This window comes from Schistocerca cancellata, chromosome 4 (genome assembly GCF_023864275.1).
Source record: "Schistocerca cancellata isolate TAMUIC-IGC-003103 chromosome 4, iqSchCanc2.1, whole genome shotgun sequence".
Lineage (NCBI taxonomy): Eukaryota > Metazoa > Arthropoda > Insecta > Orthoptera > Acrididae > Schistocerca > Schistocerca cancellata.
This window is the reverse complement of record NC_064629.1, coordinates 273,953,176-274,075,071: the sequence shown is the minus strand read 5'-3', so window position 1 is coordinate 274,075,071 and position 121,896 is coordinate 273,953,176. Positions and strand designations below refer to the sequence as shown.

At 44.5% G+C, this 121,896-nt stretch overlaps 1 protein-coding gene across 1 annotated transcript; it reads left to right on the top strand.

Moving 5' to 3' along the window:
* Positions 1-6,532: 6,532 nt before the first annotated feature.
* On the top strand, positions 6,533-63,850 carry LOC126184102 (uncharacterized). The gene is made up of 4 exons (XM_049926464.1): positions 6,533-6,656; positions 41,405-41,553; positions 49,445-49,649; positions 63,554-63,850. Exons 1-4 carry the CDS (start codon positions 6,555-6,557, stop codon positions 63,848-63,850), a joined length of 753 nt encoding a protein of 250 aa, XP_049782421.1. The 5' UTR covers positions 6,533-6,554.
* The last annotated feature ends 58,046 nt before the right edge of the window (positions 63,851-121,896 follow it).

Sequence of the window (121,896 nt, the reverse complement as noted above, 5' to 3'; positions counted from 1 at the left end):
ATATCTAGACGATTTGTCGTTGGAAGCTTTCCAGTGAGATGCCGTGCTCCATGAAAACAGCACAGCTCCTTCTGCTGAGGACACAGTCACACATACCGCTTCCTTGGGCTATCAAGTTCTGCCTCACCCCCTCACTCTCCTGACGTGGCACAAACTGATTTCTTCCTCTTTCATCAGATGAAGAAACCATTGCGTGACAGGCATTTCCAGAATAACGACGAGGTGATTTTCGTGGTAGAGCGATTCCTGCACAACCGAAATGCAGACTTCTACAACTTAGGCCTCCTTCAGGTCATCAATCGCTGGGAAAATGTGTCGCACTGAAGGGTGAATGTCTAGAGATGATCTAACTTCATCATCTAGTTTCTTGGTAGCAGCTAGATATTTTCGAAGTAATAATTAAAGCTTTAGCACTACCCCTTGTACAGGGGCCGGCAAAATGAATAGGAGGATTTGAATCATCTAGAACAGTGTCGCTGTTGGACCTGCTAGAAATATTTATACACGTCCTGCATGAAGCCTTTTGGAGTTCAGAGCATCGAGCATTCGTCGGCGAGGCGGATTTAAAAAAATAACAAGTTTCTCATCACAGCACATTGACTCTTTTTTTGTCGCCATTTAGAACTGAAACGACATAATAACGTCTCGAATCATAGAACGATTGTACGATGGGTGCAACAGTTCACGAATACTGAATCTTGTGCGAATAAGAAAGTCCAGGGCGAAAATGGACGCAGCGGTCCACGGAACGAGTGAAGGCGGCGTGTCAAGCACTCAACCGACGTCCTTACCAAATGTCAAATGTTGCTTCCATACTTGTCTTGGCACAAACAATGATAGATCGTTCCCTGGGTCCATCATCCGTGATAACCTGTGCTTCCACCCGCACAAAACGCAGGTCATACAGAAACTGAACGAACAGGATAAGGTTGCCCGACGAAACGTAGCCTTTTGCCTCCTGAATACTCCGTGATTTCTTCTTGTGGGCTTGTTGAAAGATCAAGTGTACGCCATGCATCTTCATATCGTGGCTGAACTGAAGGAAAGAATGTCCTTGTTATATCCTACTATTCATTCTCTCAGATGCTGTACAACCGTCGTGACGGTTCTCCCCACTTCTATAGTAACGGATTTGGTGTATGGGTCTATTTTACTCTGCCTTAAATTCACTAAAATGTAATGAATGAAATTAATAGCGATGAAATCAGTTAAACATAATGGCATGGAATGACATAAGTAAAAACTGCACAGAAATGCCGTACCTATAATGTAATTCATGTACAATGATAAAGGAAAATTCTTGCCAGACCACTATACAAACCTAACTCTCCCGCTTATTCTGGGCAGTCATCTTATCTATTGCGGTTGTTTGAGCCTGTCTCTAAGACTGACTAAATTTTTTATTTGTTACTGATGTTTCTCTCTTATTCCGTCTGAAGCATACAATCACAAGTTCTCCCATGTAAAGGACGACCCCTTCAACAGGTTCGTTTTCTCCGTGATTCGATTCCCAAATATTCCAGTCATTGAACTGTTTGAACACAATAGCAGGGAAACATCAGTGACAATAACAACTGAGGTTGGCTTTGGATGAGTCCAAGATGGATCAACAAGCACATGCATAAAGAAGAATGCTTTGTTTCTTAAAAAAGAAGAACTTGTTACCGGACTGTTTTAACCAAACTGTCCTGTAACTTGTGTAAAACCTGCAAGAGGTAGTCAAATTAAAATGGAATAAATTAATCCCCACCGGATAATGAAATATGAATTGTTGTTGTGGTCTTCAGTCCTGAGACTGGTTTGATGCAGCTCTCCATGCTACTCTATCCTGTGCAAGCTTCTTCATCTCCCAGTATCTACTGCAACCTACATCCTTCTGAATCTGCTTAGTGTATTCATCTCTTGGTCTCCCTCTACGATTTTTACCCTCCACACTGCCCTCCAATGCTAAATTTGTGATCCCTTGATGCCTCAAAACATGTCCTACCAACCGATCCCTTCTTCTAGTCAAGTTGTGCCACAAACTTCTCTTCTCCCCAATCCTATTCAATACCTCCTCATTAGTTACGTGATCTACCCACCTTATCTTCAGCATTCTTCTGTAGCACCACATTTCGAAAGCTTCTATTCTCTTCTTGTCCAAACTAGTTATCGTCCATGTTTCACTTCCATACATGGCTACACTCCATACAAATACTTTCAGAAACGACTTCCTGACACTTCAATCTATACTCGATGTTAACAAATTCCTCTTCTTGAGAAACGCTTTCCTTGCCATTGCCAGTCTACATTTTATATCCTCTCTACTTCGACCATCATCGGTTATTTTACTCCCTAAATAGCAAAACTCCTTTACTACTTTAAGTGTATCATTTCCTAATCTAATTCCCTCAGCATCACCCGACTTAATTTGACTACATTCCATTATCCTCGTTTTGCTTTTGTTGATGTTCATCTTATATCCTCCTTTCAAGACATTGTCCATTCCGTTCAACTGCTCTTCCAAGTCCTTTGCTGTCTCTGACAGAATTACAATGTCATCGGCGAACCTCAAAGTTTTTACTTCTTCTCCATGAATTTTAATACCTGCTCCGAATTTTTCTTTTGTTTCCTTTACTGCTTGCTCAATATACAGATTGAATAACATCGGGGAGAGGCTACAACCCTGTCTTACTCCTTTCCCAACCACTGCTTCCCTTTCATGCCCCTCGACTCTTATAACTGCCATCTGGTTTCTGTACAAACTGTAAATAGCCTTTCGCTCCCTGTATTTTACCCCTGCCACCTTCAGAATTTGAAAGAGAGTATTCCAGTTAACATTGTCAAAAGCTTTCTCTAAGTCTACAAATGCTAGAAACGTAGGTTTGCCTTTTCTTAATCTTTCTTCTAAGATAAGTCGTAAGGTCAGTATTGCCTCACGTGTTCCAACATTTCTACGGAATCCAAACTGATCTTCCCCGAGGTCGGCTTCTACCAGTTTTTCCATTCGTCTGTAAAGAATTCGCGTTAGTATTTTGCAGCTGTGACTTATTAAACTGATATGAATTAGTACTAATGAATGCTTTGTTTCTTAAAAGAGAAGAACTTGTTACCGGACTGTTTTAACCAAACTGTCCCGTAACTTGTGTAAAACCTGCAAGAGGTAGTCAAATTAAAATGGAATAAATTAATCCCCACCGGATAATGAAATATGAATTAGTACTAATGACTGCCTACACACAACTACGTAGATATTTCGAATTCCTGTTTTAAATTACGTGCATAACTAAATTAGAGGCCACTGTGAAAACAAATTGAGCGCTGATGAGGGCGAGGGACATGGTGCAGACCATAAAAATCCAGGGAGTCCACGCAAAACAATAGTCGTAGAACTGCCGCTCGCCTCCTTGTGTGAAGGGAAACAAGAGGCAGATGAAATCGAGCAGAGCAGTGTTTCTGTTGAGCGGGAGAAAAAGAAATGCCACACCGGCACAGGTGGCGCAGTGTTTGCTGTCAGGCAATGCAGAGTACATCTCAAGAATGTGCAGGACGAGTTTGTTTTTGACAAGTCGTGTCCATGGGATGAGCATCACCTAACGGCCAAAGTCGTGGAAGAACTGCCTTTGTAAGAGGAAGAATTGGGAAGTCAAACTTCTCCGAAATACACAGGCTGTTAAGATAACATCGTAGAAAGTGGAATGGGATCAATTGTTTGGGGCTTCTTTGTAGTGAATGAGTCGCTGGCACTCGATCAGGTGACGCTAAACTGCATGAATGTTCAAAGAAACTTAAACACAGCTTCTATTGGTTCATATAAATGATCTAGGAGAGAGGGAGGAGACTACAGCTGTGTGTACAGCGATCAAGCGGTACTGGCCATTGCACGAAGGAAGGCAGAGAGAGGTAGTAAATCGTACACCTTTGGAGCCCAAAGACTAACAACTCTTTTAATTGGTTAATCCCACCTGAAAAAAAAAAAACAGTAAGGAACGGAGGCTAACCTCTTGTAAGACAACACCTTGCTCGTAGGCACTCACAAGAATCAGTATTCCGCCAATCAAAATTATGCAATGCCAAAAAACAGTGCCTGTCCCTTTGGACATGCATGCATGTCCAAAGGAACTTTACATCGTAATCAGAATAACACAGGCACTGCAATATCGTAAAAAACACAGCTTTTCTTCCAGACCTGCACTTCCAGACTTCACGTCCATCTCTAGGGTTCTTTGAAACTTCTCCACATCCAGGAAGAGAGGCACTCAATCGTCTGAGTTGATCTTCGAGGCAGGCATAGAAGAGATGTCGCTATAGAGCCAATGACTGGTTTAGCAGCCACTGCAGTAGCCACTTTTAGATTCTAATTATGGTGAGACACAGTAGCAACAGCGAATCAAACTGTAGGGAAAGGTGAAGTTTGTGTAATAAAACTCCGTCTGAACAGGCCTTGAAGGCCCAAGCGTACCGACCGACCGCCGTGTCATCCTCAAGACGTAGGCATCACTGAATGAAGATAATCAGACTTATTTGTAGTTAGAATATCAACATTCTTTCAACTCCTGCAATTGATGTACACACGTCCATATCCTTCTGCAGTGTTTTCGAATAATATTTACTAACCTGTGGAAATCGTGGTACGACCTCTGCGGACATAATTTTTTTTCTCAGATACGCGTTAACCTTGTATTACCATCACAGTTCCTTTATACAAGCTTGCCAAGTCATTAGTTTATTGATTTTAATTTCTTGTGACATTTGATTACTTAAGAATAATAAACTGATTCATTGTGATCATTATTTGACTTAATAGTTAGATGCATTCTTTAATGATTGATTTGATGAGTGTAAATTTACTTGTATCAATTACTGCAGGGCCAAATTCATTTATTTAGTTAAAGCATCCACTTAAAGACCTCATCCACTCAATAGGCGAGAGAGAACGAACAGCGAACACTCAAAAACTCAGGATCTATATCAGAGTTTTTATCTTGACAAGAAGAATTTTCCGATGAACGAAGATTTTAGTTTTTTAAGAAAGTTGTAGAATAACTAAATAATTTATGTTAAGCAGAAAGTTTTTTGATTTAATGTGAAATTTTATGTAGGACAGCGTAACATCAAAGGAACAATCAGCGTTTGTTGTACATTACCTCCGCGCCCTCTGCCTGACAAGGCGCTCGACGTAACGAACAATAGGTCATACCGAAGACAGTGTTCTTTGGCGAGTTCAAGGGGGAAAAAGTCCACAATTGTTAGGATTACAGGTCATCCACATACGAATATCAGTCTGGCACAAATTTTCATTTAGCACAACGTAATCACTAGGTTGCAGATTCAGCATTTCTAATCAGTTCCCAATCATATCATGTCATGTCGTTATGATTCAGTGATAAAATCCCCACCAACTCCATTTCAGTGGATTTAGTTGATATAATGATAAAGCCAATATCTCGTTTTGAGTCGAAGCATTCTGCCTTTTTAACAGTACTTCCCCAAGCTATGATTGTTTTGGTAACACCTGCGTTTCTACTCAAACCTTTTTTGTCATCGTGATATTGAAGTCTCAAAGGATTTACAAACGGTTTGTGCACTCCTACTACGAGCATCGTATCTGACACCTGGACCACAAAAAAAAGTTCAAATGTGTGTGAAATCTTATGTGACTTAACTGCTAAGGTCATCAGTCGCTAAGCTTACACACTACTTAAATTATCCTAAGGACAAACACACACACTCATGCCCGAGGGAGGACTCGAACCTCCGCCGGGATCAGCAGCACAGTCCATGACTGCAGCGCCTTGGACCGCTCGGCTAATCCCACGCGGCGGATCACAAATACCTCAAGTACACTGCTTTGACAGTTTAAGAGGTAAAGAAAGGATGTCCACACATCTTGTAAGAGTAGTGAGGTAAATATGACAAACAATTCGAGTTTTTTCAATTGTATGGCGATGCAAGTGCCGTGCTCGTTGGTTTTATAACTCACTGGAAGTTAAATATGTACTTGAAGCTAACGCCACAGTACTGGATCGTCTATCACATACAGAATTTTTAAAAAAAATGCTGTTAATGATATGAAATTTGCCGTTTCGAATGGATTTACATTAGGCAGTCTTATTATTACGAGTTGAAGCAACTTGACCTTTTGCAGTCAATGTCCTTTGACAAATCTTTTATAAAAGCTAGGACCATATTCTAACTTTTATAAAAAAAAATTGTGGTAAAAGTACCTCAGTACACCGTTCTTAAAGTGACTTTCTTAAAAGAGATTTGTCGAAGACTTTCTACACAGTAATACGAGCCTCAGTACTTTGACAGTGAGATAGAGCAAAACAAACTACAGATGCCGTTTCACTGTGCCATATTTCAAAGCGAAACTTTCAAATTACCAAATTTTTACTTCGTCGTGAAGAAAGGCTTTTAACCGTGGACGACACATCTCGATCCAAAGACTTCACGTAATATTAAATTATTTTTCAGAAACCAGATTATATACAACACAAAGTTTATGACCACTAGAAGCCTACTCTCTGGCCACACCTGTTTGTAGCGAGGCTGGAGAAAGACACTCGTCGAACATGAGGAGTGGAAGTATTATTCACCACGTATTTACTTTCCTGGAGAGGCCCAACGGCCCGAGTAAGAAGGGTTGTTTATTTGTAGCCCTGTTGCTGGTGTTGGTGAGTGAGCGTATACAACAGTTACTACCAGTCTCGATACGTTAGTGCAGATGCGTTTGAATATCTGGCTATTATCTCTTACCCTTAAGGTCCAGGCTTCTTGTATGTTTCGATACCGAAATAACATTCTGAGGTAATATGCTTCCTGCATTGATATGTTAAGTTATCCTACAATTTTTACTGAATAGCTCTAAATGTTAAAAAGTGAGTGGTTTATTGTATCATCGAGTAGGGTTTATGCGTTCTCACTTTCACAGATGAAGCGTGGAAAGAGGGTTTGATTATAAGTATCTGTGTGAGGCTTTAAGTCTAATTTTATTTGCATAACACTGAACTGAGTGTTCATAAAGCCCCTGGATAGGTCATCCACCAACGCTAAGCTCTAACAGTGTTGTAATTTACTGATATGCGGTATACGTATGCATGCGGTGGGAATAGCAAACAGAAAATTTCGTGATTTCAATGCAAGAGTAAGAAACGCATTACGTTAGTAGCCCTTGTATGCCAACCAGAAAACTCTTCCTTAGTTTGTGTCAGTAGTTGTATGGAAAATTGAGTGCTGGTTCTTAATAATGTTCGTCTTGGCAGCCGGCAGGTAATTTCCTACTTTATGGGAGTCAGTATTAAAGTTTTGAATACTTCACTAAGTCCTGCTTAACTGCTATACGTGTTTGTCATAGGAAGATGTCCATCAAATGCCAAATTTCATTAAATGTCGGTTCCATGTTCTGTGTTTAACCTTCGTATGTATTATTTGTGCTTGTAACCATATGCTGATCCCTTAGCGATAGTTAAAGAACGCAGAGGCCTTAATGTTAAGCGATGAAAGAGTTTTACGCGACTCAAGCTCCCGGAGTAATAAATTTAACGACAAAAGTAAAAATATTTTCATTACTACTATTGCTATTAGTTTTTTTTACAGAATAACTGTTCCGTATAGATTTAAAATTTGGTCTACCGGTCAGCAGATATTTTATGCTGGAAGTAGGATCAGATTACTCTACCTCGATTTAGTGATGATAGTTTTTTCTTCTAGTGTTGTAACAGCTGACATTTGAGATCCTTTTAAACTCTAGTGACCATGGATAGATTTCCATTTCAGCGCTGTGGATAATGGTTCTAGCTCTACAAGGAGCGTTCCATAAACGGCGAAAAGTTTAACCCTCGCATTTTGATCTGAAATTGTTTGAACTGTTAAGAGGGCGGATGAGAGCGGGGTGTAGAGGTAGGGTCTGTACTATAGTGAAGGAAGGTGGTCTTGATTTTGGTATTTCAGTGACGCTGCATTGACATGTTTTTGTTTGGCGCTGGACCCAGCGTCCAGAGTAAAAAAAAAAAAAAAGTAGACATGAAAGAGGATACTTAAGTAATGTACCATCCAAATACGAAGTACCACGTTTCCGATACATAACCATCGGATGTGCCCCCTCATCAGTCTTAAAACAACTACGTCCACCACATATGAAACCTTCTGAGGGGAGAAAATGGAAACAAGATTTACTTTAGTAGTGAAAAAAGAGATAGGATTGAATTAGCTTTAAAATCGTGCCGTTAAACTTACCCGAAGAGCGTGGAGGTAGTGAAGTAAACAAAAATGTGTATTGCTAGAGGTTTTAGTGTTAAAGCAGTGGAAGGAAGAGTAGTGCAGAGCAGTCTCGCGGGTTGGCCTTTTTTCCGCAGTTTTCGTCCTATTAGAAATACTCATCTAACTTATCTGCTTCTAAAACCGATTCTTTGGTTACCGCTGTGGTTGTTCAAATTAATAGTTCTTCACCTGAACATTATCCTTATAGTTCCGAATAAAATTGATACAAAATCAGTGAATTCGTTAGAGACGGTACAGTTCTTCAGAAAAAATCGAAAATGCAAGTCTTTGGAGATAATACATAGAAGCTGGGTGCTGAAAAGATTGTGACCTGTAACACTCACGTTAGACAAAGACCTGTATTTGGTTTGCCCTTGCTGGAAGAACAATGAAATCTTTGCCCTGTGGGTCTCGTTTCGTAGAGCGAATAATCTTAGCACGCGTTCTACTAAAATTTAAGGTTGGACAGCAAAAGTTTTGTTTTATTACTATATTTGTGTAACAAAACGCAGGTAGTTTGCTTTTAATCTTCAATATACCTGTAAAATTGCTCTACCGAGAAATGACGGAAGAATTAATGTGGCTAAAATCGTTAAATCTTGGTCTGTGTATAGTGTGGATGGAATAATTAGCGACTTTAGACGTCCAACTCGCAAGAGGAGACAAGATGTCGTTGCTCTGGTAACATCAGTGTCATGGGTGCTTGCTGTATCACTCTACTAACAAATGAGCAGATTCAACGCACCACGCTGCGTGCGTGAATACACGGTAGCACGTATTATCGAGCAACTGCAGTCCTAGTTGTGAAAGTGTTCTCAAATTAGAGCGTTCTACGTTAGCTTTTGTGAACTTGTGCTCTGTTTTATTGTTGCATTTGTAACTTAAGACTCGTCTGGAACCAGTTTGGCCGCAAGGGAGGCTGTCGGAGAACGCTATCGCCTATCTAGCAATCCACGAATGTCCTGTCCACTTACATAAAACATTTAAAATGCTTAGGACCAAAACGCGATTAAATAAGTATCTTGCAACCTACGTACTAATCACGTAAAATACCTACAATATACTAAAGCTAATAGTCGAAATTCCACGGCCATCACCCCACGCCATACTCGCACACTCAAATGTATCACGGACTTTCGCTCCTCCCGAGTTCTGCCACTCACTCTAAATCCTTGAACGTCACCCACTCTTATTATTGCTGATGCATTAACATTTAGATTTTTTTATGATCTTCAACGGCGCTTACTGCTGTTCTGCACATTTGATAGCCACATAATGTGGCTGTAACCAGTAAAACAAAAATATATACGGAACTTGGGTCTAGTGCAGCAGGGGATACAACCCGTCGGCTTTGAACAATGACGTCATTCCTTAGTCATAGATCATAATGTCTTCACTTCGAGGCATAGATAATAAAGCAGTTCTGTGTTCTAATAAGCACTATCATTAAAATAATTGAATGTAAATCTAAAAGCGATTGCTTGATATTGGGTGCATCATTTTACTGATTGCTTAATGAAGTAGGATCGGTTTATTCTATCTCGTGAGATTTTTTAAAAAAGCCAAAAAACTCTTATTACGTACTGAAGGGAGCTAGAACACTAAGAAGAATCGCTTCTCGGCTTTTGACAAGATATTGCTTAATAAAGTAGGATCAGTTTATTCTATCTCGTGAGATTTTTTTTTTAAAGTCAAAAAACACTTATGCTTTTGACAAGATCAATGTTTATCTCTCTCGCATTCCTTTGTTTCTCAACATTCTCCTCAGCTCTTTCATCTCTGTAATACATGCTCTCTGGCGACTTGTGACGTCATTGTTCAAAGCCGACGGGTTGTATCCCCTGCTGCACTAGTCCCCGGAACTTATATAAAATAATTGTTTTTGCAAATATAGCGGTGACGGGTGTCTCAACAGCTTTAACATGTTAATGGTAAGCAAGCTCCCTCGCTTTCCATATCCGATTACCTTGTCCGATCTGCACTCTGCATGGGCTCGCAAACTTCACACACCTCTTTAGATACCTAGAATTCTGTATCCACCATCCTTCAGAATTGGTTTCTACCGCCACTATACAAGAACATCCCACAGTCTGTTCTACTCACAACTTTCCACATACTTATATAGGAAAATTTTAACTGTACTCATGTGAGACTATGAAATTACCTGCGATATACCTATCTTATCAAATGGAACATACTAAACTTAAACCATCCCAAATAACCTATCACACCGTTTTCCTAATTGCTCACCTAATCTTCTCCTTTTCGTACATCGCATCTATCCATTAGTTCCACCATACCTGTCCCACAGCCTTATTCATACAAATATCTGTATGTCCAGCTTTTCAGTGATGGTTGTGGGACTCGGCCGTTAAGCACAGAATGTCAAACACCTTTCAGCCGTTTAATTTCCAGACTGTTGTATTAGTTATGTTTGATCACTTCAAACATCTGCCGGCAGATATCTACGGATACCAGTCTTTGAGCGCTGGCCCCTGTTTCGACCGGAGTCGAAGTTGGAATCTTCCTACACGTCGGTAAAGAGGCTGAAGATGGCATAATAATCGCCGCCCTGGTAGCCCAATGAAATTTTTGGAAATTAGACGGCAGAAAGGTGTTTGGTTGGACATTCTCTTGTCCATATAAGATCTTATCCAAAAACTTTTCTTTCCTGCAACTGAAACGTTGCTTCGTCTCGTCATGTGGCAGAGTAGCACCAAATAAACCTCTGCCCCGGCTGTAATCCACGACCACTTTCGCGCGCCAGAGACGAATTACTTGACTGAACGCTTAGTTGAATATAATTTTTATTAGTTAATGCAGGGATCATTTCTCAATGATACAGGTTTTGTTGTAATAAAATGGCGCACGCACACACGAGCGCGCTCGCCGCCGCCACACAAACCGATGTTTTTGCGAGGATGGGAGAGGTGGGCGCCTGCGGCCTTGGTGAATTTGTCTCGCAGCATTTACCTAAAATGATTTAGAAAGACCATGGAAAATGTAAATCACGATGACCGACCGGAGTAAACGCCATTCCTTCGAATATGATGTAAGTTCTAATTGCACTGCCTCATTCGGTTAGTCCCAGCTGTGCAACCATCTTCTGATTATACGAAATTTGCGCAAGATAATTAACAATTAGAGCCGCCATTTGGGGAGTAAATCCACAATTGCAAGATTTGTTCGATATGATAGCATGAATTTAAACATTTATAAAGCATATAATATTTTTCATGTTTCTGTGTATATACTACAATGACTTGTATGATAGCCCGTTTCACTGATGTTTTTTAATATGAATTACGCCGAAAGTGCGGAATACGAGAAATTCCGCCAATTTTGATAGTGAACTCGAGCACATTAGTTCTGCTCGGTAGACGTTGGTGGAAGTCAGTACACTTCGTGTTTCTTTCGCTGCTGCCAATCCTTGATAACTGCGGTGAATGGTACGAATTATTGTGAGCTATGGTGTTATTTATTGTACTTGATCTATGGGACACGAAAGGTACGTCGCCAGCACTGTAAAAAAAATTCGCATCGCTTCTCTCACCCATCCTTACCCATTCCCCGCAGTCTCCTCTGAAGTTAGCGCAATATGAAATTTACTGATGGTATACCAGTTACCATTTTAGAAGTGAACCGTTTAAGGACTTGTGAGCAGGACGTTGTTCGGTAGAGCTGGCGTAAAATACGGCAAAATGCATCACTTAACTAATTCTTTCCAGAGTTTGTATTAAAAGTCGGTCGACAAGGCAACACTTTCCACTGTCACTAACAAAGCAGAGAGACCGAATTCTATACCGCCTGGAAAACAATGAACACTAATAATTCTGGCTCCTGAAATTTTCCGAAATTTAACTATGCCCTTGTCAGTTCTTGTAAAGTAGAAAGGTAGTTTTCTGTGTGCAGAAATGTTCTGTTAGATACGCGCATGAGCGTAAGTGAAAAATATTGGAGGAATTGATAGTTGTGTACTGTTTGCCCCGTCCCCACTCATTCAGCGGACTTAAAATGGTGACTCTAGTACGACGAATGTGTTGCTATGCCCTTCAGTTTGTTTGGAAAACATTCCAGGCTCATAATCATGCCACTGTGTCCGATGCAAGTCTCAATGTCCTCCTTTCAGGCCGCCTGGGAAACTAAGTCAGCATCCCCATGATGAGCGATACGTTGAGCTCAGGGAAATGACAAAACATTAGTACCATGCACTATATTTACAGGCACAGGATTTTTTTGTAACAATGTGTTACGATAATATTAAAAGGTGGTGATGTCCACTTTCGTTAACCCACAATCTGAGTTTAACATCGTTAACTGTGTAGTATTCACTAACAAGGAGAGGACGCCTACTCGCCATCGCCAAATTCGTCCAAATTTATGGCACATTTAGGGCGTGTTGGGACAAGAAACGGCCCTAAATGGAAACTCCAGATCACCAAGCGTTTAGGAAATAAAAGGAATTTTGATACGGACCTATCACCATGTGCACATTATCAGTTGCCGCTGTGACAGTGCGTTTAGGAAGCGCTGTTTGGCTCAGCGGTAACGCCGGCAAGGTAGCTCAGCGTGTTCGGTCAGAGGGTTAGCTACTCTCAGTAATAGAAAAAACTGAGTTAATGTACCAACGATGAACTTCAACAAGTGTCATAGGACGTCCGTCCCGAACAAATACAACTATCAATTTCGTACAAAATGAGATTTAAAAAAAGCGGTAAGAAATGGGATTCACATTCAAAAGGTGGCAAGTTCCGCCTGTTGGCAAATATTTTTGTGCTCCTTGGCAATGCGTACACTAGACATCACAATTAACCGCATCATCACAATTAACCGCATCATCATATAGATTATTTTATTAATTTATATAAGCACAAAAAGTATAGGCATAGGATGAAATGCGGGTCTGCAAACATTTAAAAGGGGGTTGTAGTTAACGCGTACACGGGAACGTCGATTTACCATTCCCGTGCACGCGTTAACTACAATCCCGTTTTAAATGTTTGCAGTCCCGCATTTCATCCTATGCCTATACTTTTGTGTTTATATAAATTAACCTATATGATGTTGCGGTTAATTGTGATGTCAGTAGTGAACGCATTGCCAAGGAGCACAAAATATTTGCCCCCCGGGCGGAGTCGAACCTGTGACCTGTTCATTGAGAATCCGATCTCTCACGGCTAAGCCAAACACCGCTTGCTAAACACAGTAATAGGGACAATTGATAAGGTGCACATGGTGATAGATGCTTATCAAAAAACTTTTATTTCTTTAACGCTTGGCCGTCTGGAGTTTCCACTTCGGGCACTTTCTTGTCTCACCATGTACCATTAATTTAGCCGAACTCTGCGATGACGAGTAGGCGTCCTCTTCTTGTAAGAAGCGTTTGTCAGCAGACCCGATTCTCATCACTGCTGAACCTCAGGAAAGTGTCTTAATAAAGATCGCTATCCTTTCTTTGAACAGCGAGGCAAGATTAAACTTGTCACTGCTCTCAAAACTAATTGTTCATTTCCTGTGGCGGATTGCACGCAGAAAAGATTCCACGTCCGGCCACTGGACAGGAAGGAGTACTCCGCTAACAGGTAATTCTCCACCCCAATTGGCTTCTAACAACTTTTAACATAAATCATAAAAACAATATTTCAAAGCCAACACGAGACTTAGTTTTCGCGAAAAAAGTCTAATTTACTAGCTTAAATTTGACCTCGTCACGCCTATAGCTTCGTTAATGATCTACAGCTAGTTAATGGCTGCACGCTCTGATGTGGCCTCTTCCTAGCGAACACGTGAAAACTGAATGCCAATACTCGCCCATAAAACTAGACTATGTAGAGCAGAATCACACGCATGGTAAAGCCTTTTCAAATTCTAGTAGTCCTACATTATTTGTAGTTAGTTTATTGATCGCTACTATCTACAGAGGAAGTTTCTCTATAGCAACATGTGCAGCACGACCCTTCGCTGTCAGGCGGACTGGAGGATGAACCATTAAAATACTTATGTACTGATGATTCGATTTAGGATTGTGCGGGATTTTAAAAGCACTAGATACATCTTATTGACACGAAATATTGTATTTCGTAAAGTTTGAATAAATTAGCTGTAATTAGACTTCTTTAAAGCAAATTTTATTTATTACAAACAGCGCAAGAGTCGTATTTACATGTTCTATCCACAATGGTCTTCTGTGCGTTATTACGTGTTTGTCTACTTAACGTTTGTTTCAAATTGTTAACAAAGTTTTCCTAAAATTCGTTTGTTGTTACGGTAAACGACGCAGCCCGCTAAGAGAAACAGTTCAACTAGAATAATCCCAGCGACTAACGCATTCATCTGAGATGTGGTTAGAAATATTAACTCAGTACTGTTTCTGCTCTCGTATTTTACGTTACTTCCACTAACTTTTCACCCCTAGTGTGCCTTTACATTGTTCACCATGTTTCTACGCATTTACGTTCAGTTTCATGCATACATGAAATTCAGATAGTTTCTAACTTCCACCGCTAAGCCTAATGTAGATCACTTTCCCAATCGATATGTCACGATGTTTTACTATGCGATAATTCTTTGGTGTTAAGTGAAATTTCGCTGTGTCTGAAGGTTGAAACATTGTTTATAATATTTCAGTGTACTTTTTAACATGACCTGTAGTACTTTATTACCAATTTCAAGACAGTGTGTAAAATTTTTGGGGTTTTTAAACTCTGCCTACGTCAAGGCACAATGAACTATTTTTCTAACACCCGTGTGTCTCATTTAGTGCTTTCATTTCATGTCCTTAGTCATAGAACTGCAGTATGGTTCCTGTAAAACTTGTGGATAAACGTTCCTGCTCACAGGATACTAATGTTTAAATCCACAGGTGGATGCATGAGCGCAAAATGCCTTCTTCTGTGTGCTGTAACGGAGACGTGTTGATTTCCTATTCTTTTTGTTTATGTAAACTAGCTTCTGCTCCTGATTACCCTTTCCCTCTCCATGTACTACTTGCGTGACCGCATTTGATTATTGTTGGCAGTGTTTGGATCACTGCTTATTACATCGGTTCAACGTGACTTATAAAAAAATTGCAAGTTAGAGAAATACATGGTTAGAAAACAATTCGTATGAAAAATTGAAATTTCCACATGTCCATGCTACTGATTTAAGAACCAACGGTATAATACCAACACTCTAAGTGGGCAACGTCGTCATTATTATAAAACTGAAGTGAACACTTACTTGTTTTATTTTCGTATTGCTCAACTAGGATTATGTAACCACCTCAGTTACTCTTAATTTCTTATTTTACCAATACTCCCTCAACTTTCTCTCCATATTGTTTTACCTTTTTCTGTCTGTTGCTCCCGATTTTATTTCTTCTGCTTTGAAAGCCTTCTAAATTTAGTATTTTATTCTTCAAAAGGTTCTTTCTGTTATTTCCGATTATTTGATATTGTTGCTTTCTAATTCTTTCCTTAGTTTTGTAATGCTATGATAGATTTCTTTGTACAGAAATACAGGAATATTTGCTTCGTTAGCAAATTCTTTCATTTGGCGGACTGTCTAAAAAAATTAATCTTGTCTTAGCCATTACTTCTGATATTTTCCCTATTTTTGTAGATCTCCTCATAACTTGGCGAAGAGTTCTCGGGCTTCCAGCCGGGTGGCGGTGTCTTCAAACTGCGACGTTTCGACGAGTGACATACTCATCATCTTCTGGCGAAGTGCCGAGAATTTGCGGATGCCGGTCCCTTTATACCTGCGGTGTGCCCCCCACCACCTGGCCGCGGGAGGCTGGGTCCAGAGGAGCCGGCGGGCGAGGTGGAGGGGGAAGCGGGTGCGCCGTTCGTGTCTCCGTCAGAGCATTGTGATCGCGTCTCGTGAGCTGGACGGTTCTTGTTGCGTTCCTGGCGTATTGCGGCTAATGCTGGATTCCAGGCCGCGCTCAGTTGGTAGCCTTCGTCCCTGTTCACAAGATTCTCGTGGACCCGTATTTCTATTGATTCTTTAATGACGCTATCCCAATAGCTCCCGGCTCGGCACAGCACCCTGGTGTTTTCGAAGTCAAAGGTGTGGTTTTCTTTGATGCTATGTTCCGCTATAGCAGATTTCTCTATCTGTCCAAGTCGAACATGCCTGATGTGTTCTTCGCACCTTTTAGAGATGCAGCGCTGCGTTTGACCAATGTACTGCACACCACATTCGCAGGCAATGTTGTATATACCAGGTGTGTTTAGTTTGAGTGGGTCTTTAGCTGAGCCCAGCAGCTCTTTCGTCTTCGGCGGTGGTCGGAAGACGGTATTTATGTTAGATTTTCTTAATAGCCTCCCGATTTTGGCCGATGTGGGCCCCAAATATGGGAGAAAGGCGAGTCTCTTGTTCACTTCCTCTTCCTCAATTTTGTCAACCTGTCTCCTCTTGAAGGCCCTGTCAATCTGTGTTTTACTGTACCCGTTTTTCCGAAATACCTCTCTTAGGTGGTGTAATTCGTCTGAGAGGCTTTCTTTGTCACAAATGACGTGCGCCCTATGTACCAAGGTGGTCAGTACTGACTGGCGTTGCGCCGGATGGTGGCAGCTGGTTGCATGGAGGTACAGGTCTGTGTGCGTCTTTTTTCTATATACTGAATGGCCCAGCCTGCCATCCGCTTTCCTCCTGATCAGTATGTCCAGGAATGGAATACAGCCATTCTCTTCTACTTCCATCGTGAAGGTGATATTTTCATGTATGCCGTTTAGGTGGTCCATAAACTCCTCCAGTGCCTGCCTGCCATGCTGCCAGATCACGAAAGTGTCGTCCACATAGCGGAAGAAGTGCCTGGGTTTACGGTGAGCAGTTCGTAGTGCCACCTCCTCAAAGTGTTCCATATAAAGATTCGCGATCCCTGGAGCAAGGGGAGATCCCATGGCCACTCCATCCACTTGTTCATAATGCTCTCCATTGCACTTGAAGTAGGTGGTCGTAAGTGCATATTCAAAGAGCTTCACTGTTTCAGGCTCGAAGTGTTGATTAAGGAGCGCCAAGGCGTCTTGTAGCGGTACTCTTGTGAACAAGGACGTGACGTCGAAGCTCACGAGTAGGTCATCACTCTGTATTCGGATGTCCTTCAGTATTCTAACGAAATCCGCGGAGTTTTTCACGTGATGACTGCAGTGTCCCACCAGTGGTTTCAATAGTGTCTGGCCAAATACCTGGCGATATATAAGTAAAATATGAACTTTCAGTAAAATTTTGTGGTGACTGGGGGTCTTGGTCTCCCTTTGATCTGCACCTTTAGTGAATAGATGAGTGCCTCAATACTAAACTACAATTAGGGTGACCAGTTTAACCTTCTCAGCACGATCTTGGCCTCAGAATATAATACAGTCCACTATCTGATAACTCACGATAAGTTACTACATAACCACCTTAGCGTGTTAATAATTTTCTCGATAGGAAGCAGCACATGACAGACTGGCATTAAGATTTTTATAGTATAAACCGAAGTTTTTTACTACGTAAATTGAGCTAAAATTAATCTGTGAAGAGTTTGTGTCCTGGCTAACGTTTATTATGTTAAGATGGCAAGGTGCCAACCGAATCATTCTTGAACCTGAGTTTGGAAAGTGTCCAGCCTGGCTGGACCTGTGTGTGACGGACGGCTCGCGTGAACAGTTACCTATCAAACTTCGACGCATCGGATTGCTGTTAAACTCTGAATGAATCTGATATTAAAATGACACCAAAGAGGGACCCAAGTAACTGGTTACGGTGTTGGGATAAGCACATGAAACCTCCCCGTAAGCTATGGAAAGGGTTCTCCAAATACAAAATTATTCAAGGCCCAGTAGACATTACCAATTTATTGATAGGACATTCACTGACAGTGATTAAAAGGTCATCACTAAAGTGATGAACGCAATATCAACACGGATATCAAAAGTTACACATGAACTTATATGCAATTAACAAGTACAGTATGTGGTTGGCAAGACCATTCCTCATATGGCTACAACTGACAGATACTAACATAATACATCTGCTTTGGCTCAATGGAACTCTGTCAGCATCTATTTAAAAAAAAAAAGCGTGGCTGTGCAATCAGACGGCGAATTTAACTTATCCCATGTACCATATCTAACCCTTAGTCGGAGATGAGCTTCGTGAACAACTGAAAGAGGAAGGAAGTGACAGGTGGAAATAAAAACGCCATGAGCTAACCGTGCCTCACTTTTCGCGTCGCCGAAAATGTTAGTCCCTATTTATCCCGACTTGGCATCCAGGAGAGCAATATCCTGAAGCATCAGAGACCCGACGCGCAAAAGCAAAATCTACCATTCGATCGGACATGCTATTAAAAACAACCACTCCCGCTTACAGAGGTATCCATTGACCAACTGCTGGAGTTTCTGGGTACAGGCTTGGAATCCAGATCGGCGCCTTCCTCCTGTCCACAGCAGGAAAACACCCCCAGGGAGGCACGTGCGACACGCTACGTTCAGAAAAATATCAATCCCCCCCCGCCCCCCCCCCCCCCACCCCCTGCTGCCAGCTCTTCAGGAACGGCGGCATTTTGGCATAAACGCCGCCATGTTTCGGTTGCCCAGATTAAGGCCCCCCCCCCCTCCACGAAAGACAAAACGATCGGCGAGGACACAACGCACTGTCTGGCTGTACGAGCTGTTGACACACATGTGGCGCACACCACAAAGTCGCCTTTTGGAACACGGACTGGCTATTCAGCTAGCAGACCTCATGTTGTTCACGGATTCTCTCCTTGGGATGGGTAAACTCTTTCCCAGCAAGAATAAAAAGGTAGGAAACGGTAGCAGTGTGATCGTCCTTTAAGCTAGCTCTGCTCATGGCATGAGAGCACGTACTTTGTTCCAGAAAGAGAGGTGACTATAATTAAAGAACAAATACTACAGTGTCCACAAAGGCTATTTTTATTTTCTGCTGGAATGTATTCCTTGAAATCGAATTGTAGGACTAAACAACTAGTCGTATCACTCTTACATCCCCCCCTCCTCCCCCCCCCCCCCTTGCAGGTCCTGGGGTTGGAATAGGCCTGAGGTGTTGCTGCTTGTCGTAAGAGACGACTAAAATGAGTCACACTAATAGGCCCTAGGAGTTCAGTTCTCATTCTGAGGTTTGACCTGCCACTTCCAAAATTCTACAGAAGTGCAGGCCATATGGGGAAGGACGCCTTATGTGGTGCAAGGGTTATCCATAGTGCCCTTAGATTCGATCTCCTGAATCTCTTGTCATGGCTTAGCATCTCCACCTGCGATTCAACTATTTGGGCGAGGACACTTTCCAGGGTATGTCGTATTCTGTTGTCTCCTGTCCTCCCCCCCCTCCCCCCAACGGGGGTCCACAACTCTTTTGTGGATACGTGCGTGGCGAGCACGGGGCCCCGAGCTATTGCAGCCTTCCTTCTTTCCAGGGCTGCATTTCCTTCCCCTTCCCCTCCTTTTCCCCTCCCCCTCCTTTCCCCCTCCTTACTCCATTCCCCTCGCCGTCTCCTCTCCCTGTCTTGGTGTCCTTGTTTATGTTGGCTCCCACTATCCTCCTGGTTCTGTTGGTTTCACAATTTGGCTTTGTTGCGTAATCACCTCCTCCTCTTGGCACTCCCTGGTCTCCCTCTGGGGTTTGACCTCCATTACTAAATTTATCTCCTGTAGTGTGAGCCATTTGGGGAAGAGCACCTTACCTAGTGTCTCCGACGTGTGCCCTCCTAGTACATTCCACCTTTTCTTTCATGTCGTTGTCTGATGCTAGGGTGCATAGCCAGCACGGTAGCCAGCCCGTGTGGTGGGGTCGCTATGTACCCTTTTGGTTGAGCCCCCTGAACACACAGGGAACACACTTCTGATACCTGAGCTGTGACCACCTCATGCAAGCCTTGGAGTGGTTGCTCGTCATCCTGGAACACGGAACTCCCGGCAATGGCCGCCGTGCCAGACGGCCCTTGCTGTGGCTGGGTGGCGCCATTGAGGAGAGCCCCTGATCGAGTGGGTGGTATCAGGGCGGACGCTATGCAAATGAAAAGCATAAAAATCCAGAACTGTGACCGTTCTTCTGCGGCCGTCTCTCTGCATGGAACTGATTCTTCGAGTGCTGCTTCTCTTGCCCTTTCGGCCTTCCCTTCCATGACTACCCCTGGGAAGAGGGTCAGGCCTGTCGGCCTGAGGCGAAACCTCTCCCCCGCTATCTGGTTTGCACCAGGACTGATGGGGATACTTAAACCAATACCAAAACTTTAATCTTTATGGAACACATTGAAGACAAGTTTCGTGAAGTGGACTCCCTGAGCAAAATGCGGTCGATTTCGTTGCTGATCAAAACTGCTTCAGCTGCCTAATCTGCGGCCCTTTGTGCCTGTACCCATCTTGGCACAATTCCTGTGTCCATTACCCCCCACCAGTCTCTAGATATGGCTCAAGGTGTGATTTTTCACAGGGACCTCATCTTTCAAACTGATGAGGACCTTTGGGACAATCTCGGACGGCGGGGTGTTCACTTTGTTCGGCGTGTTCAGAAGGGTCCGAAGGTCAATCGCCTTGATACTGGTGCCTTTATCCTGGCCTTTGAAGGGGATACCCTTCCTGAGAAAGTAAAGATTATGGTTCCCCCTGCGGGTCCGGGGGTTAGAATAGGCCCGAGGTATTCCTGCCTGTTGTAAGAGGCGACTAAAAGGAGTCCCTCCCCTTCAAGGGGGTAGTTAGCGCCTGCGTCCGGAGACGGACGGTTCCACGACCTATATTTGTGGTCATTTTGGTTTTTCACTTCTTCTCGTTTCTTCCTTCCTTTGGTTGGTTCCTTTCTTTGTTCTTCTCCATCTCACTGTCTTCCTTGCCTTCTTCTCCTTGCCTTCTTCTCCTTGCCTCTGCGTTTGAGACAGTCTGTCCTCTCTCTCTTCTTTTTCCTCTTCTTCCTTCCTCCCTGTGCGCGCCTGAAGGCCGACCCACACGTTCGCATGCGTAGCTGGTGACGGGGTAAGGCGTAATTCCCCGCCCTGGGTACACAAGTAGCAGGCCGGTGTGGCCGTGCGGTTTAGACACTTCAGTCTGGAACTGCGTGACCGCTACGGTCGCAGGTTCGAATCCTACCTCGGGCATGGATGTGTGTGATGTCCTTAGGTTTACTTAGTTTATAAGTTCTAGGCAACTGATGACCTCAGAAGTTAAGTCGCATAGTGCTCAGAACCATTTTTTTTGGGTAGACAAGTAAGGCACGCACGTACCCCATAGTAAAGGCCAGGCCCAGGGAGGGGTGATTACCTGAGCTGATACCTTCTGACCATGCCGATTGGTCCCTCCGTCTGTTTCTCGGGAGGTGTGACCTGAGGTGTAAACATTCACCTAAGGCGGGAGAGCCCTCTGAGAGGGTCCCCACAAGGAAGGAGCGCGCCATCGGAGACGCTGGCAATCATGGGGGATCCCTCCTCAATGGATTTCTCTTCTTCTTCTCTCTAGACTTCTGCCCACAAACGGAAACTTGACCAGCCACCAGTGACAAAAGTACTACCGCCTGCGCCACAGTTCCTCGTCGTTTCTCGGTCTGAGGACGGAAAGGATTTTTCCTCTGTCAACCCTTTAGTTATCCAGAAGGGCGTAGATGCCATAGTCGGAACTGTTAAGTCTTGTACCAGGTTGCGTAATGGTACCTTGTTACTAGAAACTGAGAGCGCCTTTCAGGCACAGAAACTGCTTCGCGCCACACTCCTGTACACGTTCCCTGTCCGGGTGGAGGCTCACCAAACTTTGAATTCGTCTCGTGGTGTGGTCTATACTACATCACTCGACGGATTGACTGACGAGGAGATCCAGTCTTTCCTCGCTGAGCAGGGCGTGACGGCTGTCCATAGGGTCATGAAAAAGGTCAACAATGACCTTGTACCGACCCGGACACTTTTCTTGACCTTTGATAGTGTTCAGCTGGCATCGCGCATCAAAGCGGGCTACGAGGTTATTTCTGTTCGCCCCTATGTCCCGACACCTACGCGCTGCTACCAGTGTCAGCGTTTTAATCACACTCGCCAGTCTTGTTCCAATCCGGCTAAATGTCGCTTGTGGCAGGGATGCCCACGAGGGTGACTGTCCACCTCCGTCTCCTCGTTGTGTGAACTGTCAGGGTGACCATGCAGCGTCCTCCCGCGACTGTCCCATCTACAAGGTTGAACGCTGTATCCAAGAAATTCGGGTCAAAGAGAAAGTGTCCACCTCGGCTGCTCGCAAGCTATTTGCTAGTAGGAAGCCCACGCTGCTCCCAGCGGGGAAATACAGTACTGTCCTCGCCTCTCCTCGGATTACCAGGGAGGTGGCAACCCAGACATGCGATCTGACCTTCAGCACCACGGTCGTCCGTTCGGCCAGTGCTAAGATCACACGGTCGACGTCTCCTCTTCCTCCCGTCACCCCACAGACACAAGCCCCTTCATCAGTTTCTGCCAAGACGAAGATCCAGAAGTCCGATGCACGGGCCTTCAAGAAGGAACCATCCCGTGCAGAATTCCTATGTACCTCGACCTCCCAGCCATCGACCAGTACTTCCACCAAACGACCTTCCAAGAAGGCTCATAGGAAGCACAGTTCTCCTTCTCCGCCACGGCGCATTTCTTCTCCTGCGCCACCCAGCGGTTGCCGCCCCAGGCTGTCATCCGTTTCGCCTGGCCGCACCGCTGGTAGCCGAACATCTGGCCGTTCACCGGCGGAGGAAGCTTCCCCTCCCGGCCGTCTTACCAAGATGGCCGATGAACCTATAGAACCAATGGACGATGACTGTCCGCCTACTGATAGCGGCGGCAGTGCTCGCTCGAAGCCAGGCCCTAAGCGGCCTTCGAGGTGACCCCTTCTATCATCTTCCTTTTCTTACGATGGCACTTATTCACTGGAATATTCGCAGCATTCGCTCCAACCGAGAGGACATGAAGTTGCTGCTCCGCTTGCACCGTCCGCTCGTCGTAGCCCTCCAGGAAACGAAGCTACGCCCATGCGATCAAATTGCCTTGGCACACTACACCTCTGTGCGTTTTGACCTACCCCCTGTGGTAGGTATTCCGGCTCATGGAGGGGTTATGTTGCTGGTCCGGGATGATATTTACTACGATCCCATCACATTGCACACCGGCCTACAGGCAGTTGCCATCCGAATTACTCTCCCCACTTTTACATTTTCCATTTGTACCGTTTACACTCCATCGTCGTCTGCCGTTACCAGGGCAGACATGATGCAACTTATTGCTCAGCTACCTGCACCATTTTTGTTAACTGGAGACTTCAAAGCCCACCATCCCCTTTGGGGCTCTCCAGCATCCTGCCCGAGGGGCTCCCTGTTAGCAGACCTTTCCAACCAGCTCAATCTTTCCTGCCTCAATACTGGCGCCCCTACTTTTCTTTCGGACACATCTCACACCTATTCCCATTTAGACCTCTCTATAAGTACTACCCAACTTGCACGCCGGTTTGAGTGGTATGCAATTTCTGATACATATTCGAGCGACCACTTCCCGTGTGTTATCCATCTCCTGCAGCTTACCCCTCTCCGTGCTCATCTAGTTGGAACATCTCCAAAGCAGACTGGGGGCTCTTCTCTTCCAGGATCAAACCTTCACAAGCTGCGATCGTCAGGTCGCACACCTCACGGAAGTAATTCTCAGTGCTGCTGAATATTCCATCCCTCACCCTACTTCTTCTCCACGGCGCGTACCGGTCCCCTGGTGGACCACAGCATGTAGAGACGCTTTACGTGCTCGTCGACGTGCTTTACGCACCTTTAAACGCCACCCTACAGTGGCGAGTTTTATCAGTTATAAAAGATCACGTGCACAGTGTCGTCGTATTATTAAAGAAAGCAAGAAAGCCAGCTGGGCTGCTTTCACAAGCACCTTCAACAGTTTTACTCCTCCTTCTGTTGTCTGGGGTAGCCTGCGCTGGCTATCTGGCACTAAGGTCCACTCACCAGTTTCTGGCTTGACGGTCGCGAATGACGTCCTTGTGGCCCCTGAGGATGTCTCCAATGCCTTCGGCCGCTTTTTCGCAGAGGTTTCGAGAGCCGCTCATTACCACCCTGCCTTCCTCCCCCCGAAAACAGGCAGTGGAGACTAGGCCACCTAACTTCCGCTCCTCGAATCGTGAAAGTTATAATGCCCCATTCACCATGCGGGAACTCGAAAACGCACTTGCCCGGTCATGGTCCTCCGCTCCAGGGCCTGATTCTATTCATATTCAGATGCTGAAGAACCTTTCTCCTGCAGGTAAAGGTGTCCTTCTTCGTACTTATAATCGCATCTGGATTGAGGGACATGTTCCCACATGCTGGCGCGAGTCTATTGTCCCGATTCCTAAGCTGGGGAAGGACAAGCACTTTCCTTCCAGTTATCGACCCATCTCGCTTACCAGCTGTGTCTGTAAGGTGATGGAGCGAATGGTTAACTCTCGTTTGGTTTGGCTGCTCGAGTCTCGACGCCTACTTACCAATGTACAATGTGCATTTCGTAGGCGCCGCTCTGCTGTTGACCATCTGGCTACCTTGTCGACCTTCATTATGAATAACTTCTTGCAGAAGCGCCCGACCGCAGCTGTGTTCTTTGATTTGGAGAAGGCTTACGACACCTGTTGGAGGGCGGGCATTCTCCGCACCATGCATACATGGGGCCTTCGCGGTCGCCTCCCTCTTTTTATTCGTTCCTTTTTAATGGATCGACAGTTGGGTTCGTGTGGGTTCTGTCCTGTCAGACACCTTTCGCTAGGAGAATGGGGTGCCACAGGGCTCAGTTTTGAGCGTCGCTCTCTTCGCCATAGCGATCAATCCAATAATGGATTGCCTCCCAGCTGATGTATCAGGCTCCCTTTTCGTGGACGATTTTACCAACTATTGCAGTGCGCAGCGTACATGTTTCCTGGAGCGCTGTCTTCAGCGTTCTCTTGACCGTCTTTACTCCTGGAGTGTCGCCAATGGCTTCCGTTTTTCTGCCGAGAAGACGGTCTGTATTAACTTCTGGCGCTACAAAGAGTTTCTCCCACCGCCCTTACGACTCGGTCCCGTTGCTCTCCCAATCGTGGAGACAACCAAATTTTTAGGTCTTACATTTGACAGGAAACTTAGCTGGTCTCCACATGTCATATTTGGCTGCCCGTTGTACCCGTTCTCTAAATGTCCTCCGTGTTCTCAGTGGTATGTCGTGGGGAGCGGATCGAACCGTCCTACTTCGTCTATATCGGTCGATCGTCCGCTCCAAGCTGGATTATGGGAGCTTCGTATACTCCTCTGCACGGCCATCCATCTTACGCCGCCTCAACTCCATACAACATCGGAGCGTTTTATACTAGTCCCGTCGAGAGTCTTCATGATGAAGCTGGTGAATTGCCACTCACCTACCGGCGCGATATACTGCTTTGTCGGTATGCCTGTCGGCTACTGTCAATGCCTGACCACCCGTCTTATCGTTCCTTTTTTTTTTTTTTTTTGACGACTCTCTCGACCGTCAATACGGGTTGTATGTCTCTGCCCTGCTACCCCCTGGAGTTCGCTTTCGTCGCCTCCTTCAACACCTTGATTTTTCACTCCCTGCAACCTTTCGAGTGGGCGAGAGCCACACGCCACCTTGGCTCCAGGCTCAGGTTCGCGTCCACCTTGACCTCAGCTCGCTCCCATAGGAGGTTACCCCCGGTTCGGTCTACCACTCCCGTTTTGTCGAACTTCGTTCGAAGTTCATTAATATGACCTTCATTTATACAGATGGCTCTAAGACCAATGACGGGGTCGGGTGTTCTTTTATTGTCGGGGCACAAAGTTCCAAATACCGGCTCCATGACCATTGTTCGGTCTTCACAGCTGAACTCTTTGCCCTCTACCAGGTTATTCTTTACATCTGCCGCCACCGACATTCTGCTTATGTCATCTGCTCCGATTCCCTGAGCGCCATCCAGAGCCTCAGTGATCCGTATCCGGTTCACCCTTTCGTGCACCGGATCCAACGCTCTCTTCAGCAGCTGGTGGACGACGGTTATCCCGTTAGCTTTATGTGGGTTCCTGTCCATGTCTGTATTCCTGGGAACGAAGCTGCAGATGCCGCGGCCAAGGCTGCGGTCCTCCAGCCTCGGACAGCTTCTTGTTGTGTCCCTTCGTCAGATTGTAGCAGGGTCATTTGTCGGCGCATTTTATCGCTGTGGCATGCCGATTGGGCTGCACTTACGGACAACAAGCTTCGGGCCTTGAAACCTCTTCCCGCAGCTTGGACGTCCTCCACACGCCCTTCTCGGCGGGAGGAGGTCGTTTTGGCCCGGTTACGAATTGGACACTTCCGGTTTAGCCATCGCCATCTGCTGACGGCTGCGCCGGCGCCGTTCTGCCCATGTGGGCAATTGCCGACGGTCCGCCACATTTTAACGTCCTGTCCGGATTTTAACACACTGCGTCTTGATCTTGGCCTGCCATGTACTCTAGATGCCATTTTAGCGGATGACCCACGAGCAGCTGCTCGCGTTCTTCGTTTTATCAACTTGACAAACCTATCTAAGGACATTTAATTATGCTGTTTTTTTTAATCCTATGCCTGTCAGTCTGTCTTTTATCGTGTTCTCCCTTTTAGAGCCTGTTTTAAACTTGTGCCTCGCGGTGAATTCCTAACGTAGTCTGGGCGCTAATGACCATTGAAGTCGTGCGCCCTAAAACCACAAAAAAAGATTATGGTTTATCATACATCCCACCTCCTATGAGGTGTTTTAAGTGCTTGCATTTTGGACACGTCTTCCCACTGTTCACAGGTCCCTCTCTGTGGTGACTGTGGACGTCCACTCCATAAGGGGAGTCCCTGTGTTCCCCCTCCCATGTGTGTTAATTGTCATGGCAATTATTCTCCACGTTCGCCAGATTGCCCAGTATATAAGAAGGAAAAGAAGATACAGGAGTATAAGTCCCTCGACCTACACAGAGGCTCCTCACCCTGTGTCCATGATATCTAGTTACGCTTTAGTTACATCTACACCCCTTCCTTACCCCAATCCCGGACCCCTCTCCTTCTCCCCCCTCCCCTGCAGCTCCCACACCTCCTCTGGGCACAGCTCCCCCTCCCGGGATGCCCCTTCCCGGCACCTTCCAGGCCAAAGGTCTGCTGACACGCGACAACCGCGAGAGCCGCGGTCTGTCGGCCCCCAGGTCGCCCGGTCTCTTTCTGTTCCTGATCTTGCTGCAGCTGGCTCCTTTATGCCACACAGCCCGCCTCGATCTCAGCCTGAAAAGAAGAAGAAACATAAGTCCCGGGACAAAGAGCCTCTGGTGTCGCCAAAGGTCCCATCCCCAGCTTCACAACCAGATTCTGACCTGTCGTTCATGGATGTCGCCCCCTCCTTGTCGGTGAAGGGTGGTGACCCGGTGGTATGACTGGCTTTTGCCTGTTCAGACCCCGTTTAAATCATCGTTCTGTGGTTATCCAATGGAATTCTAATAGATACTATCGTCACCTTTTGGAACTGAAATCCCTTATTTCGTCTTACTCTGCAGCTTGTGTGGTTCTACAGTTATCTCATTTTACTGATGCTCACTCACCGACCCTCCGTGGGTTCCATGTTTTCTGTCGAAATCAGGTCAGACCGCTGCGGGCTTCTGGTGGCGTTTGTATGTTGCTCTGTACAGACATTGCTAGCATGTGTATCCCCTTCAAACTACATTGGAAGTGGTTGCTGTTAGGGTCCACCTGGACTCTGAGGTCATGGTTTGCAATCTTTATCTCCCTCCTGACAGGACTCTTACACCTGCTGCCTTAACTGCCCTTCTTCAGCAACTTCCTCCTCCCTCCCTTCCTCCTCCTTGGGGATTTTAATGCTCATCATTCCTTGTGGGGCAGTGCATTTCCATCTAGACGAGGTCTTTTCATCGACCAGTTTATTGCAGACCACGACTTGTGTCTTCTTAATGATAACTCCCCTACTCATTTCAGTGCCGGTCATGGTACCTTTTCTGCCATTGATCTTTCTCTTTCTTCTCCCTCTCTCCTCCCTTCATTACACTGGTCGCCACACGGCCACGTTTGTGATAGTGACAATTTCCCGTTGATTCTCTCTCTCTCCCTTCCCGCTCCGTGATGGACAGGTTACCTTGTTGGTCTTTCTAACGCGCCGATTGGCCTCTATACCCTGCACAGGTCGTGTTTTCTCCCTCTATGTCTGGATGTATTGATGACGTCCTACGTGACGTGTCTGACACGATTGTTCGCGCTGCTAGCCTTGCTGTCTCGCTCTCATATGGACCATTTCGTCACCGGCAAGTCCCGTGTTGAAGTACGGCCATTGCCATTTCCATCCGTGATTGCCGTCGAGCTTTGCAACACTTTGAGGCGCCCATCTGTAGCCAGCCTTACTACCTTTAAATACCTTCGCGCTAAAGCCCGTTATTTAATGAAACAGAGGAAGCGGATATGTTGGAAACGATTTGTTTGTTCCCTCGGTTCTACTGTCCCCATATCACAGGTATGGGCTACATTTCGCTCTCTCAGAGGTTGCCATCAGCAGTCCACCCTCCCAGGCCTTCACCTCCCAGATGGCCTTTGTACGGACCCATTAGTTCTTGCGGAACATCTTGTGACCCATTTCGCAATGCCATCAGCATCAGCCTCCTATCCGGCTGCTTTCCTTCACTGGAAACAGCAGGCCGAAGCTTCCACCTTATGTCTTACCCCTTATGAGTCAGAATCTTACAACGAACCTTTTACTGAATGGGAATTTCTTTCTGCACTTTCTCCTCCTCCTCCTCCTCCTCCTCCTCCTCCTCCTCCTCCTCCTCCTCCTCCTCCTCCTGATACGGCCCTTGGTCCAGACTCCATTCATAACCAACTGCTTCAACATGTCAGTGCTCCACAACGGCAAAATCTTCTTCAGGTGTTTAACCGTATCTGGCTCCAGGGTGACTTCCCTTCTCAGTGGAGGGATAGCATCGTGGTTCCTGTCCTTAAGCCTGGTAAGAACCCCTAATTTGTTGACAGCTATTGGCCAATTAGTCTGACCAATGTTGTTTGTAAGTTACTTGAATGGATGGTAGCCTGTCGGCTCAATTGGGTCCTCAAATCTCGGGATCTATTGTCCCCTTACCAGTGTGGCTTCCCAGAGGGACAGCCTCCAATCGATCATTTACTTTGCAGTTCGGCTGGCTTTTTCCCAGCGCCGCCATTTGGTTGCAGTATTTTTTGACCTTCGCAAGGCCTACGACATGGCCTGGTGCCATCACATCTTACTTACCCTTCATCAGTGGGGTCTTCAGGGCCCACTCCAGATTTTTATCTGCCAGTTCCTGTTCCATTGGTCATTCAGGGATCGGGTTGGTACTGCTTTTCGTTCTCCATGGACCCAGGAGACGGGCATCCCACAGGGTTCTTGCTATCGATGGACTTGTGGCCTCTGTTGGTCCTTTGGTCGCCCCTGCTCTCTATGTGGATGATTTCTGCATTTGGGTTAGTTCCTCCTCGATGGCCTCTGCAGAGCGGCGGTTCTAGGGAGCTATACGGCGTGCCTCTGCATGGACCCTCTCACACGGGTTTCAATTCTCTCCTCCAAAATCTCGGGTGGTCCACTTCTGTCGCCGTACTACTATCCACCCTGATCCAGAGCTCTATCTCGATGCACAACGATTGCCTGCGGTCCCACAGTTTCGTTTCCTGGGTCTTCTTTTCGACAACAATCTCACTTGGCTGCCCCATATCAGACTTCTGAAGGTAAGATGTTTCCGTCATATGTCCTTTGCTTCCTTGCCCACTCCTCTTGGGGTGCAGACCGTTCCCTCCTTCTATGTCTTTATCGTGCTCTAGTTCTGTCTCGCTTGGACTATGGTTGTCAAGATTGATTCAGCTGCTCCTTCCACACTGCACGTGCTGGATCCAGTCCACCATCGTGGTATCCGTTTGGCCACCGGTGCCTTCTCTACTAGCCCTGTTGATAGTCTCCTGGTTGAAGGTGGGACCCCCCCCCCCCCGTTTCTGTTCGGCGGTCCCAGCTTCTGGTGTATTATGCACCTGCTATCCGTTCCTCTCCCACTCATCCTCCCTATTCTCCTATTCTATCCTGTTCCCAGGCCATGGATGTCGCCCACCCGATTCCCGCCCTTGGGCGGGTTTATCGGTTGGGCTCCGCCTTGCGTCTCTTTGCACATGATTTTCAGCTTCCTTCTTTGTCCTGTCTTCCTCGCTCCCTCCCCTCTACCCCCCCTTGGTTAGTTCCTTGTCCTCGAATTCGGATGGATCTCTGCCGAGGTCCGAAAGATTCCATCCCCTCGATGGTGTTCTGTTCCTTTTTCCGCCAAATGTTATGGGAGTTTCGGGATGCTGTTGTTTTTTACGCTGATGGCTCTAAATCTGCTGATCATGTGGGGTATGCCTTTCCTCTGTCAACCCTTTCGTTATTCAGAAGGGCGTAGATGCCATAGCCGGATCTGTCAAATCTTGTACTAGGTTGCGTAACGGCACCTTATTACTAGAAACTGAGAGTGCCTTTCAGGCACAAAAACTGCTTCGGGCCACCCTCCTGTACACGTTCCCTGTCCGGGTGGAGGCCCACTGAACTTTGAATTCGTCTCGTGGTGTAGTCTATACTAGCTCCCTCGACGGATTGACTGACGAGGAACTTCAATCTTTCCTCGCTGACCAGGGCGTGACGGCTGTCCATAGGGCCATGAAAAAGGTCAACAATGACCTTGTACCGACCCGGACACTTTTCTTGACCTTCGATAGTGTTAAGCTGCCATCGCGCATCAAGACGGGCTACGAGGCTATTTCTGTTCGCCCCTATGTCCCGACACCTACGCGCTGCTACCAGTGTCAGCGTTTCAATCACACTCGTCAGTCTTGTTCCAATGCGGCTAAATGTGTCACTTGTGGCAGGGATGCCCATGAGGGTGACTGTCCACCTCCGTCTCCTCGTTGTGTGAACTGTCAGGGTGACCATGCCGCATCCTCCCGCGACTGTCCTGTCTATAAGGAAGAACGCTGTATCCAAGAAATTCGGGTCAAAGAGAAAGTGTCCACCTCGGCTGCTCGCAAGGTATTTGCTAGTAGGAAGCCCACGCTGCTCCCAGCGGGGAAATACAGCACTGTCCTCGCCTCTCCTCGGACTACCCGGGAGGTAGCAACCCAGACATGCGATCTGACCTTCAGCACCACGGTCGTCCGTTCGGCCAGTGCTAAGATCGCGCGGTCGACGTCTCCTCTTCCTCTCATCACCCCACAGACACCAGCCCCTTCCTCAGCTTCTACTAAGACGAAGACCCCGAAGTCAGATGCACGGGCCTTCAAGAAGGACCCATCCCGTGCAGGCTTCCTCCGTACCTCGACCTCCCAGCCTTCGACCGGTACTTCCACCAAACGTCCTTCCAAAAAGGCGCATAGGAAGCACAGTTCTCCTTCTCCGCCACGGCGCATTTCTTCTCCTGCGCCACCCAGCGGTTGCCGCCCCAGGCCGTCATCCGTTTCGCCTGGCCGCACCGCTGGTAGCCGTACATCTGGCCGTTCACCGGCGGAGGAAGCTCCCCATCCCGGCCATCCTCCCGAGATGGCCGATGACCCTATAGACCCCATGGACGATGACTGTCCGCCTACTGATAGCGGCGGCAGTGCTCGCTCGAAGCCAGGCCCTAAGCGGCCTTCGAGGTGACCCCTTCTCTCATCTTCCTTTTCTTACGATGGCACTTATTCACTGGAATATTCGCAGCATTCGCTCCAACCGAGAGGACTTGAAGTTGCTGCTCCGCTTGCACCGTCCGCTCGTCGTAGCCCTCCAGGAAACGAAGCTACGCCCATGCGATCAAATTGCCTTGGCACACTACACCTCTGTGCGTTTTGACCTACCCCCTGTGGTAGGTATCCCAGCTCATGGAGGGGTTATGTTGCTGGTCCGGGATGATATTTACTACGATCCCATCACGTTGCACACGGGCCTGCAGGCAGTTGTCATCCGCATTACTCTCCCCACTTTTACGTTTTCCTTTTGTACCGTTTACACTCCATCGTCATCTGCCGTTACCAGGGCAGACATGATGCAACTTATTGCTCAGCTACCTGCACCATTTTTGTTAACTGGAGACTTCAATGCCCACCATCCCCTTTGGGGCTCTCCAGCATCCTGCCCGAGGGGCTCCTTGTTAGCAGACCTTTTCAACCAGCTCAATCTTGTCTGCCTCAATACTGGCGCCCCTACTTTTCTTTCGGACACATCTCACACCTATTCCCATTTAGACCTCTCTATATGTACTCCCCAACTTGCACGCCGGTTTGAGTGGTATGCACTTGCTGATACATATTCGAGCGACCACTTCCCGTGTGTTATCCATCTCCTGCAGCATACTCCCTCTCCGTGCTCCTCTAGTTGGACCATCTCCAAGGCAGACTGGGGGCTCTTCTCTTCCAGGGCGACCTTTCAGGATCAAACCTTCCCAAGCTGCGATCGTCAGGTCGCACACCTCACGGAAGTCATTCTCGCTGCTGCTGAATATTCCATCCCTCACCCTACTTCTTCTCCACGTCGCGTACCGGTCCCCTTGGTGACCACAGCATGTAGAGACGCTTTACGTGCTCGTCGACGTGCTTTACGCACCTTTAAACGCCACCCTACAGTGGCGAATTGTATTAATTATAAACGATTACGTGCTCAGTGTCGTCGTATTATTAAAGAAAACAAGAAAGCCAGCTGGGCTGCTTTCACAAGCACCTTCAACAGTTTTACTCCTTCTTCTGTTGTCTGGGGTAGCCTGCGCCGGCTATCTGGCACTAAGGTCCACTCCCCAGTTTCTGGCTTGAAGGTCGCGAATGAAGTCCTTGTGGCCCCTGAGGATGTCTCCAATGCCTTCGGCCGCTTTTTCGCAGAGGTTTCGAGCTCCGCTCATTACCACCCTGCCTTCCTCCCCCGCAAACAGGCAGAGGAGGCTAGGCCACCTGACTTCCGCTCCTCGAATTGTAAAAGTTATAATGCCCCATTCACCATGCGGGAACTCGAAACCGCACTTGGCCGATCACGGTCCTCCGCTCCAGGGCCAGATTCTATTCATATTCAGATGCTGAAGAACCTTTCTCCCGCGGGTAAAGGTTTTCTTCTTCGTACATACAATCGCATCTGGATTGAGGGACATGTTCCCGCATGCTGGCGCGAGTCTATTGTTGTCCCGATTCCTAAGCCGGGGAAGGACAAGCACTTGCCTTCCAGTTATCGACCTATCTCGCTTACCAGCTGTGTCTGTAAAGTGATGGAGCGAATGGTTAACTCTCGATTGGTTTGGCTGCGCGAGTCTCGACGCCTACTTACCAATGTACAATGTGGATTTCGTAGGCGCCGCTCTGCTGTTGACTATCTGGTTACCTTGTCGACCTTCATTATGAATAACTTCTTGCGGAAGCGCCCGACCGCGGCTGTGTTCTTTGATTTGGAGAAGGCTTACGACACCTGTTGGAGGGCGGGCATTCTCCGCACCATGCATACATGGGGCCTTCGCGGTCGCCTCCCTCTTTTTATTCGTTCCTTTTTAATGGATCGACAGTTCAGGGTACGTGTGGGTTCTGTCCTGTCCGACACCTTTCGCCAGGAGAATGGGGTGCCACAGGGCTCAGTTTTGAGCGTCGCTCTCTTCGCCATAGCGATCAATCCAATAATGGATTGCCTCCCAGCTGATGTATCAGGCTCCCTTTTCGTGGACGATTTTACCATCTATTGCAGTGCGCAGTGTACACGTGTCCTGGACCGCTGTCTTCAGCGTTCTCTTGACCGTCTTTACTCCTGGAGTGTCGCCAATGGCTTCCGTTTTTCTGCCGAGAAGACGGTCTGTATTAACTTCTGGCGCTACAAAGAGTTTCTCCCACCGTCCTTATGACTCGGTCCCGTTGCTCTCCCATTCGTGGAGACAACCAAATTTTTAGGCCTTACCTTTGACAGGAAACGTAGCTGGTCTCCACATGTGTCATATTTGGCCGCCCGTTGTACCAGTTCTTTAAATGTCCTCCGTGTTCTCAGTGGTATGTCGTGGGGAGCGGATTGAACCGTCCTACTTCGTCTATATCGGTCGATCGTCCGCTCCAAGCTGGATTATGGGAGCTTCGTATACTCCTCTGCACGGCCATCCATCTTACGCCGCCTCAACTCCATACAACATCGGGGTTTACGACTTGCGATCGGAGCATTTTCTACCAGTCCCGTAGAGAGTCTTCATGCTGACGCTGGCGAATTGCCACTCACCTACCGGCGCGATATACTGCTTTGTCGGTATGCCTGTCGGCTACTGTCAATGCCCAACCATCCGTCTTATCGTTCCTTTTTTGACGACTCTCTTGACCGTCAATACGGGTTGTATGTCTCTGCCCTGCTACCCCCTGGAGTTCGCTTTCGTCGCCTCCTTCAACACCTTCATTTTTCACTCCCTGCAACCTTTCGAGTGGGCGAGAGCCACACGCCACCTTGGCTCCAGGCTCAGGTCCGCGTTCACCTTGACCTCAGCTCGCTCCCAAAAGAGGTCACCCCCGGTTCGGTCTACCACTCCCGTTTTTTGGAACTTCGTTCGAAGTTCATCAACATGACTTTCATTTATACAGATGGCTCTAAGACCAATGACGGGGTCGGGTGTTGCTTTATTTTCGGGGCACACAGTTTCAAATACCGGCTCCATGGCCATTGTTCGGTCTTCACAGCTGAGCTCTTTGCCCTCTACCAGGCTGTTCTTTACATCTGCCGCCACCGACATTCTGCTTATGTCATCTGCTCAGATTCCCTGAGCGCCATCCAGAGCCTCAGTGATCCGTACCCGGTTCACCCTTTCGTACACCGGATCCAACGCTCTCTTCAGCAGCTGGTGGACGTCGGTTCTCCGGTTAGCTTTATGTGGGTTCCTGTCCATGTCGGTATCCCTGGGAACGAAGCTGCAGATGCCGCGGCCAAGGCTGCGGTCCTCCAGCCTCAGACAGCTTCTTGTTGTGTCCCTTCGTCCGCTTTTAGCAGGGTCATTTGTCGGCGCATTGTGTCGCTGTGGCATGCCGATTGGGCTGCTCTTACCGACAACAAGCTTCGGGCCTTAAAACCTCTTCCCGTGGCTTGGACGTCCTCCTCGGCGGGAGGAGGTCGTTTTGGCCCGGTTAAGAATTGGACACTGCCGGTTCAGCCATCGCCATCTGCTGACGGCTGCGCCGGCGCCGTTCTGCCCATGTGGGCACTTGCTGACGGTTAGACACATTTTAATGTCCTGTCCAGATCTTAACACACTGCGCCTCGATCTTAACCTGCCAAATACTTTCGATGCCATTTTAGCGGGTGACCCACGAGCAGCTGCTCGTGTTCTTCGTTTTATCAATTTGACAAACCTCGCTAAGGTCATTTGATGATGCTGTTTTTTAATCCTATGCCTGTCAGTCTGTCTTTTATCGTGTTTTCCCTTTTAGTTGTTGTTGTCAACTTGTGCCTCGCGGTGCATTCTTAGAGTAGTCAGGGCGCTAATGACCATTGAAGTTGTGCGCCCTAAAACCACAAAAAAAAAATCCATCGACTTCCTTTAGGTCCCTGGCCATGTGGGTATCCCGGGTAATGAGCTCGCTGATCGTTTGGCTGGGGGAGCAGTCACTTACCCCCCCCCCCCCCCCCCCATTTTCTGTAACCCTCCTGCAGCGAATTTACGGCTTCACATCAAATACCACTTCACATAGTCATGGGCCAACTCTTGGGAGGCTACTCCCCTGTCTAATAAACTTCGTGCGATTAAGGTGACACCAGGCCCATGGCGTTCTTCCTTTCACCTCTCCTGAAAGGACTTGACGACACCGTGCCGTCTCCGCATTGGTCATACCAGGCTGACCCATGGTTTTCTTTTGCGTGATGAGCCACCCCCACTTTGTGGTTGTGGAGCCTTCCAGTCAGTAGCCCACATTTTGGTTGAATGCCCCCTTCTTTTGGCTCTGCGTGCTAAGTACAGACTCTCCTGCACTTTACCTTTGATGTTGGCTGACGATTCCCCAGTGGTTTCTCTGGTTCTCGGTTTCCTCCAGGAAAGTTGTTTTTATTCTCAGTTTTAAGGTTTTTAATCTATCTGGTGTTGGGGCAGGGCGGTGAGTGTTGGGGTATCTCCCACTGTAGGCAGTGTTTGGAGATTCCCGACTCACCTCCCTGACCAAGATCTTCTTTTCTTCCCCTTTTACTCTGTTTGTACCCTTTTTTGAGGATTGGTTAGTCTCCTTTTCCCATACGTACTTCTACATTCTAGCTGTTGCACCTTTTAAGTCGCAGGTGGTCTTGCCTTTGCTGCTTCAGCATAGTGTTGGGTTCGTTCTCTTGCTGACTTCCCTCATTTTGTATTTACCATTGACAACATGACTGCCCTTTAAAATTTTTCGCCTTTTCCCATTTATTCTTCTGACTTTCCTGAGATGGCTCACTAGCGGAATGGACCACATTTGAAACAAGGGACTGATGACCTTGCTGTTTGGTCCCTTAAACCCCAAACAACCAATCTCCTGTTCTCTTTCGCCCTCTGACAATATTGGATTTCTGTGTCCAGTATCCAACACAGTAGCCAGTCTGTTGTGGTGTGGCTGTCATGTACCCATCTGGTGGTAGCCCCCTTACAACACAGGAATCACACTGCTGATGCTTGAGCTGCAAATTCCCTACGTATGCCAAGGAGTAGATATGTCTTCCTGGGGCATCAGGACTCCCAGCAACGGGCATCATGCCAGTTGGCTTTTGGTGTGGCTGGGTGGCGCCCATGAGGAGAGCCCTGGTGGGAGTGGGTGGCATCAGGGCAGATGACCCACAATGAAGCGGACTAAGTTATCTCTTGCTGGTGACAGTATGTCGCCAGCAGTCTCTAAGAAGGGCAAGATCGAATACAATGGCGACAGATATGATTGTAAATGGTTTCTCTCCCTCGCTACACCATGGGAGGAATGAAGGGCTACAGAACGGAGAGAGCCATATCCGCCTCGGTTCTTAGTCTGTAGCAGAATTGATGAAGACTCCTTTCTACCTACGAAGTCTCCATCTTTCGTTGAACACCTTGAGGCTGCGTTTGGAGAAGTGACAGCGATGTCTAAGATGCGAAACGGCACAGTCTTGATTCAGACATCATCCCCAGCCCAATCTCGAGTGTTGCTCATCTGTGACAAGTTGGGTGATATTCCTGTTTGTCACTCCCCATAAAAGCCTCAGCGTGATCCAGGGGATCATTTTCCATCGCGAAATCCTCTTGCATTTTGATGACGAGCTCGATGCCAATTTAGAACGGCGGGGTGTTAATTTCATCCGTCGCATTTAGAGGGGACTCAAAGGCAACTGGGATGCTACTGGTGCCTTCATCTTGGCCTTTGAGTGATTTATTGCCTGAAAAGGTCAAGGTTATGGTTTACTGCTGTGGCGTTCTACCATACATCCCTCCCCCTATGCGGTGCTTTAAGTGCTGGAAGTTCGGGCACATGTCTTCCTGCTGCACTTCCAGGGCCACATGTCGCGACTGAGGACGTCCACTGCACCCAGATACTCCATCTGTGCCACCTCCCACTTGCATCAACTGTGGGGAGCACCACTCCCCTGCTCGCCAGACTGCCCAGTACTCTAAAAGGAGCAGAAAATCACGCAGTACATGACCCTGGACCAGTTCACTTACACGGAGGCTAAACATAAATTTGAAAGAATACACCCCACTCGGTTGACGTCGACATGTGCTGCAGCTACGTCGCCATTGCCGTCCCAAGAGCCAATGGTTTCTCACTCTGTGTCACCAATAGTGGGACATCGGGATATCAGAATACATCTGCTCCCTTATTGGTAGGGGGGCAAATCTTCCTCCGTTGCTCCGAAAGCACATACTTTGGAAGCAAGGCCGCCCTCCCCCAAATGCACGGGACATCGGTCCCCTCCCCGTGCCGGAGAAGTAATAGCCTCCTCCGGCTCCTCTCGTGAGGAAAGGGTCCCTTTGTAAGCTGTTGGAACGTATGGTGTGTTGGCGTTTGGCTCTGTGCCAGTGTGGTTTCAGACTGGGTCGATCTACCACTGATAATCTTGTCCCTTGAGTCTACCATCCGAACACCATTTTCGAGACGCAAACACCTTGTTGCCGTTGTAACTAATTGCTAAATATGGAGCTATTTTATCAGCATACTCTGAGAGGAACCTGACTGGTATACAATCTGGATCGGAGGCCTTGCCTTTATTAAGTGATTTAAGCTGGTTCGTTACACCGAGGATATCCACTTCTATGTTTCTCATCTTGGCAGTTGTTCTTGATTGCAATTCAGGAATATTTACTTCGTCTTCTTTGATGAAGGAGTTTCGGAAAACCTTGTTTAATAACTCTGCTTTAGTGGCACTGTCATCAGTGGCTTCACCGTTGTTATCGCGCAGTGGAGGTATTGATTGTGTCTTGTCACAGGTGTGCTTTATGTATGACCAGAATCTCTTTGGGTTTTCTGCCAGATTTCAAGACAGAATTTCGTTGTGTAAATTATTAAAAGCATCTCGCATTGAAGTACGCGCCACATTTCAAACTTCTGTAAAACTTTGCCGATCTTAGGGATTTTGCGTTCTTTTAAATTTGGCATGCTTTTTTCGTTGCTTCTGCAACAACGATCTGACCCGTTCTGTGTACCCTGTGGATCAGTACCATCACTTATTAATTTATGTGGTATATATCTCTTCGAAAACATTCCACAACGTTTCTACATTTACATGATCAGATCGGAAGGAGTGAAGACTCTCTCTTAAAAAGGCGTTAAGAGCATTTTTATCAGCTTTTTTAAATAGATATACTTTGCGTTTCTTTTTGATGGTTGTAAGTTTTACGGTATTCAGCCTAGCAGCAACTGCGTTGTGGTCGCTAATCCCTGTATTCGTCACGATACTCGCTATTTGACCAGGATTATTTGTTGCTAAGAGGTCAAGTATACTTTCGCAACCATTTACGCTTGGAGTGGGCTCATGAACTAATTGTTCAAAATAATTTTCTGAGAAAGAATTCAGTACAATTTCGGATGACATTTCATGCCTTCCGCTGGCTTTAAACGTATAATTTTTCCTGCCTATCGAGGGTAGATTGAAGTCACCACCAACTATAATTGTATGAGCGGGGTACTTATTTGAAATGAGACTCAAGTTTTCTTTGAACTGTTCAGCAACTATGCCTTCTGAGTTGGGGGGTCGGTAAAACGATCCAATTAATAGTTTAGTCACATTGTCAGGTATAACCTCTACCCATACTATTTCACATGAACTACCTACTTCAGTTTCGCTACAAGGCAAACTACCTCTGACAGCAATAAATACTCCACCACCAACTGTATTTAATCTATTCTTTCTGAACACTGTTAGATCGTTTGAAAAACTTTCGGCTGAACTTATTTTCGGCTTTAGCCAGCTCTATGTACCTACAACTATTGGAGCTTCAGTGCTTTCTATTAGGTCTTGGAGCTCTGGTTCTTTTCCAAAACAGCAACGACAATTTAAAACTACAGTACCAATCGTTTCTACAACTACCTTACTGTGTTTTACCTGCCCACTTTCTGACGGAAGCCCCTTCTGTGGTTCCCTGAGACCCTCTAGCCTAAAAAACCGCCCAGTCCCTTCCACACAGCCCCCGCTACCCGTGTATCCACCTCCTGTGTGTAGTGGACTCCTGACCTATTAAGCTAAGCGGAACCCGGAAATCCACCACCCGATGGCGCAAGTCAAGGAATCTGCAGCCTACACGGTCACAGAACCGCCTGAGCCTCTGATTCAGACACCCCCCCCCCCCCCCCCCCCGCCACTCGGCTCTGCACAAAGGACCACAATCGGTTCTATCGACGATGCTGCAGATGGTGAGCCCTGCCTTAATCTCGGAAGCAAGACTGGTAGTCTTTACCATTTCCGCTAGCCACCCGAAACCAGACAGAATCTGCTCTGATCCAAAGCGACATACGCCATTGGTACCGACATTAGCCACCACCTGCAGTTGGCTGCACCCTGTACTCTTCATGGCATCCGAAGTACCCTTTCCACATCCAGAATGACTTACCCGGAATGCATACAGAGTGAACACTGGCTTCCTTCCCGTCCTTGGCAGCCATGTTCCTAAGGGGCCCCAATATGCACCTACTGTTGGAGCTCCCAGCTACCAACAAACCCACCCTCTGTGAATGCCCAGACCTTGCAGGCCGAGAAGCTTCCTCTGGAACGGGGTGGACGACTGCATCAGGCTCAGACATCGTCAACCACAGATAACGCCCGAAACCTGTTCGTCAAACGAACCGGGGAGGCCCTACGATCTGCCCCACGGAAAGTTTTTCGCTGCCTGCCAGACTTCGGAATGATCTCCCAATCGACGACGGGTGAGGGGTCAACCTCAGTGCAGGCAGTACCCGGGGAGGTCACAGCAGTGGACCGATCGGAGGACACGTGGGATGTGCTCGACGTCCCTCACATCCCCGTGTCCGATCCCCCACAGTGACGCCCCTTGGCAGCAGCCTCAAGCTGTGTGACGGAAGTCAACGCAGGCTGAAGTTGTGAGCGAAGGGTCGCCAGGTCAGCTCGCATCCGTACACAACAATCACAGTTCCTATCCAGTACTGCACTCCTGTTTGAAGCTCGTAAAAATATGTAACAAGCGAACGGTGTACTCGCCTTAGTAGTAGCAGGAACTAGCGATGCGCTCTCGCTGACGTCTGACTGACACATTGAAGCCAAAATACGCGCTCATTGGAAATACGTTTTGTATTGTGCTGCCTCTGCAAAGAGCCTGCTGTAGAAATTTCAGAGTCAAACAGTTCATTGGTTTACAGCTTGCTCTGTCTCCAACATTATTAATATACGTGATTTTCATTTCGTCTTAGTTTTTTCCATCTTTTTCCCCTGTTTTTTCCTCCTCATTTTGCTACCTTTCTTCACTCCTCCACCTCCTGTCTCGTTTGCTTCTTTCACCACTCCTTGTTCGCCTGTTTCATTCCTTTTCACATTTGCTCCACGCCCCTTCCCCTCTACTCCTTATTTGCTCGCCTCCCTCTCTGAATCCTCGACTTTTCCCATCTGTGCTTCTTTTCCCCACTCTGTCCTTCCCTTCCCCACTCTGTACTTCCCTGTGGTACTAAAATAAAAGATAAATTGCGTGCTGTCAGAGATTGTTGCATTAACACAGTCGCACAAAATACTTTTAGGACAAATAAACTTGTTTTCACAGTTGTCTCTCTGGTACTCAAACACCATACGGGCCCCTGGTGTTGCAGATAACGTTGGCAAGGCACTGGTTGGATGCGAATGGAGAGACAGAGGCGGCTAGTGACGGACACCTCGCAACGACGCGCGGAGTTGTCGGCCGGCTGCCTGAAAAAGTTCTGCACAACAGGACGTTGCTGCCGACTGCCAGCTTGCTCAGGTAGAGTTTTCACACAGCCAAGACGTCTCGCACACATTGTCTAAAGCAACGGCCCTTACTGGACGTGCATTCTATATTAATCTGTCGAAGAAACACGCATCAAATGACATTGAAACGGGCGACTTATAACCGGGAAATGTTTGCCAAAATAAATTGGCAAAGGTGTATTACTTCTGACATCTTTGACTCAGCAACATGGTAGGGACGTAAAACAAAAGAAAGATGTTAACTATAGATTATTCGCGAGAGAATGTCGCGCTGGAAAACTTTTACGTGAGTACTTGGTAGAGTGGAAGATGTCGCTTTTACACGCAGATATGAATAGCCAGCGAAAGCCAGGTAAGGTGACGTACGAGGGCGATAATGAAAGTCGTGAGCAACCCATTGAGTCATAATAATGTAACAAAAAGACTCCTGGTTAGTAAGCTACAGACTTCACACCACATGTTGCCTCATTGTGATCTCACAAGCGTCTAACACTTTAACATAGTAAGTACTTCCAAAATAATCAGTATCAATATTTCTTTTCGACAACGTGCTGTCACTGAATTACTTACCCGGCCAGATAGCTGTGCGTGTTAAAGTGCCACTTCCAGACAGGGAGATGCGCCGGCCCCAGACCAAACCTGCCCAGAGGATTAAAGATCAGGCGTTGTGCCGGAGCCAGGATGTAGTTTTTGGGTGGGTCTCAGTTACACGATTCGCAAACGTTTAGAGAACTTTGGCACACTTTCTCATGAATAACATTAAACGCAGTCAGTTTGGATACATTCTGTCCCAGAGGGGGGGTGGGGGTGGAGGGGGTGCTAACTGGGTGGCGACAGGAAGCACATCAAAACGAAAGTCACAAGAAAAACAAGCTGTCACTGAATTAGTTGTTACAGGGGAAAAGTGCTACTGAAATTCACCTCAAAGTAACTATGGAGATCGCCCTGCGGGTCTGGGGGTTAGAATAGGCCTGAGGTATTTCTGCCTGTCGTACAAGGCGACTAATAAGAGTTTCACACGTTTCGGCCTTTGTGATGGTCACCTGTAGGGTTTGACCTCCATTCCTCAATACTTTCACGAAGAGCGAGCCAATTGCGGAAGGGTACCTTACAACGTGCATTGTGTCCATCATGCATTGAGATCTTTAGCCCACTTTCTTATCACATTGCAGTCCTGCCCATTCTCCCCATCTCTTAGGCGAGGACACCTTTCTACCATGCACTATACAGTGTCGATTTCTGTGTTGACGATGACCATGGTCTTCTTTGCACCTGATATCCAGCTCAGTAACCAGTCCGATGTGGTGAGGCCACCATGTACCCTGTTGGTTGTAACCCCCTGACTACACAGGGATCGCTCTGCTGATGCCTGCACCGTTAACGCCCCGCGTTTGCCAAGGAGTAGATGCCCATCCCCCTGGGGCATCGGGACTCCCGGCAATGGCCATCCTGCCAGGTGGCCTTTGCTGCGGCTGGGTGGCACCTGCGGGGAGGGCCCCTGGTCAGAGTGGGTGGCATCAGGGTGGATGACATGGGATGAAGTATAGTCCATCTCTTGCTGGTGGTGAAACACCAGCAGTCTCTAAGCAATCACGAGCTCAATTCAACGCACAGAAGTACGACCCCAAATCGTTCCCCTCCATGGCCGCACCATGGGAGGAACGTCAGGGTAAGGATGGCAGCGGATCTTACTCACCCCGGTACCTTGTATGTTCGAGAGCTGATGGAGAATCTTTCATGACGATGAAACCTCAGTTTCAAGGAAAATCATGGAGTAAAAGACTGCTGACAGACTGACCTACACTGAGGCCAAGAGAAAATTTGAATCTCTTCATCCTGTGTGTATGACATCGTTTTACGCCGCTGCTACAACAGTTCTGGCACCATCAGCTTCACCAAACAAGGTCACCTCTCAGAGCCGGAAGAGGACACCCGCCCCTTTGATGGTGGGGTATTTCCCTCCTGCACCACCTACTTCATGAGGAACATCCTTCCCCCCCCCCCCCCCACACCAAACCATCGGCGGCGACGTCTGTCCACACTTCTAAGCCAGAGAAGTGTAAGTCTTCTTTGGCTTCTCTCGCTAGGAAGGGTTCGCTTGGGTCACTCCCTTCCCAGGTTTCTTCTAGTGGGAAAGATGACACCTGCCAGTGGCTGTAGAGCCCAAAAGCAGCTGGTCGTAGGGCGTCATGCTCATCCTCAGTCCCGGAGACTGATTCAGTGAAGTCCTCCCAGCCAGGGAAACCGAAGGAGCAGCGAGAGAAATCTAAAAAGAAAACCCCTAAGACCAAGGAAATTGTGGTGGCACCCACACCACCACTACCTACAAGCTCTGCGGCTGAGGATGGGGTGGAGATTTTGGCGTCTGATGATGACCTAGATCTCGCCAGACCCTCAGACGCAATGGACATAGACGGCTCAGGCAATAAATCTGTGGCAGCAGGTGACTGAGGTGTAAACTGCCTAATTGAATGAATGTCCCATGCCTTCCCAGTCTCACGATGTCATCTTATAGTGGAATTGCGGGGGTTTTTTCCACCGCCTGGTTGAGCTATGGCAACTGTTAAGCTTCACACCTGCTATCTGCATTGCCCTCCAGGAAACCTGGTTCCCTGCAATGCGGACCACTGCACTCCGCAGATATAAGGATATTACAGGAACCGCAGCGACTGTAATAGTGTGTCAGGTGGACTTTGTGTTTACGTCCTAAACTATGTCTGTAGTGAACATATGCCCCTTCAAACCCCTCTTGAAGCTGTGGCTGTCAGAATAAGGACGATGCAGGAAATAATTGTTTGCAATGCATATCTTCCTCCAGATGGTGCAGTACCCCTGAATGTATTAGCTGCACTGATTGATAAATTCCCTAAACCTTTCCTAGTTCTGGGAGATTTTAATTCCCATAACGCCTTGTGGGGGTGGCACCATGCTTACTGACTGAGGCAGAGATGTCGAAACTTTACTGTCGCATGATAGTCGGGCATTGATTTATCTATTTGCAGCCCAGGACTTCTCCCATCTATCCACTGGAGAGCACGTGACGACCTGTGTGGTAGTGACCACTTCCCCATCTTCCTGTCACTACCCCAGCGTCAGGCACGTGGACGCCTGCCCAGATGGACTTTGAACACGGCGGACTGGGGAACTTTCACCTTTGTTGTCACCACTGAATCACCCTCACACAGTAACATCCATGTGATGGTTGAGCAGATGATTAGCACAATTGTTTTTGTGGTAGAAAACGCGATCCTTCGCTCTTTAGGGTGCCTGAGGCGTAAGGCCGTCCCTTGGTGGTCGCCAGAAGTCACTGAAGCAATTAAGGAGTGTCGGCGCACTCTACAACGGCATAAGCAGCACCCTTCCCTGGAGCACCTCATAGCCTTTAAACTGCTCCATGCCCATGTTTGCTACCATATCAAACAATGGAAGGAGTAGTCTACACCACTGGGTACAGCTCTTTGCCGGGCTCTTTGCCGGGCTCTTTGCCGGGCTCTTTGCCGGGCTCTTTGCCGGGCTCTTTGCCGGGCTCTTTGCCGGGCTCTTTGCCGGGCTCTTTGCCGGGCTCTTTGCCGGGCTCTTTGCCGGGCTCTTTGCCGGGCTCTTTGCCGGGCTCTTTGCCGGGCTCTTTGCCGGGCTCTTTGCCGGGCTCTTTGCCGGGCTCTTTGCCGGGCTCTTTGCCGGGCTCTTTGCCGGGCTCTTTGCCGGGCTCTTTGCCGGGCTCTTTGCCGGGCTCTTTGCCGGGCTCTTTGCCGGGCTCTTTGCCGGGCTCTTTGCCGGGCTCTTTGCCGGGCTCTTTGCCGGGCTCTTTGCCGGGCTCTTTGCCGGGCTCTTTGCCGGGCTCTTTGCCGGGCTCTTTGCCGGGCTCTTTGCCGGGCTCTTTGCCGGGCTCTTTGCCGGGCTCTTTGCCGGGCTCTTTGCCGGGCTCTTTGCCGGGCTCTTTGCCGGGCTCTTTGCCGGGCTCTTTGCCGGGCTCTTTGCCGGGCAATTAACTCCCAGAGAACATCCTCTCATTCACTACATGCTGCAGTGAAGCCTGTAACGCCCCATTTAGAGAGTGGGAATTCCTCAGTGCCCTTGCACATTGCCCTGAGACAGCTACTGGACCTGACTTCATCCACAACCAGATGATTAAAATCTCTCATCTGACTACAAACGACATCTTCAACCAGATCTGGTGTGATAGTGTCTTTCCATCACAATGGCGGGAGAGCACCATCATTCCGGTAATCAGACCCGTTAAAAACCCGTTTGATGTGGATAGCTACCGGCCCATCAGCGTCACCAACGTTCTTTGTAAGCTGCTGGAACGTATGGTATGTCGGCGGTTAGGCTGGGTCCTGGAGTCACGTGGCTTGCTGGTTCCATGTCAGGGTGGCTTCAGCCAGGGTCACTCTACCACTGATAATCTTGTGTCCATCGAGTCTGCTATCCAAACAGTATTTTCCAGGGGACAACACCTGATCTTTTCTGACTTGCGTAAAGCATACTATACGACTTGGCGACATCATATCCTTGTCACATTGTAAGAGTGGGGTCTCTGGGCATCACTCCCGATTTTTATCCAAAACTTCTTGTCGCTCCGTACTTTCTGTATCCATAGTTCAATCCATATCCAGGAGAATGGAGTCCCACAGGGCTCTGTATTGAGTGTGTTTCTATTTTTAGTGGCCATTAACGGTCTAGCAGCAGCTGTCGGGCCCTCTGTCCCACCTTCTCTGTATGCAGACGACTTCTGCATTTCGTACTGCTGCTCCAGTACTGTTGTTGCTGAGCGGCGCCTCCAGGGAGCCATCCACAACGTGCAGTCATGGGCTCTAGCACACGGCTTCCAGTTTTCAGCCGCAAAGTCGTGTGTCATGCACTTCTGTCGGCCTCGTACCGTTCATCCGGAACCTGCACTTTACCTTAATGACGCTCCACTCACTGTAGTGGAGACATCAATTCCTAGGACTGGTTTTCGAAGCTCGATTGACTTGGCTCCCTCATCTCCCTCATCTTCGTCAGCTTAAGCAGAAGTGCTGGCAGCACCTCAATGCCCTCCATTGACTGAGCAACACCAGTTAGGGTGCTGATCGCTCTGCGCTGCTGCAGCTCTACAGAGCTCTTGTCCAATCCCGAATTGACTATGGGAGTGTGGTTGACTGTTCAGCAGCGCCTTCAGCATTGCATTTACTCGACGCTATCCACCACTGTGGGGTTCGATTAGCGACTGGAGGTTTTAGGACGAGCCCAGTGACCAGCATACTGGTGGAGGCTGGTGTCCCTGCACTACAGATCAGACGTGCGCAACTGCTCGCCAGTTACGTAGCACACATTCATATTTCCCCTGAGCATCCGATTAACCGTCTCCTTTTCCCTCCCGCGGCAGTCCATCTCCCGCATCGGCGGCCCAGATCGGGGTAATGATTGCGGTTCGCGTGCGGTCCCTTCTCTCCGAACTGGAGTCCTTCCTCTTCCCACCTCTACTTGCGGTCCGTTCACGTACTCCTCCATGGTGTACTCCTCAGCCGCAGCTTCGTCTGGGCCTTTTACATGACGCTAAGGACTCCGTTAACCCCGCCGCTCTCCGCTGTCATTTCCTCACGACTCTTGACGTGTTCCACGGCCCTGAAGCGGTTTACACCGACGGTTCAATGGCCAATGATCACGTAGGCTTCGCATATGTTCATGGATGACATATTGAGCAGCACTCCTTGCCAGTTAGCAGCAGTGTTTTCACTGCAGAGCTGGCGGCCATATCTCGTGATCTTGAACATCCGCGCATCTCCAAAGCTGAGCTGCGTTCTTACGCCGCTGGGTTTTCCGGCTTTGTGAGACGGAATGGCATAACAGCACGCACAACAAACTGTGTGTCATGAAGGAGACTATGAATGTGTGGAAGTCTTCCATGCAGGCCACTCGCAGGGAATCAGTTGTCCTCTGCTGGCTCCACAATTGCCATGTGTGGCTAACGCATGGTTACCTACTCCTTCGCGAGGACCCACCTCTTGCTGGACTGCCCACTTTTAGTCGCTCTATGGCAGACTTTTAACTTTCCCAGCACCCTGCATTCGGTGTCGGTCGAGAATGCCTCCACAGCAGCTTTAGTTTTACGTTTTATCCGTGACAGTAGGTTTTATACTTCTATGTAGGTTTTAGCGCTTGTCCTTTGTCCCTTTGTGTCCTCCACACTAGTGATTTTAGGGTGGAGGTTTTAATGTATTGCAGAGTGGCTGGCTTTCCATTTTTATTCTCGTGGTTGGCCAGCCTCTGTAATCTGCTTTCATGTGTTACTCTCGTGTTTCTAGCGTCTCTGTTCTTTTCTTGTTCTCTTTTGTTCATTGTAGTGTTCATTGCCTTCCTTTCGTTCTTGCGGCTTTTCCTTTCTTTCCGTTTTGTGTTACATGTTTCATCCGTTTTCTTCTCACACTTGTGGCGTTGTTTTATTAGGAACAAGGGACCGATGACCTCGTAGTTTGGTCCCTTCCGTCCTCTTTTTAAACCAGCCAACCTAATCCAAGAAAGCGACAGGTAAATCTTCGGATCGACGAGCTCTCTCACTTTATGATGGCGACTAAACTCTTGAGGATATGTACTTCTAATCGGAGGACCCAGAGAGCACGGAACCGGCTAACGTTCTCCCTGACCTCCCCAGTAAATCACAGCTTCTGAGGGAGAAAGAAAAGAACCGCCACCGCTAACCAATGGCTTCCACAGGGACTTGGGGGTTTGCAGTGAAATTTGAATGTATATCGCTCACATTTGGAAGAATTACAGCTGCTGGTCCAGAATAAACCTTTCTGCATCTGCTTACAAGAGAAGCATATCTATCTATCTCTCTCTCTCTCTCTCTCTCTCTCTCTCTCTCTCTCTCTCTCTCTCTCTCTCTCTCTACACCTGCATTACGGGGCTACCACATATACCAGAAGGGCAATACTATTGGAGACAGGGCTAAAGGTGGAGTGGCTATTTTCCTTCATCACAGATGCCACTCCCCTCCTGTCCCTCATACTACGACCATGCAAGCCATTGCTGTGCAAGTTCTCACACCTTCTACTATCACAGTCTGTTCTTTGTACCTGCCCCCCAACGACGCTTCAGATGCGGATGCACCGGCAGACCTCTTTGACACTCCCATGCCCATTCCCCATAGTGGGGGGACTTCAATGCCCACAATGTGCTATGGGGCTCGGCTACCTCTTGCTCCAGGGATCGGATGATCGAGCGACTCGTCCATTTTTGAGGATATCCACCTTCTAAACGCGGGTCAGATGACTCACTTTTCCACAGCTACAGGGTCTTTTTCAGCCGTTGATCTTTGTTTTTGTTCCCCAGCTATTGCAGTCTCAGTTCAGTGGGAAGTGGCTCCAGATTTACATTCTAGTGACCACTTCTCAGTGTGGATTCGTCTACCGCATAAGACAGTGACCAGCAGGAGACCACGCAGGTGGTCTGTAAATGTAATTATGTCTCAAGCACATTCCAGTTCACTGCTTCTTAAAGGCAATGGAGCTTAATCGTCCTTAAAGCGACCCCAGAGAGAATCGCGTGTCACGTTTTGTGTAATTGATCGAATTACATATTGATCGAGGCATGATGAGAATAAGCTCAAATAATCTCGCCGATAAACTGAATTAAATCAGTCTCTGGCATTTAATTGTTCAGTTTCTGTTCGTGTTTGAGTTTTTCTGGAGAAGATTAACTTACTGGCGTTACACCACGGCATCTGGTGTTCAGTTTTAGAGTTAAATTACTGCAATTAAGATTCAATTTAAAATAACTCATTCATTCAGTGAGCTGATAAATTACCAGCGGTCAAGTACACTCACTTCAGTATATTACATTTGTGTGATACTGTGAAGAAAGCTACTGTTCACGACTGGACCCATTAAAACGTGTCGTTCTACGTAATATGACGGTTGCAGCCTTGCTGGCGACAGCTCTGACACGGACAAAGACAGCGCTGTGGGCGAGGGAGAGGATTGCGAGCCTGCGGAAGGTTCAGACCCCGAGCCGCCGACAGAGGTGTCGTGTTTGGCCAGCGAGCTGAGCCGCAGCCTGCGCCTCGACGACGAGGGCGACGGCGGCTTCGTGGAGCCCAGCCTCTGTCCAGGGCAGCTCGGCCTCATGGTACGTACAGCGCAGCTGCAAAGCAGAGTACCTGATACTAGTTACACATCGACCAAAGTAACAAGAATTTTGCAGGAAGGGAGTGTAATGTCACTGCTATACAGAGCGATGTAGGTAAACTGTTCACTTAAGATATTCACTGAAATGCCTAAGAAAATGTAAATATGTTTTCACTCAGTTGTGACAAAGTCCTTACTTAATGACCTATAGCATCTTTAAATGTGTGTGTTAACTGCAAAGATATTGGTAGAATATTAAAAAACTAGAAACCCGCCTCGATGGCGTAAAAAGCACCTAGTGTTAACCTAGGTTTCGGCGTAGATAACTACACCTTCTTCAGAACAATAAAACCCACAAGTGCCTAAGAAGACCTTTGTCAATTATTAAAAGAACACCACAGCTATACATTTATAAACGAATAAAAGGAAAAAACACAAACAGTACATGTGTACAAAGTCTAAACCACTACTTAATTAATGGTGTAACCTCCACCTCACACTGGCCTGTGTTCGATGAGCCATGACCCGCCATTATGGTTAGATAAAATGTCACAACAAGAATGAAAAGAAGCAGAAATTACAAGCATTGCCCAAACGACTTAGAAGATACAAAAAAAGTGAAAATAGAAGGAAACAAAACCAAACATTCAACACAAACCAAAATAAATTTTACCAGACAATAGATAACACACACATTAAAATAGGCAATCCACCAAACATAAGACATGGAACACTTCTGGAGCAACATATGGTCAAACCTGGTACAACGTAAGACATGCACGGTGGATACAAGCAGAAACAGACACATACAAGATGATACCACAAATGCCTGAAGTGGTAATTTTGCAACATGAAGTCACCCGAGCAATTAATTCTACACACAATTGGAAAGCCCCTGGAAATGATAAAATAGCAAATTACTGGCTAAAGAAGTTCACCTCACCATATTCACATCTAACTAAATTATTTAACAGTTACATTGCAGACCCATACACATTCCCTGATACACTTGCACATGGAATAACCTATCTGAAACCTAAAGATCAAGCAGACACAGCAAACCCAGCTAAATATCGCCCCATAAGATGCCTACCAACAATCTACAAAATATTAACTTCAGTCATTACACAGAAATTAATGACACATACAACACAGAACAAAATTATAAATGAAGAACAAAAAGGCTGCTGCAAAGGAGCACGAGGATGTAAAGAGCAACTGATGCTGATACAGAGGTGACATATCAAGCTAAAACTAAACAAAGGTCGCTACACTACGCGTACATTGATTACCAAAAAGCTTTTGATAGTGTACCCCACTCATGGTTACTACAGATATTGGAAATATACAAAGTAGATCCTAAATTGATACAGTTTCTAAACATAGTAATGAAAAACTGGAAAACCACACTTAATATCCAAACAAATTCAGATAACATCACATCACAGCCAATACAGATTAAGCGTGGAATATACTAAGGAGACTCATTAAGTCCTTTCTGGTTCTGTCTTGCTCTGAACCCACTATCCAACATGCTAAATAATACAAATTATGGATACCATATTACTGGAACATACCCACACAAAATCACACATTTGCTATACATGGATGATCTAACACTACTGGCAGCAACAAATCAGCAACTCAACCAATTACTGAAGATAACAGAAGTATTTAGCAATAATATAAATATGGCTTTTGGAACAGACAAATGTAAGAAAAATCGCATAGTCAAGGGGAAACGCACTAAACATGAAGATTACATATTGGATAACCACTGCGACTGCATAGAAGCGATGGAAAAAACAGATGCCTATAAATATCTAGGATACAGACAAAAAATATGAATAGATAATACAAATATTAAAGAAGAACTAAAAGAAAAATATAGACAAAGACTAACAAAAATACTGAAAACAGAATTGACAGCAAGAAACAAGACAAAAGCTATAAATACTTATGCTATACCAGTATTAACTTACTCATTTGGAGTAGTGAAATGGAGTAACACAGACCTAGAAGCACTCAATACACTTACACGATCAGAATTCCACAAATATAGAGTACATCACATACATTCAGCAACAGAAAGATTCACATTAAGCAGAAAGGAAGGTGGAAGGGGATTTATAGATATAAAAAACCTACATTATGGACAGGTAGACAATTTAAGAAAATTCTTTCTAGAACGTGCAGAAACTAGCAAAATACACAAAGCAATCACTCATATAAATACATCGGCTACACCATTACAATTTCATAACCACTTCAACCCTTTAGATCACATAACATCAACAAAGAAAGTAAATTGGAAAAAGAAAACACTACATGGCAAGCACCCGTATCATCTAACACAGCCACACACAGATCAAGACGCATCCAACACATGGCTAACAAAAGGCAATATATACAGTGAGACGGAAGGATTCATGATTGCAATACAGGATCAAACAATAAACACCAGATATTACAGCAAGCATATTATTAAAGATCCCAATACCACAACAGATAAATGCAGACTTTGCAAACAACAAATAGAAACAGTAGATCACATCACAAGTGGATGTACAATACTAGCAAATACAGAATACCCCAGAAGACATGACAATGTAGCAAAAATAATACATCAACAACTTGCCATACAACATAAACTAATAAAACAACACGTTCCCACATACAAGTACACACCACAAAATGTACTGGAGAATGATGAATACAAATTATACTGGAACAGAACGATTATAACAGATAAAACACCACCACATAACAAACCTGACATCATACTCACCAATAAAAAGAAGAAATTAACACAACTAATTGAAATATCCATACCCAACACAACAAATATACAGAAGAAAACAGGAGAAAAAATTGAAAAATACATCCAACTGGCCGAGGAAGTCAAGGACATGTGGCATCAGGATAAAGTTGACATAATACCAATTATACTATCAACTACAGGAGTCATACCACACAATATCCACCAGTTCATCAATACAATACAGCTACATCCAAACATATATATACAACTACAAAAATCTGTAATTATTGATACATGTTCAGTGACCCGAAAGTTCCTAAATGCAATATAACATATACCGTACAGTTAAAAGGAAGTCACGCTTGATCAAGGTCCGCGTCACTGTCCATTTTTGACCAGACATAACGTCTGAGAATAGAAAGAAATAATAATAATAAGTGTATGGTTGGACTTCCCACTTTAATTCGAATAGATTATTTTCTTCAGTTGCTTCATTCACAGCTTGTCCTCGGTAGTAGGTACTATCTGCATTTAGAGTAGACATTAATAACTTTGTACCTCTGGCAAGATGCGCCACGGAGGTGTAGGGATCTACTGTGTTAATACTGGACGTATAGTGAAGCTATAACCCAGATTTCTCCGTAACTTCTTACTTCAGTCATTGCTAAATCTCTATTGAAACGTTCAGTTACCCTGGCGATTCTAAAGTTCCTGTTAACAATTGTCGCCATGACTACGGTCACCAGTAATCGACTTGGTGTGTGGTGGAACACAAGATAATTGTCCATTCAAGACTTAAGATTCTTGTAGACATACAATGTGCGGTTTATATTCACGAATGAGTAGGGGGAATTAGGTAGCCACCAAACTACTTGTCATCCTATTTAGCTATATGATCCTCCTGTAATTTCGTGTAGATAAAGCATTTTGTCCCCGGTGTTGTGGATCAAAGAACATAATTCCAGGGGCTCATATATATATATATTTGTGTGTGTGTGTGTGTGTGTGTGTGTGTGTGTGTGTGTGTGTGTGTGTGTGTGTGTGTGTGTGTGTGTGTGTGTGTGTGTGGTCCTATCTCCTATCACATGCCTGATGAAGCAGCTCGGGGAGTTAGTCTGTTGGCAAGTTCTCTGTACGCATGATCATTCTATCCGTCTGCTCCGTCGTTGAGAAACAGATCGATCTCTCTCTGGGTAGGACAGACGGCTGCGCTATTTGAAATGTGTCTCCATCATACTTAATTTGAAGTTAGTTTCCGAAGTTCCACATTGCAGTTGGAATTCAACCTTTTTTGTTAGTTCTTCGTGGTGTGCGTTTACATCATTATTGTCGAAATCTAGCGTCTTGTAGGTACAAAGAGTGTTTATCATCTTCTTAATCGTGTTATCGGTACAGTACTTGGTGGTTTAGTATGTATGGGAACTACTTTCTTTGTTCTAGTTGAGTATATGTGCCAAATGGTTGTTCGTCTTTGTCACGCGCTTGTTCGTCACACGCTTGTTCGTCACATGCATTAACCACTTGTCGTTTATTACGCCTATGAATGGGCTGTCTGCCGTGGATGTACTTGACTTCTGGAACCCTGTAGAAGTAAAGGTGACTGATTTTATATACACTAAGAAGCCTAAACATTGACCACTACCCACTATGACACTGGATGCCGCCTGGTGGCGTTGCGGGCACGTTACACGTTAGCGAAAGTATGTAAGCGGAGAGGACACGGACGGGAATCACCACAGCGAAGATAGGGACTGCACACGGTGAAGTCCATTGAGATAAGCGACTTCGACAAAGAGCAGATTATTATTAGCTAGAGTCTGTGAACGAGTATCTCGGAAACGGCGCAGCTGGTCAAATGTTCATGTGCTACTGTCGTGACCATCTACAGAAAGAGGTAGGCCAGTGAAACTACCACTAGGCGCTAAATGGTTGGACGTCACGACTCTTCACAGAACGTCGGATACATAGTTGAACGTGGAGCGTCGCAGCAGACCAACCCTACGTGTTAACATGTTGACCCAACGAAATTGTCAATTAAGATTGCAGTGACACGGGACACATACATCTGACATGGAGACTCTGCAAACCACACTAAAGTTGGTAGTGTAGTATGTTTTCTGCTTACTGTTCCAGGCTTTCACAGGCTTCTCATATTCAAGTTGTTGTTGCTAAAGTTCGTTTATTAAGAGCATAATTATATTCTGTAATGTGCCCCATTGCTATAGTTTGTTTTAACTGCTGTGCTACTCTGGAAGGCACATATCTTCAACATAGTCTCTAATGCTGTGGCAGTTCAAGTGACCTACCTCACTGTGGACTGATGTGGGTATTACGTATCTGTCATCATTTAGTGATTCTAGAATCAGACCATTTGCAGAGTGCCAGAAGATTTCTTGGCGCCAGCTCCTCATTCTTGTGGAAGTAGATTTCTTTTCCCTGCTGTTTCACCTCCCCGTCCCTGCCGTTTCCCCTCCCCCACCCCTTTTTTATTCTTTACTGTGTGTGCTTTTTCTCCCTGCTATGCTTGGGTAGTCACTGTTTTTTCATGACTGACTCTTGTTCGGAAGGAACACAGGTGAAATCTTTGTCTATTTAGAGTGTTGTTTCTCACGTGTCCTTAATAACTAGAGGCAAATGCCTTCATATTCCCTTCAAATGTACACAGCTGATATCTTTCTATAGCCTTTTTTTTCCATGTAGTGTTCCCTTCCTGCCGAAGGGACGTTGAACCTTAGTTTTCCATCCGTTTGCCCTGGAAATCTAATTTTGGGGTCTCAACTCGGTTTCCCGAAAGTATAGGTATTGGTTACATAGTGTGTTCTACTTACCTTCTTTATTGAACAGTAATGCATCTCACCGAAGTACTAGTCACGGGAATAGATTAAGAGGTATTGGTTAAAAAGTCTACGTTGCAATTTTTTTTTTATTTTTCAACGACGCGTTTGGCTTTATTTAGGCATCTTCAGCTTATCTTTTCTAGATGGACGCGAGAGGCACCAAGATCTGTATAACGCGTTCCAGTTCACGCGTTATGCAGATCTTGGTGCCTCTCGCGTCCATCTAGAAAAGATAACCTGAAGATCCCTAAATAAGGCGAAAGGCGTCGTTGAAAAATAAACTAAAATGTCAACCAAGACTCTTTTTACCAGTACTGTTAAGCACTGGTTTGCTGTATGCCACATATGGATATGGCTTGGAAGAATTTCTAGATTACGAGGTAGTTGGTGAGTTAAGGAATTGTAGTCACGATTGAGGGTGGGGGTGGGGGTAGCCATAACTCTAACTTTGCTGTGGCTGTCTGCTCCTGCGTAGGCTGCATTCAGCCCTGGTGAGGTAAAGAAGCACAAAAGTTCAGGTAATTATTCTACATATGTAAGGTTTCAAAATTTCATGAGTTTATAATATTGAAATAATAGCGACGTTAGCGATTCCTGCTCTCTTCGATCTGAAGAAAATAAAATCTACACAACTTGTAATATTATCCCGAATAAAGATCAGGGACCGATCTCGCTGAAATAAGCTACGAAAATATGGTTTCCACAAACCTGCACAGAAGAGAGATGGAACGACCACCCTGTTGATGCAGGCCATGTTTAGCTAGGCAAGGGAGAGCGTCTAGATGGGATTCAGAGGGCCCACGAAAAGGGTTCAGTCGCGTAAATCAGACATACATATCGCAACAGAAGAGTTAGTCAGTCGAAGAGAGATTTCATCTGACGAAGACTGCTGTCATCTACCAGTTTATTGTTGCCTAGTCTAGATCCTGAAAGGTTTGATTAGGCGGATCGTTGCTTCAGTAGGCTTGTCTCTATTTAGCAGGGTTCAAGTCGCAGTCCGGCTAGCCATTTTCTTTTTCCATGGCATATCTAAAGAATTTGTCGGGATGGCTCATTAGTATAAGACATGACCGATTTCCTGTTCTACTCTTTTTCCATTTCGAGCTTCTGGCCTGTTCTTCAGTGACACAGTTGGCAAGACAAACTTTTATGCTCCTTTCTAGCTCTCCAAAAACTAATGCAAGTCTCATTGTTTTACTGACAACGGATGATAGTTACAGCCAATCAACAGCTTTTCCATCAGGAGAAACCAACCCTACATCATCGGATTCCATGCTGCTGATGCTGTTTAAGTGTTTAGAGACCAAACAGGTAAAGTCATCAGTCTCGTATTCAGAATGGTACATGCTGTTATAAAAAAAATTTACAAATGCAGTTTTGTCATAGTAACTAAACACATCAAAAAAGTTTTGCACCACCTAGGTCCCGAGAGTCCCGGAATCTGTACAGAAAACTGGAATAGAGATCAACATAAACATCATTTCCGCCCTTTCCATTGCTCATGAAAACCACACACTGCATGTTGTACCACCCTACAGCGAGACCATCAGAGGTGGTGGTCCATCTTACTGTACACACCGGTACCTCTAATACCCAGTATCACGTCCTCTTGCGATGATGCTTGCCTATATTCGTCGTGGCATACTATCCAGGAGTTCATGAAGGCACTCCTGGTCCAGATTGTCCCACTCCTCAACGGCGATTCGGCGTAGATCCCTCAGAGTGGTTGGTGGGCCATGTCGTCCATAAACAGCCCTTTTTGATGTATCCCAGATATGAACAGTTCTGGGGCATCCGACCGGGTAGCGTCGTAATTTTTCCACGATATTTCAGCAGATACACACGCTGGTTCCTGACGAATGCTGTGCTGTTCCTCTCGGTGCCCTATATATACTAGCCGTTACCCCCTCCACCGTTCCTCTCCTGGTGTCTTTGGTGCGGCCGGCGCGGCGGCAACTGGAGGTGGTGGGGAAGCGGCGCCTGGGTCTGAACTGGGGTCTGCAGTCTCTCTGCTGCCGCCGTCGGGGACGGTCCTCGATCTCTGGGACTGCATCTTTATCTCCATGCTGAGTGCAGGGTTCCAAGCCTGACTAAGCTGAAGGCCGCTGTCTTTAATAATTAGGGCACCGAGAGGAACAGCACAGCATTCGTCAGGAACCACCTGAAGATGGCAGCGTGTACGTCTGCCGAAATATTGTGGAGAAATTACGACGCTACCCGGTCGGGTACCCGAGAACTGTTCAAATTGGAAATACGGCAGGAAATACATCAGATCGCATATCCCAGATATGTTAAACAGGGTTCATGTGTGGAGAACATGATGACCACTCTAGTCGAGCGATGTCGTTATCCTGAAGGAAGTCATTCACAAGATATGCACGATGGGGGCGCGAATTTTCGTCCATGAAGACGAATGCCTCGCCAATATGCTGCCGATATGGTTGAACTATCGGTTGGAGGGTGGCATTCACGTATCGTACAGCCGTTAGGGCGCCTTCCATTACCACCAGCGACGTACGTCAGCCCCACATAATGCCACCCCAAAACAGCAGGGACCTCCACCTTGCTGCACTCGCTGGACAGTGTGTCTAAGGCGTTCAGCCTGACTAGGTTGCCTCCAAACACGTCTCCGATGATTGTCTGGTTAAAGGCATATGAGACACTCTGGTGAGGAGAACGTGAAGCCAAACCTGAGCGGTCCATTCGGCATGTTGGGCTAATGTGTACCGCGCTGCATGGTGTCGTGGTTGCAAAGATGGACGTCGGGAATGAAGATGCGCATCATGCCGCCTGTTGTGCACATTTTGAATCGTACCACGTCTTGTGGCTGCACGAAAAGCATTATTCACCATGGTGGCGTTGCTATCAGGGTTCCTCAGAGCCATAATCCGTAGGCAGCAGTCATCCACTGCAGTAGTAGCCCTTGGGCGGCCTGAGCGAGGCATGTCATCGACAGTTCTTGTCTCTCTGTATCTCCTCCATGTCCGAACAACATCGCTTTGGTTCACTCCAAGAAGCCTGGACACTTGCCTTGTTGAGAGCCCTTCCTAACACAAAGTAACAATGCGGACGCGATCAAACCGCGGTATTGACCTAGGCATGGTTCAACCACAGACAACACGGGCCGTGTACCTTCTTCCTGGTGCAATGAACAGAAATGGGCTGTCGGACCCCCTTCGTCTAATAGGCGGTGCTCATGCATGGTGGTTTACATCTTTGGGCGGGTTTAGTGACATCTCTGAACAGTCAAAGGACTGTATCTCTGATACAATATCCACAGTCAACGTCTATCTTCAGGAGTTCATTGAACAGGGGTGATGCAAAACTTTTTTTTTATGTGTGTATAACAGACTTCGAGGTTCGAGGACGTAAATAATCCAAATGGTGTTAACAGAATAATATTGGTCAATTTCTTTGTGTAGATAGTACCATTACCTCCCAATAAGTATTTAATAATACTCTGTGTGTGTAAACGACTGGAGCGCTGGGCGGTGCTGCACTGCCGACAGTTAAGAGAGTGACTCGAAAAACAAATAATATAACTCAGTACGGTGTCCTGTACGGCGATGTGCATCACCGCGATTTCGTCAGGAATGGACCAGAGAAATGTAATGAAACTGTTCGTACCTGTACGCACTGACAATCAGACGGATATCGTGAGCAACAGTCCGCGACCCTTTGTTCATAACGCTGTAGTCTACGGGAAAGTGTCTTCGTGTGACTGAATGATAGTTTGAATTGGCCCTTTTTTCTTTGGCGTGTTGAATGGCACCTTTATCTAAATATGAAAAAATGAAGTTAATGGAGATGAATGGAAAAACCAGTGCTGTAACGTTCGAATACAGTATTAGTGGTGTGCTGCATGACGCAGTCACGTCGATTATCTAGGCGTAGCGTTGCAAAACGCTGTGGAAAGAGTTCGCAAGGTCGTCTGAGGGAAGCAAAGTGGTTGACTTCGTTTTGTTGGAAGAATTCTAGAAAAGTGTAGCCGAGGGGTGAAGAAATGCTACAGAACAGTTGTGCCACCAATTCTTGAGTGCTGCTAATGTGTTTGGAATCCCCACCAGAACGGGTTAAGTGAAGACATTCAAGCAAATCAGAGGCGTCCTGATAGATTTTCCCGGTAGGATCGATCAATACGCGAGTATTACGGAAATATTCCGTTAACTCTATTGAGAATTCCTGAATGGAAGTACACTGGTGTCCAAAATAAAACAACAAACGGAGTTTTAGTAAGGCTGCGTTCATTTCGCTACAAAGGAGTACAAACATTGAATGAGGTGGAAAAATGTAAATAATACAACAACTCAACGGATTTGCGCGTGTACACACACACACACACACACACACACACACACACACACACACACACACACACACACACACACACACATTCCGACAACTGGTTAATGTGACCACTATGGCGTGTGGCCACCTCTTGCAGTAATGCAGGCCAAACAGTTACGGAACACGCTGTGAGTGAGGCAATAACGCCCATTCTTCCTGCAGAGCTGCTTGCAAGTCTGAGAGTGATTGGTGAGTGCTAACGGGATGCAGTCTGTCTAGTGCATCCCAGACATGCTCTATGGGATTCAAATCGGGAGAGGAAGCAGGCCACGCCATGCGTATAATATCTAGCGTTTCCAAGAAAACATCAACTACTAGTGCTATATGAAGTCGAGCGTTATTGTTCATCAATCGAAGTCTGGGCCCACAGCACCTCACAATAACCGCACACGAAGTTCCAGGATCTAGTCACGATACGTTAAACTACGCCGATTCATCCATATCATGTCACAAAGAGACGTCCGACTGGTCAACATAATCACTGCCCACACTATTAGGGATACTCCTCGATATGTCTCTTTCCACTGTGTGTGTGCCCCGAAAACGTGTTCAACGTTACCTCCAGATAGGAATCCGTCGACACTCACTCTAGAGACCAAATCGGGACTCATCTGTGGAAAGAACAATGCCCTAATGTTCGACTGTCCAGGTGGCATGTTGACGTCTCCACCAAGATGTTCCCATCTTTGAAGATGCGTCAGAGGCGCACATACAGCAGGTCTCAGACAATAAAGGCCACTACGCTGAAGCTTTCTGTACACGCCTGCCTCGATATAACACATTCAGTGGATGCTACGAGGTCAGGTGCAGTGTAGTACTAATGCGGTACCGTCGTGCCCATATAATCATATAAAGGTCCTCTCTCTTTCTGATGCCCCACGTGGTCGGCCCTGCCCTGGTGTTTGGGATGCGGTTTCGGTCTCTCTAACCTGTCTCCACATCCAAGAAACAGAACGGTTCACATTAAGCCATCGAGCCACATGAGTTCTCGACTGTCTTGCTTCCATTCTTTCTATAGCACTCCACTGCAGAGTGTCCGATCTTCTGTGTGCCATCTGCACCGTCTGTGACCGCGTACACAGCGATTGTGGATGTGGAAATACCCAGAAAATGCTATCCCGTTTGTTACGTTCCCTGACGAGATTGTTGGTGTGGTTGTCCATTGATTGGAATGCCATTTTCCATGCAAAACACGATCGTACGAACATCTGTCGACATTTTGTATGATTATATCTAGAGTTAGACATAGGACAGGGAAATAGTTTTGTTGCTTCAATTTTGGACACCAGTGTAGTAGTTTTCGTAAAACACTACTGAGACCGTAAAGAGAACTGGCGTTTGAGACAGTCTGCAGCACAAACCTACATCTCGAGTAAGGACCGCGAAGACGAGTCAGGGCTCATAAGGAGGCATATACAGGGTGTTACAAAAAGGTACGGCCAAACTTTCAGGAAACATTCCTCACACAGATAGAAAGGAAATGTTATGTGGACATGTGTCCGGAAACGCTTACTTTCCATGTTAGAGCTCATTTTATTACTCCTCTTCAAATCACATTAATCATGGAATGGAAACATACAGCAACAGAACGTACCAGCGTGACTTCAAACACTTTGTTACAGGAAATGTTCAAAATGTCCTCCGTCAGCGAGGATACATGCATCCACCCTCCGCCGCATGGAATCCCTGATGCGCTGATGCAGCCCTGGAGAATGGCGTATTGTATCACAGCCGTCCACAATAAGAGCACGAAGAGTCTCTACATTTGGTACCGGGGTTGCGTAGACAAGATCGTTCAAATGCCCCCATAAATGAAAGTCAAGAGGGTTGAGGTCAGGAGAGCGTGGAGGCCATTGAATTGGTCCGCCTCTACCAATCCATCGGTCACCGAATCTGTTGTTGAGAAGCGTACGAAAACTTCGACTAAAATGTGCAGGAGCGCCATCGTGCATGAACCACATGTTGTGTCGTACTTGTAAAAGCACATGTTCTAGCAGCACAGGTAGAGAATCCCGTATGAAATCATGGCGGTGAATCGATGAAGTACAGTACATACTGACGAAACTAAAATGAGCTCTAACATGAAAATTAAGCGTTTCCGGACACATGTCCACACATAATCTTTCCTTTATTTGTGTGTGAGGAATGTTTCCTGAAAGTTTGGCCGTACCTTTTTGTAACACCCTGTATAAGATAATTTTTCCCTCGCTCTGTTTGCAAGACGAAAGGGTATGGCTAACATTGACCCGATGTACCCTCAATGAAATGAAATGTATGGTGGTTTGTGGTGTATATGGGTGTAGATATAAAACTGCTGACAGGTTTTCTGTTTTTAAATCAAATTACACGTCTGGCTTTATTCCGATCCGTTTTCTCTTTTATATCTTGTGTACAGTAGGTATGAGAGGTCTGCATGCTCTTTGTACTAATGTTACTCTTTGCCACTGGCGCTCAATATAAAAGAACAAGTGACCGTAAAACGCGGAAAACGAAACACAAAGGGCAGACAATGGAATTTACCGGTAAAGCAATATTTCTGTGGTTTCCAGTAACAGGCCATGGACAGTTGTGGGATGTTTCCCCCCCCCCCCCCCCCCCCTCCTCGCCTCACGACTGAAAGGCAACTGCCTACTATACTTGAATGCATAATGTGCACTTTCAGCGGCATTTGTTAACATCGACGTTTTCCCATAAGGTTGCTACTTCTTGAATGTACTCTAAATTTTGTTTCAATCAAAACGCCTTAATTTTGCTGCAAATGAATGTATTTAATAATCCAGATGCTTCTCACCTTTATTAACAAGGCATAATCTGTAGGCATCCTGGGATGTTGTATTATGTTGATTTACATATATTGGTTTTAGATTTGAAAGATCCACATACGAATTTGAACATAAAACGGTAATCTGTGATTGAGTGAAGACTGTACTGCTATCACTAATACAGAAACAGGTTAACAGTAGTAATTCTTTTCATTTGCGGACTATTATCATGTTAAATTCGATATTCCCGTGTTTCAATAAATTCATTACATACGCAGTGGCTGATTTTATATGTTTGTTTAATTAGCGCCACACAAACAGTAAATAGAACTTAATGCGTTATTGATATTATTGTCAGATACGAGATTTAGAAAGCGGTGTTTGAAACGGAATGTAACTGTCATATGAACCACTGAAATATTGTCTAGATGACCGTAATATCCGCAGCAGTCTCGACAATAATATTATGATTTAATATGACTGGAAAGTTTACGTTGTCGCTTCATGGACTATTTTTGGTATCTAGTTGTTTGTTTGTTCGTGCAAGTGGTACCAACGTTCTTGATTTTGTGTTCAAGGCTGCAATTACGGTTAGAGAGAGTTGATGGCAGGTGGGAGGTAATAGATGGGTCACCGACTGAATTTGGGCTGGAGGTCAGCAGAAGAATGGGATTTATGATCACCTATTGGCACTGTGTCTATGACCAAAGAGTAATACGGTGATCTGTTTATATGTTCACATGGTAATTTCGGAGTAATTATTTGCTGCCTTCGTTCTGTTCATATAATACTTCAAAGGAAACGTCAGCAGGTAACTTCCATAATTTTTCTAGTAATTTTGTCTTCCTTTCTTGTAGTTGGCCAACGATTTTCACTTAAGTACTACGCAAGTATTGAATGGCTTGACCCGTATTTCCAGGCTGTGATGTTCCAGAGAGTTGTTCCAAATACCTCACACCACGTCTATTGCATTGTAATTGGCATATTTGTGATTTTTGGTAGAGGTCCATGTCTTTTTATTAGTTTTGGGATGTTCTTTTGTACTGAATTGTCTGTTCGGAAAGCTATGTTAATGCATTGCACATGTTGATTATTTCACTTCAGAGTATGTTAATTTGTACGTCATTGTGCACCACTTTGGATGCTTTCGAGCAGGCTCTGCATGTGATGAATATGGGAGACTTGGGCCTGTTGGCAGACACTGGGCGGCGAGTACAAGCCGATGGCGGTCGCGTACGCGGAGTGCTCGTCGGGACTGTCGTGGTGCCGTCAAGCCGAGCAGTGTCTGCCCATGCTGAGGGACTCCGTGGTTCTGCGCCGCGAGTCGTGGCCCTTTCTGCCAGCGGAAGGGGCCAGCCCGCTCGGCGCGGTGCGCTCGCCCACGCAGACCTGGAACTCTGTCAGGGTGAAGATACCTCACTCCTGCTTCTGCGGCAGACGTCACCACCAGCCGGAAGATGCACAGCTCCAAGCTGCTGTTGCTCGAGATGTCTGAACTGGGATATCTGCAGCTATGTGCCGGCATCTTGTAATCGGCCGTCTGAAAGTTACTAGGGACTGTGTGTTTCGAAAACATGCTTAATAGCTCGTTAAATTTTGACATCAGTTTTTAATCTGACGTACAGTCTTCAATATTTTAGAGTGAATACATTGAACTATTCTCCTATTTAGTTAGTTGAAAGATCGTTTAAAACTTTTAGATATTCTAAATCACGAATTTTAGTCTATAACTTAATACTGTGAAAGGAGAAATAGTTGGACTGCATAAAAGGTATGTAGGCCAGACGGTACGGAACAAATTAGGAACGTGGTACCAAGTCAAAAGTATTGCAAGGGCAATGTTAGCTTTAGCCAGGTGATGAGGGCACAGGGAATTTGTGTAAGGAGTTTGACAAAGTGGACTGTGTAATCATAGTATGGAAAGCAGAAATAGGGTAGCTAAGAACGGAAGTAAAATTACATAAATGGTGACTTGCATGGAATAAGAATAGCAACTGCACACACAAATTAGTTTAGTGGAGATCTTTCAGCGCCATCACCAGACCTGTGCCTACACTGTTGTCAGCCGCGTGAATGCAGATTGTGCAGAATGCTGTTGACTGAAATGAAATCTCATGAGTGTAGTGCCAGTTGCTACAGTTGGGAGATTGGGTTGGGGGGGAATATAAGACACTGTCGATACCTCACCAAGAGGATAGTACAGTTGGCTGAGCTTTTTGAAGAGGGGGGGTGGGAGAGTGGTGGCCACCGCCATACAAAGCACGGTTCTTCTGGCGCTGGTGTCAAAGGGGTACCTTTTTTAGATTGGAAGCAGGATTTAGGCAACCTGTTGTGAAAGGTGACGATAATAGAAGAGTCCAATAAAATGTTTAAGAATGAACAGATAGTAAAGTTAGCTTATTCAATTAGAATATTCGAGGCTCGAGTAATAAAGTAGAACAGCTGCTTGTCTATTTGGAAAATGCAGATAACGCTCAAGAGCCAACCAATGTCTATGTGAACACAACATAAGTTTAGAAGAGTTAAATACAAAACATTCTTCACACTCACACAAAACTAACATGGAAAGAAGAGTTACTACACATGTTAAGTCATAACATAATTTTACAAACATTGGAGCAATTAGGTTTTGTGAAGATCAGTACTTCAAAGTGCGTGCTTGGGAACTAACAGCTTTCGCTGTAACTGTAAATTGATCCCCTGCTAGTGAGTTTTGAAGTGTTGGAAGAGTATGGATTCCTCAACACGCCCTCTGTTCGACAGAAGCAAGTAATTAAATCTGTGACGATTTCAGTTGAGATTTTTGAAGGATTCTCATAGGAAAATGAGACGGTAACCTTACTTTGATCCTGTAATATGACATCAGTAACTAATTTTCCAGTACAGGTGGATAAAGACAGGAAGACTCTAATATTTTCTTAGATGCTCGAGGCAAGAAGAAAACTGTACTCCTAGTAACAAATGTTGTCTCCAGTAATTTATGCACAGTTATGGTAAATACGATAGGGCCTAAATGTATAGCTTCGCCACTGTGAAATCAGAATAACTGACTCTAGGGCAATTTTTTATTTTGGGAATAATTATGAGAGACAACGTGGGATCAAATTTATTGTGAACCAAACGCCGACAGAAAATTTAATGTGTTCTACAGTAAATTCATGTCATTATTTGAAAATAGCTTTAATCTACAACTAATTAGAAAGAACATAAAACGTTGTGTAAAGAACTATGGATCATTTGAGAGATTAAAGTATTTCATGAAAGGAAAAAGGAAACTTACCTGTTTGCAAGAACAAGTAAATATCCTGCAGTAGTTGCACAGTACGAAAACTACTCGGTATTACTAAGAAAAGTTACTGAAAAAAATCAAGGAACATGGACGGTTTCAGAAACTCATGACTCCAACACACTTACGTCTGTATGGGATGTAGTGAAACAATATGCTACAGGCTACAGAACAGGGTAAAATCACCGTGTGTTCAATTATGTCTTACATTTAGAGAAAATACAGGGAAAACCTGTTAAAGAAAAAAACTTAAAGCAGTATGTTGAAACAGCAGCCTACATAAAATTATCGTATGGATGTGACACCCACTTTACCTTCTGAAATTGAGAAAAACTAAAAGCTCATTTGGATTTATTGGCGTTTCTAACAGAGTACGAAAGACTCGTTTCTGTATAATAAGCACTGTGTTTATTGAAATACGTAATGCATCACTAACTCAGTGTACTTCTTCCAGGGAGATTGAAATATGCCAACGTTAAACACCTTTATAAGAAAGACGGTAAGACATAGCAATAAATACTGAACTGTTTCACTACTGACATTATTGCCATAATTATTAAACGATGCACTCTAGAATAGTATTCCATCTGAGCAATAAAAGACATAGTAAATTACAGTTCGGGCTTCAGTAAAGTTGCTCATCCGAGAATACCTGTGTGGATTTTAGTACTTCACAGATAGTGAGAATTTATGGAAATGATATAGCTAAACAACTGGTAATGAAATATTTAACGAAAAAACTCATATACCTGAACTTGTAATTCAACCAGTGTAAGCAAGGGCGGTTATTCACACAGATGGAAAAAAGAAACGCACTTAAGTGATACATCAGGCTCAGGCTCAGTCTCAGTCTGTCTCAAGTCCACTATTCCTTGTGTATCTAAAGGACATTCTGTCCAATGTACAAAAAGCAGAAAGAGTCGTTTTGGCAGCTGACTCCAGTATTTTAATGAGGACATACATACATAAACGGAAGAAATAATTAATAATACTTTCAAAAGTAATACGGAGTGGTTTTCTGCAAATGATTTTATTCTCTCTCTCTCTCTCTCTCTCTCTCTCTCTCTCTCTCTCTCTCTCTCTCTCTCTCTCTCTCTCTCTCTCTCTCGAGAGAGAGAGAGAGAGAGAGAGAGAGAGATGTAATACCAAGTTTTGCACGTCGGAGCTACTACACCAGTGAAGTGTTAAACATGGTGAGTAAATCATAACTAGGGTGGCAAAGAAAAATATTAGGTGTTCATATCGATGAGCATTTAAAATAAAAAACACATTTTTGAGCTGCTAAAAAACTGAGTTAAGTCGCATCTGCACTTCGAATCATAAAAATCTCGGAGAGAGAAATAACTAAGCTGATATAGTTTTTCTTTCAAAAATCTCGTATAGAAAAAGATAACTTAATCTCAAATAGAAACGTTTTCATAGCTCAAAAACCTGCTGTGCTGTGAGAATACGTAGTGTTCATCCACAATCATCTTGTAGACATGAGATATTGGCATTCTGACCACTGCTTCATAGTGTATTTATTCCCTCATTAAGTTATTTACAACAAACACACTACAGATCAACGGAAACAATGTGCACAATTACAATACCAGAGAAAACTAACAACTCATTAGTCAGCATTCAGTTGTCTTAAACATAAAAAGAACATAACACTGCTGCTAAATTTTTTCATCAGTTAAGCAGTGATATAAAATGTCTGGCAGAGGGCAAAACTAAATTTAAAAACAATCTGAAAATTTTTCTCCTTAATGGCACCTGTTCTGTAGAATATCTATTTATGTAACATGCAAGATGTGGTGGCTTAGAGTAAGTAATATAAATCTGTATTAAGGGAATACAAACTAACTTGTAAATGTTAAACATGTGACCATATTTGCGTACGGATACGCTTAATTGTACAAATGATAAAGAGAGCAGGAATAATTAACCAGATGACAACATTAAGCTTCATACATGCCACCACTGGCATGGTTTCCCAACTTGGTTGCAATCATACTTCGCTTTTTCGTTTGCTATGTGGAAGTGTCGTATGTTTGCAAAGAAAGCTGAGAGTTTCATAACATACTACGGCTGTTCTTGTTGGCATGTTGACTCACTGAAGACACATCAAGGGAGTCAAATACAAGTCGTACTAATTATCACACTTTCAGAATTAAATATGTGCTGAACTTACTTCAGGAAGTCATTTTAGTATTTCTGTGGAAGACGGGGTTAAGCGCGTACACCATCCCGAAAATTTGGAAGAAAATGACTTCCAAAAGAGTTACCGAGAAAGTGTTTAGAGCACTGTTATTGTTTCTCACAACGCTACATATCCTTAGTTTTCGGTTTGATGTATGTAGTGGCAAGGCCATATGTCAGGACAACAAACCTACTTCTGGAGGAGGTTGAGTGAGAGCTACAAAACACAAAGTTACTTCAGTTTGGCAAAACTCTTCAATATCGAATACTTCAGGTGAATGCAATTGCAATACATGTCGACACGAATTACAACACAACGAGAACTGCGCGACAGTCAAATTTCACAGTACATCAACTATTAACTTCGATGCACAGTTCTGACTGACATGTTCGCTACCGGATCTGAGCTATGAAGATGCTGCTATCATAGTCTGCTGTCACAGAGTGGGGCGAACGGCGCTGTGATCTAAGGTAAGTAGACTAATTAGCTAGAGATACAGCTGAAAAATGTGTACAAATACCTGCGTATGCGGACAAAGCCAGAGGTAAGAACGTCATCCTAAGCCGCCGCCCGCCCCCCCCCCCCCCCCAACCCCAAGAACGATTCCAGCAGTATTTGGGTAGACATATTGTAAGGGCGATCAAAAACTTTCCGTCTGAGGGCATTGGCGCGGCGTATTCACAAAGTAGCGTGACTCAGATGCAGGTATGTAAGCATTGACAAGTAAGCAAGTGGTCTTTTCGATATGTATGCAGTAAACGCGGCAACGTGAACTATGGGGACGTTATTACCAAATGCGTCCAAACAGGACCAACGTGCTGTTCTTTTCTTGGCTGCTGAAGGGCAGACACTGGTAGACATCCGTTGGAGAAAAAGGAGTGTTTGGGGCAGCATGTCAGTCGAAAATCACCGTTATAGAATGGTGTGCTAAGTTCCGTGCTGCTTCATGATAGCGCATGTCCGCATATCGAAAATATCCTAACGCAGAAATTATGCAAACTGAAGTGGGAGATACTGGAACACCTGCCCTATAGTCCTGATCGCTTCCCATGAGATTATCACGCCTTCTTTTCCTAAGAAAAGGCGTTGAAGGGTCGAAGATTCCTGTCTGAGAATGTGCACCAGTCAGTTACGGACTTCTTCACACAGCAGGATACGGTGTTTCATCAACCAGGTATCAACCTGGCGGGTCGGTAGGAAGATACCATCAATGCTCACAGCAGTTTTGCCTTCTTGTATGTAAAGCCTTCGATCAGAAACTGTTTGATCGCCTCTGATAGTTACGATCTGGAAAGAAATACTGCAGCGGTGGTGACTACCAGCCTTCTATTGTGGTGGTGGTGGTGGTGGTGGTGGTGGTGGTGGTGGTGGTGATAACGTGGAGAACGAAGAGGGGAGAAAGAGACGGACAGGGAAAGGGGAACAGGAAGTGTAGGACGGATAGGGAGAAGGATAGTGATGTTCATGGAAAGTAAGTTCAGGCATTATTATTTCATACATTTGTTTAACCGCGTGATAAATCGCGAGGCGTAGCTTGTTAAACGATAGTCATTAACTTAATTTTGATTTTTGTTCTTCAAAGTCGTAATCACTATTTGGTACTTCCGTTTCCTTCTATGTCGTATTCCCCGCCTTCACCCCACTCCCCCACCACATTTTTCAAAAAAATTATTAAGATGCAAAACAGCTGCCGAGCGTATAGTAACTGTGCTAGCGTGTTTCTCAATGTTAGTCATGGGGAGCAGAAGACGAGAATTTTCTGCTTTGTACGTAGGTGAATGGACCACTTAGAGCTAACGAATACTTCAAAGTTCACATAATCAAAAATGAAATACCACTGTGGTTTAATACATCAGCAGCAAATGTAATTCTGCATCATTATACCTTATAATTCATACGCGAATACGTCATGATGAAAAGGCTAAAAACTGGAGCTATGGCAGTTACTTCACTATGGCCTTTCCAAAGCCCGCCCGGCTAGCCGTGCGGTCTAGCGCACTGTTTCGCGAGAGGGGAGGCGTGCCGGTCCCTGGCATGGATGCACCCGGAGGATGTGTCGAGGTCCGGTGCGCCGGCCAGCCTGTGGATAGTTTTTAAGGATACAGGGTAATTTTCGGCTCAATATTATGTAAAATGAACAACTATTTCTTTCAGGCACTGTTCATAATGTATGTGTTTTACAGATTTTTTGTTGATAACAGGTAATGCAGCACACTTTCTAAAAAAAAAATTAGAAGTATTTTGAATATTTTTGAACCTGCTTATGGTTATTAAAAATTTACAAAGAAATTAATGCAATTTTCCCAAAATTCTTCCTCAAATTGATGTACCATTTAATCCAGTGTTAGACCTAGTTAATTCCACCTATTATGTATATTACAAGGATAAAAAGAAATCACATCTTAAAATTTCCTTTTTTCCCCCCAATGTTTTTTTCTAAAAATTTAGTTGATTCTGCAATAAAGCTTAGGTCTAATACATAAGTATGTATTATTGCAAGTTACAGAAAAATTAGAGCAGTGCTTTATAAACCTTAGGAAACAGTTGTACATGAATTCTGAAAATACAACTTGCGGGAAATTGCGAATGAAGATAAGTCAATTAAACAGTGCTTCAGAACATTACTGAAGCGTAGTATTCATCCTGCAGCATTTCTTCATCTTCAAGCTACCTCTGGGCATTCCTTTTAACACTCCTTGCTTTATGGTAACATGAAGAGCGTATCTTTCAACTTTATGCACCGGTTGTCTGTCACATGCAAGCAACTGATCTTCCATATTAGAGCCACATTTATGCCTAAATTTCTCAGGACTTCCAACCTTCCTATCACTTCATCACTGAATCATATCACTGCACCTAGTACACCAGCTTTGAATGTATTTAGTCCTACAAAGATTCTTGGGGCAATCTGTCCCACGTGCAATGGTTGAAACTTCTATTTGTATTCTGAGTGCCCCCATGAAGATATTTACTAAGCAAAATAGGGTCACTCAGGTCTCTAAAAATTGGTTTCATTTCATTCATAATACTCAGTAAGAGAATGCTTATGATGGTATATTTGACGACTTTCTTTTTCGTTTTAATGACCAAACCAAAAATCTCGTCCTTTAGGGCAAAGTTGGTGAACAGTGTGGTCATGTGTGGACAACTTATGAAAGTAGGTGGCCCATATAGCTTTTTTCATTGCTGTAACCACATTCAGAGGTGCATTTCGTCTAATGGCCAGTCCATAATAACTCTGAAGGAGGTCTTTCAGTTTCCGTCAATCTGCCTCGGTCAGACAGATTTTCCATCACATAGCAACTTTCCTTTATCTTCGTAGCCTCCTCAATCTAGCACCCATCCTCTTTTGCACATGTCCACAACTCTAGCTTTGTTACCAAGGTATCACCGTAAAGATTGAACTCATTAATTTTATAAAAAGCTTTAGACTCCCCATCGCTTAGGTACTTCGTATATCTAACGTTATAAACGGGCACCGACCTTTGAAATATTTTGAGGGCCATCTCACTCCATACCTCCAATGTAACCATCATAATTCTTACAACACGGATGTTCAATGTGTCCTTCAGTGTTACCATGGCAGGTCTGGCAGTACTTAGATAAGCACTCAAAATCGACAACTTTTCCATTCTACAGAGAAGTAGCACTTACAACACCATTCAAGGAATGGTGTCCTCGACGTTGCCATGTCGCATCAAGTGCAACAGCTATATCCCTGGTTCCACTAATATTTAAAGTTTCTTCTACTGCTCGTATCATACATACTTCAGCCACAACCGTCAAGGCACCTAAAAGTATTTTTATGTATTTGCTGAACCTACTGGAAGGAGGAAGGTCCAGCAAACCACAAAACATTTGAGCAGCCTTTTTTCCTTCTCCTATTGCATGCGTTGCATACACAAACTTATGATTCAACTGAGGGCCCAACCGCACAATAACCCTGGGTTCGGTGTGGGACGGCGGTGGGGTGAGTGAACTTCTGTACCCTGTTGTGGGGTTGTGTACCACTTAGGGCTACGGCGGGAATGCAGCCTCTCCGTCGTTTCTAGGTCCCCAGTTCAATAAATACATACATGACCTTTCCAAACATATCGACGTACGGATTCGCAGCAGTAATAAATGGCTTAAAATAAGCCCTCATCCGCCTCTGGTTGTGAAGCTTTTATTGCAGTACGCTATCTACCGATGGCTGGTAGTTGTGCCATTTTCAAGTGAGCGGCTTGTAACGCGTTGTACGTACATACCAGGCAACATTTTTTGATGGCATGGATTGCCGAATGCGACTCACGGGCGGGCCTTAAATCTGAAAACTTAAGTCTTTACGGCTGCGAAGAACGGCAAGAAAACCAGTCGGGCAATCGTGGAATGGATTCTACTTCCCTTGAACCACAAAGCTGCCAGTTTCGCTGCCAGTTTCGCTGCCAGTTTCGCTGCCAGTTTCGCTGCCAGTTTCGCTGCCAGTTTCGCTGCCAGTTTCGCTGCCAGTTTCGCTGCCAGTTTCGCTGCCAGTTTCGCTGCCAGTTTCGCTGCCAGTTTCGCTGCCAGTTTCGCTGCCAGTTTCGCTGCCAGTTTCGCTGCCAGTTTCGCTGCCAGTTTCGCTGCCAGTTTCGCTGCCAGTTTCGCTGCCAGTTTCGCTGCTCTGTAGTATATTAGATTTTCGTAGAATCATTTAGAATTCTGATATTTAACTTCGTGTGTCGCCCACCAGGAACAATATACTGAGGTGACGTAAGTCATGGGCAGTGATATCCACGTACTCAGATGGCAGTAGTATCGCGTGCACAATGTATAAGGACAATGCATTAGCGGAATTGTCATTAGCAATCAGGTGATTCTTGTGAAAACGTTTCCGACGTGACTATGGTTGCACGTCGGGAGTTAAGACTTCGAATGCGCAATGTTAGTTGGAGCTAAACACATGAGACATTCCATTTAGAAAATCGTTGGGAAATCAAAATTCCGAGATCCACCTCGTGAAGAGTGTGCCCAGAATGCCAAATTTCAGGTATTACCTCTCACTATGTACAATGCAGTGTCTGACGGCCTTCACTTAATGACCGAGAAAAGCGGCACTTACGTAGAGTTGCCACTACTAATAGACAAGCAGTAATGCGTGAAATAACCGCAGAAATGGATGTGGGACGAACTAAGAACCTATCCGTTAGGACAGTGCTGTGAAACTTGGCTTTAATGGTTGTAGCAACAGACGACCGACACGAGTAAATTTGCTAACTGCACGACATCGTCTGCACTGAATCTCGTGGGCTCGTAGGCATATTGGTTGGACCCTAGACTACTCGAGAACCTTGGCCTAGTCAGATGAGTCCAGATTTCAGTTTCTAAGAGCTGATGTTAGGGTTAGTGTGTAGTGCCGAGCCCGCGAAGATATGGACTCAAGTTGCCTCAAGGCAGTTTGTAAGCTTGTGTTGGCTCCATAATAGTGCGGACTGTGTTCAGATGGAATAGATTGGGTCCTCTGGTCAAAGTGAACAGATCATTTATTGGAAATGGTTATGATCGGCTACTAAGAGACCATTTGCACCCATTAATGGACTTCCTGTACCCAAACAAAGATGTCATTGGGCTACAATTGTTTGCGACTGGTTTAAAGAACATTCTTAACAATTCGAACGAATGATGCAGCCACCCATATCGCCCGATATCAAATCGAACATTAGGGGACATATTGGAGAGGTCAGTTCATGCACAATATCCTGCACTAGCAAAATTTCCACAGTTATGGACAGCTGTATAGGCAACAGGGTTCAGTATATCTGCAGGGCAGCTCAGATGACATAAGTCCACACGACATCATGACTTCCCTAATTCGCTCTAGGCAAATGCCAGGATGGTTCCTTTGAAAGAACATGGCCGACTTTCTCACCCATCGTTGACACAATCGGAGCCTTTGCTCCATCTCTGATGACCTCGATGTCTATAGGACGTTAAACCAACCCACCCACCCACCTATCCACGCCACGCCGCGTTGGTACACTACACCGAGCCAAACATCCCCAGGGTGCTCGCCACTCTTTGACGGGTTCGTGCTTGGCCTTGCAGGGCCCCAGCCTATGCAGCATCTTTTCCCTTACATGCTGCATCTCCATCCTCTTGTTATTCTTTTTCTCCTCCTTTGGGAACATGTCTGAGGTGTTATTCGGAATGTTCTTCATGGTCAATCGCTGACAAAAGAGCAGTCTCACCACTGTTTTTCGTTCGACTTCCTCCAGCTTACTGGGCAGCTGTCTCACCCATTTCTGCTGCTTGGTGACTTCAATGCGCATGATCCTCTATGGGGTTCTCCCAGAATCTGTCAGAGGTAACCTCTTGGCAGATCGTCTTAATCAACTCAACCTCCTATGCCTTAACACAGGAGCACTCACATTACTTCCTGATGCCTCACACACACATTACCATTTGGATCTATCCTTCTGTACTGCCCAACTTGCCCATCGTCTCGAGTGGTCCGTTCTTTCCAACATGTACTCGATCGATCATTTCCCGTGTGCTATCCATTTGCTGACTCCTACCGCACCTGCGTGCGCATCCAAATAGCAGCTTACTAAGGTCGACTAGTGGATCTACTCCTCCCTGGCGACCTTTGAAGAAAAAGATTTCCCCAGCTGTGATGACCAGGTGGAATATCTTACAAAATTTCTCCTTACAGCTGCATAACGTTCCATTCCTCGCACTTCCTCCTTGCCACGCTATGTCCCAGACCTGTAGTGGACTGAAGCATGCCGCGACGCAATTCTGGCACGGAGGTGTGCTCTCCGCGTTTTTAACCATCATCCTACGATGGCAAACTGCATTTATTATAAGCAGAAGTGTGCAGTGTCGTCGCGTTCTTCAGATTAGCAAAAAAGCTAGCTGCATTACATTCACTAGTTCTTTTAACAGTTCCACCCCTTCCTCTGTCCAGTGAGCCAATCTCTGACGGCTCTCTAGAAACACGATACATTCTGGAACGTATTGCTATCCTGAACACATTGGACCGCCATTCTGTGGAAATTTAGAGCTCTTACCACGATCACCCTGCCTTTCTCCATTGGAAACGAGTGGAGGCGGCTCGAGCGATACCCTTCTCTTCTCAAAATCGTGAGTGCTACAATGCTGCCTTTACTATGAGGGAGTTAGATAATGCTCTAAGTTCATCCCCATCCTCTGCCCCGGAGCCAGACGCTGTCAACTTTCAGATGTTACAGAACCTTTCCCTTGCAGGCAAGCACTTTACGCTTCATATGTACAACCACATCTGGGCAGAAGGCACGTTCCCCAGATGCTAATGTGAAACCACTGTGATACCCATACCTAAGCCTGATACGGACCAATACCTTCCAACTACCACCCCATCTCCCTAACCAGTTGTGTTTGCAAGGTGATGGAACGTATGATTCATGCCTGGCTGTTATGGAGTCTTCAGTCTCGCAGTTTACTAACAACTGCACGATCCCCCCAGAGGGCTCTCAGTTCTTTCAAGAGTTCGTGTGTGGCGCACACAGGGCCCCGAACTACTGCAGGCCATTCTTTCTTCTCTGGCTGTATTTCCTTCACCCTGCTCTCCCTCGCTATCCTCGCTCCTTCCCCATTGCGCCATTCTTCCCCTCTCTCGATGTTCTGATTTATGTCGACCTGGCTATCCATCTGTTTTTCTGTATTGGTTGCAGTTTTGTTGCTTTCGCCTGTTCTTTCCTCCTTTTTGGCGTTTAGGTCCCCACTTGAGATTTGATCTTAACTTCTAAATTTCGTGTTTTTTAGTGTGAGCCATATGGGGAAGAGCTTCCTCCATAGCATTTAAGATTTGGATTCCTCTCCCCCTTTCCTTCTCTCCCTTCCATGCTGTAGCTCCCTTCCACCCTGCTAGGTCACCAACGCATGTAGCCAGTCTGTGTGGTGGGGCTGTTATATACCCATATGGCTGAGTCCCCTGACAACACAGGGATCACACTGCTGATACCTGAACTGTTACCACCACAGGTATGCCTAGGAGTGGTTGCTTATCTTCTTGGAGCATCAGAACTCCCGGCAATGGCCAGACGGTCTTCGTTGTGGTTGGGTGGCGCCCATGGGGAGAGACCCTTGTCAGAGTGCATGGTATCAGGACGGATGCTTGGTGTATGAAGTGCATCAAGCTGCAAAAATCTGGCCATTCTGCAACGACTCTCTCTTTGAATGGCGAAGGATCATTGAATGCTGCTTCGTATGACCCAGCAACCTTCCCTTCCCTTCCCTTCCCTTCCCTTCCCTTCCCACACCATAGGAGGGGGGCCAGGCTCACTGTCTTGGGATGAAACTCTTTCCCCATTACCTCATCTGTATTAGGATGGATGGTGACATTCATAACCACAAAGCCATTGTTTTTCGTGGAAAATACTGAGGACAAGTTTGATGAAGTGGAGTCTCTTAGTAAGATGCGGTCGGGCTCCCTGTTGATCAAAGCTTCTTCTGGCACAAAATCCACAGATCTTCATGTCTGTGATGGTCTTGGCAATGTCCCAGTGTCTATTAATCACCAATCTCTGAATATGGTTCAGGGAGTTATTTTTCCTATGAATCTCATCCTGCAAACTGATGATCTCCCGGCTAATCTGGAAGAGTGTGGCATTCATTTTGTTTGACGTGTGCAGAAGGGTCGCAAAGACAACCGCATCGATATTGGCGCCTTCGTTCTGGCTTTCGAGGGGGACACCCTCTCAGACAAGGTCAAAGCTATGTGCTACAGATGTGACATGAAGCTGTTAATTCCTCCACCTATGCAGTTCTTTCGTTTTGGGCTTATGTCTTCCTGCTGTACGGCGGACATCTGTGTGGTGACTGTGGACACTCACTCTGAGGGAAGCCCCTGTGTTCTGCCACCTGTCTCTGTGCTGACCACCAATCCCCTCGATAGCTGGACTGCGTGTCTTACAAGAGAGAAAAAGAAGATCGAAGAACACAACCAACTAGATCGCCTGTCTTATACTGAGGCTAGCCAAAAATGAGACTCCATCCAGTCTCTGTTATTTCATTTCCTCCTCCTACCTCTTCCTTACCCCAACCCTATCCCACTCTCCCCTCCCCTCCTACTCCCCTGTAGTTCCTATGACCTCCCATCTGGGAGCCGTTCCCCCTCTCCAGCCTGCCAGTGATTGGGTACCTCCCTGGAGATATCTCCCTGCATGTCTCAAGCTGGAAGACTTTTACCGCCACTAGGCAATGAGGCGCACCATCTGTGCACTCCAAAGTCCCCCACTCTCTTTTGGTTCCTGATCTTGCTAAGCCTGCACTCCCCCTGTGCCCTGACCTCTTCCCTCTCTGAAAGATAAGAAGAAACATAAATATCAAGACAAGGCAACCTCAGTGCCCCTGGACGTGCCATATCCCCCCTCGCAACCTGGGTGTGACATCTTTTTTGTGGATGCCACCCCATCCTTGTTGGTGACAACTATTGACCGAGTGACCGGACTGCCTCGGCTTCTTAATGTCTACCTTGGACTCTCACCACACGATCATCCAGTGGAACTGCAAGGGATACTATCCTCACCTACCGGAAATCGGTGTGGCTTCAAGGCAGGACGATCTCCAGCTGACCATTTACTCAGATTGGAATCAGCCATCCAACAGGCTTTCTCACTGCTGACACCTTGTTAGCCTTCTTTGACCTACATACGGCATATGATATTGCTTGGCGCCATCACATTTTAGTTGCCCACCATGACTGGAGCTTCTGTGGTCCCCTTTCGATTTTTATCTGTGAGTTTTTATTTCACCAGTTCTTCTGGGTTGGAGCTGGCACTTCACCCAGCGCCCCTCAGATTCAAGAGAATGGTGTTCCACAGGGTTCTGTGGTAAGTGTCACTCTGTTCCTCATGATAATCAATGGACTTGTGACCTCTGTTGAGCCTCTTGTTACCCCGACTTTGTTTGTCTACCAGTTTTGCATTTTGTGCAGCTTCCACTAGGTAGCATCTGTTGAGTGCTGGCTCCAAGGCGCCATCCGACTGCCCTCTGCGTGGGCACTTTCCGTGGCTTCCAGTTTTCTCTCTCCAAGAGTTATGCATTTTTGTCGTCGACCTACAGTACACCTCAATCCAGAACTTTATTTAGGAGACCAACTCCTCGATGTTGTAGCACAATCCCGTTTCTTGGGCCTTATTTTTGATGATAAGCTGATGTGGCTGTCCCACATTTGCCACCTAAGGACTACATGTGTGTGAGAGAAGCTTAATGCTCTCCGTCTCCTGGCTCACACATCTTGGGGTGCGGACTGTTCTACTGCTTCCACTTTGAAACTGCTTGACCCTGCCATCATTCTGGGGTGCATCTGGCTGTTGGTGCCTTTCGCACTAGTCCCATTGATAGTCTTTCACAGAAGTGGGGATTCCCCCTCTACACATACGACGGAGCCAACTTCTTGTTTCTTACACAATCGCCATTTTCCGATTCCCTGACACTCCTGTGTACCCTGTGCTCTTCGCCAACAAGGGATGTCTCCCTCTTAATACCCACCCATGGGTTGGATTTCCGGTTGGCATGCGTTTCACTTCCACCTGTCGGGATTTCAATCTCCACTCACTGGACTGTGCCCTGTGCCTTTACTCCCATACCCCCCCCCCTCCTCCCCCTCTTGGATGGTACCTAGATCACAGATTAATACTGATCTATTCTAGGGTCCTAAGATCTGTCGCTCCTATTGTTTTCTGGCATCTTGTATGTGCCATCCTTGCAGAGTTCCAGGTTGCCATGTTTTATGCTGATGGTTCTAAGACATTCGGGTTCTAAGACATACGATAAGGTGGGATACGCCTTCACGTTTCCTACGGGCTTCGAACACCGTTTATTGCTTGAATCATGTGGTGTGCTAATGGCGGAGCTTCTAGCCATTCACACGACCCTTCTTTTTGTTTCTCAGGCCTACCTCCACAGTGTGCTAATTTATTCAGAATCAATGAACAGTCTGCAGGCTATCGACTGACGCTAATCTCGACACCCTTTGGTCTCTGCTATCAATGACCTCCGCTCTGCCCCTGGACATGCCGCCTGTTCAGTTATCTTTCTTTGGATCCCAGGGAATGAACTGGCTTACCGCGTGCCGAGAGAAGCAGAGACTTAAACCCCCCCCCCCCCCCATTTCCTTTCATGATTCCAGCTGCGGATATGTGAATCTACGTCAAATCTCTCTCTGCCCAAAAATGGAATGCCATTTGGAGCGCTTCTCTCAGGAGTAGTCCACTGTTTTATGCTGTTTACTCTTTGATCATACCCAGCTCACCCGTTGTTTCGTCCTATGTAACGACCCACCCCCACAATGTGGTTTTGGAGCCAGACAGACGATATCCCACATATTGGTGGAATGTCCCTCTTTTCTGGCCCTTTGTGTTAAGTATACTATTCCCGAATCCTTAAATTTAATATTAGCAGAAGATCTCTGGATGGTTGAACATGTCCTCAGTTTCCTCTGTGAAAATGGCTTTTATTTACAGATATGAGGTTCTACTTCAGTCTTGGAGCAGGGACAGGTTGGTTGTATTTTGGACTTCTTTTCCAGTCTTCTGGGTCTGTGCCCCCATGACTGCCCTATTTTTTCCAGTTTTTTAGATTTGGTCTCACCTCCTTTGTTTTTCACTGTGTGTGTTTAATGTTCATTATTTTATAATTTGACTCCCCTCAATGGATCTTTACGCGTTTAACAGACCCTCTTTCTTCTGTGACTTACTTCGGAACTGCGGGACTGATGCCCTCACTGATTGGTCCCATAACCCCTCTCGACAAACCAACCAACCACTGCACAGTGTGGATTTCAAGAGCGCCGTTCTACAGTTGACCATCTCGTCAGTTTGTCAACCCATATCACAGATGGCTTTCTGCAGACATTGCAGACACTGGCCATGTTTTCCGATTTAGGGAAGGCCTATGACCCCTGATGGAGAGCTGGTATCCTTTGTACACTCTACAAGTGGGGCTTCTGTGGCTGCCTGCCTCGTTTCCTTCAGGAATTTCTAAAAGACAGTTTTCAAGGTGCGTGGGATTCTGCCTTGTCAAACACGTCCATCCAGGAAAGCAGTGTGCCTCAGGGTTCCGTCCTGAGTGTCCTCCTCTTTGCCATCACCATTAACCCTATAATGGCCTGTCTCCTGACGGGCATCTCTGCCTCCCTTTTTGTTGACCAGTTTGTCATATATTGCAGTTCTCCATGGACCTCTCTCACTGAGCAGCGTCTTAAGGGATATCTTGATCGTCTTTACTACTGGACGATTCACAATGACTTTAGCTTTTACACTGACTAAACGGTCTGTGTGAATTCGTGGCGGCGCAGTCGATTTCTCCCACTATTCTTACATCTTGGGCCTGTTGTTCTTCCGTTCGTTGAAACTGTGAAATTCCTGGGGCTCATGCTCGATAGGAAACTACCTCGGTCCTCCCATCTGTCTTACCTGGCAGCCCACTGTATGCGGTCCCTCCATGTCCTCAATGGTGCTTCCTGGGGTGCAGATCGAAGCACCCTCCTCCATTTGTATCGGTCATTTCTCCGTTCGAAACTAGACTGTGGGTGCTGTGTTTATGCACCTACAGTGTTCCCTCTTACGCCGTCTCAACATTATCCACCGTCGTGCCATCCGTTTGGCCACTGGCACCTTTTACATAAGCCTGGTTGAGTGTCTGTGTACTGAAGCTGCTGAACTACCACTCTCCTACCGCCGTTTTTTTTTTTTTTTTTTTCCTCGGCAGCTATGCATGCCGGTAGTCTGTCAAGCGTGGCCACCCATCCTATGCCTCCTTATTAGACGAGTCCTTTGATCGCCAGTACGGTGAGTGTCCCTCTTCTCTGTTAACTCCTGGTGTCCGCTTTCGGCACTTGTTCCGGCGGCTTAACTTCACACCACCTGCAACTTTCCCGATGGGTGTGAACCCTTCACCACCGTAGCTTCATGTGGCAGCCCACGTTCACCTTTGCCTTCATTTGCTTCCTAAGGACACTACTCCAGCATCGCTCTCTCGCTTTGGTTTACGACCTTCGCATGAAACTTGGCGGTAGTACCTTTGTGTACATTCGTTATTGGCACCGACGTTTTTCGATATCGGCTTCCGGCACCCTGCTCAGTATTTACAGCCGAGCTCTTCGCCTTGTATCAGACCATAGAGTACATCCGGCGACACATTTTCAAATTGTGTCCTCTGCTCAGACTATTTCAGCGCCCTTCAAAGTCTCTGTGTGCTGTACACCACAAATCCCTTAGTGCTGTGGGTCCAGGAAAACTATCACTTGCTCAGTCTTGGTGGAGCAACTGTGATGTTTATGTGGGTTCTTGCTGATGTTCGTCTCCCAGGAAACGAGGCTGCTGCCAAGGCTGCAGTTCTCATATCTCAGTCCCCTAATTCTTATATCCCTCCGATCTTTGTGTTGCCATCTGTTAGGAGGTGTTGTCACTTTGGCATTGCCATTGGTCCTCCCTTCATGTGAATAAGCTCTAGCTTATTAAGCCTCTACCAACGGCTTGGACGATCTCCTCTCGGCCCTCCCGCTGGGAGGATGTTATTTCAACTCGGTTCCGTATTGGTCACTGTCTTTTTAGCCATCGTCATTTAAGTGGCGCTCTCGCACCACTTTGTACCCATTACGCCCAGGTATTAACTGTCCACCCTTTCCTGACGGAATGTCCGTTTAACTATTTACATTCCCGCTTGGGTTTTGCCGTCTGAGTTATTGACCGTTTTAGCAAATGACGCGCGGGCTGTCGACCGCGTTGTATTTTTTATCCATCGTAGCAATATGGCGAAGGCCATTTAATTTTTAGTTCTGGACCTTCGTGTCTGTATGGTGTCTTTTGTGGTGTTTTCTCCATGTCCCTGTTTTTAGTTGTCTTCTCTTGCGTTAATTGGGATTGACGTATAGTCGTTTTTTAAATTCTATCTTTGTGTCCAATAGTTTTGACTTGGGTGCGCATGACCCCACTTGTTTTTGCGCCGTAGAAGAAACAAAACCGAGCAAAAAATCTGACACGATATTAGGAGGTATTCCACGACTTTTGTCACCTCAGTATATACAGATGGCCCTGAAGCTGTCGGCACATGGGCCATGCATTCGAATGTTTAGCTTTGAGCATGCCTGGTTTCTGGCACCTTAGGGTAGAAAAAAGGCGTTGGGGAAGCTTTCCGAACGTGTAGAGCAATATGTCTAGCATGATGGATACTGTATATAAGTTTGAGAGAAATACATTGTAAATTCTGTGCTCCCTGCCGCCGTTGGATAAGCAGCTGCCACCAGCAAGTCGTATACTCCTACCTTACTTATTTGTTACATAGTTTAATTCTTAATTTCTTTACGCGTTTTTGGGTACTTCCATTGTTTAATTCATAAATTTCGGGCGTATTATAGTATTTGAGTGTTGTAGCATCGCGTTTTAGTACCTGAGGTGTAATTTAGAGTTTTAATTACTGTAATCGTAAATTCAGGCAGATTGTAGCGCAGTCGTTAGGCATTTGTACAGGTTAGTTCATACATTCTTTGGGTGTTTCCCTTGCGTTATCTAGGCACGGACGCGTGTTTCAGTAACTATTGTTCAACATCGGTTAGAATTGGCAGGGACTATGATTGCTGTGTTCGGATGAGGGCTGAGTTGGCATCCCTTCGCTCAAAGCTGCAGGCGGCGCTGACTTCGGTCACAAAGCTTGAGGCTGTTGCCAAAGGGCACCACTGTGGGGAGCTGGACTTGGGTATCACGGGGATGTCAACCTCGTCCCGTCTGTCCCCAGATCGGTCTGCCACTGTGGTTGCCCCGGTTGCTTGTGGTGTACCGTAGGTCTCTAGAAGAGCGTAGCGTTCCAAAGGATTGGAAAAGGGCACAGGTCATCCCCGTTTTCAAGAAGGGACGTCGAACAGATGTGCAGAACTATAGACCTATATCTCTAACGTCGATCAGTTGTAGAATTTTGGAACACGTATTGTGTTCGAGTATAATGACTTTCCTGGAGACTAGAAATCTACTCTGTAGGAATCAGCATGGGTTTCGAAAAAGACGGTCATGTGAAACCCAGCTCGCGCTATTCGTCCACGAGACTCAGAGGGCCATAGACACGGGTTCACAGGTAGATGCAGTGTTTCTTGACTTCCGCAAGGCGTTCGATACAGCTCCCCACAGTCGTTTAATGAACAAAGTAAGAGCATATGGACTATCGGACCAATTGTGTGATTGGATTGAGGAGTTCCTAGATAACAGGACGCAGCATGTTATTCTCAATGGAGAGAAGTCTTCCGAAGTAAGAGTGATTTCAGGTGTGCTGCAGGGGAGTGTCATAGGACCGTTGCTATTCACAATATACATAAATGACCTGGTGGATGACATCGGAAGTTCACTGACGCTTTTTGCAGATGATGCTGTGGTGTATCGAGAGGTTGTAACAATGGAAAATTGTACTGAAATGCAGGAGGATCTGCAGCGAATTGACGCATGGTGCAGGGAATGGCAATTGAATCTCAATGTAGACAAGTGTAATGTGCTGCGAATACACAGAAAGATAGATCCTTTATCATTTAGCTACAAAATAGCAGGTTAGCAACTGGAAGCAGTTAATACCATAAATTATCTGGGAGTACGCATTAGGAGTGATTTAAAATGGAATGATCATATAATGTTGATCATCGGTAAAGCAGATGCCAGACTGAGATTCATTGGAAGGATCCTAAGGAAATGCAATCCGAAAACAAAGGAAGTAGGTTACAGTACGCTTGTTCGCCCACTGCTTGAATACTGCTCAGCAGTGTGGGATCCGTACCAGAAAGGGTTGATAGAAGATATAGAGAAGATCCAACGGAGAGCAGCGCGCTTCGTTACAGGATCATTTAGTAATCGCGAAAGCGTTACGGAGATGATAGATAAACTCCAGTGGAAGACTCCGCAGGAGAGACGCTCAGTAGCTCGGTATGGGCTTTTGTCAAAGTTTCGAGAACATACCTTCACCAAAGAGTCAAGCAGTATATTGCTCCCTCCTACGTATATCTCGCGAAGAGACCATGAGGATAAAATCAGAGAGATTAGAGCCCACACAGAGGCATACCGACAATCCTTATTTCCACGAACAATACGAGACTGGAATAGAAGGGAGAACCGATAGAGGTACTGAAGGTACCCTCCGCCACACACCGTCAGATGGCTTGCGGAGTATGGATGTAGATGTAGATGGTTGATTGGGAGGTCGTTCCAAGGCGTGGCAGGCAGCGAAAGACGTCCCCGGAGGCTGATCAGAAAGCCTCCCCGGTGCGTCTGACAAACAAGTTTCGGGTACTGTGTCTGGCTGAACCAGAGGATGATTCCCAGCCTTCAAGGTCCGGGCAATCGCAGTGGGTGGGCTTATTGGTAGTTGGGAGCTCCATGTTAGGCGCGTAATGGGGCCACTTAGGGATATGGCGGCTAAGGAGGGGAAGAAATCCAGTGTGCACTCCGTGTGCATTCCGGGTGGAGTCATTCCTGATGTGGAAAGGGTCCTTCCGGATGCCATGAAGAGTACAGGGTGCAGCCAGCTGCAGGTGGTGGCACATGTTGGCACTAATGACGTGTGTCGCTTTGGATCTGAGGAAATTCTCTCTGGATTCCAGCGCCTATCTGATTTCGTGAAGGCTGCCGGTCTTGCTTACGAGATTAAGGCAGAGCTCACCATCTGCAGCATCGTTGACAGAACCGACTGCGGACCTTTGGTGCAGAGCCGGGTGGAGGGTCTGAATCAGAGACTCAGACGGTTTTGTGACCGTGTTGGCTGCAAATTCCTTGACTTGCGCCATAGGGTGGTGGGGTTTCGGGTTCCGCTGAATAGGTCAGGAGTTCACTTCACTCAGCTGGCGGCTACACGGGTAGCGGAGGCTGTGTGGCGTGGACTGGGTGGTTTTTTTTTTTTAGGTTAGAAGGCCTCGGGAAAGTAAGAGGTGGTCTGCAATCTCAAAGGGTGCATGGAAAATACAGGACGTGTTTGGATCAAGGAACAGCCGGAATTGTAGTTGTAAATTGTTGTAGTTGTGCTGGGTAAGCCCCTGAGATTCAAGCGCTAATAGAAAGCACAGAAGCTGAAATCGTTATAGGTACAGAAAGCTGGCTAAAGCCTGAAATAAGTTCTGCAGAAATTTTTACGAAGTCTCAGACGGTGTTCAGGAAAGATAGATTAGGCAGAATTGGTGGTGGAGTGTTTGTGTCTGTCAGTAGTTGTTTATCTTGTAGTGAAGTCGAAGTAGATACTCCGTGCGAATTGGTATGGGTGGAGGTTATACTTAACAGCCGAACTAAGTTAATGGTTCAAATGGCTCTGAGCACTATGGGACTTAAGAGCTGAGGTCATCAGTCCCCTAGAACTTAGAACTAAGTAAACCTAACTAACCTAAGGACATCACACACATCCATGCCCGAGGCAGGATTCGAACCTGCGACCGTAGCGGTCTCTCGGTTCCAGACTGTAGCGCCTAGAACCGCACGGCCACTCCGGCCGGCAACTAAGTTAATAACTGGCTCCTTCTACCGACCCCCAGACTCCGATGATATAGTTGCTGAACCGTTCAGAGAAAATTTGAGTCTCGTAACAAATAAATACCCCACTCATACGGTTATAGTTGGTGGGGACTTCAACCTTCCCTCGATATGTTGGCAAAAATACTTGTTAAAAACCGGTGGCAGGCAGAAAATATCTTCCGAGATCGCCCTAAATGCTTTCTCCGAAAATTATTTCGAGCAGTTAGTCCACGAACCCACGCGAATTGTAAATGGTTGCGATAACACACACGACCTCTTAGCCACAAACAATCCAGAGCTAATACAGAGCGTCATGACTGATACAGGGATTAATGATCACAAGGTCGTTGTAGCTAGGCTCATACCGTTTCTTCCAAATCCACCATAAAAAAAACGCAAAATAATCTTATTTAAAAAAGCGGATAAAGTGTCACTAGAAGCCTTCCTAAGAGACAACCTCCATTCCTTCCGAACTGACTATGCAAATGTAGACGAGATGTGGCTCAAATTCAAAGATATAGTAGCAACAGCAATTGAGAGATTCATACCTCATAAATTGGTAAGAGATGGAACTGATCCCCCATGGTACACAAAACAGGTCCGAACGCTGTTGCAGAGGCAACGGAAAAAGCATGCGAAGTTCAGAAGAACGCGAAATACCGAAGATTGGCTAAAATTACAGACGCGCGAAATTTGGCACGGACTTCAATGCCTTTAATAGGTTCCACAACGAAACATTGTCTCGAAATTTGGTAGAAAATCCGAAGAAATTCTGGTCGTATGTAAAGTACACAAGCGGCAAGACGCAGTCAATACCTTCGCTGCGCAGTGCCGATGGTACTGTTACGGACGACTGTGCCGTTAAAGCGGAGTTATTGAACGCAGTTTTCCGAAATTCCTTCACCAGGGAAGACGAATGGAATATTCCAGAATTTGAAACACGAACAGCTGCTAGCATGAGTTTCTTAGAAGCAGATACCTTAGGGGTTGCGAAGCAACTCAAATCGCTTGATACGGGCAAGTCTTCAGGTCCAGATTATATACCGATTAGGTTCCTTTCAGATTACGCTGATACAATAGCTCCCTACTTAGCAATCATATTGCACCGCTCGCTCACCGATAGATCTGTACCTGCAGATTGGAAAATTGCGCAGGTCGCACCAGTGTTTAAGAAGGGGAGTAGGAGTAATCCATCAAACTATAGACCTATATCATTGACGTCGGTTTGCAGTAGGGTTTTGGAGCATATACTGTATTCAAACATTAGGAATCACCTGGAAGGGAACGATCTATTGATACGGAATCAGCATGGTTTCAGAAAACATTGTTCTTGTGCTACGCACAACGAAGTAACGGCCGCTATCGACAGGGGATCTCAAGTTGATTCCGTATTTATAGATTTCCGGAATGCTTTTGACACCGTTCCTCACAAGCGACTTCTAATCAATCTGCGATCCTATGGGGTATCGTCTCAGTTGTGCGACTGGATTCGTGATTTCCTGTCAGGAAGGTCGCAGTTCGCAGTAATAGACGGCAAATCATCGAGTAAAACTGAAGTGATATCAGGTGTTCCCCAGGGAAGCGTCCTGGGACCTCTGCTGTTCCTAATCTATATAAATGACTTGGGTGACAATCTGAGCAATTCTCTTAGGTTGTTCGCAGATGATGCTGTAATTTACCGTCTAGTAAGGTCATTCGAAGACCATTATCAGTTGCAAAGCGATTTAGAAAATATTGCTGTATGGTGTGGCAGGTGGCAGTTGACGCTAAATAACGAAAAATGTGAGGTGATCCACATGAGTTCCAAAAGAAATCCGTTGGAATTCGATTACTCGATAAGTAGTACAATTCTCAAGGCTGTCAATTCAACTAAGTACATGGATGTTAAAATTACGAACAACTTCAATTGGAAAGACCACATAAACAATATTGTGGGGAAGGCGAGCCAAAGGTTGCGTTTCATTGGCAGGACACTTAGAAGATGCAACAAGTCCACTAAAGAGACAGCTTACACTACACTCGTTCGTCCTCTGTTAGAATATTGCTGCGCGGTGTGGGATCCTTACCAGGTGGGATTGACGGAGGACATCGAAAGGGTGCAAAAAAAAAACGGCAGCTCGTTTTGTATTATCAAGTAGTAGGGGAGAGAGTGTGGCAGATATGATACGCGAGTTGGGATGGAAGTCATTAAAGCAAAGACGTTTTTCGTCGCGGCGAGATCTATTTACGAAATTTCAGTCACCAACTTTCTCTTCTGATTGCGAAAATATTTTGTTGAGCCCAACCTACATAGGTAGGAATGATCACCAAAACAAGAGAAATCAGAGCTCGAACAGAAAGTTTTAGGTGTTCGTTTTTCCCGCGTGCTGATCGGGGGTGGAATGGTAGGGAGATAGTATGATTGTGGTTCGATGAACCCTCTGCCAAGCACTTAAATGTGAATTGCAGAGTAATCGTGTAGATGTAGACAAGAAGGCATTGTTTTCTATATTCAGTACTGGCATTAAGATAAAGAAAGAACCTGTTGATGCATGCATGATCACTGAATAAAAATGTATATAGCCACGTATGTTTTATTTCTTACCTCTCATTATATTGCAATTACTACAGATAATACTACCGGTATTTTCACTGAAAAATTAACAGTTGAAAATTGTCATTTAACTAAATTCTCTATAAAAGCCCATTCATAGCCGGTACTTAACATAGTCGGTATCTTGGGAAGGCATAGTATTCATTATGTTCTATAAAAACCCAATTCAAGACAGTACCTGACGTAGCAGGTATCATGGCACGGTGGGTGAAACATCAAGACTTTGTTGTAAGTGACTGGAGCTGTGACTGTGCGCAAGAAGACTGGAAGAAAAAGAAAAAGTAGAAGAAGAACAACGTACTCATTCCCAACAAAATACGTGCAATAATTGTGGGTCTATCAAACTGTGGCAACACAGATGTTCTCATGTCCCCGCAAGCACATCCGCATGATCTCCGCTTTGAGCATGTATGTGTATCCAGAACGAAATTTTCACTCTGCAGCGGAGTGTGCGCTGATATGAAACTTCTTGGTAGATTAAAATGTGTGCCGGACCGAGACTCAAACTCGGGACCTTTGCCTTTTGCGGGCAAGTGCTCCAACAACTGAACTACCCAAGCACGACTCACGGCCCGTCCTCACAGCTTTATTTCCGCCAGTACCTTGTCTCTCCGTCCAGCACACAATTTTAATGTGCCAGGAAGGTCCATATCAGCGCACACTCCGCTTCAGAATGAAAATTTCATTCTGGAAACATCCCACAGGCTGTGGCTAAGCCATGTCTCCCCAATACCCTTTCTTCCAAGAGTGCTAGTTCTGCAAGGTTCGCAGAAGAGCTTCTGTGAAGTTTGGAAGGTAGGAGACGAGGTACTGGCGGAAATAAAGCTGTGAGGACGGGCCGTGAGTCGTGCTTGGGTAGCTCAGTTGTTAGAGCACTTGCCCGCAAAAGGCAAAGGTCCTGAGTTTGAGTCTCGGTCCGGCACACAGTTTTAATCTGCCAGGAAGTTTCATGTGTGTTGGTTTGAAAAACATCGTGTCAGCCCAAAAACCAACTATTACAGTAGATTCTGCAGGATGTAGATGCTGTGGCATACACGGCATTCACTGAGAGCAGTGATATCCCTCCACCGGAAAAAGTAAAGCCAAACACAGTGTTCATATTTTACGATGTTACTGTGGAAAACCAAAATCAAATTAGACAGTATTTCTGTTTTGATCGCCATATAGATGTTCATGTATTTTGTCTGGGTCAGACATACTCCAGAATCCCGAAACAGCTGTTGAGGAATAATGCAAACCTAATTATGGCATTCAGACAGGACAATCTGAATTTAAAATACACTTACCAGGCTCAGACAGGAACCGATATGTCGTCCAATTACTTTGTAAAGATTTGTGCGGACTTAGAATCACAGTATGGAAAAACGTATCACCATGGATAAATTCGCATGCATGCCGGGCGCCCAGTCTCATAGGATGGATGTGCATAGACAAAACATTCGCTTGTACATGGACTCGAAAATTAAAAACAAAGGTCTGTAAATGTATCGTGATATACTGCGTTTGACTGGTCTGGATAAGAATGCAAGAAGCCGAAGTAATGAGAAATACAGAACCAATACAAAACCTACACTGGATGGTGGGAAAAAAAGTCCTTGGTGATGCTATCGACATCATCTTCGAGAACTGCACAAACCAGCACACAAAACGTACCCTCGAAAATACGTTATGATTAAAGGTTTGGACGACCCGTGGCAGGCTGAAATTGTCGACATAAGTGAATATTGACGAGTGAAAAGCGGATTCACATCTATTTTAATGATCATTGATACTTATTCTAAATTTGCCTGGGCATTACCAGTGAAAGCGAAAACAGGGAAGGATGTCGCACATATTTGAGCGACTGCTGCAGATGGGGACGAACCGAAGCCTAGACAACGTTCAAACCGATCACGGCGGCGAGTTCTATAATAGACATTGCAAGACGGTGATGGAGCAGTATGGAATACATCACTACACAACATTCACCCATCTGAAGACGAGTATTGTGGAATGTCTGAAAAGAACAGTGAAAGTCCAAATTTGGATGCGATTCAGTCTTTGTGGCTCATACAAACTGATCGATATCCTCCTGCGAATAACTGCACAGTATAATCGACCCAAACATGGCACAATAAAAATGAGATCAATCGATGTTTGTGATAATGGACACCTAAATACAGTATAAAATCGTATTAAAATAATAGATCCACGCAAGCAACAATTTAATGTAGGTGATTTAGTACGTATTTCAATACAAAAGACAGCATTAACGAAGTCATACATGCCAAACTGGTCAACCAAGATATTCAGTTTCCAGAGCGCAGAGAACGAATCCTTGAAACTACATCTTGAAGGAGAGCAGTGTACTGAAATTGCAGGATGCTTTTACACAGAATAGTTATAGAAGAGCTCGGACTAGATGTGTATCTCGTAGAGGTCATACGGCATCGAGAGAATAGAGCATAAGTTAAATGGCTGAGCTTTCCGACGTCACAAAACAGCTGGATCGATGCTGACGATTTGCTATACAGGGTGGAGCAGAGGAAAAGCATATTTTTTGAACCGCTAATACGAGGCAACGAGAGGGGATATTGACCTTGAATGAATGTTGGCAGACTGCCCATACAGTGTACTTTCAGTCGCTATGGAGCGTAGAGCATCATCTGTTCGTTGACGAGCAGTACTTTAGAAACAATGATTCTGTAGTCACAGTGCAACGTCTTTAACGTCAAAATTTTAGAGTTGGACGTCGAGGTGCAGTGCCTGATCAAAATACTGTACTCCGATAGGTTGCAGCGTTTAGAAGTACTGGATCTGTGATGAAAATTAACCACCTGGTCTTCCCCGTTCAGTTCGTACTCCGGAAAATGTAGATCGAGTGAGAACGGCAGTTCATGCTAGTCCGAAACGATCGGCTAGACGACAGGCTCTAGTGCTGGGTATGTCATATCGTTCGCTTCACCGCATCTTACATGATGATCTTAAGTTTCACCTGTACAAGATAATGATCGTCCAGCAGCTTAGTGAAGGGGATTTTGTACAGCGCAGATAGTTTTGTCGCGTAATGGATGACATTTTTACGGAAGGTGCAAATGCTACAGTCTTCATGAATGATGATGCACATTTTCATGTAAATTGTTACGTCAATGTTCAAAATTGTCGGTATTGGGCGCTGGAGAACCCACATGAATTACACCAAAGACCTCTCCACAGTTTAAAAGTAACAGTGTGGTGCTGCATTTCACGGATGGGGACTGTTGGAACTGCGTTAAAATGTTAAACAACTTTCTTCGTCCAGAACTTAAAAGGCGTCAAGTGAACGTGAGAGAAATATGGTTTCAGCAGGACGGTGCCACAGCTCACACGGCGAGAGCATCCATGGAAGTGGTTGAACAATTGCTTCCAGGACATGTTATTTTGAGGTATGGTGATGTTTACTGGCCTCCTCGCTCACCCGATTTGTCGATGTGTGACTTATTTTTGTGGGGATATTTAAAATCAAAAGTCTACATGAAGAAGCCTCGCACAATCGATGACCTGAAGAACTCCATTCGTCAGGAAACTGAAGCCGTGCCGAATGAAAAGTTGGAGAGAGTCATGCGTATTTTTCGGGAGAGGATCCAAATTTGTATCCAGCAAGAAGGATTTCATCTCCAAGACATTATTTTTCGAATGTAATTAAAGTATGTATATTTCAAAACTGCATTAAAAATCTATCACTTAATGCTTGTTTTTATTATTTTTATCGAACCGTGTCCCAGTCATTCAATAGTGAAAAACATGCGTTTCCTTTGCTCCATCCTGTATAACAGGGTGCGCAGCCTACAACCATGTGAGGAGCAAAACATGCATGGCAGGAGACGCATTAGAGGAGGAGGCGGTATTCTCGACAAACTAACAGTGGAATTACACATTCCTGGATTTAACTACCGTGGACCTTTAACAAAACTTCCAAAACGATTCGCACGCAGTGATAAGGGGATAAATCTACTCGACAATGCGTGTGTGGAACATGACATCGCATACGCAGCAAATGAAGATCGTCACACCGCTGACAGAATTTTAGCTGATACAGGTAAGGCAATACGTGTGCTAAGAGATATTGGTATGGGTCAACGCCTCGCAGCATTTGCTGTTGAAAGAAACTATGCATGGTGAAGCTAAGTTGGGGATTGGGTGTAAAGTTCTGCCAAAAGCACTGGACTTAGAGCGCTAAGGAAGAAGACAACCAAAGGATGCGTGCAAAACTGCGTCCTGAAAACGATGTATGCAGCTAAAAACACCCTGAAGCAGGAAAGAGAGAGAAAAATAAGATCGATTAAACCACCCAGGGTTCTACCAATACCAAAGACGTTGGGTGGAATTATATTTTTCCTCATTTCTGCCTTAGCCGTTCTCTCAGTGGTGGGTTCACTGGCTGGGGGTGCTGCGGCTATTGTAAGGATAGTCAAGAATGCACAAAACCCAGAGGAGCAACTGCAGGAGGCACAAAGACTTAACTGCATGATGGAGGCGACAGCCAACGGAAAAGGGCTGTACCTGAAACCATCAAGAAAGGACTAGTTCTCTTCATAAACAACGAAACCACCCTAGCAGTCCTTCCAGACAGGGTGCTTATAAATACAGATCTGGTTAATTTTGTTAAGAAGAAATTCAACATTCCAATATGTTTATGCAGAATGCATTACCAAAGTGGAAGTCAGGAGTCTGTGGAATTATGAATCTTGATGTAGCAGAAGGACGTGGAACTCGCTGGGGTCCATATGTAAAAAAAAATACAAATAACGTCTACTATTCCGACTCATTCGACGACCTGCAACCTCCAGAAGAATTACAACGATGCTTCACAGGGAGAAGAGATGCGCTCTATAATTTTCGACGCTACCTAGAATTTTGTACATTCCTGTGGGGTCATCTATGCATCATGTTCATCCTGACCTTTACAAATTAAGCACCCATTCACCAGTTAATGTTTAGATGTAATGTCGTACACTCTGACTTTAAACAAATGATCGATCGTCTGTGTAACGTGCGAGTTACTTCCCACCAATTGATTTAAACATTGGAGTATCGCACTGATTGCACTGGAGACATACACCACCATCTCAAATATCGCAGAGACTAAGAATAAACCGAATCTGGAAATCAATGGTAAAATCGAAATTGTGGAAACTGAACCTGGTGCATACGATATTGGCCATTTAAACGAAGTTTTTTAAAACAGTCCAGAAAAGGGATTGAGCTCGGTGGAACTATCAGTACACTCAAATCTGAGGAAGGACGGTGAATTCATCGACTGACTTTAAGCAGAAAGGTTCAATAGGCCCACTACTGGGTTTCACAAAGGGACAGGTTTCGAAGATGGGTCCCAGTAAATTTTACAAATCTGATCAGATAGTGATATTCTCCCTATCATAACAATCCGTGTTGACTGTAACATTGCATCGACTTCATATCTCAACGAGAGACTGACTCATTCAATTTACGGATCCTTCCCATCAGTTGGAACAGGGAATGCGATTGTTCAGACTCCAAGTAGCGCTATACACTTTCCAGTGACAGTTCAGACGTTGGACTACCTGGAGCTTGTGGACCAGAATAACCAAATTTTTGACATATATGGTGACGAAGTTATTGTACGACTACCTCTAAGACAGAATAGCCGTAAGGTGTAAAACCAGCGCACACAACGGACAGCACAGCTCTTCGCAGCAGAACTACAAGGTGATGACACGTGCGAACTGCGGGTTCCTCATATGAGTAGGCTTGAAACCTCGCAATGACGTCGTCGATCAATATATCTCACGCAGTGGAATATGATGAGCGAATCATATTCCAGGAATACTTCTCACATCACCCTTATGCTTCAACGACATTTAAAAAGAACGATGAAATTAGGATTGTTATCCAGCATCAAGACGCTTTAAATTTTCCATGCCAGAGTTCCATGCATTTGGATGTATCATTTAACAAAAACGATGGTAGTCATACATTGGGCTCAAAGCTTACACGCAATGGTTTAGCATTCCTGTTCTAGAAAATATAATATGAACTTAATGGGGTGGAGATTGATCGTACACGTAATGCTGGCATAGCTTCAACTCTTAAAACATGTGTCTCATCATCATCCTCGGATTTGAAGGTTTTAGAAAATGAAGGATTGTCTGTGGGCAGAACGGCAGAATAGTACCTCTGATTTACTGCATTCATACCTCTAAAAATGCTTATGGGGTACTTCGAGGACATGCAGCGAATTATTATGAATGCTAAACAGGAACTTATTCTGGCACAGACTGCGACGGATAGCAACTCATACATTCAAGGAGCTCAAGAGGAGAACCATATCATCAATAAAATTTTATGGAAAATGTTACACATCATTGTGGCAGACAAAGAGCATTTGAAGCTTTTAAAAGTTCTGAATACTGGTACTTATCTGCCATTAACTTACCGCTCATGGGAGGTTTTTGAGTACCCAGTGCTACCGACAGCGAGCAGACAAACATGGGCTATTAAAATCTCCATGTAGCTGGAAACTCCGAGTTTCATCTTATTTGCATTTCAGACCAATAGAAGGGGGAATTTAGAAAATGATTTCACCGTATTTGACAACAGTAATTTAACTAATGCCAGAGTCTACTTGAATTCAGAATTGCCGGCCGGTGTCGCCGAGCGGTTCTGGGCGCTAAAATCTGGAACCACGCGACCACTACGGTCGCAGGTTCGAATCCTGCCTCGTGCATGGATGTGTGTGATATCCTTAGGTTAGTTAGGTTTAAGCAGCTCTAAGTTCTAGGGGACTGATGACCTCAGAAGTTGTCCCATAGTGCTCAGAGCCATTTGAATTCAGAATTCGGTCCGTATGACAACTTACTGCTGCAGAGGGACCAAATATATACCATCTAGCATTTGACATGTATGCAAGGTTCCGTGCTTCTTACTATGATGGTGTTGAAGAGAAAGGATGCCTACTCAGTCCACGGAAATTCAAGGAGCACCAGTCATCATAATAGACTGTTCTAAGCAGAATGAGATAGTTAAATCAGAGCCTGGAACACCTTATAAAGATATGATGATGTCACTTCGAATATACGCTCATCCTGATACTGTCTTCTACGTCAAAATAGAGGGAAAGATGCAGCGAATCTTCAAGTTTGCATCTATTCAAGACCAGAAATTCTACGGGTGCCCCTCTATACATTGGCTCAAGAAGAAGATGGTGTTTGTAAATAATGTTGTATCTGCTTATGAAAATGTAAAATTACGTTTGAGTTGGATTAATGAAAATAAATGTATTTTTTACTTCCCATTCTGTGTGTTTTCTTCCTTTCTACCTAGCTCTTACTTAGATATTATGTAGCTTTGTCCAGATCCTACTCCTGTGGCTTTGCTCAGACACAGGAGATATAATTTCAGACATGTTTGCTATATGTCTCTGGAAGCGGACACGATCACGCGCCACCTGTTCCCAAAAGCCTGTACATGCAGCACGATAGGCGAAATCCCATGCAATGATTACATATATTTTGTTAAACGTTACCTCCCTCATGCTTCAGGCTAGTATCTTGTCCACCTTGCACAGCCTTTATATACATTTGAAAGAGTAGGGATTTCTGAAATAACAAAAACACCCATGGTAATGAATAACAAATATTTATTCAGACATAAGTATTCACAGTAGTAATAAAGCTTCACATTTACAAATCTTGTTGTTTTTACAATAAACGAAATAATACTGCTTTAAAATTCACAGTTCTTGTTACTGTTGGAAATATTTTTATCCACAATTCTTGGCTTTACAAATAATAGTACTCGTTGAAAAAAATTTTTACTTTACGCTGCAGTACTGATTACAGCTATTGCAGAGGCATAATTTCTCTTACACTAATACTGTTACTATTACTAGTGAAATTACACCCAAACAGAAGACTTAATTTATACGTTGAACTGGATGGCTCTAAAAATTTTTCACTTCAAGCAGCTGAAATAATTTAATAATACAATGAAGTGGATTGCCCTAAAATAGTCATCCTAAACAGAAGCACTAAAATGAGCTGGGTGGAACTCACACTTAAAACTATTATGACTTGCACAGCTAGCAGTAGGTGAAATTTAAAAGCTATTCTGTTTACATATGTATTCACACAATCACACACATATATGAAGTGCAAAAGAGAGAAATAAGGTAGAACTATTTTTTTCTCCTTTTACATTTTTTAACTTTTTTCATGATTTTACTCCAATTTTTAAACTTTTTATACATGTGTTGCACCTATTTAACTTTATAATATTTAATTTTTTTTCAGCACATGGCGCTTATGTATTTATGCATACATAGTATTCTACTTATTAAGAAAAAATAAACGGAATGTGTTTACACACGGGCATACATATTTACACAGTCACTCACACTCAGACGCACTCACAAGTATTCACAGACACTTAAGCAATCACACGTCTAGACACACCATACATCACACAAATACAGTATTCACACCACGTTAAAAGAGCCATACCATTCGGTCTAAGCTCTCGGTCAGCCACTCACTCACTCACTCTCCTCTCTCTCTCTCTCTCTCTCTCTCTCTATCTCTCATTCACACTGTCTGAACCCCTCACCCCGTCTTGCGCTTCAAGTAAATAGTGTGAGTATGAAAGGGATTAGATCCCGCCATCGCAAATGGCTCTTTTAATGGCATGAGGTGACAATCCAACTTTAGATAGCAGCATAGTGCACACCTCGTGATCTAGTGATCAAATGCCAGTTTGCTGTACCGTATGTGGAGGTTGCGGCAGAGCACTGCGAGCGCTGCTGTACAGGCATTGCAAGTAGTCTTCAACCGTGAGGACACGTGATGCCGCATGTCCATCTATTGTACAATATGCATACATTTTGGGTCTTAGACCCACAACTCCTCAATCGGCTATCCATCCGCTTTGTCTTTCATTATGCCGATAACCTTCTTGTTCTGAGGAACAATACATTAAGGATTATCGGCTGCATATCCCGATGTGTCGAATTCATTACCATGACTCCTAATTACTTCTTATGGATAGCAGTTCTTCAACCAATAGATGAAGCTATCTGTATCTATATAAAGTAACTTGGGATCCACGAAATGAGGTTTGGCAAACTCAGAGTGGAAGCGGTACATGTTGAGTTTGATGTCCAGTATACATATACCCAAACAGATAGGTTTCTTAAATTCTACTGAAACCTTCGACATCTTGAAACCTCCCCCTTCCTAAACGGCATACTGGGTTGCGATATAACTGAGTAGAAGTGGAATCCAGAGAGAATGTGGCAATGCATACAGTCTGGAACCTTTCAAAAACATCCGCAAACAAGTGCATGTTGGTGTCCATGTATAGTCTTGCGTATTCATCCAAATTGGGAATTTTGAATTGGCTGGTTCAATGGCTCTAAGCACTTAGGAATGTTGAATTCCTGCCAGACGTTCATGGTATGCTCATAATCTGTACTAGTTACCACATGACGTATGAGAGAACTGGTAAATGCAAACATGTTGGATATCCTGGTTTTATAGAGTTTTGCCTTACTATCCAGATACTCATAAGGGAAAACTCTTTTCCTAGTCCCAAGCTGAAACTTGCCCTCACTGGTGTATGCAGATCGGGTGATGTGCATATCCTCTTGAGGTAGAGTATAAACAAGTGTCTGGAGTGAAGTCTGCATGAAATGAAAAAAGTCAAGGAAGTGGAGTGTAATTTTTGGCGTCGTTCGTTTCGAGAAAGGAATATACTTCTCTACACTCTCAGACAGGACACTGACCTGATCTTTCTTCATACCAAAATTAGCCAATTGCTCAACTAGAAAGTGAACGTTATACCCACTTAAATTATGGATGAAGACGGGCATGTGCCCTGGTGACTGGTAATTCAAGTAGTATGCATAGTGAGCTGCACTGCAGAATTTCCCTATAATATCTCTACAGGGAGTTTCAGCTTTTCTATCAAATGGCAGCTCACAAATATGACAGTTAACTGCACTTTATAATTTTTTAACCTCCTCTGATTCGATCATGGGGATGTTGGTACTGTAAAGCCTATCAACACCCCTTGAGAATTTTTTAACCTCGGTGAGAACCATACCACAGGATTATCCCTGACATAAGTTTCATAGCAGTTAAGATTTGAATCATATGAACATGCAAGTTGGTATGCTGCTGCATATGGTACATGTTTTTGCATGAAGGTGGTATGTGAGGCAAAGGGGTTCCCTTCACAATGGGTGATAGGGGCAAAGGGACATTCAAAGTCAACATATATCACTAATGGACATCGTTCCTGGCAGTGAACATTCTTGAATTTAATGAACTTGATTTCTTCTGTAGGCATATCAATTTGTACCAGTTCCCTGGATTCCCAGTCCTCGAGATGTCTTTTTATATAATTTTCTTCCGGAAAGGTATTAAGGCATTTGAAGCAAATGTGCTGTTTACACTTGTGTTTATTATATTGGAAGTTAAGGAGGCGGAACATGCTGCGTGCTTTAGCTGGTCCTCTTACTTACATCTTGGAAAACTGGGTCAGTATAGCACCCAATGTGGATTCACGATACCACTTAGCGATTTATGTATTCAGAGATATAACGCCATTATAATCTCAGATGTAGCGCAGGCTTTTCTCCTCAGCTGCGCCCTGCTATTTGGGGGGTGGGGGTGGGGGACGAGTCAACTCGCAGCTGAGCACTCCGTTACATTTAATGGCAATAAATCTCGGATCTACAGGGCTTTCGGGGGGGGGGGGGGGGTCCTGAGTTCAAAACTCACCTGAACTGTAAAATTTTAATTTCTATATTCGGTTTGAGTACATTCTGGAAATATCCACAAATGTCAAGAGGCATTGTACTGGAATGTTCTATAACTGTATATATACCGTATGTGTTTTGGCCAGAGGCAGTTCGCTCCGCGCTCTTGTATGTGCAAGTGCTGAATAAGCCTTCGTTAAGTGAAGTTAGTGTTCGTCATTCATCTAGTTACACCTTCTTCTACGTAACATTATTCTGCTGGAGACGCTGGGTACTGGAACTTGTGATAGCGTACATTATCGACGACACAGTGGGTCGTATCAGGCCACGACAGAGCCGCCGTTTACGTGGCGAGAAACCCGAGTTCGAGCCATATTTAACAGATCGCAATCTATCGGGGACAGAAGAAGAAAGGGACGTTACGATGACAGCAACTGTGTGCCACCACATGAGACATCCTTCCGGGTTCTCTGGTGACGATGGCCGGGATCCAAACAAGTGGCTGAAGGTATATGAGCGTATAGCGAAATTTAACAAATGGGATGACACCGTGTGTTTGGCGAACGTATTTTTCTACTTGGAAGGCACTGCCAAGCAATGGTAAGAGAACAACGAGGAGAAGTTTACAAGCTGGGAAGCATTCCAGGAGGAACTGTGCAAGTATTTCGGCGACACACATCGACAGAAGTGCAAGGCTGAAGATAAATTAAAGTGCAGGGCACAGCGTCCAGGAGAAACGACAGCATCCTACATTCAAGACGTCTTGGAGCTGTGTAAAATAGTGGATCCTCGAATGAAGAAGGAAGATAAGGTTGCACATGTCATGAAGGGTGTTGCTGAGGACATGTATCATTCCCTACTCCTGAAGGAAGTTTCGACAGCAGACGACTTCATAAAATGTTGCCAGTATATCGAGACAATGCATCAAAAAAGAATTACACGCAAGATGTTTGAACGGCTTCCGAACGTCGTATCGATGTCTGTGGTGGAGGAAGACACTGATTTCACATGTGTTCTTCGTCAGATAGTGAGAGAAGAAGTTCAGAAGGCACTTGATTGCACTGCTAGCGAAAATCCGAGACGCTTCAAGAGGTCATAAGGGAGGAAGTGGAACAGACATTGAACTCAATCTCTCGTCCTTCATTTCCCTTTAAAACGGTGAAAAAGTCGAGACCCAGACGAAGTTACGTTCCTACAATGCCGCATGAGGAACCTGTTTGGACACCAAGGAAGACTGACGTCTGGAGGACCCAGGAAACCAACCAGTATGTTTCCACTGCAGACGACCGGGACATGTGGTGCGCTGTTGTCGAGAAAGGCGGCGGATATTTGATGACACCCGCGCCAGAAGCCAGCAGACCGATCTTAGCCGACGCTAACTCCGGGACGACGAAGATAAACAAGAAGGTGTGGGTGCAGGACGACATAGGTCACCATCGCTGCAAGCTAGCCGCTGGAGAGGACGCTCTCCAACACGCCGACAAAGGTCTCCATCACAGTTTAGAAGCTCCAACCGATCACCTAGCCGCAGCAACCTGGAAAACTAAAGGGTGTGACCTTTCTTGGAGGTGAGGCCGGCGAAGAGAAAAATCCTCCGCCGTCGACCACTACAAAAATGATAGGAAACTACGTCGATATCCTCATGGATGGTCGACCAGCCCAAGCTCTTGTGGACTCTGGAGCATCGTATTCAGTCACTTCGGAGAAGTACCGTCGCCAGTTGCAGAAAACCGTATTCGTCGACAGCAAAACATCTCTGCCTGAGGTAGCTAATGGGAAATATGTAAAACCTACAGGAAGATGTGTCATTCGTGTGGGTATAAGTGGCCGTACACTTCCATTACAATTCATCGTCTTACAAGAGTGTAGTCATGACGTCATTCTCGGATGGGACTTTTTTAAAGCTTCTCAGGCGATTATAGATTCTGGTCGCTCGAAGATTATGCTAGATGAAATGAGATAATGTGGACAGGAAGATACGCATCCGAGTGTTTGGAGACTATGTGCGCTGGATGAAGTGATTATTCCTGCAGTCAGTGCTAGAAAGGTAAGTTGCAGCATTAGAAAATTGTAGCGAAATGCAGGAAGATCTGCAACGGATAGGCACTTGGTGCAGGGAGTGGCAACTGACCCTTAATATAGACAAATGTAATGTATTGCGAATACATAGAAAGAAGGATCCTTTATTGTATGATTATGTGATAGCGGAACAAACACTGGTAGCAGTTACTTCTGTAAAATATCTGGGAGTATGCGTGCGGAACGATTTGAAGTGGAATGATCATATAAAATTAATTGTTGGTAAGGCAGGTACCAGGTTGAGATTCATTGGGAGAGTCCTCAGAAAATGTAGTCCATCAACAAAGGAGGTGGCTTACAAAACACTCGTTCGACCTATACTTGAGTATTGCTCATCAGTGTGGGATCCGTACCAGATCGGGTTGACGGAGGAGATAGAGAAGATCCAAAGAAGAGCGGCGCGTTTCGTCACAGGGTTATTTGGTAACCGTGATAGCGTTACGGAGATGTTTAACAAACTCAAGTGGCAGACTCTGCAAGAGAGGCGCTCTGCATCGCGGTGTAGCTTGCTCGCCAGGTTTCGAGAGGGTGCGTTTCTGGATGAGGTATCGAATATATTGCTTCCCCCTACTTATACCTCCCGAGGAGATCACGAATGTAAAATTAGAGAGATTAGAGCGCGCACAGAGGCTTTCAGACAGTCGTTCTTCCCGCGAGCCATACGCGACTGGAACAGGAAAGGGAGATAATGACAGTGGCACGTAAAGTGCCCTCCGCCACACACCGTTGGGTGGCTTGCGGAGTATAAATGTAGATGTAGATGTAGATGTAACTCTCATTTGTCATACCATGCTTCTACCCATGGGTATTGTAGTGGAATGTAAGCCAAGCATACCACTGAAGAATAACTTGGTCATACCAGCCTCTGTCGTCTTGTTTAAGAACGGATTCGGTGAATTGTGGATAGTTAACTGTCGCCGAGAACCGCAGATCCTTCCAAGACGCATGTGCGTAGGAAATGCTGAGCCGTTAATTGCGGAACAACTGAGAGTCATAGAAACCTCCCATGCCGAGTCTGTGAGCGAAATTGTAGCTACAACTACGAGACAAGATCTAGCTCGACTATCACCAGATCTCACTAAGGACCAACAGAAGAAGTTACTTGCTATTCTTCAAGAGTTCTCTGAATACTTCAATCCACAGGTGAAGAGCAAATTAGACAAATCGACGGTGAAGCACCGGGCTAGGACTAGAGACCATCAACCAATAAGCCAGAGAGCATACCGTGTGTCAGCAACGGAATGTTGAATAATTCGCGACGAGGTAGAGAAAATGGTGAAGAATGACTTCATTCAGCTTTCGCAGAGCCCATGGTCGTCACCAGTGATTCTCACCAGGAAGAAGGATGTCAGTTGGGGCTTTTGTGTTGATTGCAGGAAGCTTAATAAGATAACTAAAAAGGATGTTTACCCTCTTCCACGAATTGACGATACACTAGATTGTCTGAAGGGGGTCTAAGTTTTCCTCAACCATGGACATGTAATCGGGATACTGGCAAATCGAAGTTGATGAGGCCGATCGTGAGAAAACTGCATTCATCACCCCCGAGGGCCTGTATGAGTTTAAGTTAATGCTATTTGGTTTGTATAATGCATCAGCAACTTTTGAACGAATGATGGATAATATTCTAAGGCACCTGAAGTGGTCGATGTGTCTTTGTTATTTAGATGACATTATAGTCTTCTGAGAGACATTTTATGAACACATAAAGAGGCTGTGGACCGTTGTTAAGTGTCTCCAACAAGGCGGACTGAAACTTAATCCAAGAAAGTGTCTCTTTGGAGCAAAAGAAATCAAAATACTTGGACACGTTGTCTCAAACGAAGGTGTGCGGCCAGATTCAGAAAACATGAGATCTATAACGGAATTTCCTATTCCTAAAAGTATTAGAGATGTGAGAAGCTTCCTCGGATTATATTCTTATTACCGCCGTTTTATCAAAGACTTTTGTATAAAAGCCAGGCCACTCCAAGAGTTGTTAAAAGTCGATGCTAAGTTTATCTGGGGTGCTGCTCAACAAGATTCTTTCGATGTGCTGCGGAAAGCTGACCTTGAACTTGGTCTGCATGATGAGAGAGCACCTACAGAACTACACACCGATGCCAGTGAGTATGGGATCGGTGCTGTTCTGGTGCAAATTTCAGATGGAAAAGAGAAGGTTATAGCCTATGGTTCTAGGACACTTACAAAAGCCGAGAGAAACTACTCAACTACAGAAAGAGAATGTCTTGCTGTGATCTGGGTCATGTGCAAATTTCGACAGTATCTCTATGGAAGGCCATCCACAGTTATTACAGACCATTATTCACTTTGTTGGTTGACAGGTCTTAAGGATCCAGCAGGACGACTGGCCAGGTGGGCAATACGTCTTCAAGAGTAAGACATAACCATAGTGTACAAAAGTGAAAGAAAACACCAAGATGCCGACTGTCTCTCAAGAAACCCTGTGCAAGACCATCAAGACTTTGATGAAGATAGTGACTGTCTCGCTGCACTCCAGGATCTCTCTGCTGAGCAGAAGGACGCCAAGATATCTCAAATTATCCCTCCCTTAAGTCGTTCAGAGGATGTGAAATGACAATTTAACGTAGTTAATGGATTACTCTGCAAGAAAAACTCTGATCCGTTTGGAGAGAGGTGGCTACCAGTGATTCCTAAACACATGCACTTAGATGTTCTACAGATATTCCATGACACACCTGAGGCTGGACATTTAGGATTTATTAAGACATACGACAGGATCCGCAATAGATTTTTCTGGCCAAGTTTATGTAAGAGTGTCCGTCACTATGTGTCACAATGTCGAGAGTGCCAGAGGAGAAAGGCAGTTCCTCAGAAACCACCTGGCCGACTGATATCAATTCCACCAGCCGAAACGCCTTCCCAGCGTGTTGGAATTGACCTCCTCGGACGATTTCCAACGTCTGCTATTGGCAATAGATGGATTATTGTTTGCACTGATTATCTGACACGCTATGCCATTACAAAAGCCGTGAAAACAGCTGAAGCATTCGAGGTAGCCAAATTCATCGTGGAAGACATTGTATTAAAACACGGTGCTCCAAGGTCGTTAATTACGGATCGGGGGAAAGTTTTTCAATCGAATCTTGTGACAGAAATAAACCGTCGGTGCAACATTACTCATCACATGAAGACTGCCTACCATTCGCAAACTAACGGGCTTACTGAACGCCTTAATAAGACTTTGGCCGACATGCTATCGATGTTAGTCAGTGTTGAACAGAGCAGCTGGGATGAGGTGCTATCTTTCTTGACGTTTGCCTAAAAGACCGACAAACAAGACACCACAGGATTTACGCCATATTTCGTGGTGCATGGGCGTGAAGCGACGAAGACGATGGACGTTGTGTTTCCGTTACATCCCGATGACGTGGACGACGACTACATCAACCAGGTGTTAACCAGAGCTGAGGACGCTCGGCAGTTAGCTTGATTCCGCACGCTACAAGCTCAAGGAAACGATCGCCGCAGGTATGACGCGAGCCACCGCCTTGTTGACTACCAGCCTGGTGACCTCATCTGGACCTCCACTCCTGTTCGGAAGGTTGGTCTCTCTGAGAAGCTCCTCAGGCGCTACTTTGGACCTGATGAGGTTGTAAGACAGTTGTATGATGTTACTTATGAAGTTGAAGATTTTGACCGCGACATGAGACGACGAAAGATCAGAGATACGGTCCACGTCCTTCGAATGAAGCCCTGTAGGGATCCTGCAACCCAGGATAAATTCGAAGCTCCAGCGATAGGCAACAAGTGGAAAGGTGACGAAGAGCGTAGCGGCAAGGGAAATTCTAAGAAGATCACCACCAGGCTGAACATCAGTCATCGGGAGTCGGAGTACGCAGGAGCGATGACTCGTTCCCGGGCTAGGACGACGTAACACCGAGTCGCTATTCACTTAAGGAGGGAACAATGTCGCAGAAGAAGTTGAGTGGCCCAGTCACTGTAGTGTAGTGGTTGTGATGATAGACAGTTGCATGGAGGGACGTGAATTCAAAACTCACCTCAAGTATAAAAATTTAATTTCTATATTCGGTTTGAGTACATTGTAGAAGTATCCACAAATGTCAAGAATCATTGTACTGGAATGTTCTATAACTGCATATATACGTATGTGTTCTGGCCAGGAACAGTTCACTCCGCGCTCTTGTCTGTGCAAGTGCTGTATAAACCTTCGTTAAGTGAAGTTAGTGTTTGTCATTCATCTAATTACACCTTCTTCTACGTGACAATATTAGTAGGTCGTCTTTCCCGCTCGCTGACACAGTTTATAACCCACTGTCGCTAGAGCGCTCAGAATTGTAGTGTGTAACACGGTTGTGTGTAATATAAGTACTTCGGTGCCTGAGAAACTGTGTGCTGTAATCGTTTCTAAAGGAACTGATTCGAAGTGTTCGTGCACGTACGGATTACCCTGTCCTTCACTATGATAATGACAGGCCACACACGAGCGGTGCGACCTCTGCAACAATCCGACGCTTTGGGTTCACTGTTATCTATCATTCTTCATACAGTCCCTACTTGGCCCCATCCACTTTTCCACTTTCCCGTGTTTGCAAAACTTGAGTACCTTAGAGGATTTCACTTTGATAATGATGAGGTGAGGTTTTGGCTCCAACAACAAAGTCAAGCATTTTATAGCTATGGTATCAACAATGGGCTCTCTCATTGTGAGAAATGTGTACGTCGTCAGGGATACTACGTTGAGAAAAAAGTACGTAGTCAAGAAGAAGAATGGCGTAGCATGTTAATAAAGTTTGTTTTATTTAAAAAGCCTTAAGAGTTTTCACATAAATCCCAAGGCATTACTTTTCAGCTCGCTGTCATGGAAAGGAGCTTAACATCTCAAAATCAAGTGTTCAAGACATGATGTAGAATGTTTAGAAGAATAAAAAATATGTGCAAAATGTATATCGCACAGCTTGACTCTAGAACAAAACAACGCTTGGACGCCTGCCGTGACCTGATTGAAATGGAAAAATCTGTCATGTGTGTTCTCAGGAGAAAAAAAAAGATTATCACACGTGACGAGACTCGATGTTTCGAATACCAATGTATCATAAAATGACAAAGTGTAGAAATTCCCATGGGAGGGTCATCCTTCGACTACATAACAGAGATTCAAACCAATGTGACACATGAGTTGAACATCATAAAGAAGGCATTTTCTGTCCGTTTCACAAGGTTTTATGAATGTTCTGTACGTTGTATTCAAGTGGGGGGAGATTGCGTAGAGCATCTGATGCAATAAAACCGTTTCGAACTAACGGAGGTACTCTGCCGGCTAAGCCTTAAGTGATCTGTTAATTCTTTCTGGCGGTTTATATTGAATCCGAGAAAGGTAATTTCGTTTTTAAGAACTGTTGCTATTCTCGATTCGTTACGTTTCACATTCTTCACGAATTATGTCCATTTGAGCTTTAAGTCCGGCAATGGATGTCTTTTTAAGGTGGTTTCTTATTAAGCACCCGACGCGTTGGATCTGGTGTCTTTAGCGTTACGTTGGAAGAGAATACTTTCTGACAACATAGCATTTTGTGGCCAAAACATTTGTAGGTATTCTTCTTTTCGAAATGCACGACTGTTTCTTGATTAGCCCCTTAGCCTTTACAGCACGTTTAAGGAATACATTAAAATTGTGACTTGATTTCCTTTTGTACACTGTTGTATACGTAGCTCGTGTCGAATTCTCCGTCATATCGTGATCAAAACCCTTGTTCACACTTAGCTGCTTTCGTTCTGCGTAGTAAGTTAACCGATGTTAGTATTCTAATGCAAATCGATCCTTCACCTGATAAAGGAGGTAAATGTTACCACATCTTGCAACGCTACTACAGGGCACAACAACAAGTTAATCCAAGACGAGAAAAACCCTTGTGCAATGGTACCCATCGCAAGCAGAATGTTTTTATTTCCCAGTCGAGATAATCAACTGCTAAGAAACCAGCTGAGGGCAAGTGCAAGATGTTAATGCGCCAACAGCTGCCGGTAGCTACAGAAAGCGACTCTGCTGCGCTGCCGGCGGCCTCCTGACAGTCAACGTGTTATACTTGAGTGCCTTACTTCATCAAGACGGATGGGACATACACCGTTGTTCTTAACATCTAATCGATGTAAGGATCGATGGCGAAGCCTACTCATTGGCACAGACATTAGTGGAAATGAAAATAAACAATAAATGAATAACAAAGAATCAGGAGAAGACAATACAGTTGCTGAGTTGTGGAAACACTATACTGACAACATTATTCTATGTCTAACAGAAATCATTAACGAAATTTGGAAAACAAGCAGCTTACTATCAGAATGGACATCGGCATTAGTACATGCACTACATAAATAAGGAAAGAAAACTGCTGTTATTAGTTACAGAGGGATCTCCCCCCTACCAGTGACATATAAGATATCGTCCATGTCACTTTTAAAGAGTGACGAAGGAATATTCGACCCACAACTAGGAGAATATCAAGCAGGATTTACGAAGGGAAGGTCTTGTGCAGAGCAGATACCAAAGAACGTAATAGAAACGACGAAAATCAGAAACTTGAAATACGTGATAGCTTTTGTGGATTTTAAAACAGCAAGTGACGCAAATGGTAGAAATTCACTGATCAGGAATTCGGACTCGAGAAGAAAACGACAGAAATAATTAAAGGATCTTTAACAAACAGAACATCAAAATTAAAATTTATAGGGGAACTGTTAAAACATTTTGCAATAAGATCACGAGTAAGACAGGGTGATAGTCTATCAACACCACTTTTTAACTGTGCGTTAGAGAAGGTAGTGAGAGAATGGAGGGAATCCATCAACACAAAGGGTGTTCAACTACGAAGAAACCCAAATGAATTCACCATAGACTGTCTACCTTTTTCAAATGACATAGCATTAATTACTGACTCACTGGGTAATGCCAACGAACGAATCCCAGAACTACAGAAGTAAGCACACATAATAGGACTAAAAATATTACTTGAAAAAACGTATTTTATGACAAATCTCAATGATGTCCCTCCAAGTGTTGAAATTCACAACACAATACCTAAAACAAACTGTTTTAAATACCAAGGAGAATGGATAACAAGAAACTCAAAAGGTAGCTATAGAAAATATATAAAATGGAAAGGGCATTCTAAATGAAAAGAAACATACATAACAAAAAAGCTTTGTCCTAGAACACAAAACAAAGTCATTATCAAACAGAGGTAAGGCCACAAACACAACATACAGCAGAAACACTTAAACTAACAAGGTTTCGGGATCTTGAAAAACTAGAAAAAGTTGCGAGAAGAATTGTAAGGAAAATACTGGGATCTAGAAGTAATAGTAGCACTGAATACAAGTTAAGATCAAACAGAGAGCTATATTAGAAAATGGAAAAGCTGACTATGTAAAGAGGAAAAGAAGACTACAGAATTATTGACGCATGTACCTAATGGATCATAACAGGCTAACCAAGCAGATCTTAAATTTACTAAACAGCTACAAATCCAAACCCACATGGTTCACCGAAAATGACGAATATATGAAAAACACAGGAAGTAGAATGGGCATAATAAGAAGAAACACAAAAGGCACGATTTCATGAAAGAAAGAGGTCTGCAAATGGAAGAAAGTGGACCCAGGAAGAAAAGGAACACTCTCGAAGGGAAGTCTTGGAGCAACGAAAATTAAATACAAAGAAGCAAAACTGAAGTTTATTTACTGTACCCTGCAAAGGGGTTAGTCGAATAAATAAATAAATAAATAAAATTAATAGTGAAAACTAAAGCATAAGCAGTACGATATTTCTGTCGGATAATGAAATGGGCTGTAACGGGTGGTTTAAATTATTGACCACACGTTTATTCAAAAAATTGATGCATATCTTTTATTTTTACTCTTACATACACACATATATCTCTAGTTCTTACACAAAAATTTCTGTAAGCACCAATAGTCCAGTATTGATTTCTTGTCTCACATACAACTTTATCAAACTTATGTTATTATTTTAATATACTACTGAGGACTAAATGGAGAAACAAACAACATATACTAATTTTTTACATAAAAATTTTCATTGGGAACTATCACATCCTTATACTGTCACGCGAAATACACGAATTTAAAGCTCGTTTTATATCAGCCTCCACACTTTTTACAATATCATCTACTGTAATCAGTAATTCCTTGCAATCTGAGAAGATATTTGAGCCGACAGTATTGGACAACAAAGATTTCACTACTGTATCCTCATTAATGAAATGGCGCTGAATAGCATTTTGTGGACAAACTGGGTACCTTATATTTTTAGTATAACTATATATCAGCTTCTTATAATGGAATAGAAACAGTTCTGTGTAGTAAATACTCCGGTACCTAACGTACGTATGAAAAAGCACACACCGTTCAGCGACTCTCTGAATCAACTGCATTATTCGCTCCTTGACTTCTGCAAAACCTTTCAGATCACTTTTGTTTTTATAGGTTAGAGCTAAACGTTCTTGCAAATAAAACAAGGATCACAACAGTCTTCTCCTAGAAATCTAATATTTGCAGCTCTTACACCTACAATGCATGATACTTCGTGAATAGAAACTGACATTTTTATGTACACAAACAATTGTATACAGTAATTTCAAAATCGATTGCCTGTGTTATTTCTCTTCCACGAAATATTGCACATACTCGACCGCTGTTGAAGAAATCGAGGAACTTGAAGGCAGATACGTCTTGCGGCCCCGTTGCTCCAAATTTGGTAGTAACGCATTTTGGGTGCAATATTGGATAGGGCCGCTCTTTTTTTCCAATGTTGACACCCTTATGGTGCATTTTCCGCTTCCCAGACTCTTAAAATTCTGTAACATGGAATACCTGCTTTCGAGTATTGCTGCGAGTAACTGATAAAAAAAAGTATGTATAATTTCTTGTTAGAAGCAATGCTTATTATTCTTACATATTTTGCAAAAACAGCCACAGCGTTATTGGCTTTCTAGTGGTTCGGTATAAACTGAAAGCTTCCTACCGATTTTTCCCACTTTGCGTATTATAGTACCCCACCCTGCTAAAGCAGTAGGCAAAATTGTGATTAGTAGGCATTGGTCAGCAAGTTTTTTTCATATCTTGCTTGCATCACACATTTCCTAAGGAAGGACGACACCTCCTCGAGATATTTCTGGAAACACACACACGCTTTTTTATCTCTCTCTCTCTTTCTCTTCTCTCTCTCTATCTCTCTCCGGATATGTGGATGTGTTGGAGAGAAAAACAGATGAAGCAGAGAGACCTCGCTTATCCACAACACAATTTTGCGTTAATAAAGAAACTGAGGTAAAAAAAATTAACGAGTATATCATGATAATTAAAGTGGTAGCACGCTTGGCTTAGGTGGAACGGTAACGCGAGCCGTCTCAGCACTGGCTACAGTCTTCCGACAGGTAAGGCTGTGGCGTGCTCTGTTGCAAACTGTTAAGGTCGTTTCACATCGGCGTAGCGTATTTCGAGCTTGACGATGAAAAGTTTAAAGCTTATTTTAGACTTAATGAAAACAGTACAGTGAAGTTTTATCACTTATTGGCAGTGGCATTAATAAAAGGGCGCAAATTACAGAAAATCAATGACTCCTGAAGAACGGCTAGCTACTTGTCCGTAATGGCAAAATTGAAATGTAGTCTATTTGGGTGAAAGGTTGTAGAAAATGGAGTAAAAATATATGGTAATTACAATCATATTACACGAGTATCCAGGGTGAGTCACCTAACATTACCGCTGGATTTATTTCGTAAACATCAAATAATGACGAATCGATTCCACAGACCGAACGTGTGGAGAGGGGCTAGTGTAATTGGTTAATACAAACCATAAAAAAATGCACGGAAGTATGTTTTTTAACACAAACCTACGTTTTTTTAAATGGAACCCCGTTAGTTCTGTTAGCACATCTGAACATATAAACAAATACGTAATCAGTGCCGTTTGTTGCATTGTAAAATGTTAATTACATCCGGAGATATTGTAACCTAAAGTTGACGCTTGAGTACCACTCCTCCGCTGTTCGATCGTGTGTGTCGGAGGGCACCGAATTACGTAGGGATCCAAAGGTACAGAATCCTTAGATACAGAAGAGACTGGAACATCACATTACGTCCACATGCTAACACCTTTTTATTGGTCTTTTTCACTGACGCACATGTACATTACCATGAGGGGTGAGGTACACGTTCGACGGGCGTTTCATAGGACGTGGAGGACGCATAAATTGGCCAGACCGTTCTCCTGATCTTACACCTCTGGACTTCTTTCTGTGGTGTACGTTAAAGGAGAATGTGTACCGTGATGTGACTACAACCCCAGTGGATATGAAACAACGTATTGTGGCAGCCTGCGGTGACATTACACCAGATGTACTGCGGCGTGTACGACATTCATTACACCAGAGATTGCAATTGTGTGCAGCAAATGATGGCCACCACATTGAACATCTACTGGCCTGACATGTCGGGACACACTCTATTCCACTCCGTAATTGAAAACGGAAACCACGTGTGTACGTGTACCTCACCCCTCATGGTAATGTACATGTGCGTCAGTGAAAAAGACCAATAAAAAGGTGTTAGCATGTGGACGTAATGTGATGTTCCAGTCTCTTCTGAACCTAAGGTCCACCACCGTTCCCTTTGGATCCCTACGTAATTCGGTGCTCTCCGATACACACGATCGAACAGCGGAGGAGTGGTACTCAAGCATCAACTTTAGGTTACAATGTCTCCGGATGTAATTAACATTTTACAATGCAACAAACGGCACTGATTACGTATTTGTTTATATGTTCAGATGTGCTAACAAAACTAACGGGGTTCCATTTAAAAAAACGTAGGTTTGTGTTAAAAAACATACTTCCGTGCATTTTTTTATGGTTTGTATTAACCAATTACACTAGCCCCTCTCCTCACGTTCGGCCTGTGTAATCGATTCGTCAGTATTTGATGTGGTTTACGAAGTATATCCAGCGGTAACGTTAGGTGACTCACCCAGTATTTGTCTGCTACCGTAACAAGACAAAATATAAAAATTGATATAATATGTTACAAGCCACAACCGCAAAAAGATCTCTGCGTAAGAAATATTTTCAGTTTGAGTTTAAAGTTCGCGAGGTTTGTGCTTAAGGCATTTAAAAAGTTGTTCTGAATAGTTTTCCACAAACAAATCAACAACTGTGTCTTCTTGCAGGGAGCGGAGCAACATGCCAGTTTCTGCAAGTGATCATCATTTTTACGGTGAAGGATCTTTGGATTGTTGGACCATGTTGAGCTGCCAGAGGAGGTACTTGGAGACATCAACGGAGAGCGAGTTTGACGCTCTACCGGCGTTATAAGTCATTTTCATCTTCAGAGCGGTTTACTGCATCTGAAACTTCTGTCTTTAGTCTATTTTGTAACCTTCGAGGCAATTTTTTTTACCGACATTGACATGCTGATAAGAATGTTCAAATGTGTGTGAATCCTTAAGGGACCAAACTGCTGAGGTCATCGGTCCCCTGTCTTACACACTACTTAAACGAACTTAAACTAACGTATGCTAAAAACAACACACACACCCAGGCCCGAGGAAGGACTCGAACCTCCGGAGAGAGGGGCCGCGCGGTCCGTGACAAGGCGCCACAAATCTATTTCGTCTGGACAGAAGGAACAGGTTTGTTTTTCCGTTTATTTTTCAGAACATTCAGAATTTTGTCGACTCCTTTGGATTTGTTCCGGACGGTGTTTACGTCGTAGTCAGAGTTGATAAATTCACTGTCTTCAGGAGCAGCGGAAACTTCAGCATTAACAATATCGACATCGTTGGTTTGATTTTCAGTAAACTGAGAGTCATTCATGACGTCAGGAATATATGCCTGGAAAAAATTAATTTTAGCAATCAAATCAGAAATAACTTTCATCGGAGGATATGCCTTCTGTTATTTATTTATAAAGGTACTACATTGTACTTTAATGTAGGACTACCATGCTCTGGTGGAATATTCTGTTCAAAAACATCAATTCAAGAATAATTTTAATACTTACGGGTTGTGAGCTGACAATGCAGAGAGTAAAAACTCCATTTATTTCTCATACTTCCAGGTTTTTAAGTTTGTTGCAGCTTGACCACTTTTTGTGTCTCTACTTCTGAGGGCACTCCTATGGGCATCTCGCAATATCTCTCATTCTGTCTTTATAACAGCCTCTGTAGCAACAATTCTTTTTTTTTCTTTTTTGGTATCTCGCTACTGGAGACTCATTCACTACTATAAGCTTCCGCTACAGAGTCGGCATTAGTACTGTATTGCCGATTGTTAACCAAGTGTGTGACGCTTTGTGGCGTACAATACAACCGTTGTACATGCCAACACCCACTGTAGATTTTTAGAGGAACGTTGCTGCAGGATTTCACGACAAGTGGAATTTCCCTCACTGCACCGGTGCAATAGATGGAAAACACATCAGAATTCAGGCACCACCTTCATCTGGATCGTCTTAGTATAATTACAAAAAATATTACTCTACAGTGTTTTTGGGTTCGGTAGATGCTGACTGCAAGTTTATAGCCGTAAACGTGGATCGTATGGAAAGGAATGCGATTCATCACATTTTCAAGCAGTACACTTGGGAAAAGAAAGTCTGCTTACAGTCTTGCAGTGCTAAAAGACGAGCCCCCGGTCCATATGTTACAGTGGGAGATGCATGTTTCCTCCTGCAGAGGAAGAAATTTTAACGGTGAGAAGAGTGTGTACAATTAGAGTGAGTCACTGCAGGCGTGCGTTGGAAACTCTTTCGGCATACTTGCCCAGCGGTGGAGAATGTACTTTCGGCCGTTGCAGTGCAACTTGACACTGTACATAGATTACTAAAAGCCACAGTAATACTACAGAACTACCTGTGTGGTAAAGGGGACGTTACAACAGTTGGATCACCAGAAGAATTTTGGATGCCTACACCACATGTTGGAAACCTCTTGAAAAAACTGCTGCTGCAGCTACAAAGTAGAACGCCGCAGTAAGGGACCACTTTGACGATTTCCTTAACTCTCCTGAAGAAAGCGTGCCTTGGCAGTGGTGGCACGCTGCTAACCAGTAATTACAACACATTTACGACAGATAAGTATTCGTCTAGTTTCAATAAGAGTACTGTAAGAGTTCTTCAATATAGTATAGTAACTACTTTATGTAAATAAACACTAAAGAATTCGTAATTATAAGGTGCGATGATTAGTTTATTTTTATTTGACAAAGGGGAGCTATTTACAAGCAGTGATACATCTCAAGATGAGGGTGGAAACCCGAAATGAGTGGGGGAAGAAAATAAAATGTGACTGACACAGAAAAAATTATTTCATTTTGTCTCTGTCATCAAAAACAGTCGCAGATTCCTAATGAAGTCCATCATGGCGAAATAGGATTATTTTTATTTCACTATCCATTAGCTTCTAATAGAGGAAAACAGTAACAAATACTGTTTACCTCCTAATTTCAAAGCCGACTTCAATGCACCCAGTAATTTAGCCAAAAAAGTGTTTGCAGGTGTTCAGATAAAAAAAAAAGATATTAACTGAACTGTATTCAGCATTCTACTTTCAGTCACTTAGCCAGGACAATGGCGTAGCGTTTATTACAACAATTCCTTCAAATTTCTGAATTAGGCATTGACATACAGTTTTAGTTAGTTAGTCAGTTTCAAATTAACTTACAGTAATATTCTTTTCATAAAATTAAATGGATGTAGTTTAAGAAATATATCGATATCTAGAGATATACAGTTTATTTTCGTAGCGAAGAGTAAGTAGCGCTCAGATTATCCAGATCCATATGATTATTTGGAGAACAGCTTTTTTAGTCACTAAAATTCGGGAGAATATGAAAACACCAAATAACCCTTCATAACAAGGGAAAAAAAGCTGCACAGCCGTAATACGATCTCAGTACTGTAGTCTTAACTCCACCTAAAATACTGGATGAAAAGAAAATTTCATCTCTGTATTCCAACTTTGAGTTGTCCCAGAGCACTGGATACTTTCGCACTTGATTAATAAATGCAGACATTTTGCACAATGAGTACACAAACACGCGGGAGTAGAGCTGGTCAACACAGATCACGTGGTTTGTGGTGCAATGTAGAGCGCACGCGCGAGCCGAGATACGCAGCAACGCTACGTGTGGAGGCTTAGCTGGAGATAACGCGTTTTATGTATAACGGCTTCACGCGACGCCAGCTACCTCACTCTGAAATGCCTCTTAGCCGTGCTTGCTCGCTCAGCCTTCGCTATACGCTGTTGACGTAAAATTTCCTCATTTCGCTAATATTTTCATTTCTTCTGCGGAAGCGAATACCATCGCTCGTCATCTATCCCATAACCCAATGCATGCTGTTCGATCGGAATCAGTAAATAGGTTGACTGGTTCTGTATCTGTGAAATCAACTTTTATGGACATCATTCACCTGATGGAATGTCTCCCTATGTAGTCGTTCAATGTTTCACTCGAGTATTTTCGACATCCATCGTTCACTTCAGATGACAATCAAGGCTCTTCAGCTTGGTTACTATTTATTTCCACCCTTTAATCTCAATTGCAGGGTACTGAGAGATATTTTAAAAATTTAAGCTATATTATTTATCTATAAACCTGCAGCAACATCCTATTTCACTTTCTCCAACACTTCCACAACACATATTCTACTCATATGAAACATAAAAAAAGAAATGGATGAGTTATTTTTTACAAGATGACCAACACATGGTTTTATTCAACAACTATGTGATACAAAAGTAGAGATTTTCTTCGGGTTCGATCCATTTCCACTCTTTAATCTGTGCTGCAGTGTGATGCGAAGTACTTTAAAAGTTTTAGCTGCCTTTTCAATCAACAAACATGCAGAAATTGCTTGTTTTGCCTTTCGCAAAAGTTGCTATCCATTTGAAACATAAAGAAAATAGGGACAATGCCTGGTTTCATTCAACAGCAACTACTATGTGATGCAAAAGAAAGTAATGCTTACCAACTTGTTGTGTATAGTCAATAGCGTGTCACAACTGACCTGTGCTAGCTTGACGTCAACTGACAAAGGTGGCTCACACTATGCCTCTTATACATATTAATTGCACTCACAGCCTTGGGCAAAAACATTTTTTTAGAAATACGCTCCTTTTCACGATGGAGTCATTGTCTTCCTCAGATTTATGTGTTTTTCAAAATAAAAAAATTGAAGGTCCCCCACGGTTATTTTTTAAGAATGCACATTCACAGGCTCCGATTCACAATCAATTTGGGAGTATCCCATTCAGATTTTTTTCCTTAGAATCCTGGCTTTGATTCACAAGAAATTTCTTGGCGTGGAATCCCCTCCAAATTTTTATTTTTTCGAAGTAAACTTCGCTCTTATTGCGATAATGCAAATAAATATTAATGTTTAAAAAAACTGGTCTGAACCGCTCTCACAAACCATTAGATTCAAACTGAGGCTATAAGTACACTCAAATCTTTAAGCCTGCAATAAACGAAATTGGTGGATCAATCGTGAGGGATGACCACATGTTGTGTACGACAAAGAACTAAAATGTGCTTGAAGTTTGCCACCAGAAGAATGTCGCCACTGAATTACTAACACATGTCGATTTTGTTAACGGTAATAATCCGAATGAAGTGGTAGAGCGATTAGTTTTCTGACAAATCTTCACCTGTTCACCTGTTCGCTTCAATGCCTACATGTGATTAATGACAGTGAAATCATCGACCAATGGAAATAATATCTGTTGAAGGAGAACTTGACGAAGCAATGATTATTGCCTAAAATTTTCATGATGTTTAACAAGAATATTAGATTCAGAAACAGTCTCCGTCATTATTCATTTGCTGAGCGACACAGCACGCACTATTATGGGGTTCCGTAGAATGATTAACAAAAATTATTAGGGTAAGTATTATGGAGTGTATGGAGCCAGGCAGAGAAACAAGCGTGCTCTAGTTGACACCTTGCAAGACAAGACACGCGTAATATACGATGTATCAAAAAGAATCATCCGATTTGGCAAGTCTATATTTCTGAAATTAATAAACGTATACAATGAAGTTTGGTTTTCTGATCAACGAGAAACTCAAAAAGATTTTTTTTAATACCTTTTCAAAGGTGTTTAATATGCCCCCCCAGACCCCCAGAGATGCACAGCATACGTCAATGCGGTATTCAAATTGTTCCCACACTGCAGCGAGCATGTCTTGAGTTACAACTTCCATAGCTGCTGTTGAGCGATGTCTTAGTTCATTCATTGTTGCTGGTAACGGAGGCACATAAACAGAGTCTTTTATAAACTCTGACAAGAAATAATCGCATACAGTCAAGTTCGGTGGCCTTGGAGGCCAGTAATGTAACGCTGAATCATTTGGTCCAGTGTAACCGATCCATTGTTCAATAATACTTTGATTTAAAAATTCCCTCACTTCCAGCTGCCAATGTGGCGGTGCTCCATATTGTTGGTAAATGAAGTCTTTTGAATCAGTCTCCATCTGTGGGAAAAGAAAGTTCTCAAGCATATTGAGATATGTGCTTCCTGCAACAGTGTTCTCGGCAAAGAAAAATGGACCATTCATCTTTTCCTGTGAAACTGCACAAAAAATTCCTCTCACGTTGTACAATTTCATATTATCACATTCTGACGGTTTATCTTTCCATTTAAATGGAATGTTGTCTCGTCGTTTAACACTAAGCGTTGAAGAAAACTGTCATTCACCATCTCGTCAAGAACGAAATTGCAAAAGTCCACGCGTTGTTTGCCACCTTCAAGAAGAGCTTACAGTAGCTGAATTTTGTATGGTTTCATGTGTAAACGTCGACGCAGCACACACCAGCCGGACATCGGGGACATGTTGAACTGCCGAGCTGCACGGCGAACGGATTTCTGCGGACTCGTTGTGGAACTATGGCGGATTCGTTCGACGTCTCCGTCAGTCACTCGGGGACGGCCCGGCGATTTGACTTTACACGAACAACCTGTTTCTCGGAATTATTCACACCATCGTCTGACGCTCTGTGCTGTAGGAGGATCCACACCATACCCAGTACGAAAGTCACGCTGAACAGTTATTACTCACCCGCCCTGCACAAAACGTAGAACACAAAACGCTTTCTGTTGTCCCGAGACCATTTTTACTAGAACCAAAGTGGGCGCACACTGCTGCTACATAGCGGGAAACATGTAAAACTCGAAAGTTTGATCTTTCTAATAGTACGTTGTTCACACACATATCTCAAATAATATAATAGTTACGATTGTTTAAAATCGGAGCACTCACGTCCCCTTAGAAAAATTAATGAATTACTGTGCTGGTAAATCTCTTACATTATTTGATTTTCAAACAGATGAGCAAAACTGAACGTACTCAGACATTTCGCTCTTTACCTATTCTGATCAACACTAAACTGACACACAATATTTTTTAGCGCAACGCAATCTGACTTTCAATAATCCCTACAAGAGAATGGCCCTGACTAAATTAACCTATACGTTTCACAAATCACTTACCTCACAAAAATCTTCGTTACTCGAACTACTGCAATACAGCAAGCGCCAATACTGCCAGCTAAATAAAAGATTCAAACTACTGAAGACACTAACTACTGATAGGCATAGTTAGCAAATGAAAGATTTTGATAGAGAACAAACAATGTATTTACCTTAATAGTGTTCATAAGTCATTATATATATATATATATATATATATATATATATATATATATATATATATATATATATATATATCAGTCCATGAAATCCAATATTACAAATTTACTCTTTCTGATGGACACACGTCCAGATCGTCCGCACTCAAAATTCCACATCCACCACTGCTGGCGGCTCACCTCCAACTGCGCAACGCTACGCGCTGTTAACATCCAGCTGCCCAACACTACAATAGCGAACAACAGTGCAAACCAGCCACAGACTGCACACAGCACAGCCAGTGATTTTCATACAGGCGTGGCGTTACCAATAAGAAAATCTATACAGCCTACTTACACTCTTTTTGGTACACCTTGTATTATCGCTTGCAAGGATGCTCCCGGCCTCCTGTCGCTGATGAGACACGAGCTCCTGCGTTGAATCATTGTGTGTGGGAGAATTCTATCTCGATAATACACATATATAGTTATGTGGTTCACACAACAATTTTTTTTTAATGCAGAAGATCTCTATGTTCCCCTCAAGAGCCTTGAAGTACGGAGAAGAGGAAACTGAGTGCGATAAGCATTTGCAAGATCCAACACGCTTTTTTCTTGAAAAAAAAAAAGTGTCTCACCTTTCTTAGGAGTAACTGTTTCCTCACACTTTGTGTTTGTGGGAAACTGGCGCTTCCTGGAAATGTGATTGTGCAATCCCTAATTCAGCACATATGGTAAGAAATCTCAGCTGATTCAGCAGAGACATACTATAAAAGCAGGAAAACTCGATAGGAAGCTATCAGTTGATACTGAGCTTTTGGAGAGTCAACATCGTAGTCGCTGTCTTTGCAAAATATGTAAGTACAGTAGGTACTGCTTCTAATAAGAAATTATACATATCATTTTTGCTTATCGATTACTTGCTCTAATACACTATAAGGGTGTCAACCTTTGAAAAAAAAAAAAAACGGCATCATCCAATAACGAGAACAAAACGCGTCACCGCCGAATTTGGAGCCACGGTGCTGGCTCATCTGAAGGACTGCAAGATGTGTGTACCGTCAAGATTCTCGACTATCAGTACTATTTTTGGCTTCCTGAATGGAAATAAAGTGTGCATAATATATTGTGGAAGAGATAATAACACAGACACAACCGATTTTGAAATTATTTATGTGAAATTGTTCATGTCTATAAAAATATCAGTTTCTATCCACAAAATATTGTGCAGTGAAAGGATAAGAGCTGTTAATATAAATCTCTAAAAGAAGACCGTTGTGGTACCTTGTTTTAAAAGGAAGAGTGCTTAGCTCTCACACATAATGCCATAGGTGATCTAACACCTTGTACAGAAGCCAAAGAGCGAATAATACAGTTACTTTAGAGAGAGTGCTTTATCTATTCTGAAATCTGTTGGTTTTGAAGTGTACGATAGGTGCAGATGTATTTACTACACAGAAATGTTTCTGTTCCATCACAAGAAGCTGGTAGATAGCTAAATTAAAGATACGTTATTCATAATGTACACAGTTTGCCCAAAAGATGCTATTAAGTGTCGTTTCCATTCCATGAATGCAGATACAGGAGTGAAATCTTCATTGTCTAATGGAATTGTCTAAAATATCTATACAAATGGCAATAAACTGCTGTTTACAATGGACAGTGCCAGAAAAGTGTTGAGGATGATGCAGAATGTGTATTCAGTTCTTACATGTCCACAGTATAAAGTGTGAAAGCGCTCTGTGAAAATATTTAGTTCCAGTGTGAGAAGCTGGAAGATAACGACATTAAAGATATATTATTTGCAATGTACACAGTTTGTGTTCAAAATGCTAACCAGTACCTTTTCGATTTGATTAATGCAGACACAGCAATGAAATCTTGGTTGTCTGGTGCACTTGTTTCAAATATGTACTCAAGCTGCAAGAAACTACTGTTTGCGGTTTAGATGCAAAAAGTGTAGAGGTTGGTGTAGAATTTGCATTAAATTCCTTTTTTTTCCACTGGGTGTAACAGCATGAAAATGTAACAGTTCTCTCTCAAAAATTTGATGTAAAAATTATACTATGTTGTTAGGTTTTACTTTTATTCCTCAGTAATATATTTAAATAACGCAGTTTTAATACAGTTGAATGAGACAAGAATCGATTACTAGACAACAGCGTTATGTGCAGTAGTCTTGGTGTAAGGAATACAGAGATATGCGTGTATGTAATGGATGTCTAACGTTTTGACCTTGGGATCTTTTTTTTTTTAAAGAAAATTATGCAAGAGAAATGCTTGAGTACAGAATAAAACTGAATTTCACAGAAATAATTTAATTTGACATCATGAATGGTCGGTGAGATTTGTAACAATACTTGCAGTGATTGATGATGGTCAGTGATCACGAAACTGCTGTTTTCAATAAACAATGCTGTAAAAAGTGTTGGGATGATGTAGAATATGTGATCAATGATGATCAATGAACGATGGTAGTCAGTGATCACAGATGGTCAGTGATCAATGTTGGTTAGTCATCAACAGAAATTATGCATTAGCCATTTGGCATTCACCATATAGTGTTAAGAATTTACAATTTAGCGTTTACCGTTTAGTGTTAACTGTTTAGCATTTACGTTTTTATGTTTACTGTTTAGCATTTACTATTTGCTGTTAAACGTTTAGCGATTACTGCTTACCATTAAGCGTTTACCACTTAGCATTTACTGTTTAGTGTTTTCTGTATAGCGTTTGCTGTTAAGTGTTTACTGTTTAGCACTTACTTTTTAGTGTACACCATTAGGTGTTTACCATTTGCCATTAAGCATTTATCTTTAAATGTTTACTGTTTATCACTTACTGTTTAGGGTTTAGCACTTACTATTAAGCATTTAGCGTTTACTGTTCGCCAGTAAGCGTTTACTATTTAGCATTCACCATTTAGTGTTCACTGTTTAGCGTTCAATGTTTAGTGTTTACTGTTAAGAATTTAGTATTTACTACTCAGCCATTGACATTAAGCATTTACTGTTTACCATTAAATGTGTAACAGTTAGTATCTGCCATTAAGCATGAATCATTTAATGTTTACCGTTTGTCATCTACTATTGGCTTTTACTGTGTACGATGTAGTGTTTAGCATTTACTATGAAGTGTTTAGTGTTTTCCATTTGCCTTTTATCGTTAAGCATTTAGCATTTGTCATTTAGCGTTCACTGTTTGCCGTTCACCATTAAGCATTGAGCATTAACCATTTAGAGTTTAGCATTTACCATTTAAGCTTCAGCATTTAGCATTATGCATTTAGTGTTTACCATTAGAATTTAGTGGAGAGGCTCATCTGTGTATAAAGCTCAAAACTGGTCCATTTCCATGGTCTTAGATATTTAATACTGTGCTGGAAATAGAAGGGGGGAGGTTTAGTTATAATACACACAGTTGGTATGTATGTAGATAATGTAACTTGACACCATTTTATGCTGGAAATAATGAATATCTATGG

What these genes read in the sequence shown, in the direction of transcription:
- LOC126184102 (XM_049926464.1), top strand. Translation starts at nt 6,555, where the DNA reads ATGAGGAGTGGAAGTATTATTCACCACGTATTTACTTTCCTGGAGAGG. An exon ending in TAGCCCTGTTGCTGGTGTTG is followed by an intron (nt 6,657 to 41,404) that starts GTGAGTGAGCGT and finishes CTGGTGTTGCAG; the next exon opens with ATAACGTTGGCAAGGCACTG. An exon ending in CCGACTGCCAGCTTGCTCAG is followed by an intron (nt 41,554 to 49,444) that starts GTAGAGTTTTCA and finishes TGACGGTTGCAG; the next exon opens with CCTTGCTGGCGACAGCTCTG.